The sequence below is a fragment of the Marmota monax genome, unplaced genomic scaffold, assembly GCF_021218885.2.
Source record: "Marmota monax isolate L192 unplaced genomic scaffold, Marmota_monax_Labrador192_F-V1.1 WCK01_AAM20220418_F8-fsc00022, whole genome shotgun sequence".
NCBI classification, from domain to species: Eukaryota; Metazoa; Chordata; class Mammalia; order Rodentia; family Sciuridae; genus Marmota; species Marmota monax.
Genome location: NW_026695215.1, coordinates 14708252 through 14852430, shown reverse-complemented (window position 1 = coordinate 14852430; position 144179 = coordinate 14708252). Strand labels below are relative to the sequence as shown.

Here is a 144179-nt window from a genome sequence, read left to right as displayed (position 1 = left end):
TCAGTGCCCCCTTGCTATATGATATAATGGCCTGAACATCTGGGTCCTCCATTACCTTATGCATGTCCTGGCCCCTCTAATGAAAGGGCAAGGAAATGACATGTCTGCTTCCACGAGGTGAGTCACTTCGTAGGAGCAGGGGGGTGCTGCTAGAATGAACTTGAGTCATCTCCGGAGCAGCCGCTTTCTCCTCCAAAGTCTGAGAACCGAGACCGTGCACAGTGTAGGAGAATAGATTAAGAGCATTGAATTAAGAGCCCTTAGCCCTCTGGATAACTTTTAAATATTGAGACACATGATATACAGGCCTCCATTTGTGTGCTTGCCCCCAGCCCTGCAAATGTTGGGAGTGGGGGGCAGTGGGTAGCTGCCACCACTCCCCAAAACATCTGACTTTCCACCACGCTGCCTATGGACAAGCTCCTGGCCACGTTGAAATGTTCATTCCTACCCCATTTCTGTCAGCACAAGGAGCCATTTCTCCTAATGCAAAACCCCTTCAAACACCTCTGTCTTGCACCTGTTGTATGAGACAGTCCCTCAGACCTGCTGGCCCTGGCCCTGGCCCTCACTACCTCTCTCTAGCAAAACCCATGTTTGACAGCCTCTGCTGTCAGACATCAGCTCCGCCAGCCACGCCCAGAGCTGACGTCTTTAGCACTGTGCCCCCAGCACCAGCACGGTGCTGTCAACTGTGAGTCATCTATTAAGTGTACCCACTTGCCCTGTTAGCAAACCAGGATGACTGGTCACCCTAATGGGAAGAGACTCTTCTAGAAAGGGAGGCAACTGGAACAGGAGAACAAATAGGCCAGCAAGTCTCAACCAACTAAGGGGACTGTCCACTTTCCTGAGCAGTGAGGAGACGTCTAGGCCACACAGGCGACTGTCCAGGCTGAGCAGGTCTGGGCTGAGAGAATGGAGGGAGCAACCACAGGCCCAATTGCCAGAACCCTACTGAATTCCTTCCATCAAAGACCCACTCTTCCCTCATTTCTCTGAAAAACCTCTTGGGGACCCAGCTCATCATGCAGCTTCCAGCTGCCCACACAAAGCATTTTCCCCCAGAATTTTGAGTCTACTTTTTTTTTTAATTTGTTCTTTTTACATATAATGACAGGAAAGGGTATCTTGACCTTATACATACATGGAGTAAAACTTATTCTAATTAGGATCCCATTCTTGTGGTCGTAGGTGATGCAGAGTTACACGGGTCGTGTATTCATATATGAACACAGGAAAGTGATGTCCATTCATTCCACTGTCTTTCCTATGGAAGGCGCCTAAATTTCCTCAGAATTTGCCCTTGACCCTCTTCTCCCGCAGCCCCATTTTCAAAGCATGTCTGGAATCAGGATCAGTCAGAGGTGGCTGGAGGGTGGGCAACACATGACCTGGTTTCTAGTGCGATGTGTTTCTACATCGTGACACAGAGTGAGGAAACCAAGGGAGGACCTCCTCCTTCAACTCCAGAGACGGTAACCCAGCTCTTCACCATGTGGGAACACACAGTCATGTGAGGCGTCGTGTTTCAGTCAGCGACAGACCACACACACATCGGAGGGCCCAGAAGATCAAGATGGAACAGAAAAATTCCTGTTGCCTTGTGACATCGTGGCCACTGCATCAGAATAGCACAACACATTACTCTAGAGTTTGTGGTCCTGCAGGCGTAGACACAGCCACAGCCCTGCCAGCCATATACTGTACAGCAGTGGCCAGGCGCGGTGTCACACGCCTATAATCCCAGCGGCTAAGGAGGCCCAGGCAGGAGGATCATGAGTTCAAGGCCAGCCTCAGCAAAAACAAAGTGCTAAGCAACTCAGTGAGACCCTGTCTCTAAATAAAATATAAAACAGGGCTAGGAATGTGGCTCAGTGGTCAAGTACCCCTGAGTTCAATCCCCAGTACCCTCCCCCCCAAAAAAGCACAGCAGTATAATTATGTGCAGTACATAAAACTTGATAATGATCACAAATGACTGTGCTATGGTTTGTGTTATCTATCATACCGTACTTTTTATCTTTATTTTAGACTGTGCTCTTACATATATACATATGTGTATGTTCTGGGTTTGGGGTTTTTTTATTTTTTATTTATTTATTTTTGTTTGTTTGTTTGTTTTGTTTTGTTTTGGTTCCAGGGGTTGAACTCAGAGGTGCTTAACCACTGAGCCTCATCCCCAGCCTTTTTATGTTTTATTCTGAAACAGGGTACCACTAAGTTCTTAGAGCGTTGCTAAGTTGCTGAGGTTGGCCTTGAACTTGCGATCCTCCTTCCTCCGTCTCCCAAGTTGCGGGGATTGGAGATGTTCACCAGCTCGTATGGCCTCCTGCTTATACATACAAGAAAACGGTTAACCAAACCAACCACCTGTTAGGCCAGCGCTAGCCTCATGCCTACCGCACCTCTTCACTGCATCAGAGGCCGCATCAAGTATTCAACCAATATCATGGTTGTGTAAGTACATTCTATGGCATCCACACAATGACAGAATTGCCTAATAATGCATCTTGGAGCTCATCTGTCACAAAGGGATATACAGCTCTAAAGTGAAGCTGGATCCAATGGTTCAAGCAAAATGACATATTTTCCCTTTCAATTTCTCCCGCTCTTCCTCTTTGCTCTGCTTACTTTCATCTGTGTTGGCCTCAGTCTCAGATGGGTTCTCCCCAGTTGATGTCAAAGATGTCCATGCTGAGTAGACAAAGTTCTTCAAACCAGAGGAAAACACACTCTTAAAAAAAAAAAAATCTTCAAAGAGATACTTCTAACAGTCTCTAAACAGCGGAGTCTGAATTCAAACCCAGGGCATCCAACATCATAGCTGACCCTCCTAATCTCTACTAATACAGGACGGGTACCTCCTTTTAGGACATATTGAAGAAAATTCAATCAAAATGGCACCAAACGCTCTGCACTCAGCTAAGACTGAACCAGGTGCTGTGACAGATGCTTTAATCTTTGTTCATAAGAACCAGGAGAGAAGGTGTCATTTTCACCATTTAATAGATTCAGAAACAGAAGGTCCAAGTCCAAAGACTCCACTGCTCTGAGCTCTGAGAACGCACACAGGAAGCGGAAACCCCAGATGATTTCCTGGCAGTTCCTTGGCCTCAGGTATTGACTTACTATACTCAGACTATACCCCGCCACCCCCATGTTTCACTTCTGCCCCACCTTGCAGTACAAGGAAGAGAAGAAGCTTCCCACCACCTTCACCTGGTTGCACAACCATTTTCACAGATGAAAGCAAACATGGGAAAAGTGACCCAAAGAGTGTCAAATAATGAAGATCTACCTCAACTTCCAAGAACTCTTACGGTTAAGAAAAATCAGTTCTCGCTACTTGATAAAATGCATTTGTGTGTGCATCTGTATGATGTATGTATTGAGAGAGCTAATACATGATTATGGGGGAAAATATTTTTTTTTCCACACAGTGCAAAAGGGTGAACAGAGAAAAAGAGACCTCCCTCTCTCTCTGTCCCTGGATTTCTCCCTGAAGGCATGCTTTGCGCTGGTTCTTAAGCATCCTGAGCAAATAGATAATCCCATGCAAATCTGAGTGTGTGTGTGTGTGTGTGTGTGTATTTTATTTATTTATATTTATAAGTGCAAATGACCTTATGTATTTTTTCCTTTTTTTGTCATATGCATGAGAGCACATGACACATGCCACTCAATATATTCTTTTGTTTATTTAACTATGGATCATAGATACCCTTCCATGCTGGGTCATGTGGATCTGTCCTGTTCTTTCAATGGCTTTGTAGTGTTCTGTTGCATGAAATGTTTAGCCAGTTTCCTGCTAATAAGCCTTTCAGTTGTTTTCAATATTTTGCTTTTGTGTGTGTGCATTTTAGGTTTTTATATCAAAGATGGTCACAAACAGACAAAAATGGTTTTCTGCTTAATTCTCATTGAAACAGAAAATTCTATTAACAGAGGCCCCACTGTCTTCTGAGGGTTCCAGATAGTTTGAATGAAAATAACCCAAATTCTGAGCTCTCAAGCAAAACTTCTCAGAATTCTTCTGCTCTGTAATAAGTGCAAACGGAGCAGGAGTTCTTAGTGAGCTTTTATTGCTTACATCAAATGGCAAGATGGAAAGAAAGAAGAGGATAAGATAGAATCTAAGGGAGGACAGGGAAATATTGGAACCAGGAAGCAGAAACCCTCTCTTCGTGTCACCTCATCTCTGTGTCCCCTTTCTTTGGTTCTCTGGTGCTGATGAGCCCCTCCGCCTCTTGCGGTGGGTGGAAGACACCCTGACAGCACCTCACAGCAAAAGAATCTGCTTCCCACCCTCCCCACCCATCAAGACAGTCGGTTTCCGCTTGGTCAGGAGCTGGCTCCTCCTCCAGTGAGCTCTGGCTGAGGGGACAGAGCCCCACTGTAGAAGATGGCCGCAGAGGCCCCACCCACAGGCAAGCGGCAGGGACTGAAGAAGCTCTCAAGTGCCACCACGTGGTCCCACAGGGACTAAAGCTCTGTAGACAAGAGCTGTTACCAGCTCTGCACCTGCAGGACGTCCCCCTCGGGGGCCCTGCACAATGCCTTCCACTGACTGTCCAGCCTCTAGCCTGGCGTCTCCCATGACAGTTGTGCCACACAGTTAATAAAACCTTCTGCCTGACTTAGAGACCGCCTAAGGCTTTGTCCCCCCAAAGTAGTTCACATTTAGGGGGGTTAGAGAAGGCGTGGCGATATGAGGTGTGTAATTCGTGGGGTTGTAAAGGGTGCTCAGCCCCTGCCCCACATGGAGCAAAAACCATGAAGTTATTTTGACAAGAGTGTTTGTATTTCACTTCGTCAAACTGTAAACATGTTATTTTTAAGAAATTTCATAGACGTTTTGGAGTGAAGCTTATTTGTAGACATATTCTTTTTGAGGATTTTTTTTTTTTTTTAAGAAATATGTTTGGATCCGAAAATATATATCCGAGTAATGTGAACAAGCTGGCCGTGTTGGAAGCCAGGCGCGATGGCGCACGCCTGGAATCCCAGCGGCTTGGGAGGCTGAGGCAGGAGGATCGCGAGTTCAAAGCCAGCCTCAGCAATAGCGAGGCGCTAAGCAACTCAGAATTAAATCCCCGACACCCCCCACCTCTCCCTCCTCCCCCCGAAAAAGAAGAAGAAGAAGCCGCCTCTGGAAGCAGGGATAAAGATCCTTGCCTAAACTCCTGATGACTGAAATCCCCAGCCTTCTAGGAAAGCGTTAGCATGGTCAGTCCTAACCCCTGCGAGACCTCAGTCTCTTGGCATCTCTGAAGCGCCCCAACCACAGACTTTGGAGGGGACTTCTACTTCTGTGCAGAGCACAAAGGAAAATCCTGCCAGCAGAGGGCGCTGACGGGCCAGGCGGTGGCCCCATCCAAACAAGCTTGCTCCTGCCTCTCCAGGAACTTGCTTGCTGCATCCCTCTTTGAAGGAGATCAATGTCATGTTGCACTAACCAAGCGTGCGAGTGCCATCGGCAGCTGTTCTTCGTGGGACCTACCCCTTGATATCCCCAATAAGAGTTATTGAGTTTAACATGAAGTTAGTATTCAGAATAAGACAGACAGTAACTTGGGACCAACCTTCAGGGTCCGCATCAGTCCTGGGTCTTACCAAAGTTAGTTCATTCGGTAAACAGGTTACACTTTCCCACTGCTGCTGCACACACACACACACACACACACACACACACGCAGTTGCCTGAGGTCACATGCAAAGACCCCTACAGAAGAGGGATGGGTAATACAGTGTGGGGTGGAGTGGTACAGCCCTGAGAATGGTGATAACAGAAGGTGCCTGTGGACCAACCACATAGAATAAGAAGCCTCCATGAGCCAACCCCTAGGCCCTGAGCAAGAGCTCCATCTAATGGACAACTGGCCAGGCTTTTCAAATGGCCATCAGCAGAGCAAAGGGATGCCCCTGAGGGTTGTCCACCTGAGAAAAGTGGAAGAAACCTTGCATTTTTGTGGATGGGGAAGGGAGCGGTAGGGACCTAAGCACCATTGAACAGAGCTAAAATGCCACCAGCCTGAGAGGCCAGGTAAGAATGTCAAGTACAGGAGCCACTGGCACATAGCCTGATCCCCATCCAGGCAGCCAAGCCACAGGGCAGCTGGGCAACAGCGCCTCACAGCCCCTGGGCACAGGTGTGACGATCCTCTGAAACCAGAGGAGAAAGAGAGGCACAGTGGCTCCAGGGAGCCCTTTGGGAGAGAAAGGAAGTTGTCCATTGGCTTGGGGAGAGCTCTGTTGAAGAATAAGGTGACTTAGGCTAAGTCAATCAGTCATTGCATTTCCATGGCCACAGGGATTGGGCAAAGTGCATGTGACCCACTCAGAGCCAATGGGACTTAATAACTCTGCTGGGGATGCTGTAAGAGAAACTGTACATATCTCTTCTCATTGGAACAGGGGGAATGCAGAGTCTGGAGGTACTGCATCCATGTTGCCACCACAAGGGAAAATCCAGAACTGACTGGGTCCAACTTGGGACCTGCGATATGACAGACACAGAAGAGCCTCAAGGTAGAGGAAAACTGAGTCTAAATGACATTATTTGAACTCTGGATCCAGCCATTCCTAAAGCTTCTTATGTTCCTGGGTTTTCAGGGAGCCAACAAACTCCCCTTTTGCTGATTAGAATTGCATTCCTCTGCCTCTTTAGGTGGGATAAGATAAGATAGGTACTGTGGATAAGATAGGTATTCTAACATTTGCTACCCTTAGGATTCCTTTTCGTGAGATTAAGTTGTGATAAACTCAATTGGCCAAAGCAAGGTGCACATGCCCAAAAGGCACCTACAGGTTGTTTCCAAAGAAGCATTCCAAATCTTTGTGACCAACTGTTTCTAACCTAGAGTAGGAGCCAAGGATTTGAAGACCTAACTCTGAACTCTAAGATTAACACAGGTAGCAATACCCCTGTCAGGTATAATCTGCAGAAGACAACACACTCGGAAGCATCTCCTTGAACTTGAAATTTCAACTTAAGATTTAGAAGAGTTTGAGCCCACCCAGGAACGAAAAAAAAAAAAAACGTAGAAGAGCTTCTAGCAGAAAAGTACTGAAAAATACAAATTAAATGGACCAGTTCCAATATTATTAAAATGTGTAAAATATCATTCATATTTCCTTATACAAAGTACTTCATTCCTTTCTTGAATAGTGGCAAAGAAATTTTGAAGGACATTTTTTCTTTTATTCTCTTTTGCTTTTTTATTGAAATAAAACATGTCCACGGTAAAGTGTGCAAACCTTGTGTATAGCTTGATAGATTTTAACATACAGTCAAGTGACTTAACCTCTCTGGTCTATGTCCTCATTGTCAAATGGACTTTGGTAAAACAGAATTTCTTGTCTTCTTCCAGAGACTTTCTTCTAAGCCAACAGCACCCATTCCATGTGTTTTGATGGAATAATTCCTGAATCAAAATGGCAGTATGTCTCTGACCCCACACCCAACTATGTGGCCTTGGCATAATTGGCACTGGATAAGCCTTTGTTAGGCTGTGTTCCCCCAAGGATTTCCTCCAACACCACCTTCAGGAAAGCCCAGCTATAGAAGGAGGAGGCTGTGAACCAAAGAATTCATAGCCCATGACCCACATCATTGCCCAGTCACCACAGTGCTGATGGGACCCTGCTAAGGGGACCCAGAGACCCCATCAGGGCCACACTGGTAGATGATCACATGAATGGGGTTTAATAGATATTTACTGGATGGATGGATGGATGGATGGATGGATGGATCTCAGTTTAAAATCCTCTAGGGAGAGAAATAACTAAATAAGAAAGGAAGTCTGTTCTGAAGCACACAGGATTGTCTTGACAGGAAGTGGGATTCCCTAGCCCTCCAGCCTGATGCAATTTCCAGTTTGTCTGTGTTGTAATGACACAAACTTCCTCAGAAATCCTCCCGAGTCTTTCTTGAAACCTCAATAAAGCCAGAGTGTTTTATAAATTGTTGGCTGAAAATTTGTCTCATGCCTAATAGTGTTGCATCACCTGGGAAAGAAGCCTGTATATCAGTCAGGATGCTTTGGACTGAAATCCACAGGAAAAAATACAAGGAATCCCAAAGCAGGCAAGTCTGAAGCTCAGTTGTATCCACAAGGACCTGGGCCTTTATTCACCCCGTTAACCCTGTCTTTAATGTCCACCTTCCAGGTCAGAAGATGCCACACCAGTCCGAGCCTCAGACCTTCACACAAGGCTAAAAACAGCAAGAAAGCATAGAAGGATGTTCTGCCTTCCTCAAAGGCCTTCAGCAGTCCACAAAAGACCAATTCCTGGCAAAGGGGCAGAGGGTGGCCACTAAAAGGACACTGGATTCACAGTCACTCAATGGCTATACAAAATCAGGGCAGAATGACTCCCATGTTGGTGGTCATTGGCCATCATCTAGGCCAATCCAAATCCAACGAAACAAATTACATTTTAACTTTAAGTATTCCATTTCTACAGTAAAACTGTATCACGGCCACCAACCCTAACCCGGGGCCCTGTGTGAAGAGCTCCAGTGGCTTCTAGAAGCCCTCACTAACAAGGAGGGCCTTCTTGCTCTGTTTACCACATAGGCAGAGTTGACAAGTGTGCTTGGCCTCTTCCCGGGGAAAGGTCAGGGTCTAGGAGAAAGCAGCTCATTGTGTGGCTCTGCAGACAGGCGTCATTTGTTCCTTCTCAATGAAACCAGGCAGTCTGGGAATGGAACCGAGGACCCTTCAACTCCTCTTGTAGCTCCACCTCGAGAGCACACCCACGTGAGCCTGGACGTACTGCACTGTGAGGAGGGCTGTGGGGGTGGACAATGACCCTGAATGAGCCAGAGGTGGGGGCAAAGGGTGATTTCCCAGGAAGTACCAAAAAATGTCACCTAAGAGGTTCCTTGGCTAACAATGAGCCTTTTATTCCTGTCCTTTCTCTGTAGTTATCCAGGCAGGACCAAGTCCACCCCAGACCCAGCAGAGCAGGGGTGGGAATGGGATGTGGGGGTGGATCCGGGTCTTGAATGGCATCATGCAGCAGCAAAGCAGTGGTTCGGGGATTAAATCGTGTCCTTAGGCTCCTAATCCATGCTTTTCTCTCTGTACCACGTGTCTATCTGTATCATCTGGTGCACTTTCTATTTTTACATTAACACAAGTTTTCTTGTAAATTACTCACTGGCAATGGCTCCTTTCTAGAGGTAGGTTTTGAATTCTAACCTGATTTCTAATGGTGCTTTCATCTAGGCTTAGAAAAAAAAAAATCTCTCAATATCATTTTTTCTATTTCCTTGTCCAGAAAATGACAGGACCTTATGGATATTTATTTCAATGAGGTTTTAGTTAAGAACTTCAAAGAGAGTAGCCTAGTTTCTAAGAAGGTTTGATTGGAATTAAATTCTAACAACCATGTAAAAGCTACATCATATATAGCACTGCACAGCCCGTGTTTCTGTGCCTGTGTGTGTGTGTGTGTGTGTGTGTAATTTTCTGCATTTCTCATGACGAACGCAATGAAATTGAGACATCTAGTGTTCAGTCTTCAGAAAAAAGAAACTTCCACTAATTTCTGGGTTGAAAGAATTCCCCAAATCTGTTTTATGGTGCCTCTGAGTAAGACAATGAATTCTTCCCCTGACCTCCAATCCTGGGAAATGTCTTCATGGGGTTTTCTGGACTCCTACCTCTTTCCCCAGTGGAAAAAAAACAATTCATATCAGAGAACTTCATGAAATGTTTTCCACATTTATCGTTTTTGTTATTGGAACAGGGTGTGATTCACATGGATGAAATTCTTCCTTCAGCCCCATTTCACCCTCCTCTGACATTTTAAAGCAATCTGTCCAGTAAAGATGTCCCTCTATCCTTCAGTGGGGGTGAATCTAGGAGCGTTCCTTGGTTTTTGGACTTCTTGTTGCTAAGGAGAAAAAAAAATTATGTGTGTGTACATGTTCTAGAGTGTATATCTATTTTCCAGGTATTTAAATTGCTTTATATATCTATAAATAATATATTCATTTTGTATCACATAATAATATTTTCATCTCAGGATAACCTTTTGGAGGGGGTACTGGGGATTAAATTCAGGGGCACTCGACTACTGAGCCATATCCCCAGCCCTGTTTTGTGTTTTATTTGGAGACAGGGTCTCACTGAGTTGCTCAATGCCTCCCTGTTGCTGAGGATGGCTTTGAACTGGCGATCCTCCTGCCTCAGCCTCCCAAGCTGCTGGGATGACAGGCGTGCGCCATAGCGCCCAGCTCAGGATAACTTCTAAAAGCAAATTAAATCTTAAGCACCATAAGCACTAACAACACAAGAAAAAAATTAGATAAATTGGACATCATCAAAAATCAAAACCTTTATGCTTCAAGGGGCACCATGAAGAAAATGGAAAGACCACCACAGAAGGGTGGAAAACATTTAATAAATCACATATCTGATAAGAGACATATCTAGATATATAAAGCACTATTAGGATTCAAATAAAAAGACAAATAACCCAATTTTAAAATGGGCAAACAATCTAAATTAAACTTTTTTTTTTCTCAAAGAAGATACACAATGGCTAATAAGCGCATGATGTTCAACATCATTAGCAATCAGGGAAATGCAAATCAAAACTGTAATGAGATGTCACCTCACATCCACTAGAGAGGCTGTAATAAAAAAGACAGATAATATCAGGAGCTAGAGAGGATGTAGAGTAATTGAGATCTCGTGCATTGCTAGTGCCAATGTAAAAATGGTGTAGTCGCTTTGGAAGCGGCCTGGCAGTTCCTCAAAAGATTAAACAGTTATCACATGACCTGGATAGTCCACTCCTAGGTATATACCCATGACGAAATGAACTTGAAAACAAGTATTCATAGCAGCATTATTCATAATAATGAAACTATGCAAGCAACCCAAGTGTCCATAAACTAATGAAAAGATCAGATGTGATATGTACACATAATGGAATAACATTTGGCCATAGAAAAGACAAATCCATAGACAAAAAGTAGATTATTGATTGCTTACAGCTGAGGTGGGGCAAGAGGAGGTTAAAGGAAATGGAGGGTGGTTTCATGGGTCTAGAGGTTTTGGGGGGAATGAGGAAAATATTATAAAATTGATCATGGTGATGATTGTACAACTCTATGAATATACGGTATAAAAATCTGAATTACATACTTTAAAATGTGAATTATCTTTCAATAAAGCTGTTATAAAAGTGAAATGGTAAGAAGAAGCATATTTCAAATAATCAGAAAAATTATAACAATGTTCAGTAATCCTCATCCCGAGCATCCTCATAGTGTCCAGTTCCATGCATCTTGCACCTGCTGCGGCACACCGCCTGGACGATTCCACACAGGAGTTTATAAAGAATCTCTCCTGAACAGGGCCATGGGCCTGGTGGGATCAAGAACCTAAAAGTAGAAATGATCACATTCATTCCAAAAAGAAGTTCTTCTCTCTATGGGTGGTGGGAAAAATCTCAGAAATAAATCAACCGATCAGAGTGGAGAAAGAATGGAAGGAAGGAGGGTAACCAAAGCCAACGGATGGCATGCGCCAGGCCATCTTGACTTCTCTGAAGCCCTCTGCTGCTCTGTTAGTGAGGAGGATGTCTCGACCTACATATTCCACAGCAGGCTGCCACAGGCTCCTGTGAAGATCAGATGGGACTGTGTGTCCGTCAGTAAGGGTGACCAACATCCAGCTTGCCGAGATCCCAGGGTCAGGACTTTCAGTTTTTAAACTGAAACAGTCTTGAGACAATCTGAATGAGTTAGTCATCGTGCTGCCAATAGAGCTAACATCCAACATAGACCTTGGAGCATGAAAAGAAATTCAACCTACAGATATAGTTATTTTATTCATAAGTACATTTGTTCCAAAGTGTATATAAAAGTATGTTATCAGGCTGGGATGTGGTTCAGGGGTGGAGTTCTTGCCTGGCAGGCATGAGGACCTGGGTTCAATCCCTGAACCGATCTAAAAAAAATCAGTTTATTATACATTAAAAAAAAAAGAATGACCATTTTGTCCCATCCTTTTAAATTTAGCTGGTAAATTTAAAAGATTATGTTCCCCAAGCAAATAACTCTTCATACAAATTGATGTAGCTAAATTCCTTTAAACATTTTAAATAACATTTACAAATTTAATGTTGGATCCTCTTAAGCATTCCTGTGTCACAGAACAGTTGTAAATGTAATGCAAAGTCCTACTGAATTCATTAAGAAACAATAAATGTTAAATACAACTTATAGATATAACAAATTGATTTCACTCAATATTCAAACTCTTCACCAACTTAAATGACCTTAATAGTTTTTATTTAAAATTTATTAATTATTTCCAGTAATATAAATGATAGAAATTTATAGATTATCATGATGATCATAAAATTTATATTTAACTGCAGTTTTTAATAGTATGGCAGATTTACTTTATCATGCCCAAACTTTTTTTCTGTGAAGGCTGTTAGTTATCCAACCCAGAGGCTCTCAGATCCTCGGACCACAGGTCCAGGACCGGATACACTTGACTCAGATGCCAAACTGCTGCCTATTAGATGTGGACACTGCTGTGTCCTATTAAGGAGTATAAAGCAGTCTAAGCCCATGACTTTTTAAATAGCCCAGGTTTCCCTTTCCCAATCTCTGACTTAACATTTTACATAACATTTAATTTTCTGATTTGAATTAAGGAGATTCTGAACCTCCACTGTACTAAACCATCCTGATCCCCTCCTGGTTTGTACTAGAGATACTTTTCCTTTCTTTGTACCTCCTTCGCTGTCTTAGGTTCAAGTATTCTGAAGATCCTTGATGGACACTATAAACAGAGATAATCCATTAAAGTTTAAGGTGCCTTGAAAATATAAGAAATCATTCATTTTTAAATGTTGCTACCATTTTTATTTGGTCAATATTATTAGCTTCTTCATTCAATTCTTTAAAAAAAAATCACTTGCTGAATAGAATGGAAAGGGGTGAATCAAATCCTAAAAATTGTAATTTGGGAAATGGCAGAATGATTTTAATAGTTTATTTGGAAGGAAAAGAAAACAGCAAATAAGAATAGGTATGAGAAATTCCAAAGGGAACAGTAATAAGGAAGACTTGAACATTGAAAGTTATTAAGTAGTTATTGTGGTTAAAAACGTGTGGTATTGCAACAATAATCAGCAAGCTGATTAAAAAAGAAAGCTATAAAATTTATATTCATGTATACACTAATTCATTGGTACTAAAGGAAAAGACAGAAAGCTAGGGAAAGCGACCAGTCCTTTTAGCAAATGGTATTAAGGTTGTGGCTTACTTGGAGCCAACACGTGATGCAAGGTTCAAATATATAAACATCCATCTGAAAATGAATTAGAAAGTCTGGAAACAAAACATCAGAAAAACAAAGTTAAAACCAAGTATATCTGTGTTTGTTACCCAAAACAAAAAGGGTGTTCTGAGCACAGAGTGATGATAGAAATTATCACAAAGACAAAGACGGAGCATGGAAGCGTAAAATGTGACATCTCTGTGGTGTTTAAAACACCACACACAAGGCTACACACACACCAACACACACACACACGAGATTAGGAGACAATATCAGCACGTTACAATACATATAAATGGGTCCCATAGTTGATATATAAATATTTCCTGGAACTCTGTAAGAAGAAAACAGTGTCCCCCACATTCTCAGATAAAAGGATCATAAGGCGATTCCACTGCCAACAGGGAACCAGTAATCAGAGAAAAAGCAAAAGTAAAATATCAAAAACCAAAACACAGGACTTTAAGCCATTTGGTAATCTGTCCAAAAGAGGAGACGAGCAAGCCAACAAAAATTCCACCTTAACACTGACAGGAGGGGACTACCATGAGAGACGTGAAGAGAATCCAACATGGTTTAATGAGCATTCCTCCTAAAATGGGCCTATGCATTTCATGTGTAATGTTAAAAATGCATGTGCCCCATAAAAGCAGGATCAGTAGCCTCTTCAGTCACATGTCTACTGACCATTATTTTCATGTTTCCCAGCATAACAAATTTTTGCAATAATGGCAATTGAGCTGCATGTTCTAGAAGTTTCTTCTCAATAATCTCATCAATGAAAGCATTGCCACGCCATTACTGAACAGTGTGCTTCTTTTTTTGGTACTGGGAATTGAACCAAAGTGGCATTACTACTGAATCAGTTTCACAGTCCTTTTTATTATTTATTTATTTATTTATTATTATTATTTTTGAGACAGGGTCTCCCTAAGTTGCTGAGGTTGGCCTTGAACTTGCCATCCTCCTGCTTTCGCCTCTGAGTCACTGGGATGACAGGTGTGTGCCACCCCTGCCTGGCCATAGAGAGTTTTTCTATCATAAATACCTGTGTCTTCAAGAGGTCCCTATGTGGCACATAAGGAAGGTCTATTAATACTTCCATTAACCAGTTACTTTATGTAACAGAAGTTTGACAGGTTATCATGATTCCTTTATCTGAAATGATGTGAAATAAGACTAGGGCTTTAGAGACAAAATAAAAATAAGAAAACAGTAAGCTTAACAGAGGAAATGAAGCCAAATGTAGACATTTTTAAATGCCAAAGAAGATTCTAGATCTGCAAAACGTCGATGGGACTCTGTTTATTTGTAAAGAGAAAATGTGATTGTACAAAAAATTGGATTCTCTGTTTTATCCAACAGGTGGCACTGTGCTAGCACCATACTTCAGGGGAAAGCAAGCTGTCAGGAACCTCCAAGACCACTTCCGGTAGCAGTGCCGGGCATCCATCTGTCTGTGTTTAATTGGGGCCTTTAAGAAGCTTGCCCTGCAGGACCCCCGACAGGAAGGCATGCGGTAAGGAGTACTCGATGAGGATGATGTCGATTACTCCTGCTGGAGGTACTTGAGTTTATTCATTTACTGATTTACTCAGACAACAGATATGTATTGAGTACCTACTACACGTGGGGCCCAGGCTTGGTGCAGGAGATATACTAGTGAGGAAAACAGTGGATCCTGTTCTTATGCACATTACAGTTTGATGGGGGGGGGGGGGAACAGACATTATTGAAATGCTCAAGATAATAAAATAACCAATTTGTGGTAAGTGATCCAGAGGAAGGGTAAATACAAGCCAAATAAGACTACAGACACAAGACAAGGTAACTCAAGGCCGAAGGCCTGCATAAACAGGCACTAAGTTCTGTGAAGATGACATAGAAATTGTCTAAGCTGTTTAAAAAGTCTGTTAGTTTACTACACATATTTGTGGCAGTCTTAAAATCACCCCTTTCTTTGCAGTCACCAACAGATGAAGTAGCAAACAGATACAGAAAAAGTGGCCCTTTTGTCTCCCACTAAATGTTACCCTTCAGCTCAAGGTGGGAATTGGTTCCACACTTTCTCTCCTCGATGGCTTTCCTTCTTCTAACTTCTCTTTTTCAAAATGCGGGAATTGCATCAAAAGCTGTACAGAATCTCGGACTTAAATTCCCCAAGCATTGTTTTCTTTGTACCAGTTTCCTTTGCTAGAAAGCACAAGAAGCTTCGCTTTAAGCTGATGTTCTAATTTCTCACCTGCCATTCAAGGATCTCATGACATCCTACAACCTCCTTTCAGTCCTGTCTCCCATAGCCCCTGTAGGCCAAGGAGAATACCACCTACCACCTCGAGAACAGACATTGCATGTCTCCTTCCCTGCTTCTGATCCAGATTGTAGCTTATGCCATTCCAGGCATCCCAAGTGGCTTTCCCTCTTGTCAGTAAATGATGCCTTCCTTAAAGCAAAATCACCAAGATACATAGGCGATACAAATAGATAAATGGTGGTTTGTTTTAAACATTCTTACTTGGCAAAAATAAAAGATTTCTATTCCTATATTGGTCTTCCCATTACAAAGATTTTATTACACCAATCTCTCAGACTGTAGAGTCGGGGAAGCATGACCCAATGAAGAAGTGCCCTTTGAAGAGTCTGGCCTGGCTCTCCTTGGGAAAGAAAATCGGCCCACATCTGGGTGACTGTCCTCCTTCTGATGTTCTAGACCTTCAGGATGTCAAAGCGCCCTTTCACCTGTTTGTCAGGCTTGCCCTTAGAGTTCTGGTTTCCTTTCTAGGGACCTACACTTCTTCTGGCCATTGACTGGAAAGACAGGTCTACCCACAGGGATGTGGTCTCAGGCTGTAGCCTCAATGGAACAACCACATTGAATTGTGATAATGTGGTAGATAAATTATCACTGCATGTCATGGTGGCAATAGAGTTTTGAAATATCCAAACAGGCTGCCTCTATTTTAATTTTTCTATACCGACTCTCTCTGCTACTTCTCCAGGGAGGCTGAGAATTGTTTCAGAAGGCATGCAAAGATCGAAGAGTCAAAGAAAGAGGAGTCGGGGAAGCAAACTATCTGCTTCTAAATAGGATTGGCTTCTCAGCCAGAAAGTAGCTTTCAAAGCTAGGCTTTCTAAGACACAGAGAGAAATGTTCTAGGTTTATGTACCCCTTTTGTTTGCATATCAAGAGCCACCTTAATCAGGGAGATTTATGAAGGGAAGTCCTGAAATAGATGGGAAGAGAAAGAATAAAACCCACCCCATCCAGCCTAGTGATCTGTCTGGGAAAGAAGGAGGAGAGAGGGGATAGGCCAGCTCTGAGAGGTGAGTCTCATCTCACCTACTGATCCTCAGCCACAGGAGAATGGGTGAGTGTGTGGGGAAAGGCAAAGGCTTGAAGACCTCGACTCTGGGACTTGGGAGTTCCCCTTCCTGTTACCTGGCACCACCCTGGGAGTGACTGCAGCATGGTTTTGCAGGGACAAGGGCTGAATATAATTTCCAGGCTGCTCACTGATCACTATAGAATAGACTGGACCCAGGAGTTCCCCCCTGCACCAAAGTAGAGGCCAACAGGCCTCCATGCATTGGCCATCCTGAGGGAAAGGTGAGTCAGCAAGGTCAGGGGCCAACATTCTAGGGAGGAGCCAGTTGGAGGACGCAGGGTCTGGAGCAGCCTCAGACCAGGGACCCAGGCATCAGGGAACACAAGCAGACCCTTCCAAGCCAAGTGGCCCAGAAGACAGATATGATGGCTACAGCCTTAACAGCAGGTACACACAAAACTCTCAGGGATGGGACCAGTCTCACCCTCAAAGGCTCAACCAGGGAGCATCCACACCGCCCACCACAGCACCCATCAGAGGAATGCAGAAGATACTGAATGGCTCTGAGGATCCTGTCTTTGTCTCTACACAGTCCATCAGCCCAAACTCCATAGCAGACCCAGACACCATCTCCAAAACACAGAAAAAGAGGATGGAAAAATCTAAAAGTCTAAGCATTTTTTTTTCCTTTTCTTTTTTTCTACCTAAAGAGATGGACCATTTACCTAACTTGTTTGTTTAAATTGTTTCATCCAACTGTTTCCCCTCTATTCAGTGGCTGGAAGCTCAGAGGAAGAGAAGAACAATTTTAGAGAAATGAAGATGCTACATCTTCTTGCACATCTGTGAGCAGCCTGAAAAAAAATCTGTAGCTCATATGCAAGTGCTGGAGCCTTTCCAGGCCTCCTCCCCACTGCTAAATTGGGTGCTGCCTGGGCTGCTCCGTTCCTCCCACCCACCCACACACAACTGCACAGAAGAGCTCGCAGGGTCCAGGCCGGATCTGTGGGACTTTATATGCAAAATCAAGAGAATGAGAGGAGTAGAAATGGCAAAGCCACACGGGTAGATTCTAAGGGGCAAGAATAAAATACAAGCTTCTCTTTTTAAGTGGCGGTAGCAAGCAAGGGACATGATGTGTCCAGAGGCGTCTAGAGGCAGTGGGAGGACAGAGATAAAGGAAGGAAAGGGCATTTCTCTGGGGAAAGAGAACACGGGGTCCTGGCATTGCTGGATAGTAGAAGAAATAAGAAGAAAAGTATTTTAACAAAGGCTGCCCTAAGTTACCTACGTGGGTCTCATTTACATTCCTTGAGATTTAAGAGTAGAATTCCCATCAAGACCAATGACCCTGCCATTACACAGATGCATTAATACAGAGCAGGGATGCTCAAATGGGCGTGGCTTTGTCTCCCAGAGGCCTTCTGGCAACAACATTTGTGATTGTCACAGCTGGGAGATGCTAGTGGCATCTAGAAAGTAGAGGCCAGGGATACTGCTGAGCACCCAGTAATGCATAGGACAGTTCCTGACAACGAAGAGGTATCCCAGCCAAAATGTCAGCAGTGCCTACTCAAGAAATCACGTGTGAGAAAAATGGAGGAAGGGACAGTTGCTTCCTTACATCAAGCCTTTCTAATGACAAAATAAAAGCTTTTTTTCACTTTAAACATTCTCTTTTTTATTTTTCCACATTTGTGAAAGTAGCACCACATACCTAATAGTGATCTCTGCTGAATCATAGAAATTAATTTCCTAAAAATCTTAAAAGGTTGGAGAATTCCTGTTGAACAATTCCAGCTCCTTCCTTCTGGAAACTTCTTTGCTCAACCCTACGTTTCCAACTTTATGAAAGGCCCTTATAAATGTTTTTTTTATTTTCAATATGGAAATATAAAACTAGCATGCCAAGTAAAATAGCTGTCACATTTGAGACATGACCACAGTGAGTAATCATGGCTACTCTCCATCCTTTGTTCATTGCTGGAGGATCCTCCCAATCTAGCTCTCTTCCACTCCACCCCTCCCCACGCTTTCACAGAGGTACTAACAAATGTGTTCAGCTTTGTTGCAGATAAGACGCCCATCAAGAAGGAATATTTGGGATACCCGTGTTGAGAGATGGTGGTATATTTGGTTTTTCATCCAAATGCTTTATTTAATGTCTTGTGGGCTTTGAGTCCCACCACCCCAGCCTCCTTCCCATCAGCCCTCCCTGCTCCGGTCTCAGGTCCTTCTCAGTGCACAGACAACCTCAGGCTTCAGCCCTAAGAATCTGCCTTGTGTGGCTTAAAACAACAACAGGACAAATTCCATGAGGGAATATTTACATTTTGGTGGATGTTTTGGTTTGATCATTCAAAATAGGCCATTAGCTTCTCAAAATTTTGTGGCTTTATAAATCCTTGTCTTTTCTTTGAAATTTCATCCTATATTTATGAACTAAATACCAACATTATTAGAACTGGATAAAATGCAACTTATTAAAAAAAAATCCTTCTGCAAGTCACAAGAGGTGAGGGGCTCATTTCCTCATTACATTCCTGATCACATTCTCTCTTAGGAGGCAGCAGCCTCAAAGAGGGCCACCCACAGTCCTGGTCTGGAAGGTCAATTGAGGAGGTCCCCTTCTTTGGGTCCTCAACTGTGAGGGCCAAGATAATGAGCTGGGCTGTTCCAGACCTCTGTATGTATCCGTAGGGACATACCAAGCACCCAGAGGCAGGACACGGTGCTAGAAGGAGGTCGATAGCAAGTTTGGTCCTAGCACCAGGGCCACCAAAGGTAACGGGCTTCAGATGCCTCTGCCTGCCTTTTGGTGTCTCTTCCTCCAGGAGCAGCAAATGGCAGGCAGGGCCGCATGTGATGACTCAAGACCACTGTCCATCCTGTGACTTATGAATGAACCACTTGGACTACAAGAGATGGGTTCATAGTATCAGCACACAATGCGCAGAAGTCCCACTTGTAACAGGGAGGAGCATGCTCTTGGCTTTCATCACCGACAGATGGTGGCTTAAACAAATAAGCATTTGATTTTTTTCTCTCTCTCATAACCAAAACGCTGCAAGAATGCAGTCCAAAGCCGGTACAGGGGCTCAAGCCTTCAGAGGCAGGAATCCCTTGGTCTTTTTGTCACGATCCCAAGATGGCTGTTGAATTTACAGGCATTTGTCCATGTTCACTGAAGGCAGGAGCACAGCAAAAAGGTCCAGTGGCTGCTGATTAAGAGAACGGAGACGGAAGGGGTAGACTGGAGAATGGAATGGTGGGGTCCTAATCTATAATTCTGAAGGTCATGGTGATTCATATTATGGGGATTGCTCACAGACCCTCTCCTCTGAAATGCCTTTTTAAAAAAATCTTTTATTGATTTTATTTTTTTTAAAATACACAACAGCAGTGGAATGCATTACAATTCTGGATGGCATGATCAAGAATAAAAGTTTATTTCATCTCTGTAAAAAAAAAAAAAAAAGGTCCAGTGGCAGGCTCATCTGTCTCTTCTATCAGGGAAAGCTAAAATCTTTTGGAAGCACAATCTGGACTCTCACTGAGCCATATAATTCAACCTAGGGCCAGAAATCAGTATTAGCTTGACTGACCTCTCTAGTGGAGGCAGCAAGGGAGGAGGCTGGGAATATCTGTTGATTTGACCATAGTATAAAGGTCTTCTCTGTTTCCAGCCTGGAGTCTTAGAGTAGCTTAGACTTGATATAGAAAACAGAGCTGAGCTGATTTTTCTGGGTCTATGCAGTACTGCTTTGAACCTAGAAATGGGAAGATGGCCACTCTTGCCAGCTCTGTTGACACTTGGAAGTACCGTTGGTCCTGAAGGGTGATGTTCTTGGCTTGGTCCTTGACATTCTCATAGAAGATGTCATAGTTCCTCTTTCTCCCTCTGCAGGCATGGACCAAGAAAAGGCCGTTAGAGGACACAGTGAGGAGGCAGCCATCAGCAAGCCAGGAAGAGAGACCTCACCGGAGACCAAATCAACCAGCACCTTGGAATTTCTGGGTTCATGATGTTAATAGGAGTTCATTGGTAGCCACAGGCTGATTTGGCTACTTGGGGATTTGATCGTAATAACAAATATGAAAACATCTCGCAACTTTGAGATCAGTTTTCCCAGCTTCCACAACAACCCACAAACAACTGAAGAGGTTTATATCCAGGCCATTTCTAGACCACAGCAAGCAAATCCCTGAGCTGCTGCTCTCCTTGGAGATCTCCGCCAAAAAAGAGCTGCTTGGGACACATGAGGCCCAGCCTAGGGTGAGGGCTGCAAACCCCAGGCCGTGCCTCTTTCCCTGTCTCCTTCCTCATCTGACTTCTGAGATATTGCACCCACCCTTTCAGCAAAGCCCGGCCTCAGCCCAGCTGGTTGTGTGGTTTTCTCTAGTTTCCCTGTGGGGCTTTAAACTCAGAATTCTGGGCTCAGTTTTAGCCGCTTCTGTGAATGGGCCACCTCATGCATCTGCTCATTCATTCCTTCATCAGATGTTTTGTAAGTGGCTTCCAGTCTTCTGCTTTCTGTGGCCTAGGGAGGCAAAGACGAATAGAATGCTGACCAGTCTGAGAATCTCACAGGCAGGTGAACAAACAGGAACAATAGATGTGGTATACTACAGTGAACATATGTATATATATGTACCATAGCGGCCCTAATGGAGAAGAGGCTAGTTCTATGGGGTGAATTCAGGAGGTGAACCTTGGGCGTTAAATGTATTGACATGTGTTCAAGTGAATTTAGGCAATATTATTGCAAGATAAGTAGACATGTTGGTGTGGTGGGCAGAGTTTGCCTGGTCCATGGATACTGACGCCCTTTCTTTCTCACAAGAGAACACTAATTTGGTTGAGACCTCTTGTTGCTTCATGGTTTTCTCAAGAAAGAGGGTCCATCCTCAATCCCAGGGGTATTAATGTTGATTAAACTAAGATAATTATATATTCATAAAGATTGTGAGTAAGACTTAACAAGATGATACCTGCTCAGGGTGAGAGAAAGCATGGTGGTAGTGATTTCCTAGAAATCTGTCTGGGAAATATTTTCCAACCTAAAAGAAAAAGACATTAAAAAAAAATACTCCTTCTTACCACTGGATATTGAGATTGTGGTGCTACAGCAGCCATTTTGTGCCAATAAGGCAAAACCCAAGAAAATTGCAAAGATGCTAACCTTATCATCGTCACGCTGCTGAATTCCTGGGGGAGTTCTTTTTCTCCTCCCTACTAAGGACATTTTTCAACATTTCAAAAATTGTGGTAAATAAATATAAAATGAAACTTGTCATCTTAACTTTTTTAAAGTATAGAGTTCAGTGATATTAAGTGCATTTATATTGTTGTACAACCATCACCACTATCCATCTAAGAACTCTTTCCATCTTGCAAAACTGAAACTCTGTACCCATCAAACAATAGCTCCCCATTCCTCTCTCTCTTTGGGTCCCTGGCAGCCACCATTCTACTTCTGACTGTATGAATTTGAATCAAACAGTTTTTGTCTTCTTGTGACTGACTTATTTCACCTAACATAAAGTCCTTGAGGTTATTCATGCTGTAGCATGTGTCAGAATTTCCTTCCTGTTTAAGGGTGAATAATATTCCATTGCTTGTCTATACCACATTTTGTTTTTCCATTTGTCTGTTGATGGACACTTGGTTATTTCCACCTTTTGGCTATTATGAATAACACTGCTATGAACATGAGTGTGCAAATATCTCTTCAATACCCCAATTTTCCATGTTTTAGGGTATCTACCCAGAAGTGGAATTGTTGGATCATGTGGTGATTCTATTGTTTTTTTAGTAACATAAATAAAGAAATTAAAGTGTAGTTGTTGAAGCCCTTTTATGACAGTTTTTCTGCTACATACAACCCAAAGTCTTCTAACTGATACCATGAGGGATGGGGTGGGGACTGTGGACATAGGATGCAGCAACAGCACAGCAGTAGTGGCATCAACTCACCTGGCTCATTTGGGGAACTGTGTAGCCTTCAAGTCAGGACAGAGGGCAGAACTTCTTGGCTAAAACAGCAGACCCCTTCCAACCTCACCACTGATTTAGTTTAAGCAGAAAATGAATGCATTGAGGTATTGGGTGTCTAAGAATCCCCTGGAAGATCAAAAGAGTTGGAAAGTTTTCCATGCAAGAACAACACCCGGGTCACACATCTGCCGACATGCATGGGTGCCAAATGGCACACAGAACCCAGCAGCCCTGCTTCTGCCTCCATTGCCTGCCATCTCCAGTATCAATGTCTCCCTCCTCATGGCTGGGGTACCCTGCGGGAAATGGAGTTATGTGTACACATCCCTGCTGCAAGGGAGTCTTTGATGTTGAGAAGGCTGTATTTGATGTCTTGAGCTTCATTCAAATTCAGTAGCAAAGTGTGTGGGGATTGATTGGTTGGCAATGTCTGCCATGGGTGGGAGGAGGGAGAGAGTGTAGGAGTATGTGATAGACCAACTTTGTGTCTCCCCTAAATTCTCATATTAACACTCTAACCTCCAGTGTAGCTGTACTTGGAGATGGGGGCCACTAAGAAAGTAATAAGTTTATATGAAGTTATAAGGTGGGGAGTGATTTGATAGGATGAGGGTCTTTATAAGAAGAGACACCAGAAAGCTCATAGTGTATCTTTTCCCCTCTGTATGCACAGATCCAGAAAAGGCCATTAGAGGGCTGGGGATGTGGCTCAAGCGGTAGCACGCTCGCCTCGCCTGGCATGCGTGCGGCCCGGGTTCAATCCTCAGCACCACATACAAAGATGTTGTCCGCCGAAAACTAAAAAAAAAATAAATATTAAAATTCTCGGGCTGGGGCTGTAGTTCAGTGGTACAGCACTTGCCTAGCATGTGCGAGGCACTGGGTTTGATTCTCAGCACCATGTATAAATAAATGAACAAAATAAAGGCCCATCAACAACTTAAAAACATTTTAAAAAAAAAAAAGAAAAGGCCATTAGAGGACACAGTAAGAAGGCAGCTCTCAGTAAGCCAGGAAGAGAGATCTCCCCAGAGACCAAATCAACCAGCACCTGGATCTTGGACTTTGAGCCTCTAGAATTGAGAAATAAATGTCTGTTGTTTAAGCCACTGGGCTTATGATATTTGTCACCGTAGCTCTAGCTGACTAATACAGAGTTGTAGTACGTGCCTCCTGTGATTTCCCTCACTGCCTGAAAACTTCCAGTTGGCAACATTTGCATTAAAGGTTTTTAAGTGGGAAATTAATATAATCAGATTTGCATTTTTTTTTGAAAGACAACTCTGGTAACAACATGGGTATGGGTGAAGAGTGGCAGAAGGGATGAGGAAGATGGATTTGAATCACATTAAAGGGGAAGAAGCTACAGGATTGGGTCATCACACATGAAAGTCAAGGAAGGGGACAGAGGAATGCCTCCCTAGTTTGGGGCTTAAGTAGCTGGACAAGTGAAGGTATAATTTACCCAAGCAGAGTACGAAAGACGGTATGTGTCTAGGGAGGAAAAATAAACTCACTTTTACAAAAATCTCAAAACACGGACCCACAAGAGTCTCATCGATTACGTGGGGAACTATAGACGATACAGAGGACAAACTTGGTAGACACTGCCTTAATCAGGGATTTAAGTTGACAGACATCGCTAGCAGTGGCAGAAACGTTCACCTTGTGCTTCCTGGTAAGCTTCACTGAGGCAAACTCAGGTAGCATCCCTGCTAAAAATACACAACACAAATGGAGGGTAGGTCTGCAAAGTAACTAGCTGGAATTCATCAAGAATATATGAAGTTTGTGAAAAGCAAGGAAAAACTGAGGAACCGTTCCAGATTAGAGGAAAGTAAAAATACAAGCACCAAATGCCACTCAGACTCTAGGGTTTTCTTTTTTTCCATAAAGATCATTATTGGGAAGATTGATGAAATTAGAATAAAGCCTACAGATACACTAACATCTTGTATTGATTTTCTTATTTTGACAGGTGCACTGGGTCATGTAAGACAACTAGTTTTTAGGAAATATACACTGAACTACTTAGGGGTAGAGGGGCTACATGCCTGTCTCTCAAATGGTTCTCAAATGGTTTTGGAAGACAGAAGGGAAGGGGATGCAAAACAAATACTGTTAAATGTTGATAGTAGGAGAATTGGGTAAAGTGTATATAAGCTTGAAATTATATCAAAATAAACCACTCCATTGTTCTCCCAAGGTGCTGGAGAGGGGACTGGGAAGTGAGCCTGGGTCTCCAACCTGGCATGAGTGTAGCTGGGTGGGCCCCCAGCTCCACACTCCCCTGACCGCGGGAGGAGCTGACTCCAGTGTGTAAGCCAGGCTATGTAACTGTCTCTTGGCCCCAGGAGACCTTGGCTATATCTTCAGAGCATGGAAATCATTGGAGCCAAGGCCTGAGATCTTTCGGCCTGGCTCTCACCAACTGGAGCACGTCTTTGGGGTTCATGATGAATGAACAGATGTGCCCAGGCAAAGAAAGAAACTTCTTGAGGAATGAATAGAAAATAAAGCAAGTGCAGGGATGCCCAATTTTCTGGTTCTTTCCTTTTTTGCGGGGGTGGGGGATTAACCCCAGTGGTGCTGTACCACTAAGCTACATTCCTAGCCCTTTTTATTTTTTGAGACAGGGTCTTGATAAGTTGACCAGTCTGGTCTCAAACTTACAATCTTCCTGCCTCAACCTCCAGAGTCACTGCTAGTTTTCTTTTAGCAGCCATTTGTTTTTTTTTTCCATCAGTCTAAAGTGACAGGAAGAGCACACTGGGGTAGAGCGGATACATCATCATAGTTCAAAAGTCTGAGACACAACTGAAGTCACACGGTTGCTCCAATATTCAGGCCTGTAACACCCTCCTCCAGGAGCTGAGCATATTTGAAAATATTTTCATTAGAGGAGCTAGAGACTTCTAGATTAAAATTTGTTCACAAAAAATATCTTTGCCAGGGCCTTGTATGATCTTGAGGTAAAATGTTAAAAGTTCTCTGTAAACCTCAGATCTCTTATCACCTTCTTCCACTCCAACTTTAACAGAAAGAAAAATGATGATTGGGTTTAGACATTATTTGCACAATCAATAACAGAACGCATAATGTTTAATACATAGGATTCCGATGAGATGAACAGGGAAATCAATGACCCAAGGAATTTGCCTCTCCACCAGCCCACTGGAAATAGTTCTGCCTCATGTCTGCAGACTTATGAAAATGATCTATATTTAAATATTAAAAAGCAATACTTCTTTTTTTAAAAAAAAGTTTCCAATGCATCTTGTTAATTTCAAATGATCTACCTGTGGCCAAATAAGTAATATTTGCAGGATAAGGTAATACATGTAGAGTATCACTAACTCTTAAACAAAAATAAACTTGTCAATTATGATAATATACCCTGAAACAACTCTCCACTGCTAGTAAATAGTTTGCTTTCTACAGAAACCTGTTGAATTATAAAATCACTATTAAGCATTGTAGTCCAATAACAATAATAAAAAAAACACTTCATCTTAAAGGCATTTCAAAGAAAGACTGGTTATTTTAAAGGTGGATGTAGATCATTTATTTTTTTAAATAAGCCTAAAGAAAACTTTTGACTTAAATTCAGGTTTCTAAAAATCCCTTGCTGAAGTTATTATACATGTCAAGTTAATTGGGAGAAATGATTACTCCATTTATTTGCTCACTAAAAACCAAGGCACTTCTATTCCTCACCAGAGAAATGATGATAAGTAACTCACACTCAGGAGATACCCCTTTTAATGCCAAGTTAGAAGCTGGTGGGTGCTAATTCAAACATGTGTTGGATCTGAGAAGTTCTGGAATTGGCTGTGAAACCATCATTTTATTAAGAAATGATGTAATTTTCCTCCTCATCCACCATGAAGCAAGTTAACTTGTGGGTTAAAATGAATGAATGGGTTAAAAATTGGTGAAGAAAGAGGAAAAGACAAAGTAATGAATGGTTGCTCGTCAGAATGGAGAAGGGTAGAGATAGGAGAGAGAGCCTTGAAACACATTCATAATAATTTGAGGAAGGAAGTGAAGTGCAAGTTTGTATGTGAGGCAATATCGTTCCAGTTACTAAACATCATGAAGAAATGAGTGAAACTTCACAGGAATCTAGAACTCCACGCCAGGGCAACAAAGGGAATGAGATGTAAAAGCAGTCTTCAAATTGTACTCTTAGTTTTATTAGTCCACAAAATTTTACTTCCCAAATATTTTACATTAAGGAAACAATGACTCTACCAAAGATTTTTCCAAAATAGGTCAGTATCAGTAAAAAAAGGAAAGAGAGAAAGAAAGAAAGAAAAGATCATGTTCTGAAGGGTTTATTTACAAATGGAGGAGTTAGAAATCAGACGAAGAAGAAATGGAGTTTGGGGGTTTTAGTAAAATAATATGATAATTCCGAAACCTGCAACAGGAAGATCGCCTGGGAGAAAAAAAAAATAAAAAAGTAGAGTGTCACTTCATGTAAAATTGTTTTCAGACCTTTAATAACAATTTAGTAATAGAGTTATGTACTTGGAGTTTGGCTAATGAAAAAGAAGGGAAATTAGAAGAATGTGGTATAGCTATTGTTAATGTTCAAACAAAGGAATGAGCCTTTATGTCAAATTTTGGATTGGATATGATCAAAGTTATACATTTCTATTTTAGCCATTTAGACAGATATGATAATGAAAAATTAAATTCTCATCAGAATTTTCAAAACAGGAAAACTTCAGTTCTGCGGAGTAGAGGGAGTAAGTGAGCTATTATGATTTCACCACTCATTCAAAAATTTGAAGTAGAGTACAGAAAGAGCTAAAAAATTGAATGTAGGAGATAAAATTAGTGCACAGGTTCATATAATGCCTACTGGAAAGTGATCAAGACCACACAAAAGTTCAGATAGAGCCGCTGTGCAGGAAAGAAAGTGATAGCAGGATGCGGCAGTACCTGGCCCTGCAGGAGGAAGACCACTCTTAACAGGCTGATGGGAAACGTGACTCAGTGTGACTGAGATAAGACTGCTTCCAATCTCAACCCTGAACACTTGGCTGAGGAATGTGAATTTTATTCTTAAGTCGTTTCTACTACTGACTGTAGTATGCACTTGTTTGCAGGTTGATGAGATGAAGCCACTGGTGTTTCTTTAAGTATGAAAATGACAAGCTCCAATTTTTGCTTTAGGCAGATTATTTTAAGTGGTATACGGGAGGAAGAAGAGGGATGGGAGACCTATTGTAAGAGTTCTAATCAAGAGAATGAAGTGACATTTACTGAGATAATCCTGCTAGATGTTTCACACACCTGTTTTCAATAAATATTGAATCCTAATAACAACCCTTCAAAGAAGAGACAGTGGAGCATTTTACTGTTAAAGAAACATGATTTGAAATGTTGAGGAATTAACCCAAATGTCACATGTGCAAAAATGTAGAATTGGGCTTCATGTCTGAATCTAAAAGGCATTCCCTAAAAGAAACTAAAATAAAATTGTAACATATTGATTACTCTTTGAATGAGGATGGTTTTAACAAGGGCAATGACAGTGAATAGGAAAGAGGGGTGAGAGAGAAGAGATTTCAGCTATGGTAAGGATGTGGCGATTGAAAACATTATGGGGACAAGGGACAAAAAAAAAGTCTCTAGCTCAAATAGTAGCATATGCCTATAAAAGCTGATTTGGAAAGGGAGCTAGGAAAACAAGGGTTTTTTTGTTTTTGTTTTTTGGTATTGGATTGAATTTAAGGGCAAGTAACCACTGAGTCACATTCCCAGTCCTATTTTTATATTTCATTTAGAAATAGGGTGCTGAGTTGCTTAGAGTCTTGCTAAATTGCTGAGGCTGGCTTTGAATTTGCAATCCTCCTGCCTCAGTTTCCTGAGCCGCTGGGATTACAGGTGTGCACCACTGCCCCCTCCCCCCGCCGGAAATAAGTTTTGAAGTTTGAAATGACAACAAAACATCCGTCAAAGAGCGGCTGTGTTCACTTTCTCTGAGCGGGAATAGGGATCACCCACAGCACAGGCAGGACCGGAAGTTTTGCCCCTCAGTGCCAGACACATCCCAAACTCAAGCCACTCAGGCGGTCCAGCCTTTCGCACAAGCAGTTTCTACCCCTTGTCACATGACTGCTTCCTCCTGCTTCTGTTCACCCTTCCCACCAAGAGTCCATTCCCAGGAAGGGTCTCCCTGTCTCCCCATCTTCTTCTTATCTCCCAATGCGTCTGCCCTTTTCTGTGTCTCCTGCCCGACTGACCTGCTGCAGGGCTGCCCCTCTTCACCTTGACCTTTTGTAGTCTCTAAGGCTATCACTCTGACCCGCAAAAAATATTTGTTGACGGTGACTGATGGATTCCTGTTGTTGCCCTGGTTAAGAACTACCCTGCCCTGTTAGGTCACAGTTTCTTCCTTCTTAGGGCAGTGCAGTTAACAATCTCAAGACCAGGAAATCATCTTCCTCACCACATACCAGGGTATTATTCATGCAGTTTACTCACTGTAGAGGGTTCCCTTGAGATAAAGCTAACAATTAGTTGAAGATTTACGAATTTCCTAGGGCCAATCTCTTTATGATTCCGAAAATAAACAAGGGGTAGTAAATGCTTCAGAATTTGTCTATGGGAGGGTCTCGGGTGTTCCACTCAATTGGAAATAGGGGTCTCTGATCCTTTTTGTAAACCGGCTTTTGCAGAGCAGCGTTCTTACCAAGGGTGAGGGTTTGTGTATGCGGTGGTTGACTCAGCGGGGGCAGCCTGTGGATATTGTTGGGGGAGTCTCGGCTACACCTCCTGCCTCCTTTTGCATGAAGTGGTTTGATGCCCACCCAACTGCCAAATTCTATTTTCTTTCAACCGCGAGTTACCCCGATTGGGAAGGGCCCGTATTTTCCCGAGCGTTAGGAGACGTGGAGGTCGGTTCGCAGGAGGGGTCCAATTCCCAGAGGACTTGGGGATCCACAGGAGTGCCACGGTTTTCTCCTCGCGGGGCTTTCAAGGCTGCTCAGAGCCACGACTAAGGTCCACGGACCCGCAGCGCCACAAGCCGGGAGGGACGCGTGTTCCCGCCCGCACCGTCCGGGTCCGAGTGGGCGGGGCGAGGAGCGGGTGGACGGGTGGGGTGGGGCGGGGCCGCGCGGGGCGGGGCAACCAGGCCAAGGCCGGGGGCGGAGCCAGGCGCGCCGCTCGCCCCGGCCTAGGCCGCCGCTGGGCTCCGCCTCGCCGGGCTACGCAGGCGGCGGGGCTGCGGCACGGGCCGGGCGGCACCATGGCGGCGGCGGCGCCTGCTGCGGTGGCGGCTTCTTCCGAGGCGCCGGCGGCGACTGCGACGGCAGAGCCCGAGGCGGGAGACGAGGACAGCCGCGAGGTCCGAGTGCTGCAGAGCCTACGGGGCAAGATCTGTAAGCGGGGCCCGGGCTGAGGGGCTTCCCCGGCGGCAGCGGCCGCACGGCTGAGGGGGCAACGGGCGCGCTGGGTTGGCGTCGCCGAGCCGCGCTGGATGGTGGGCCGAGAGGGCCGGTGAGGCGCGGCGCGGTGCGCAGCGCCGGGAGGGCGGGCGCGGGCGAGGCTGGAGGGGGTGTGTTGGGGGAGGCGTCGCCTGGACGGGGCGGCGTGGGCTGCGGCCACCCCTCTGGGGAGGCAGTGGGGAGCGGGCAGCGCCGGCGGAGGCGGCCTGGGCGCGCGGGCGTGAGGGGCTCGGCGGCTGGGCGCGGCCGGGGGCGCGGGCCGGGGGCGTGAGGAGCTTCCGGCCGCCTTCCGACTCAGGCCTCCGGGCGGCCGCGGACACCGGGGCGAGGCGGGTGCGGAGCAGCAATTATGGGGAGGAGCGGCCGGAGGAGAGGCGGCGGCGTGGAAGGGGGGCTGGCCCGAGGGGAGGGGGCTGCCTGCCTCCCGAGCTCCCGAGCCCGTGAGAGCTTGAAAAAGGCGCCCTCAGCGGGAGGAAGCAGGCAGCCGGGGGACCCGGAGGGGGCCGCGCGGCGTGCTGCGAGGGAGCGCGGGAGGGGCTCGGCCGGACACCTGTACTCCGCCCCGCCTCGCTGCCGCGGGGACTTGAAGCGAGAGCCGGGTGACTGACAGGGACTTGGGGCAGGATGTAGTGGCTTCCTGTGAGCAGGTCTCAAAACACAGTCATCCAATCCGCACTTAACCCACTTAATTCCTTTCCTTTTCAAGCATTTGTCACTTCTGTGAGCGAGCCATACTAGTTGACTAAATTCAGTTTTGCTCCGAGGCCCTGAGCATTACTATAAACACACCGATTCGATTTCAGTCATTTGGACATTGATGTTTTTAAAATGCCCTTTAGATTGCCATTTTCCTACAGTAGTTTATTTAGACAAAATACCTCTTTAAAAAAATCTATAGAGCTTATTTTACTTTGGTTGAAAATCAACAGTTTTCTTTATTCAGTATTCTCAGATTGTGCTAGTTATGAGGGGTCCTTTTTACCTTGTGTGAAGAAAATTGAATTGCATTAAAATTACTAACAGTGCTCTTGGGTAGGCTATAAAATTTTCTTGAGTAATGATGCTGTTAATTGATTTTGGAATCTCACTTTCTTTTCAGGCTGCTCCCTCTTTCAGGGATTTGAAGTTTTGTTTGTTTGCTTATTTATTTATTTGGTACTAGGGATGGAATCCCGGAGTGCTTTATCCCTGGGCTGCATCCCCAGCCTTTTTTTTTTTTTAATGTTTTACTAAGTTGCTCAGGGCCTTGCTAAATTGCTGAGGCTGGCCTCAAACTTGCAATCCTCCTGCATCAGCGTCCTGGGTTGCTGGGATTACAGGCATTCTCCATCATGCCGGCCTAAGGATTTGGGATTTTATTAAATCCCGAAGCAAACTACTAAATTCTCTCACATCGTAATTCCCTGTTATAGTCATAGAACCCTTAAGAGACTGCAGTTCTTAAAACCTAATAAAGATACTGGAGAAGCAGCTGTTTCCTGCATCCAAGTTTCCAACATTAAAGATATTTTTAAGGAATAAAGTCTTTTCAGAATTTAGGTTAAATCTTATATTTAATATATGCATATATCTAATTTAACTGGGAAACTAAATGGGCGGAGTTCCCTCCTTGATCTGGTTTTCCAGATTTTTTACCTCCTTACATTTTAGCGTTATTGATATTAGACACTGTCTGTTGGAGCCTCACTGATACTTAACTGCAGGTTGTTCATGGAACAACATATATGTGTGTCATAGAATTGAGTTGGGGTGTTTCCAGAAGGAATTAGCCTGTACTTTCACCTGCTCCGTGGTGAATACCATTGAAAACAGTTTGGTAAGAGGCATCACTGTAAGTAAAACTTGGGTCTACAAATTAAAAGGGCCTGTAAATAAAACAAACAAAAAATGTGTGTTTCTATAGTTTAGAGCGACGCTGGCATACAGACTTGGAAATTGGCCATACACTTACTGGGAGTGATACTGCTTGAACCATAGTCAAAGTATTACATCTGTCAGTCAACTTCTTGCTTTTTAAATTGCTCAGCATATAGCTCAAATCATGAAGTGACCATTTCATAGGATGTATGTGTTAATATATTGATATACAGAATTCTCACCTCACATTTCTTTTCTGTTCTTTTAACTGATGTAATCCAGAATTGGTTTAGCTTCAGAACCTTGTGAAGAGGTGCTGTTTTCTGTTTCCCTGAAATTGATGTGTAGTTTTTGTAAGGCGGGGGAGCTGAAGGGTAGAAGAGTCTTAAGGTACTAAAGTTACAGAAGTGGGATGATGGTGGTTCTGACAATGAAGATGTTAAGCAGCCTGGGGAAGAGGGTACGTATATCTTCTTCCTCTTCACTATGCTGAGAAATCTTTAAAGAAATCCTAATTTTACCTACTGACCTGGAGATGTGCTGGTAAATCCTAAACTGCTGATTAGGAGTCTCTCATCTGAAGAGTTACAGATGCATAGGGCTGAAAGTGAGCTTGAAAAGAAGTGCTCTTATTCCTGGACTTGGGTGGGTCCCTTCAACTCCAAATCATTCCAGTAGAAAGGGATGATGGATTGATTTATACATCTTTAAAGTTATAGATAATTATGCACAAACTTCTTTAGGGACTTCATTCTTGTATTTATTAGTTTCCAATATATCTCACAAGGTGAAATATTAGATTGACAGATTGAAAAACCATTTTATTGCCAGTTTCAAATTATCATTTGATGTTAACGAATCTAGTGTCTTTTTTTTTTTTTTTAAAGATAGAGTGAGGGAGGGAGAGAGAGAGAGAGAGAGAGAGAGAGAATTTTTAATATTTATTTTTTAGTTCTCGGCGGACACAACATCTTTGTTTGTTTGTGGTGCTGAGGATCGAACCCGGGCCGCACGCATGCCAGGCGAGCGCGCTACCGCTTGAGCCACATCCCCAGCCCCGAATCTAGTGTCTTATAGACTGGTCCCAAATTTCCTGAAGTCATTTTAGTGCCCTAGGAAACCTGACAGTTCTGAATGCTCTGCTTCCTTAAATGTATTCATAGTCAAGCCTTATTGTTGGATATCCTAGGGCTGTCTTGTGAACCCTTGGTAAATAAAACTAGGGTTATATTCCAGATGCCTTCCTGTGGTTTTGAATTTTTGTGCAGTGAGTAGTAGCAGGTATGTTAGTATATCTGAAATACATTGCATGCCCTTCTCCCCAGAAAACCCTACACTCAGGTGAAAAAAGGATTTGGGCTTTCTCTGTTTCTCTCTGTTTTCTCTGTTTTACTGCTATTTTGAGACTTTTTTTGGTTGCCACTTTTTGTTCAGTTTGTTCTTGTCCAATTAAATCAGGTTGTAAAAATGTTACTGAAGGGGCCCACACCGTATTGTACATGAGTTTATCTACTGAAGGGACACCATTTTCCTGAAAGCCAAATGTTAAGACCTGTGTGAATTTTTAGATGTGTGACCATTATATGTCCCAGAACTTATTTGATATCCCTCATGTTTTCAGGCCAAGAATGACTTAGGATTGTTTGACAAAGTAGGGAGAAACTGTGGGGTATGGTAAGTATTTCTAACTTAAAGGCCTAGTGAAGTTAGTCACCTGGGTTTGAATCTCCACTTTATTTCCAACTTTTGTTAGCCTCTTTGTACCTTCATATTCTCATGTATAAAATAGGAATAGTAAAAATATCTCTCTCATAGGACTGCTAGGGAGGGATTAAATAAGCTTGTCCCACTCCCTGCATCCCCACGTACCAGGAGCTGGGTCAACTGTGGAGCATCTCTTAGAAAGGAGTAGAATAAAGAGATTAAGAACTCATCTTTATTTGATGTTCTTGTCTAACATGTACTGGTATTTCCTGGTGTACAGAATTGATTAAAACAGTCCTGTTTTCTGCTTTATGCATTGTTAATATTCATGTGATTTTAGACAACTCATTTACTTTTGAGCTTGTCTTCCTCATCTTTAAAATGGGAATAATGCTTCATCACCAACCATTTTGTGTATATTGTTTCCTTTGAATGATTGTCTTTCCCTTTACCTTATTTTTTTAAATACTTATTTTTTTAATTGTAGTTGGATACAGTATCTTTAATTAATTAATTTATTTTTAAATTAGTTTTTTATTTATTTATTTTTTAGTTGTACACAATACCTTTATTTTGTTTATTTATTTTTATGTGGTGCTGCTAATCGAACCCAGGGCCTCGCCCCTGCTAGGCGAGTGCTCTACCACTGAGCTACAACCCCAGCCCTCCCTTTACTTTATAAGTTCCGTGTAAGAACTCTTACACATCCTTTAAAAGCCTGCTCTGTCATCTTTTCCTTAAAATTCTTTGAGGTACACCCACTCCCCATCTCTGGCCAGAGGGTGTTAGATGTTTCTGCTGCTGGGAATCACAATTCCTTGTCTTATTATAGCACATTTCATGTAAATCATTCGCATATTTCCCCTGTTATACTCTTAGCTCTTCCGAGGTAGAATTCATTCTCGTTCGTTCATTCTCTCCCCAACCCCCATTTCTCTCTTTCTATCCTTCCTGTCTAACTAGAACAGAATAGGCCTTTAGTAAATGCCTTACCTCACAATGTTACCGTGAGGATAGTTTGCAGTACTGGATATGAAAATGTTTTGTATATTATATAGTTGAATAAATTAGAAGTTGTTGTATTATTAAAAGAAAACTATGAATCTGTTAGGAGATTCATCTCTTTCAAAATCATGGTGCCTCCCTATGCATAGATTTGAATTGATGCCAAAGTTTCTTCATTAGGAAAAGGATTAAATTTTTCTAATTGTTCTGATGCCTTATTATTAGGATACTTGAATGTTATTACCTGTTCATGAATATTATTACTAATTGGTCCTGGGGTCTGGAAGGAAACGTTTAGAATCATTCTTTACCCATTAGGTATTTTTATTTGGCCTGGCAGTTTTGAATTTTTTTGGTAATAAAGTACAAGTCAAAACATTTAATTGACTACCCAATAGTGTTGAGAAGAAGAGATTAAATGGGGTTTATTCATGCTCAGAATTCATATTATCAAATATTTGAAATGAGCAGATGAGTTATATAAGATGGAAGAAGAATCCATCTTTGACATGGACAGAAACAGAAAAGGGTTCTTTGTAAAGTTCATAGAACAGTCTGCTAATCATTTGCTCTGTGGAAGACAGGAGGTAAACCTCAATGAGTTCATAGAGTTTTTTTTCTTTTTTTTTTTTTTAACTAAGAGCTCTTTGAATAGACTCTTTTATTTTTATTTTTTTATTAGAGCTTAATGGTTATACATAGTAGTTGGGTCTTTGAATAGACTATTAAGTGACTGAAACTAATGTGGCTAGAATAAACCATATCGTTTTATCCTTTAATCATAGACACTAATCCTATTTCCTTTTTAATGTGCTTTATGAAATTATTAAACAACTTCAGATTATGTGTTTTATCTACTAAGAAGTTACATGCTCTTTTGGGAGCTGCTAACAAAGTTTTGTTATATAGTCATGTATTAATATTAAATTAAGAAACATTATAGATTTATTAAGACATTTTTGACATACGTCTTTATCATTTTAGTCATCAAAAATCTCTAGCTAAAATGGTGTATCTTTGATTCAGTCAATGCTGTTAATAACAGAATGACTTTAGACAAATTCTTTAACCTCGAGGCACCCCAGCTTATAAAATGAGAGGTTTGAATGTATTTTTTAACATCCCTTCTCCCACTTTGGTTATTGCTTTGTAACATGAACCATTTAAAACAATATATAAGATGCTTCTACTTTAGTATTTAAATGTATTTAGTATACTTGTTTTGCATAAAATTCAGTTTTAAAATATTTAAGATTTATTAGATAGGATTGTTTGAATCCTAAAATATTTTTCTATGACCATTAATTAATTAACTTAACACTATATAATACACATTTGAGTGTCTGTTAGGGCATACCAACTTTTGGCTGAAAAATAGGTCTAACCTGTAATGGGATAAAAAGTGCCCTTAATAGCTTCTTCTAAAGTCCATATTAAGCAATAGTTGTTTTTATTCATTGTATTCCTAGAAAATTATGAAAATTGAGAGCTATTCTTTCCCTCATTTTACACATGAAGATTCTGATACTCAGGAATCTTAGTGTCACACAGTTAATGTCCTGTTGGGCACTGGTCCACTACTTTCAAAGTTCTTCCTAGAATGCTACATGACATTAATGTTGCACATGTATTCCATTTGTTCTATGAAGATCACTCTACATGTCTAGTGGTAATAGATTTCCATTATGCTTTCTACATACTCCCGTCTATTCCTTCTTAAGAACTTTGTGGTTAGGATTAGTGATGGAACTTGGTTGTGACTTAGGTAGAGACTGAACCTGGATATTTACTTATGTGTGTCATATTCTCAGCTTTTAGCAGTCTTGACTGTCCATCAGTGTCACTTGTTAACTTTAAAAACTTCTGATACCCAGGCTTTACTCTTGATTTACTGAATGATTTCTGGTGTCTCGCTGGATACCTGAAGGTTTAAAAAATTCCAGAGGGTGATATTTGAGCAGCTAGGATGGTTAACCTCTGTTCTTGCTAGACTAGCTATAAACTAAATGGTAGCAACAATTAGTAAACAGTAACTCTAAGTGCTCTTCCTTGGCTAGAGATCCTAAAAAATTAGCATCTGTACATAATTCCCTTCACTCAAACCACTGAGTCCTAACCAAAGGTAATCTGTAATTTAACAACTAGATACATCAGAAGAGTTGTTTTTTTAAAAAATTTCGCTTTTTATTACAGAAGTAATTCATTTCTATTTTAGGAAATACATGAAAGAATATATGGACTTTCTAGACCTCAGGTTTCACATTTCTAAGAAACACACAAAGTAGAGGTTGGCTAGCCTTATTTATCTCTTTGGCATGTCTACTATTTTAAAAAGTGGTTAACATCTAGAAACTAAGAGTGTTAACAATATAACAAATCCACAGTCATGGTTTCTCTTTAATAAATAAGTTATGGTAATATGGTTCTGAGGAGAAACTGTAGAAAGGCACTTATCACTAAATGGTGATAATCTTGAGTTGGCTCTACCTCATTATACCTGTTCTCCGTAAACTCGAGTTTACAAATCCTTAATAAGTTAATCTTCTAGGTTTCCTCATAACTCTAAAATTCTGATAGGCCACACTTGAAATTAAAACAGGACAGGGTAACACTGATTTCTAATGCTTTTAGATATTGCTACCTATTGCCATTTAATCTGATAAATACTACAAGAACTACATATAGGGATTGGGGTAGTTCAGTGGCAGAGTGCTTGCCTAGCATGTGTAAGTCCCTGGGTTTTATCTCCTACACAGCCAAAATAAGAATTTTTTTCAAGATAAAATATTTTGGCTAGGCAGGCACAGTGGCACACATCTGTAATCCTAGCTACTGGGGAGGCTGAGGCAATAGGATCCATTTCAAAGCCAGCCTCGACAATTTACCATGTCTTAAAACATAAAAAGGGCTGGGGATATAATTCAGTGGTAGAATGTCCTTGGTTCAATCCCCAGAGTCACTCGTATGCACAAAAAAGTGTATATATGTATGACTACTTCAATACGTATCAATTATTAAGAAAAGTATGAAAATACTTTTTACTGAGTATCTATTGCTTATGTCACAGCCAACATTTAGCTGAATACAATGTGCCAGGCAGTATACCACATCATTTAATCTTTTCACAAATGCCCTATAAAATTAGTAAAACTACTATTCCCAATTTATAGACAAGGAAGCTGAGGCTCAGATTAAGTGATTACTAGAAAAGTGGCAGAAAACCATGCTTTTAATATGCTACATGATTCTTTATTTCTCAATCAATTTCTATATGCCTATTATAATAAATGTTTTGTACAGTATTCTTATACAAGATAAGATCTGTATTGTTCATCTATCTTTAATAGTTCTCAATGGAGAAAGTAAAGAGAATTGCCTTTATCATACATGATCTTGCATCTAGTCTCATATTCAGAGTCCTCCTTCAGAGTATGTCACATTGCTACAGGTATATGGAGACCAAAAGAGGCTGAGTGAAAAAAGTTTTGTAGATATTTCCCTCCTTTGTCTTGAAAACAATTAAGTTATACATTTGTGATATTACTCAGGAAGATCACAAGAAATGGTACCAATAGGCATATGGTAACTCTCAGAATATCAACTAGTGGGCGGTTTTTCCAATGCACAAATTAACATGGTCAGATAACTGGGTTGTCAGGTTATTTTTCTCGTTCTTAGTAAATGAAATGTATCCCTAAAATATATAATCCATACAATTGGTAATCTTTAAAGAGCTAACCATAAAATTTCCTGTTAGAAATCTGGTTCTGCCTAAGAACGTGGCATTTTAGTAAAATAAGGTAGCATCACTGAGCAAGCACGTAAGTGGGCACAAGACTCGTGGAACCCAGCACAGTTACACTCACTAAGCAAAAAACTGCTCTCTCTGGCTAGAAAACTCAAACTATACCAAGTAATAGTTAGACAAGAGAAATAAGTTGTAGTGTTCTATTGTACAGGAAGGTGACGTACTGATACTGATAATGTATATTTTAAAAACTAGAAGAAAGGATTTTGGATTATTTCATCACAAAGAAAGATAAATGAGGCTAGACTGTATGAAAGGCCCTGGATCCCCAGTACTACAAAATAGAACAAAAATAAATAAATAAATGTTCAAGGAGATAGAGATACTTACTCTGATTTGAACATTACATAATGTATAGGTATATCAAAACATCACATGGTATCCCATAATTATGTGCAATTATGATATCAATTTTTAAAAAATAATTTTAAAACTCTGAACTACATATCATTCTTGACAAAGTATAAAGTCAAAATTAAGGCACAACTTCTACCACAACTCTTCAAAAATACCCTATTAAATAAACTGCAGCTCCCCAGTGTGATAGTCTATAGAACTTAATTAGTGACCAGTTGCTGTGTACAAGTCATATACATAATAACCAGCATACAATTATCTATATTGCTATCATATTAATCACCTATGACTGAAGCTTAGTCTAGAACAAGAAGTTAGGAAACTACTGTACATGAAAAGGCAAATTTCATAAGATTATTACCAGGAAGTGTCCATGGCTTATAGAGGTATGTACCAAGTGCAGGCGGGATCTTCCTGTTTTCTGTGCCCACTTCTGGTGTCAGTTTTGAATGCTCTAAAGTCTTGATAGGCCCCTTCTCAAGGTGGCAAACCAAACTCTGAAGTGCTTATGGTGGAAATCTCTTCTGGGCTAGACCAATGGTTCCTTCAGTTACATGAAGCTTAACAAGGCTCAGAGGCAACCAAGAGAACCCATACGGAAAAAGAAAGGCCCAAAGATAGAGTTCAGGAGTACACAGACAATCCAGATATGGAATAGGGCTGTGATTTCTGGTAATGGCATCTAGGGAGACAAAATGGGACTTATTTTGATGTAGAGCTTTTCAAAAGAAAAATTGTAAAATTAGCTCCTAGACATGAAGATGTACCCATGTGTGTGTCAAGGCTGTGTGTGCACGTGAGTGTGTGTTGTGTGTTCTAGGAGGACTGCTCAAAAATACAGCAAAACCCCATATGAGCAGGGTAAGGAAAACAAAACAATGTTTTTGGTGAATCTCAAAACAGTAATTTTTATTGCACTTAAACATTCCAACTTTATTGTTTTTTAGACTACAGTCAATGTAGGTGTAATCATCCACGTCTTGACAAAAGAAATGTACTCATCTCTTCCTTCCAATATATTATTAGGCCACTTGGCAGAAAAAGGGATATGGGCTTTGGTAATATAGAGAGCTTCTGAAAATCTGGCTTTGCTATATAATACTTCTGAGAGGGGAAAAAAAAAAAACCTATCAGCTTCTCTAAAATATGAGTAACAATTTTCTTTATGAAAATGGATTAAATGAAACAATTTGCAAGTATCCTAGTAGCATCTGGAAACCAATAAATACTCAATAAACAGTAGTTCACTTCCTCATATCTACTGAAGAAAATTTTATATAAGTAAAACCATTCAAATTGAAAACTAAGAGGCTCTGCACCACTCACACAAATGTTACATTTTAAAGAATCAAAATCATTTAGGACCTTTTTACCAAATTTTTCTGAAACAAAGTACTAACTTTTTTTTAAATGTTTTTTTTTTTAGTTTTAGGTGGACACAATATCTTTTTTTTTGTTTATACGTGGTGCTGAGGATCAAACCCAGTGCCTCACGCATGCTAGGCGAGTACTCTACCACTGAGGCACAACCCCAGCCCAAGTATTAACTTTTTAAAACATAAACAATTGATCAAACAGACAAAACAGATGGGAATTTTCACTTTGTCTTTTTTTTTTTTTTAACGGTTTTAAGTAAAATAAAAAGTTACCCCAAAACAGAAAAGTTGACATTAGGTTACCCTTGTTTTTACAGATAGAATAGTCTTAAGAGAGACTAATAGCTTAAGACTAATACTGTATTAAATTCATTTATATTAGTAGTCATTTTGGGAACATAACTGGTATATAAATATACTCAGTGTAGAAAATTAAACCATTATAGGTAAGGTCAATTCCCTTTGTTCTAATCATCTGTTAAGGTTGATATTTCTGTTATTAGGACATTATAACCCAAGTCACTCAGGCTAATTAATGCCAAATTCTGTGAATTACCTCTACAGTATCTCTTCCATTTCTCCTACACTGCCATTAGCTTTTTGTTAACTTAGTTTAGGCTCTTACAAACCTTAGAATAATTTTCCTGAGGTGTAGTTCTGACCACAAGAAACTTTTTAGTGACTTTTGTTGCCTATTGAATAAAGTTAAAAGTCACTAGCTTGACATTTTAGGTTCCCTGTTCATCTCCAGCCTTCCTTTATAATCTTATCTCTTCTTATTCCCCTTTCATCTCCCTTTATGCCCTTGCCAGTTTGTGCTATTAAGGTGCTCCTCTTGTTCTCACCTCCAGAACTTGTTCACATTGTGTCTTACACCTGGAATGTTATCTTTTCACTCCTAATTTCTGTATTTTGAAAATATATGGAATAGTTATTATGAAGATTAAGTGAAAAATGACATTTCTGTAATATGTACAGAAAACTTATTTTTTACTTTTGGAGCAGTTGACATAGATCAATTTTTACATCAAATGAAAAATTACATGCAAAAGGATTTATAGTTTGTGATGTGGTATTAGAAGCTCTGTTTTGTTTTTTTGCCAAAGTTTTATATGCTCATATTCATACTTATTTTTTACTTTATTGCACATTATAAGCTAGGCATGGTGCTAAGGATTGGTCCCATTATTCAGTGAAGAGACACCCAAGTCTCATTTTTTCCTTCTCTTGCTATCTTATCATCTTTACTACCTCAGAAGTTAGCTTTGAGGCTTAGTGTTCAAATTTCTTATTCATATTTATTCTTGTGATCTTATATAGTCCCATGGTTTTATAACTGTTGTATACTTACTGATGATCTCAGATTTTTATCTCCAGCCAAGATTCTTTGATCTGCACTTGATTTAATTTTTTAATTCCCTTCCCAATAGGAGTCTTCTACCTCTGGAAATGACATCTCTATTTTTTTTAACAGTTCAGGCCAAAACTCTTAGAATGGTTCCTTGATCCCCTTCTTTCACAGTCTGCATGCAACAGTCCTGTTGGTTCTGTCTTCAAAATATGTGCTCAGATGACCTGTTCTCTATGCCAATGACTGCCTCCACATGCAGATTATCTCTTCTCCAGATTATCACAGTAGCCTCCTGTCTAGTCCATTGCTTCTACCCTTTTTCTTCTTTAGTGATTCTTCTAAAACAAAAGTTAAGTCATGCTATCTTAGGTTCATAATCCTCCCATAGCTTCCCATGTCATACACAAAAATCTTAAGACTTTCCAGTGGCCTGTTTGACTTGCCTCCTCCCCTAGCCCCGCCCTATTTGTGTCATTTCCTTCCTCTCCCTACTTTGTTTATTGCTTTATAGCCATGGTGGCCTCCTTCATGTCCCTTCAGCATGACATCTAGTCCTATCTTAGGGCCTTCAATTATTTTATTCCCTCTCCCTGTCCACCTTTTCCCCCAGTTATATGCATGGTTTATACCTCAATAACTTCCTTCAGGTACCCACTTAAATATCTTAATAGAAATACCTTCCATGATTCCCTATATATAATGACATTGCTTTCCCCTCTCTATCTTCTGGGCCCTCCTGCTTCTTAACTTTCATATTGTACTTTGTGTTCTTCCATGGCAATAAATATTTATTTCTTTCATGCTAATACATATTACATACTGACTTCTGAGTTTTTGATGTTTGTTTCTCTTGTCTAGATTATATAACAGTTTTAGGGGGCAGATATCTGTTTTTATCCAGTGTTATATCTTCAGCGTTTAAAATGGTGCCTAGCATATTATGGATACTTAATAAATATTTGTTGAATAAAGTGCAACAAATGTGATAAAATATGATCCGTATGGTAGAAGTACTTATAATGTTCAGTAGGAACATAGAGGAAAGAGTGATATAACTACCTAAGAGTTGAGAGAAGACTTTATAAAAGTTGCTCTTAAGCAGAGCTTTCTGGATGAAAAAGCAAATGAGGGAAGTCAGATATAGTGGTACACATTAGTAGTTCCAGCAACTTGGGAGCTTGAGGCAGGAGGCTCACTTGATTCCAGGAGTTTGAGACCAGCCTGGGCAACAAAGCAAAACCCCATCTTAAAAAACAAAAAAATCAGATGAGAGCATACTATAAAGAAAATAGCATCATATCTGAACAGAGGCATGAAGAAACACAATATGTTTAAGGAATCAAAATTATAATATTACTAGAATATAACTTAGGGTAAAGATTAAACAGATGAAGCTAAACATGTAGTGGAGGACACTTGATCATAAAGGATTTGTCAGACTATGGACTTTTAAGATTTTTATCCTACAATGTGGGTAGTGGTAGGTAGTATAGAAGACTTTGAAGACCATTGAAGACTTTTGAGCAAGGAATGATATATGCATGCACAGCACACACACACACACACACACACGTATGTGTGTAGGGGTGTTTACATATTAGATAGTAACTCTGGTAACACTGTGAGGATGAGGATCAAAACTAAACACAGCATTTCAGCTCAGATATGTGTGATGAGTAAAAACAATTACTATCTTGTGGGTAAAGGACATTTCATTTTATTGTTGAATCATACTATTGATATATAATGGGAAAATATTCTTGGCATACTTGTAGTACATTTGTGAATCCTCCTGATAGAGGATTATTCTGTTCATGTTTGAAAACCTATGCTTTTGGAAAGGAAACTAAAGAATTTAGTTATTAATAATGCTTCAAGTCATTATGTAAACTAGAAAAGTGCTTAAGTACTGGTTATGAATTCAACAAGAAAAAGTGTTATAGAATAAAAGAAGTTATGCTTGAGTACTGGTCTCCTTTCTTCAGAGGTGAACAGTTGGTTATCAATGATTGGTCTCCTCCTCTTTAGATTCATTTTTGAAGGAAATACTGACTGTTATAAGAACAAACAAATCTACACTTTTTTCTGCAGGGCCAATATATCTGCCTTTGCAAATTATAGTACTTAAGCATGCATAATTTTTTAAAATAAAGAATGAACTATAAAAAATTTCTTTCATTCAAATGCAAGTAAAAACTCCATTTTTCAACTGGCTTACTTGAGTATCATATCTTAACTATACATCAAATGTCTTAATTACTTAAATCTTACTACTTTGGGGTCAAGATATGATTTGTAAGTTTAAGGATAACTTAGAGGCACTCAAAATTTGCACATGATGTGAATGTTTTGAATTTGGCAGTCCCAATTCACAGCAACATGATTCTATGTTATTGAGCATATTTTTAAAACCACAACCACATGCTTTAGCAGATGATGATGAAATATTTCCAAAGGCAGATGCAACCATACATAGAATTAAGATCCATTTGTCTCCACTAAGTTGAAGCACTAATGTTTTGAGTGTGCTGTGCTTTCAACTCATTATCTGATAGAATAATAAAAAATAGTTTTCACTGAGAAATCGCTTCATAATTTCTGAGTCGATGTTTGATTTAGATAGCCACATCTAGCTGATAGATATACTAAATTCTGATGACTAGTAAAGTAAGGTGGAGTTTTCTCCTTAGATAGAAACAAAGTTGTTTTTTTTTTTTTTTTGCCTTTATTTTTATTTTTATGTGGTGCTGAGGATAGAACCCAGTGCCTCACGTGTGCCAGGCTAGCACTCTACCACTGAGCCCCAGCCCCAGCCCCAGCAGTAAAGGGTTTCTAATAAGAAACCTACTCTAATCAATTCAAACAGAAAGAGTTTGAGTAAGATATATGAACCTATAATCCCAGCTACTCAGAGGGCTGAGGCAGGATTGTTATTTTGAGGCCTGTGAGAGTCTTCTGAAAAAATAAAATAAAATAAAATGGGCTGAGGTGTAGCTTAGTGGTAGAGTGCTTGTCTAGCATGCACAAGTTCCCTGGGTTTAGCCTCCAGTTCTGGGGAGTGGGAGGAGGAGTTTAAGTGGCTTATAGAATTTAAAAAAAAATGTTCTTATGAGTTGTTGATGGACCTTTATTTTATTTACCTATTTTTATGTGGTGCTGAGAATTGAACCCAGTGCCTCATGCATGCTAGGCAAGCGCTCTACCACTGAGTCATAACCCCAGACCTAGAATTGTTTGAAAAGAACACAAAAACAAGACAAAAAGCAACTAGACTCTAGGTGGAACTTTTAGGAATGACAGTAAAAGGCCATATTGCAGCTGAGGCATCAAGAAATTTACTACCTCTTTTAGGATCAGAAAGACTCCTGCACAATTGGGAAGCTACATGATTAGGAATACACTAGTATTAGGAAACAGCTGTTGGCAAGCAGCCACCTTCATCAGTAAGTTGTTGTCACTGCTGCTGGCTCAAGAGCCAATCCATACCGGTCACAACCTGTATTACAGAATGGATGCCTTGTGTCTTCCTTCTTAATACACATGAAACTTGTGACTGAATTCCCAGGACTTCTACAAATGCTGTTGCAGAACATGGACATCTCCATGACAGTGCTTTCTAGTAGAAGCAGCCTAAGCTCCACCACCTTTCTTTTCTGTCCTCCCCCGCAAGTGAATATAGTTGGTGCAACTTAAATCACATCCTCAATTGTAGCTGCAATAGAGACTGGGAGATGTAGTTTTTAGCTTTCCGTTCTCAGTTATATAGTAAAGCATATACCAAAGGAGATTGAAATGGCTGTTGAACACCAATCCTGTTTATCTACAACAGGTATAGAACCTGATTTTCCTTAAGGTTAGGTTAAGGATATAGATAAGTTGAGAACATATTGCAAATAATACCACCAAAGAATGTTGAGGAACCATTGTTATTTAGTATATTTTTGTTTTATAATACTACATTTTAAAAAATTGGCCCTCCACCTCTGTGATAAATGTTCTATGCCAAAAGTTTCCCCATATTTAAGATGTGCTCAATGAGTAAAAAACCTAAAAGAGGGAGTAGAAGAAAGAATGAGTCACCTAAACTAAGGAAAGGTAAATATTATCAAATATTAAAGAGTGGTCAAATAAAGTGGGAACTGAAAAACAATTATTTGACTTGGTAGCACCTAATATTAGTGTTCATGAAGGTTCTAGAAAAGGAATGGGAGCAGAAGGTAAATTGCAGGTTTAAGCTAGGAGTAGAAAGTAAAGATTTGAAACAGAATGCGTTTTTAAAAAGCTTGGATTTTCAGGGATAATAGTTTTTGGGTTTTTCTTTTTTGTCTAGTGCACTTGCTTATATACCAGAATTGGCTAGAGCTAGTGAAACCCTGTACAAATATCAGATGTGAACTACTACAATCTTTGGAAGTTCTTCACTTTTGTTTTCTTATGTACCTGGATGCAATGTATACTCTTAACATATTCATTTGCTGCTCAGAGCTGTAATACATACCTTACTTTTAGAGCAGAGGAGATCAGAGAAGACAGTTTTAGGACCATGAAGACTGTGGTATAAAAATGGGATTTTATTCTAAGTGAAATGGTGTGCTGTTGGAGCAGGGGAACAACTGACTTGAATCATGTGTTTAAAAGATCACAAGCTGGATGAGGTGGCACATACTTGTAATCCCAGTGGCTCAGGAGGCTAAGGCAGGATTATTGCAAGTTCAAAGCCAGCCTCAGCAACTCAGAGAAGCCCTAAGCAACTTAGTGAGGCTCTGTCTTTAAATAAAATATTAAAAAGGGCTTGGGATGTGACTCAGTGCTTAAGTGACCCTGGGTTCAATCCCCAGTACCCCCACTCCCACCCACCCCCTAAAAAAAATCCAACTGCTTGGTGAAGAATGCTTTGTAGGAAGGGTTATTAGAGAAAGAAACACTAGTTAGGAAACTGGTATTGTCCAAATGAAAGATCATAGTGACTTGAATTTAGGATTTATTTTGAAGGTTGGCTAGATTTGCTAATAGACTAGCTAGGTATGATGGTAGAGAGGGTAGTGAGAGGATGGTGAGTAAGAAGGAGAGATGGTGATAGATTAGGGGAAGAACATGTTGTAGGGGGAGGTAATCAGTTTTGTTGAAACTGGTTAAATTTGAAATAGTACTGGATATCCAGGGAGACAATTGAATATTCACACTAAGTGTTTGAAGCCGGGAGGTCAGGCAGAACTGGGAGATATCAGAATTAACTAACACCTTATACTTAAAGAGTTTGAATAGAGAAGGAAGGGAAGAGGGTCCAGAACTGAGCCCTGAGGCAGTTGCAACATTTAGAGGTGAAAAGGTGTGAGCAGAGGCCAGCAGGGGGTGGGAAGTTAGAATATTGTGTCCTAGAAGCCAACAGAAGAGAGCATTTTTTTTTTTTTTTAAGATGGACACAATACCTGCTGAGGTTCGAACTCAGTCCCTCGCATTTACTAGGCATGTGTTCTACCACTGAGCTACAACTTCAGCCCAGAAGAAGACAGCATTTTAAAAGGAATGTTCACTTGTGTTTAAGGTTGGGTATGATAAGGACAGGGAAATGATCTTCGTATTTAGCAATTTGGAAGGTTTTGGTACCCTTGGCTAATGAAGTTTCACTGTCATAGTGAAATCCAGAGTTGATTGGAGAAGGTCAAAGAATGAGTGAAAAGTAAGAAAGTGGAGGAGATACTGACTAGAGGTGATGCTTTTGACAAGTTTTGAGAATGGAGATTGGAAATGGAGTGATAATTAAGATGGATGAAGTGGAGTGATAGAAGATTTTTTTTTTCTTTTTGTTCGCTTTTTTTAAATTGGGAAACTCCCAAACGTATATATGTGGGTGGGAGCAATATGGTAGAAGAGAAATTAATATTGATTAAATTCGTTGAGGTGGTAATACAGTGGGATAGGATGGAGAACACAAGTAGGGGAATTGCCTTTTTATAGGGACAGAGATGCAGGGATGTAATATGATCTCACATGTCCCTTAACACAGAGCCTCTCCCTTCGGTCTTAGCAGTCTCTATTAGAACAAGTTGATCTTTCTCTAATCACTAGTTCTGTTTTCCTGTTTTACATACAACCTATTCTGTCAGATTGAATTTGTTGTATATAAGTCTTACTGTGAAGCAGCTGGTGATGTGTAATACCAATTTTAATTTTTGTACCAACAGGTGAAGCAAAAAATTTATTGCCATATCTTGGACCCAACAAGATGAGAGATTGCTTTTGTACTATAAATTTGGACCAGGAAGAAGTTTATCGTACCCAAGTTGTTGAAAAATCTTTAAGGTTGGTAGAAAAATTGGAAATTATCATTTAGAAGATATATATTGATTGATCAATGTGTATGTTTTCCAGATTATATTCACCAAGAAGACTGTCTTCATTTGAAACTTTTATATTTTGCACTTTGAATTTTTTTTTTACATTATGAATTTACTTTTAGAGTTACAGAATCTAAGAATTTGAAAGAGCCTGAATGTTCATTGAGCAGACTAACCACCTTATGCTTAGCATCTTCTTGACCATGACTTTGATATTTGATAGGTGATATTATGGCATTTGCTTAGCAATGTTCCAGTGACCAGGGAGTTCATTGCCTCCTAAGTATCTCATTTGGTCTTTGAACTATTCTGACTCCTAGAAAGCTTTTATGTTGGTTAATGATTATTACAATGAAAACCAACTGTATGCCAGTAACTTGCTGGATTCTGTTTATTTATGTATTCATCCATGTGGCTTCTTATTATCTCAAATATATTTTTCTTTTAAATTGTACCTAATTCTATTTGTTGGATTACTGGGAAACGAATTTAGTCTGTCTTTCATTTGGCGGTGTTTCAAGTTTTTGAAAACAACTGTTATATTTTAGTCTTGTTTTCTAGGTTAAATTTTGCCCATTTATTTTAACTTTCCTCAGAGCACATTATTTTATTTCTCTAAAGAATAAATTAAATTACTTCTTAAAGTTCATATATTGTTAGTTAAATTAGCAGTACATTATCAAGGAATGGACTCTTAGGTAGATTTTTCATCTTTGAAAGTGTAATTACACTTTAAGACTATCACAGTAAATTCTGATTTGTAAAATGAGAATGTGCCACCTCTGCTCTTAGCAGTATTTGTGACATGATTCTGGTACATAGCAGTGCTAGAAAGATGCAGACTTATTCAGAAATAAGGATTAAAACAAGGGTACAGGGACTTGTTGAAATAAGCATGTGGTAGATGATATGTTGCATGCCATAAATTATGTGAATTGTATTTCAGATCAATTGTATTTCAGAGATGTCTTTTAATACTTTTTTTCATACCTTTTTTTTTCTTTACTTGCCTTTTTTTCTCTTTGAAGTTTGCCTTTACATTTTATTTTCATTTTCTATAATTTTGAATATATACTGAGTTCTTCGTAGGAAAGGTAATATATAGAACTGAAAATAACTAAGTAGCCCAAAAAGATTTGCAGTAATATACTTCAAATCTTTAGTTACAAGTCAGCTGTCCCTCTTGTGTTAGAATTTTGGTATTCTTTATATTTGTAAATATAAATTTATAAATATATTTGTTTTATATTCATAAATAATGAAAACTGAGTTTCTCAAAGGCGGAGTAATTTTTCATATATCAAAGAAAGAAGCAAAACTAATGGTATTTAAATTTTAATTTGTTACTTAAATGTACACTAATTTCATATTACACAGTGATCAGTAATATTATAGGAAAATAGTTTGTAACTGTTCATAAATTGGATACTGTAGTAGTTTCTAGTATGTAGCCTTATAAATGAGTAACTAAAATTAGCTTTTTTTTTTTAACCTTTTCTGAATATTTGTGTAGGGGAAATGGTGAAATTAGTTTTTTGGGTTTTTTTTAATCCTCATTTTTCTAGTTGCATAGCAACTTGGAATATAATTTCAGGCTAGCAGTACTTACCTTAGGCAATTTTGATATAACTAGATTAGATGCTTCTGGGATTTTGGACATCCTTTAGAATTTTTCCTTGTGGACTAGGACAAAAGAATTTGTAGTAAAAACCCTTGCTCACCTTGTTTTCATTTCATTGTTCTTAGTGCTTATGGATATTGTGATAAACTGTTAAGCTGAAAGTCACTAGGTACTATTTAGATCTTTTATAGGTTCTGGATATTATAGTTTATGTATATAGGTAAGAGTTTGGTACTTTTTTCCATGCCTTTTTTCCTCTAAAGTTTCCCTTTATGTCATTTATATCTGTTGAGTTTTTCATAGAAAAGGTATTATATGAAACCAAAAATACTTTGCAGCCCAAAAGGATCTGAAGTAAGAGATAAGGTAAAAGTAGTTCAGATGTTGGAAGCTAGCCATGGGCTGTGCGTGTGAGCTGTGAGCATTTCAGCACATGAGGGGACTGGACTGGTATTGCTTCTCTGACTGAGCTATGAAACATATGTGTCCTTTTCACTTGCTTTGCCTTTGATCCCACACAGCACCTGAGATGGATTTGGCTTTCCGAGACGTCAGTCAAATCTGCAGACTATGAGACATCACCAAGCAACCTCCTGAAACCTAATCCCTTGTCTTATTTGGGTTTAACTTTCTTGAATGTCTTTCTCCCCAATAAATAGAGGATTCTTGGGCTGGGGTTGTGGCTAAGAGGTAGAGTGCTTGCCTGGCACATGTGAGGGCCTGGGTTTGATCTTCAGCACCACATAAAAATAAATATAGAGACTTCTCAGACGTGCTCTCTCTTTTTTCAGTGAACCCTTAAGGTTGAGAGCTGTCTCCCTGATTCCTGCAAGCAAAAGGTGTTTCTGTGTGTTGCATGCTTCTTTGGCCATTTTCTTAAGTTATTGGTACAGCCAGCTCTTGTGAACCCAGCTCAGGTTGCCAGCCCGGCTAGTTGGCAATATTCAAATCCTTTGAAGAAAGAGGTAGTATTTAAACAGTAGCAGCACATTACTGGTGCTTCAACCTTGTTGGAAAATTTTCTTCAAATGCATCAATTAAGTAATGAATTATATAAAGATGTGGGCAATCAAATGTGGAGGCTAGGTTGTTGAGATTTTCATGCTACAACAATACAAATAACATAGTAATTCTGTTCTTATTTGACTTCAGATGTGTAAATATGTGCTATGTAAAGGAAATTCTCTATTATTCTTTAAAATAATACAAAGACAAACATGGACACATGTCACCTTTACCTATTAGCTGTTTTTGCATTGATTTTTTTTTTTTTTTTTTTTTTTTATGTTGAGACTAATTAAAAGACTCTAGTTACTTTGACAGACCAACTTTAAAAAGTTGGTTGCAGAAAGGGAAGATACTGAGGACTGATATTGACCAAATTATGGTGTTATCTTGTGTGTATGTATGAATGTATAATAACAAATTGCACCATTATGAACAACTATAATGCACCAATAAAAATATGGAAAATTGATTACATTTGAAGTGAAAATTGTAGTGCAAAATTTAACTGGACTTCATAACAACTAAAGACCCACGTCAGCCATTTTCTGGACAATATAAGAATGACTTCTGTAGTAGTATTTTACTTTGCATTTCTGCTTCTCATTTAATTATGACAGTCTAATGATATTGCATTTCATGGTGATATTTTTAACCAATCATTTTGTTATTTAAACATTCTCAAGAAAGAAGTGTTCATGAGAAAAGATATCTACTAGGATTTCAGAGATTCATATCTTCATAGAGGCATTTAAATATAACAAAATAACATTTTTTAAAAAATTTTTAAAAATATATTAATTTTTTAGTTATAGGTGAACACAGTATCTTTATTTTTTATTTTTATGTAGTGCTGAGGATTGAACCCAGTGCCTCACGCTTGCTAGGCGAGTGCTCTACCTCTTAAGCTACAACCCCAGTCCAACAAAATAATATTCTTAAAATGAACTTATAAAAATTAGCTGTTTAATAGGAGAAAACCTTGCAACTTTGCGGTAGGTAAAATTTTCTTAGGATGCAAAAGGCACCAATTATAAAAGAAATTAGGCTTCATCAAAATTAGAAGTGCCTATTCAAAAGTGACTGTCAAAAAAAATTGATAAGTCACACCTGGGAGAAAATATCCTGACAAAAACAAAGCAAAAACTCTTAATTCATTAAGAAGACAACCATTGAAAATATGAAAAATCTTGCATATTTATTTAAAAAAAGATGATATGCAAATGGCCAAGAAGCATGTTAAAAGATATTTAACATAATTCTTCATTAAGAAAATGCAGTTTTAAACCATTTCTGTTACTATACATTCTATAACATAATCTGTAGTGATAGAACTTTGGTTGACAGTGTCAGTATGGTGGAGGTGATTGCAGAAGGGTGCAAGAGAAATTTCTGGGGAGAGAGAAATGTTTTATATATTGATTAGGATAGAGATTACACAGGTATATAAATTTCTAATGTCACATTCACTAAAATAGCTAAAATTAAAGACTGTCGGTTGATCTATAGCAACTGGAATGCTCATATGTTGCTAGTGAGGAGGGTAAAATTGTACAACTACTTTGGAAGGTAGTTTGACAGTTCTCACAGGTTACATTGTTTAATCTGCCCTTTAACTCAGGAATTTTACTCTCTGTTACTTATCGGCAGAATTGAAAGTTTATGTCTAGAAAATGTTTTGTACAAAAATGCTCAGAGCAGCTTTATTTTTAATAGCCCAAACTGGAAAAAACTCAAATGACATACATTACTAGGAGAATGGAGTGTGGAACACAATGGAATATTTCACAGCAGTTAAAGCAAATGAACTACTCTATATAACAACATGGAAAAAAGCCTCACAGACATTAAACTGAGTGACAGAAGCAGGCTACAAGAGTACACACTGTGTGGTTATATTTATATGAAATTCTAGAACAGAGCTATAGTGATAGGAATCAGATCCCTGATTGTTTGTGGTAGGTGTGATGGGGTAACTGCAGAGGGGCAAAAGTGAGCTTTCTGGGGAGATTAGATTATTTTGATTGGAGGGGAAAAGTCTACACAAGCTTATAAATATATCCAAAGTCATTAGTCTTGACTTTAAATTGGAGGTTATTGTATGTAATTTATACCTCAATAAAGTTGATTTTAAAATAGCCTGTTTCATCTTTTAAAATATAAAAGTAAGACTTTATATAATGTTACTTGCTTTAGGTGGTAGGTATTATTGTGATTAATACAACTTTACATATTTACATATCTTGAAGACTGGTGGTGGTGTGTATGTTCTCAGCTCTCATATAATAAGTCCACTTTAGGTTATCATGACCCCAGGTGATTACTATATCTTTTGTCCACAGGACTTCTGAAAAGCTCTTTGTTTAGAACTCATCCTGGCAACTGAAGTCCTCTAAGTTCAACTTGGTTTGTAAAGAATTTGGTTGAAACTTAGCATTGATAATTATTTTGAGGTTTTTAAAGTTCTTTTCTGTGGGAAGCCATTCTCCCACGTGATTTGAGTTCCCTTCCTGGCTAGGTGAGAGGCGCTTAGACAACTGTGTCAGAGCCTTCCCCACCCTGTCCCAGGTATGTAAATTTGGTGAATCTTGGTCACAAAACCAAGGGCAAAATTCACCTACAACCTTTAAGAATTGTAGCAACTGAGTCTTTTTTATTTGCTTTCTTTTTCTGATTAATTATTGTCTCTAAAATAGTCAAGTACATGTCCTTATCAGTAGAAGTCGAATTTCCCATTATTAATAATTTTAACGTCTCCTTTGCTTCAGTACCTGCCTGGTACTTCTGTGACCCCCAAAATGTCACCAATTCCTTATTTCTATAGCGCTTTCCTTAACTCAACCTAGTCAATTTAAAATGCCCCACGTTGGGCGCCACTTTTGCCACGCGACCAGCACGCGAGCTTCATAAAAGAGGTTCGAAGCATAGAAATTAACTAGTGAGTTTTAAAATTAAAGAGACATACTCTCTTTACCTTTAATGCCCAGCTCCAGAGACAGCTTCTCCTAGCTCCCGCCTCCAACCACCTAATGCAGTGGCGAGGTTTACACAAGAGGCTAGCGAGAGAGGAAGAGCACGCCAGGGAGTGAGCTTTTATTGGGGAACAAAAAATTCAAGGGAAAATCCCATCCAATGAAGGTAGAGGGGGGCAGCATTCCAAGGTCAGGGTCAGTGATTGGTCTTTGTGTCAGTGGCCAGGCACACCTCCACACGGACAAGCCCTCGCACCTGGGACAGGGTGGGGAAGGCTCTGACACAGTTATCTAAGCGCCTCTCACCCAGCCAGGGAGGTAACTCAAATATGTGCGAGAATGGCTTCCCACACTTTTCAGTGGAATTTGTATGTAATTTTCATTGATTTTATTGAAGGCAATATATTTTGAGTATTAATAGTACTATTGTTAGTGATAGTACTAAGTTATTTAGTCATTTGATATTATTTGAAGTAATATGCTTTTTCCCCTTTTCTTTCTAGTCCATTTTTCAGTGAAGAATTTTACTTTGAGATTCCACGAACTTTTCAGTATTTGTCTTTCTATGTTTATGATAAGAATGTTTTACAACGAGACCTTCGTATAGGTAGGTACTCTTCATAATTATTTTTCATCACAAAATTGGTGTTTATATTCATTCTTTCTTTAAGTGTAAAGTGTTAAAACTCCAAAATAATATATGCTCAACTTTCTAATCCTGTTGTCTACACTGTTTACTTCTGAATTTGACTTTTTTTTAAAAGACAGAGATCATGCTCTCTCTTTTTATAAGTTTTTATTTATAGATGGACAAAATACCTTTATTTATTAATATGTGGTGCTAAGGATCGAACCCAGTTCCTCATACATGGTAGACAAGTGCTCTACCACTGAGCTGTAACCCCAGCCCCTGAATTTGACTTTTAATTTATGTGTTTAGCTTATATGACACTTCCTCAAGAAAGCTCTGTTGGTCCCCTAGTCAGTATATCATGTTTCCATACTACCCACAGTTCTCTTTTCATAGTACTCATGCTTATTCCTTAGTTTGTCATTTAGTATCTAGATTCTTTAGTTAAACTAAATGTGGTACTTAAGAGGGTAGGGATGATCTCACAGAGTGCTGTACTTAGTAAATGTTCAAAAAGTATTTGCTGAATGGTTTAAATAATGTTTTTATTGAAATGATTTTATGCAGTCAGTATTGATCCATCTATAAAAAACCTATGCTTTTTGAGGTTTTTCGAATAGGGTAATAATTCACTTTAATTATACATTTTCTCCCTGATTGTATTGGTGACCACTAAATATATTAAATAGTTGACAGAAATTGGCTGCATTGTGTGTCACATTTATGGTCATTGTATCACTGTCAGCGTGTATTAATAATGGTAGATGCCTAATTTATATGTTTTATCCTCTTTCTTCTTTGTTCCCTGAATTTCACTCTTCCTTACTGATTGAAACACGTTCAAATCTCCTGTAGCTTAAAAAATTGTTTATCTGACTTTGTCCTTTTAACTGACTTCTAGTGTCTCTCAGCTTTTGCTCGTGAACTCTCTAACAAATATTCTCTGTTCACCCTGTGCTTACTACTTAATTTTTTGAAAGAGCTCCCTAGTTTAGCTTCCAGATTTTTCTGACAAACCTTTTTTGAAGTTTGCCAAAGTTATTTCTAAGCAAATCAAATAACTTTTAGAAATAATACAGTTTTCTTACTTATAAAATTATTAACATGTTTTTAGTGACTGATAGTGACTGCCCTAGAATAACTTACAGATAATAAATTGGCATATTTTTCTCAATTCTTTATTTTGTGCATTTATAGTATTACATTGTTGATTTTTTTCTCTTTTTTACTCAGTATCATCTAATGATCCTTTCGGTGTCATATTTTACAAAAATATTTGCTGTATAAAATACTTTGTGAGAAAATGTGTTGTTTGAACCACTCTCTTTGTTGGTGAACATTTTATGTTTCCAGATTTTTGGCTTTTTGAATGCTGTTACTATAAACAAATATCCTTTTGCATAAATTTTGGCATGTCTCTTTTTTTGTTAGGCTCAATTTCAGAAGTGAAAATATTGGGTCAGAGGGTATGAACATTTTAAACATTTCCTTTATAAATTTCTACAATTGGCCTTCAGAAATATTGTACTAACTTATATTTCCCCAAGCATGCTTTGGGCCTAACCATTTTACCGTACCCTGGACATTCTTGGATACTATCATTGGGAAGACATTGCCAATATGATAGGTGAAAATAATACTTTTTACATTTTAACGTGTTTTTTTTTTCTGATTCTCAAGGAATTTGAGGTGTTTTTCAAATATTTATTGACTTTTTACATTTTTTCCTGTGAATTAATTGTTCTTTTACCTAATTTTTTTTTTTTTGGTTGGAATTCTTTACTTTATTATTAAATATTCTTATTTGTTAGAAAGGTTAGCTTTTGTCAGTTATATACATTCCAAATACCTTTTCTCTCTCCAGAAAGTATTGTCTTAGTTTTTGTCACCTTGACTTTTGGTTGTTTATTCAACTTGGAAAGCCAAGGAAAAGACATTTTCATGGTGTTTTATTTTCTTAAATGTCTTTGCCCACCTGACTACTACTACTACTTCTTTTTTTTCTAAAGAGAGAGAGAGAGAGAGAATTTTTATTTATTTTTCTAGTTTTCGCCGGACACAACATCTTTGTTTGTATATGGTGCTGAGGATCGAACCCAGGCTGCACGCATGCCAGGCGAGCGCGTTACTGCTTGAGCCACATCCCCAGCCCGCCCACCTGACTACTTCTTGACTTACATGTATTCTTCCATTTCTAGCAACCCCTTATTTATAGATCACCCCTAAGACACCATGCTCAATCCAATTAAATAAATATTTATTAAGATACTATGTGAGGCATACAAAAGATGGGACTTTTAAGATGAAAGACTCAGAGTGCCTTCATGCTATCAGAGGGGAAGACTTTAATACTAATATTATAGGTTGTATATTCTCTATCTGGAATGCTTGGGACCAGAAGTGTTTCATATTTTGGAGTTTTACATAGACTTTCCTGGTTGAGTGTTCCTAATTTGAAAATCCAAATCTGAAATGCTTCAAAATTTGAAACTCTTTGAATGTCATGTTAATGCTCAAAATATTTCAGATTTCAGAGCATTCTGAACTTCGTTTCAGACTGTATTATAATGGTGGTATAAACAAAGTACTTGGGGAGCATAGAAGGGAGAATAGGTTGTTTGGTGGAGGATTAAGAGAGACTACTTGGGTAGGAAAAGAACAGTTACAAAGTGATAGGAATTGGCAGAAGCAGACAGGGAAAGTGAACTTTATATTTGTAGTGTATCTTGATTTAGTATATAACTTACACAGACAGGTGACAGCAGGTAAAGCTAAGAGTATAAACTGGGGCCAAACTGTGATGGATCCTAAAACTTGTTCCACATTTATACTAAGGAGCTTGGACTTTATCCTGAAAACAATGATTTTGAATCTCTTAACACTTTATGTAATCTTTATATGTTGACTTTCTAGTTTGGAAGTTGTAGGCAATAGAAACGTGTTGATTTAGAATAGGAGAGATTGGCATGTGGAGACCAATGAGGAATCTGTTATTAAATGAAATGTGAATGAGAGAATGTACTTGAGAGGTTTCACAAAGGACTTAAGGACCAAGGGACTAATGAGGATGTAAGAAGGAGAAGAGTTTTAAATGATGTTGTTGTTTCTATGGCTTTCATTAACTGAGATAGGGGACATAAGGAAATCATTAATTTAGGGAGGGGGGATGGTGAAAAAAGGAGAAGAGATTTTGGTTTTAAACAAATTAAACTGGTTAACTGGGGAATGTCTTGGTGAACATGTTGGTTGACAGCTGGAAATACAGATTTGAAGCTTAAGGAAAAGAGGTGGAACCACAGATTTGAGAGCTGTCATCATTAAGTGATACTTGAAGGCTGTGCTGGGATGAGTGAAATTACCTGGGAGCAGATAAGAAGGGTTTCAGGGATACAGAGGCTTCCGTGAACAGTGATAAAGCATTATTAGAAAGCAGGAAGAGAGAAGAGGAGGCAGCAGATCTTTTCATGTCAGCAATCTAGAGAGGTAGAGGAGGCAAGGATTGAATTGAAGCTGTTGGTAGTTATTAAAACCCTTGAGAATAGTACATAACTTTGACCATCATGATACCTCTTTAAGAAAGTGTTTAGTGATTTCTTTTGTTCCTTTACATATAATAAAACCTATGTATAGATTTTAGAAAAGTCCTTCAGTTGAAGTTTATAATTACGATTTCTGAAAGTTGCCTTTGGTATTTATTTTTGACATAAAAATCAATTTTAAGTAAAATAATTTTCAGTCAAAATTAATTCTTTATGGAGTGGTGTCAACAATCCCATAACTGTTGGCTTGAGGATTTTTTTCTTAAATGTTTATTTCTTGTTAAGGGAGGGATAAAATTTATACATTTAGTGGGAAGTTTATTTTTCCATATAGAAAAATTAATATTAAAGTAAAAACAGTATATCCCCATTTTAATATATTTTTAATTACAAATTTTTAACATTTTTGTAGTTTAACATACTTTCTTTTTGTTAGTAACTCATAATTTTTTTTATTTGAGCTATTAGAACTTGTTTTTGTAAAATTTTTTAAAAATCAGGTCATTATAGAGAATACTAATTAAGAGAATAAAATTATGGCATTTGCAGGTAAATGGATGGAGTTGGAGAATATCATGCTAAGCGAAGTAAACCAATCCCAAAAAAACAAAAGCCAAATGTTCTCTTTGATAAGTGGATGCTGATTCATAATGGGGATAGGGGGAATGGGAAGAATGGAGGTACTTTGGATCTGGCAAAGAAGATCGGGGAGGGGAGGGAGTATGGGGGTAGGTAAGATGATGGAATGAAGTGGACATAATTACCCTAGGCACTTGTATGATTGCACAAATGGTGTGACTCTACATCGTGTACAACCAGAAAAATGAAAAGTTGTACTCTCTTTTTGTACAATGAAATGAAATGCATTCTGCTGTCATATAAAACTAATCAGAAAAAAATTTTAAGATGTTACATAAAAAAAGACAAATAATTTAAAAAATTTAAAAACTAAAAAAGATTTAAGACCTTAAATTATAAAATCTACTGGAATAAAAATAAAAGGAAAAACTAAAAAAAAAAAAAAAATGCTAAATTACTTTTTCAGCTTTTTTTTTTTTTTTCCCTTACAGTGCTAGGGATTGAACTCAGGGCCTCACACATGCAAGGCAAGCTGTTACCACTGAGCTCTACCTCCAACCCTTAATGAATTTTGTTTTCATAATTATTTTTGATTACTGCCCTCTTGCAGTCCCTGTCCCTGAAGTAATAATTATTATCAGTGCAGGGCATAATTTATCATGTTGGGCATCTTGATGTGTCAGGAAATAGTTGGTGCAAAAAATAGATTGTGGATTAATTCAAAACTTGAGACCTAGGATATATGCTACAAAAAGGCAGTTGTAAAGTTAAGTCCTCTTTTACAGTGATATATTTTCCTAATATATAGTGTCATCTTTTCTTGAAAAGAATAAAAAGGAGAAAAACACTTAAAGCATATATTTTTATTTCTAAAGAGTATTTTAATATTAAAACGTGTATTTTACCTCCTCATATTCTAGATATTTTATTTTTTAAGGGAATTTTTCAAGGAAATTATTGTTCAAGGAAATTCAAGTAAGTTGTGGATATCTTAGTAGATGTTGGCAGCGCCCCCACCCCCCTTACCCCTTGGATCAGAACTGTACAAAGAGTATTTCACTAGGATGTAGGAGACCTGAATTCCAATCATAACTCTGTCACTGACTCTGTAACCTTTTAACAAGTCACTTTTGTAAGCCTGGTTCATCTATAAAATAAGGCTGGGTTTAAAATAGTTAAGGTCTTTTCCAACTCTTTGAATGGTAATTTCTGTTGGCATTTAGCTCCTAAGTCAGATCTACTATTTAGAATTTGCTTGTGGCAACACTTTGTGTTTGTATAGGTACTATATCAGTTATCTCTTACTACATGCAAACCAGCTGATATTTAATGGCTTAATATAGCAACCATATATTTGTTCATGATCTTATGGGATCTTAGTTTGGACTTCACTCAGTGAAGTAGTTCTGCTGATCTCATTTGGAATTGCTAATGTAAAGTTATCTGGAAGGTTGACTGGTGATGGTGCTGGATGGTCTGACTGGCTGTCTGTGCTAATTATTATTAGCTGGCTCTTACTCTCCACATGGTCTCTGGGTTCCAAGAGGTCAAGTGCTACTGCACAGGTGCTTATTAAGCCTCTGCTTGCATTATGTTTGCTGATGTTCCATTGGCTAAAGCAAGTCACATAACCAGTCCCAGAGTCAGTGCTGGAGGGGAATACACAATGGCCTAGATACCAGAAAGCATGATTTATTTAAAGACACTAACATACCAGTCTGGTCTACCTCAGAGACCAAAATGCATCCACCTAAATTCCATACAGTAAGGCTTCTAAGTGCTGCCTTTGTCTCTGAATTGCTCTTGTTGACTATCTGCCAGAATTTATTCAGTCCTTTAGTCCTGTTTCATCTTGTATAGGCAGTTCCACTTATTACTACTTTTATCTACTCTTTCAGCATTTCTGCTAGTGCCCAAGTAGGAACAGGATGTATATCAGGTTGAAATTTCTAAGACTATATTGTGACTAAAAATGGGCCCCAAGGATAATTACTATCTACTGATGGCAAGAAAATGTTGCTTAAAAGTTGTATTGCAAAGTTAAGAATACTTTTTAAATTTAGAGACAGAGGTGGTTCCTTTGCCCACAGTTCCTTAATTTACTTTTGTGTTTCCTCTCCTTGTCTGACTTTTTGAGGAACTAATGGAGTATCCGGTGTGTGTGTTTAGTTTTAAGTTCTGTCTGTAGTTTCTCAGGACAGTGGGGAAATGAAATAATACCTTTAAATGATTTGTTGAGAAGTTCTTGGATGATTTTTTTTCCTTTCTTTTTGAGGTTGGTGAGTTCATGGTTAGTGAAATAATGAGTTACTATTTTTAATAATAAACCCTAAACTAAAACAATCTTTGGAAGTAAGAATAGTTTTTAAGAGCTGAAAGTCATTTCTGATACAGAGGAGGCAAATCAGATATAAAGAGTTCAAATAATTAACTCATGATTACACAGCTAATAAGTAACAGACTTGATACCTGTGTCACAAGGAACATCAACAGGTAAGATTGGCTCTGAAATCTGGCTTCAACATGTGTTAGTAGGCATTTCTAAATATTGTTCATCTTTTCTTATTTGTAAAATGGTGATGATGTCCTCTACCTGTTAAGGAAGTTTCTGGCTTTTGAGTTCAGTGCTTTTTCTCTGTATTACATACACTGCCTTGTCTTTTATGGTTAATGCCTGCCAGTTTAATGATACCACAAAATGATAAATCAGAATAGTGATTTTTTTTTTTGTCTTATGTTTCAGAAACTTAACCTCTTATTTCTCTCTACACCCTGTACTTCCTTCCCATTTACGCTCCCCCCTTTTTTTTCTTTCATTCCCTACTCCCCTTTACCTGTTTTATTCCCTAGTGCTAATGGCATGTATTTCTTTTTCACATGTCATATTGCCTAATAAAGTGCTGAAACTTGTAGGTTTCCTGCTACCTAATGACTTACAATATTTTTCTTTATTTTCATCTAGCATTTTTATATAATAATTTCTGGCTTCTTGAGATCATGTGCTCTTTTTTCCTCCTTCCTCAGGCCAACTAGCCTCATGCAACTAAATCTTTATATTATCAGAAACTGACATCTTAGGAACTTAAGAATAAGATCTGGCAATAACACTGCAAGTTCTTTTCAGCTTACAAGTGGCTTATTTATACAACTAGTCAGAGAAGAGTTTTCCTCTCATAGGACAAGAACCATTCGACTCTTTAGTGACAATGAGTATCATGCTATATCAGATATCGAGTAGGAGGAAGAGGATATTTATTTCTGGAGTGTTGGACCTATAAGGATTCTCTTTTGGAACGCCACCTGTTATGGAGAAGATGTATTTCCAGTGATCTGAGTTGTTAGTCATAAATAGGACAGGTGGATTCCTACAGTTTTTAAAAGCATTGTTAGTTAAATAGACTGGTTGAGGGAGCATGGAAATCAAATCATCATTTAAACACATTGTCAGTGTGGCTATATGTAGAATGAGGGAATGAATTGGTCAACATCTAAACTTCTAAGTAAAATTTGTTTTAGAACTCTCTTAAATTTGGTACTTAGGTTATATCATATGAACACATAATATATACATCTATATAAATATTCAAAAATTACATTTAAAACTAGAAATTAAGGGAGTTGTAGAATAGAGGTCCTTACCAACACTCTACCAGTGAGTTTCTGAATGGTAGGTAAATGCTCTTAAAATCGTATGGCAGAGCTGGGGATATAGCTCACTGGTACAGCACTAGCTTAGAATGTACAAGGCCCTGAGTTTGGTTCCCAGCACCAAAAAAAAAAAAAAAAAAAAAAAATTATATGTGAGATATTATCTGTTCTTTTTTGTGGAGAAAGGACTACAAAGATAGCATAGCTACAAAAATTCTTAAAAGCAGCAGGGAGTGGTTTCCCAAAGGTAAGCACTTCAACAGATATATAGATCTATATCTATGTGTACGTTATTATTTTTTCAAAGTATCAAGCTATTATGCATCGCCTTTAAATTTATTTATCTGATGTGGAATCAGTGGTAATTGGAACTATTATAATCATCATTTGTGGCATACAATATTGAATACTTTGTCATAATTTTGTATCCTACCTATTCCTGGTATTTTATTATTTTGCTAGGAATTCCATATTATCCAAAAAAAAAAAAAAAAAAACAAAACCCAAGACTTGTATGATTTAGCTCTTTTTTTTTGGGTGGGTGGATACCAGGGATTGAACTCAGGGCCACTTAAGCACTGAGCCACATCTCCAGCCCTATTTTGTATTTTATTTAGAGACAGGGTCTCACTGAGTTGCTTAGCACTTTGTTTTTGCTGAGGCTGGCTTTGAACTTGTGGTCATGCTGCCTCAGCCTCCCAAGGTGCTGGGATTATAGGCCTGTGCCACTGTGCCCAGCTGATTTAGCTCTTAACATAAATTCATTTAACAGTATAAGGAATATATGGATATTTCAATCAATGCCTAAATTTCATACTTGGCTCTTAATTCAGTAGTAGGAAAATTTCTGTTTTCTCATTATTTCTATCTAAAATTTCACAAAAAAAGAAAAAAAGCTTTATCTTCCTAGTGCTATTTACTACGAGATTTGAATGAATTATAAATGCTGTGTATTCACATAAAGATTTTAATTGTCACATGAGATTTCCTCCCAAACTTTATTTTAAAGATTGGAAAAATTTATACTGACTAGGGCCCATTTATTAATTTTAAAATATTACATTTTAAAACTTTCATGTGTTAATAGATATAGCTTATAAATATTCAAAAGGTATCCTCTGTATAGTAGTATTCATACAGTTGCCACTATAATAAATCTAGTTGTGTATTTTAATATTTTTCTTAAAATTGCACATAAGTAGGTGGTCTTTAGAGCTTGAGTTTCAAGTCATAAATGGGAAGATAAGCTTATCAAAAACTGTAATATGATTAAAAAGTTTTAATAACAGCTTTATTAAGATATAACTCACGAGCCTTAAAATTTACCCTTTTAATATATATATCACATTTACAACTTGTTTTTCAGTGATTCAGAAAAGGAATCATACATATATAGCAGAAAGGGGAGAGAAACATGGTAAAATATTAATATTTAGGGAATTTGGGTAATGAATATGAAAATTTTTGTACTGATCTTGCAACTTTTTTTCTCCAAGTTTGTAATTATTTTTTTTTAAGTTGGACACAATATCTTTGTTTAATTTATTTATTTTTGTATGGTACTGAGGATCGAACCCAGGGTCTCACGTGTGCTAGGCAAGTGCTCTACTGCTGAGCCACAATCCTAGCCACTAAGTTTGTAATTATTTAAAAATAAAATATTTTAAAATGAAAATAAAAGTATACAATGTAGTGGGTTTTATTATACTTATAAAGTTGTATAGTCACCACTATTTACTTCCAGAAAAGTATTTTAAGCATACGTTCTGTATTTATTTTTATATACTTTTTACTTAATATACAATAATTGATGTATCTGGCATCAGAATTTCTTTACCATTTTCTTAAAGTTTTCAAATGTTGAACTAAAAGACCAAAGTATGTCATAAGTGCAAAGATGAAGTATAATTAAGACACGTAAAGTGAAAATTTTTATTTGAAAAAAATGAAAGAAAGTGAGCTGCTTTTAACTTTAGTACGTGTCCTTTGTTGAAGCTTTTGAGTAGAATCTTAGAATAAATTGTTAGTCATATGCAAAACTGTGTCTACTTCTTAAAACTTGAATTGAGGAAGGAAATGCTTTATACCACCATGGCAAATACTTTATTATAATAAGAACGTTTCTTGTTTCTTCCTCTCATATTACTTTGTTCGTTGCGTTGGGTTTTTCCTGAGATAGAAACTCTTTAGGGAACTGCTTTGATTTTTGTATGTATTGAAGCAGTGGAGTTTCAGTAAAGTAAGTTTTTAACAATAGCATAGTTTTCACTTTTGTTAGTGATATATATTGTTTTTCCTTTTCACTTAATTGGTACTTATAATCTATTACTATATGCAGCTATATCTGCTCAAAATTGACCTGAACACATAGTTCACATATAGTACTGAATAGATGGGAAGATTAGTTTGCACTGCCATTTTACATCGCTTTTTATACTGAATGTACTATGAGTAAGAGTGTCAATCTGAGTAACTACAAAATGCAATTGCATGTAAATACAACTGAGTTTTTGTCAAGTCAGGAGATTGGACAGAAAGACCCAGAGAAGGATCTGAGAAGGGGCAAGGAGGAGTGGGATGCTTCTTCATTCTTTAGACATAGGAAGCTTTATAAAAACATACTGTTTTATATCATAGGTGCAAATAACTCTAAAATGTTTTCTATAAAGTATTTTATATGACAGTGCTAATGAATCTTAGGATCATGCAACATATGTTATCTCATTGTTTTACTTATTTTTTATAGGAAAAGTAGCCATCAAAAAAGAAGACTTGTGTAATCATAGTGGCAAAGAAACTTGGTTTTCACTACAGCCTGTTGATTCCAATTCAGAGGTTCAGGTAAATATTAAGTCTTAAGAAATGCAAGAGATTGTCACACATAGAAAATAAGTGCAAATGAAATGGATTATGCTGGCTCATTTAGTTAGAGTTTGTGATACTTTATTGTAAATTCTAACACCAGATATTACAGACCTTTGAGTAATATAGAGCTGTGGGCAAGGTAGAGCTGAAAGGAAATGGCTGTGGCATGTTTATTCAAAAATAATGCACAAGTGTATGCAAATGTGTGGGTTCAGGGAGATTATGTTAGGGAGCACATATTTTTTTTCCTGCCTTAGTTCTGCTGTTCACGTAAACAGAAGCAAAGTATTAATTTTTTTTAAAGAAGAGGAAAGTTATGCTTTATTAACTCTGACCTTGGAAGTCTGTGATTTTATTCATTCTCATCGGGATACTCTGTTCACTCTCAAATAAACTAGACTCGGGGAAAATGTTATTCATTTTAACTATGCCTGAGCCCACCATGTAGAGCCTTCATTCCCATACCCACCCTTCCTGTTGTTCACCTCTTTTTTTATTTGAAAGGGTATCATTACTCCTTTTAATCCCTTCTTTTGTTTTGTCAAAATAAGAGGGCTTTTGCAGATTCTATATGAGTAGAGATCTATCTTTTAACCACATAGCTGAAGTTTCTATTTCCTTCTGGAAAATTTGAGTTGCTCTGTCTTAGAAATTGTTATTTCTATCTAAAGGGAAAATTTTGTAAACCTATTTATTTTATAAAATATGGTAAGGATTGTGAAATCATTTCCCGAGGGCATAACTGCAAACAGGATTCATCTTCTCTAAAAGAAGTTATAATTTGCCACTGTGACTCAAACAGAAGTTTTAAGACAAGAAAAAAGTGCTGCATGCACACCCACAGATAATTTGCAAATAAAGTGCCTGTGCTCTATTTCCTCATAACCTTTCAAGCATTCTCTGATTCGATTCTCAAAAAAACTAAGCATTTGTGTACAAAACCCCTGCTTAAATACAGAATACAACTGACTCTTCCCCGGTTTTATCTACTCTACCTCATTTTAATACTCTTTTCTTTCCATTTGACTATAAGTATTATCCACATACCAATTATACAGGGATGTTAATGATCCAGGTGAGAATCAATATGAGTAAGTGGAAATGGCTTAAATTAGAAGTCAGAAAATTTAGGTTCTAGTGTTTATATGTGGTTACTTTAATGATGTTGAAATTAATTTCTGTAAAATGGGAAAAGTCATCATGTTTGACTTATATGGTTTTAAGAATTAAGTGGAAGAGTACTTTAAAAACTGTTAATTGCTATACAAATATAAAATGTTACCATCAGTCTGGTGGCTATTATATAATGTGCCTTTACAGAAAGCATATTTTCATATATGAAAATTTTACATTAAAATACCAGCTTTTACTTTTAGTTTTTCATATCCAATTTAACACCTTTTTCATAGACAACCCACCATTATACACTTTTGGTATAATGTAAATTTTTCTAATAGTTTTAACAGAAGACTAGAAGTGGCTTTGAAAATTTTGTCTGAAATGATATTTGAGGATTATTTTAAGATTTAGTTCAATAAGTGTTGTTTTAACCAGTATAAATTTTCTAAAGGATTTAGGGCTCCAGTTCTGAAAAAGTAGAAATCTCTATAGTATAACTCTTAGAGATAGTTATTAGAGGTTAATACTGGGACATGGTTATATATATAAAACTCATCTCTGAAACATAAAGATTCTAGAAGCAACATTTACCTATTAGATATCATATTCACATTTTAAATTTGCTACAGGTTATTTTCATGACTATGGGTTGCTAACCTTTGCTGTCATTTTTGTCTTAAATGATAATTAGCTAGTAAGAGTTACCTGCTATTTAAAATAGATTTTAGAAGGAAGAGTATGTTAGGAAGTAGAAGGGATGCATAATACTTTTCATATTAATATGGTGCCATTGGGAATATTATTGTGCTGGCCAAAAACTGAACTGGGAATACTGAAGTTAACTTTGTGAGTCTAGAAAAGATAGAAAAGTAGCCCTTGATTAATACAGATCCCAGTTGTTGGTTGTTTTGTTTTAAGTTTGCTTGCTTATGTAAACTTTACAAAAAAATATTTGGAAAAAGTAAGAGCAATTGATGAGGACAGTAGGAGAAAGCTATGAGATAGACTGAGTTTGGCAAGGATTCTAATAATTACTTTTATATAACTATATCATTTTATACCAAACATGGTACCAAGTATTTAATATATGTTATCTCATTTAATCTTTACAGTAACATTATGAGGTAGGTAATAATACCTCCATTTTACAGATAAGGTAAATGGAATTCACAGAGATTAAAATGACTTCTCTTACAGTCACAGAACTACTAAATGATGAAGCTGTGATTTCAACAGAGATCTGTCTGATTCTAATACTCCTAACTACAGTCTTTCTGACCTTTTAATACTCTGTACTGTTAGTCATAAAAAGTCTTTAGCAGATTAGGAGAGTTACTTAGGTAGCATCTAAAAATAGAATAGAAGCCTACTCAAATTAGCTCAAATAAGCATTGTACAGTGGTGTGTTCTGGTAATCACAGCTACTTGGGAGGCTAATGTAGGAGGATCACAAGTTTGAGGCTCAGCCTGGGCAATAGTGAGTCCCGTTCTTAAAATAAAATTTGAAAAAGAGCTGGTGATCTAGCTCAGTGGTAAGAGAGCCCCATGATTGGCATTCAGTCCCCAGGACTTAAAAAGTAATTAGCTCAGAGAAAAAGGGAAGGGGCATTGGGAAGTTCCTAGGGAGTTTTTCTGTTTTGGGTTTTTGTTTATTTGTTTGTTTTGCCATGGTCTGAATCCAGTTCTTTCTCTCTTTTTCTTTTTTTAAAATTTGTTCTTTTTAGATATACATGACAGTAGAATGTATTTTAACATATTACACATACATGGAATATAACTTCCCATTCTTATGGTTGTAATGGTATGAAGTTACAGTGGTTGTGTATTCATATATGAACATAGGAAAGTAATAGCCTATGCATTCTACTGTCTTTCCTATTCCCATCCCTGTCTTTCCCCTTTGTCTAATCCAAGGAACTTCCATTCTCCCCACATTATGTGTTAGCATCTACATATCAGAGAGAACATTTGGCCTTTGGGTTTTTTTTGGGGGGGGGATTGGATTATCTCATTTAGCATGATCGTCTCCAGTTCCATCCATTTATCGGCAAATGCCATAACTCCATTCTTCTTTATGGCTGAGTAATATTCCCTGTGTGTATGTGTATATATATGTGTATATATGTGTATATATGTATATATATATATGTGTGTGTGTGTGTGTATTTTCTATACATTTATATACACACACACACACACACATTTTATTTATCTAACTGTTAAAGGGCACCTAGGTTAATTCCATAGCATAGCTATTGTGAATTAAGCTGCTATAAACATTGATGTGGCCATGTCACTATAGTATGCTGATTTTAAGTCCTTTGGTTATATGCCAAAGAGTGGGATAACTGGGTCAAATGGGGGTTCCATTCTAAGTTTTCTGAGGAATCTCCTAGTGAGCTTCTTGAAATGTAATTATAGGAATGTCACTATGGCTACCTTGAGTAAGAGAGTTATCAAGCATTTGCAGAGAAGCTGTATCTTAAGTGGAGGTTAGGTTATGACAATAGCAGAATAGAAAAAATTGATATAAATTAAAATTGTTTTTGAAAAGACTTTAATTTCTCATAAAGTATACTAGAATGGTTTGGTTTTTATTGACCACCACATAAAATAGTTGGCTTACATTTGGGGCCATGGTGGAATGAAAAATATGTACTATATTGTTAAACCATAGACCTCCACTTAATAACACTGTAAGAGGCACGCGGGAACTGAGACTCCTGATTCATTTCTTCCTACTTATATACCCACTGTGCTCATTGAGTACAGCTATTCACTGTTTAGGTTTTTTTTTTTCTTTCACGTGTGTTTACACGTGAACACAACATCTATTTTGTTTGTTTATTTTTATGTGGTACTGAGGATCTAACCCAGTGCCCCACAGGTAGGGAGCAAGCACTCTGCCACTGAGCTACAACCCCAGCCTCTCCTTTGATTTTGAAGAGTGAATAGTTAATGTTTTCTCTTTCTAATGAAAAGGAAAGGGAAAAACATCAAGATTCCATTGTATTCTTGTATATCCATTGAGACTATATGTCTGTTCCTCTGCTTCTCTGTAAATCTATTCTCCTGTTTATAGATTTAATCCATGTGACCATATAGCCTCCTAACTCTTGAAGATCAGATTTAGCAATTCATAGAATTGGACAGATTTGGGTCAGATGTCCACTGAAGTCTAATTTGATATGGTTAGAGGAAAAGCATTGGAGGGCAATACATTTTAGGGCTTTGCTCCTTAAGAAAGTGGTTTGGGTCCGGCATGGTGGCTACACCTGCAATCCCTATGAATTGGGAGGCTGAGACGGATCACAAGATTTAGGTCAGCCACAGCAATTTAGCAAGACCCTGAGCAACTTAGTGAGACCTGTCTCAAAAAATTAAGGGTTGGAAATGTAGCTTAGTAGTAAAGCATCTCTGGATTCAGATCCTCAGTACACCCTCCCCCCCAAAAAAGGAGGCTTTGGGTGGAGGGAATGATTGGCATCTCTACCTCAGAAGGGGGAGATGTTTGATCTTCTAGCTTTGCCACTCATTGGCATTTGTACCCAGAATACTTGCTAACTTATTGCCTGAGGATCATATTTGAAATGAAAGTTTTAGTATAAAGGATTCTATTTTTTGCGAAGTTCTAGGAAAGTAGCATGTAGAAACATAATTTAGCCTTCAAATGAAAATATCCTCATAGTAGTAAGGTGGGTTTTATTACAAAATAGTTGAAAAATTAAGAATTTAACGTCTACCTTGAATTTCACTTAGATGCTTTATAACTCTAATGTTAATAATTATTTTCCATTTTATTTTCAAATGAATGGTAGTGTTTCATGAGTGAATTTTTCTGCTTAAACAATGTCTTTTCTTGACTTGATTCTTCTACCTTTTATAGTTTTCCCCTCTGGGTTGAACCATTTTCTTCATGCTGCTCTGTTTTGCCTTCAGACTCCACAGTGATTAGAGGGAAAGCACAAATGGCTCTCATTATCTGTGACATCATATCACTATGTCTAATGGACACTTTTCAGTACTCTTATTTGATCTTTAAACAGATTTTGATTCTGGGACAACACTTCCTTAAATTTGAAGGATTCTTTCCCTTTGTTTCTGGTCCTGGTCACCAGTCTACTTCAGGTGATATTCTTTTTCCGTATTGATTGCCGCATATGTGATGTGTGGTGCTTTCTGTAAGTCCTCTTTTGTTTCGGTGATCTGCAGCCATGCTCTTGGCCATTAGGTCCTGGAACTCACAAAAATCTACGTATTTTTCCATTATTTACTATTAGGTACTATGATAAAGAACATGCTTTACATTAGACTGATTAAGCCATATCTTCCATATTGAGAGTTTACTGCTTTTGTTAATTGAGTTTGTCTCACACAAGCAGAATCTAGATGTAATGTCAGTCATATCCTTTTGATGCAGTTACTTAAGTTGCTGAGTCTTTTCCAACAAGCTTAACTTGAATTTCTGGATCATGCCATAAGCTTTTGATTGTTTTATCATTTTTTAAACATGGTCTCTGCTTTATCTGTTTAGACAAGTATTTAAAACAAAATGCAGTGATTATAGCTAGTAATTCATATACTAGTTTCTTAAAACAGTTAAGACATAATGAATATAAAAGCATAGTTTATTATTGCAGGGTTTTTTAAACTTTATTTATAAATTTGTATATGTAAATAACAAAGGAATGAGCCATCCTACATCATAATAAATACTTAAGGAGAAAACAAATCCTACTGTAAAGAACTACCACTAATATAAGAAGTAGGTAAAACCTTTATTTCGCTTTTTATGACAGGAATTATGTTTAAAATTACTTACAGAGGTAATTTGTGTATATAAAAACATCCTATTCACTAGATGTGGTGGCACATGCCTGTTATCGTTATCCTGGGAGGAGCTCCTTGGGAGGCTGAGGCAGGTGGATCACGTGAGCCAACGAATTTAATACCAGCCTGGACAACATAATGAGAACCCTGTCTTTAAAAAAAAAACTATTACAAATCCAGAAGTTTTGATGTTCCTCTCCTCATATTTCTTTTTTCTGACCACTTGAAACAGTTCTTTTATGTGGAAATGGTTGTTAAAATTTAGTGATTTGTAACTTAAAAATGTTTAGACTTGAGAGAATTTTAAATGCATATATTGTACTTTGCCCAAATGCCTCTCTTCATCTGAGTTTCCCCAAACTGTATGCGGAATTTTACATGTAATTCTATATGGCTCCCAGAATATACATAATGTAAAGTTGAAATGATCACAGATATTTCTATGTGAGATTTTTGTAAAATTAATTGAAATAATAAAGTTAGCAAACAAAAATATTAAATCTTCAGATAGTATCAGAGTAATATGAATTCCTAAAAATGCTCCTTAATACAAAGGAATATAATTTAAAATATATCAGCCTAACATAATAATTAATGCTATGAAATTCACATAAAATAATACCTCCTAGAAATTTGTTTTATTTTAAACTAGAAATATACAAGACAGGGGCTGGGGTTGTGGCTCAGTGGTAGAGTGCTTGCGTGGCGTGCGTAAGGCATTGGTTCCATCTCCGACACCACATAAAATAAACAAATAAAATAAAGATATTATATCCATCTTAAAAAAAAAAAAGATATATACAATACAGTGCCACATACTTTATCTTCCAACATTTCTTGACATAGGTGAAAAGTGCCTCATTGAACTTCCCTCAGGAGATTAAATAATAAAAAAAAGCATTTGAGTACTAAATCACCATTGCATGTTCATCATCAAACGTGCTGTGGTTCCATGTCAGAGTCTTACTGTTCTTTGTAGGTAATGTCTGTTTTCTGTAGTTGCTTTTAGGACTTTCTTTCTTTATTATTGTTCCAGGGATTGAACCCAGAGGTATTTAACCATTGAGCCCCTTCCTCAGCCCTTTTTTGTATTTTATTTAGAGACAGGATCTGCTAAGTTGTTTAGCGCCTTGGTAAGTTGCTGAGGCTGGCTTTGAACTCCCTGTCCTCCTGCCTTAGGCTTCTGAGCTGCTGGGATTACAGGTGTGCTCCACCATACTGGGGTAGTACTGTACAGTCAGTTCTTACCAGTCTTACTGTGCTGTGCCAAGTTGTAGTTTTCTTTCTTTCTTTCTTTCTTTTTGAGAGAGAGAGAGAATTTTTTAATATTTATTTTTTAGTTTTCGGCGGACACAACATCTTTGTTTGTATGTGGTGCTGAGGATCGAATCTGGGCTGCACGCATGCCAGGCGAGCGCACTACCACTTGAGCCACATCCCTAGCCCCTAGTTGTAGTTTTCTTTATGTTTATCCTATTGTGTGATCCTAGGATTTCTTGAATCTGTAACTTGATGCCTTTTATCAAGTTTCGAGCAATCCCAGGCAATTATCTCTATCCACTTTTTTTCTAGCCTGTTCTTTCTCTACTAGAATTCCAATTACACTAATAGTACACTAATTAACTGTGTTTCATATATATCTCTTATGCTTTTCTTCTTTTCTGTGCTTCATTGTGACTCAGTATTTTCTACTGACTGACCTGTCTCACATTTTACCAATCCTCTTTTCAACTGTGTTTAATCTAAATATGTCTTCATTCTGGCTATTGACTGGTTCTAAATTGTTCATTTGATTCATTTTATAATTCCCAGTTACCTTCTGGATTTTCCACTTTGCTTTCTATCTTTAAAAAATGTTAAAAGATAGTTATTTTATACTCTCAATCTCTTGTAAATATGTTGTTCATGTCATTTTTTTCCCTTATAGTTCTAATCCACTATTCTACTATAGTGGAATTTTAAATAGATTGGAAATAATCCGAAGCTTTTCCCCAAAAAAGATTTATGATAGCCCACCACAACTGCTCTTTCTGTTCCATTGATCAGAACTGCATCAGATGTCTATTCTTGGCCACTGTTCTTGGCCTCAAGGGAGGGTAGATAATATTATATTTTTCTGGACTCATAACTGTCCCCTCAAAAAAAAAAGGGCTTCATTTTCTATAATTCAGGCCTATAAAATGATGACAAATACAAGTAAAACTGAAATTTTTGCATGAGATAGCCAAGAAGACTAAATTTTTCTAAAATATTTATAGATTTGTTTTCCTAACAATTGAAAAGTAGCCTCAAATAATTTGACACTTTTGTTCATTTTTCTTTACTAACATTTTTCTTTACTAACAGTAGTACAGTAGTAGAAACTTTGAATATCTAGATTGATAGTAAAGCTCTGAAATTTTAAAGCAAAAAAAGAAAGCAAAAACCTAAAATCCTTACTAAAGATAACTTCTATCAATTTTTGGTGAATATATGGCTGTGTGTGTGTGTGTGTACATATTTATGTGTGTATTGAGGTTGTTTTTACAAATTAATGTATTATACATTTTATTCTGTAACTTGCTTCTGTGCTAAGTTTCATGTAACATGTTTCCATATTTATGTGTTCAATGAGGGTTTTGTAGTTTAGAAATTGTACTTTCCTTAATTTAATTCATAAAGCTTTTCAGTTTTAATGTTTCATATCTGCCTATTCTGTCCCTATTGTTTTCTTGACTAGGTTATACACAATTATGTCATTACTGACTAATATCCAAGGAATGTTCTGCATGACAGGCAGTGGGAGTAATGAACATACTACGTAGGCTCCGACTCGGTTGTAGTGATTCCTGGTAGACTCCCATTAAATATCTCTTTACTTTTAGCCTCAACAGTACTGATTTTAGTTATGAATAAAATGGTTATACTTTTTTCTACTTTCTGGGTTTTAAAAAATTTTTTTTAGTTGTAGATGGACGTAATACCTTTATTTAATTAATTTATTTATTTTTAATGTGGTACTGAGGATTAAACTCAGTGCCTCACACATGCTAGGCAAGTGCTCTACTGCTGAGCTACAACCCCAGCCCCTCTACTTTCTGTTTTAATGGTGATTAGAAATACAGTAGGTCTTAGATGTTTCCTGCAAGATGGTTGGGAGTACTTTGTTAGCATATAGTTTCTATTATAAAATGCTACATTTTAAAATAGAAAAACTTTTTTGAGATGCAGATGTTTGTACAGTTGGCTAAGTTCCCTTGTTAGCTAAGTAACACACATGCTGGCATGACAGAAAATATGACTTAAAATTCTAGTTGAATGATATTATAAATTATTTCATTGTGGATCATTAAGGTCACTCTTGAATAGCAGAGCTTGTGAATATTAAAGGCAGGAATAACAGAAGACCCTACTTTGTAAATTATATATGATTTCATAAACATTCATGCCTAGATTTTTAGTGAATGATTCGTTTCATTTGGTTCCAACTCCACCTGTCAATTTTATTACAGCTTATGACTTTTTTGCTTTAGAGCTTAACTTTTTCATGCAGACTTTTGTATTAGGATCCATCAATATTTATTGCTTATCACTTAACTCTGCATCTAACCCTGATCTTTATAGCTACTGGACCTCAGATTTCATTATTATATGACAAGTCCCCATAAAATAGGGCGATTCAGGTTGGAATCTTTGAAAGAATGTCTGAAAAGGGTTGTTCAGAAGAGCAGTGATAGGTAATAAACTTACTGCCTCTGATGAAATCACTCGCATCATCAGCCCATAGACAACACTCCCCGGTAATCTCTACTTGGCACTGTGCCAGTTTGTCTTCTCAGTTGGGTTGAGGTAATCTAGCACTAATTCTGTTCACAACTTGTTTAGAATTGTTCATCACCAGTGGAAGGGAAGACAAACCAAGCTCTAGATTACATTGTTCCTAAGCCTTTAATTTTTTAAGAAAGTGACAGTTCATGTTTCTTTAAACTTACTAGATATTACTATTATTATTATTATTATTATTATTATTATTATTATTATTATTATTATTTTGCAGTTCCATCTCTTAGTGGCTATTCAAAAAAGTACTCCTTTATTTTTCTCTCATCTTTCCATCAACGTCTTGGCAATATGTTGTTGTCTTTTATTTGTTGTCTCCCTAACTAGTTGTATACTGTTTGTTTGTTTTTTTTTCTTTTGGTTCTGGGATGCTCAGGATGTTGCACATGGTAGGCAGGCACTCTACCACTGAGCTACATCCCCAGCCTTTTAAGCTTCTTGTAAATAGTAAGTGTGTCTTAGATGTCTGTATATTCCTACTTGCTCCTATAGTGCCTCCCCAAACCTTGTAGGTATCCCATTAATCTTGATTAGTCGATAAAAGTAATGATTAACAAACAGTCTTACTGGATTTAACTCAGAGTTTTATTGTTTTAGAATTATGAGATTTTTTTTTTCTTTTTATGGTATTGCCTCAGTTCTTATTGCTGGTTTATCTTGTCTGATAAAAACATCCTACATTTTATAATTTAATTTCATTTAAAATTTCCAAAAACATAAGTAATATCTTTCTTTTTGATCTATGATAATTGAGGTATATAACATTTTATTGAACAGGGCATAAAATTCTTAAAATTGAATACCATATTTGATACAAACATTTGACTTTTTATATCTTTAAGAACTTTAATTTACATCAACAGTTATTAGTTATAACAAATAGTTTGGTCAAAGCTATGTGCTACTGAAAAGTCAGTGTATAATTAAATATGGGTAACATTTGAAAAAGTACATACTCTTAGTTAATATTTTGTCAACAAAATAGACTACTCAGTTTATAATTTTTTTTGTCTTTATAGGGTAAAGTTCACCTTGAATTAAAGCTGAATGAACTGATAACAGAGAATGGGACTGTGTGCCAGCAGCTTGTTGTACAGTAAGCATATTTCTTTTACTAAATCCAGCTAGAACTAATTCTTCATTTTGTGTTCTTAAACCAACTTCTTGTTTTAAATACTTCAAAAATGAAACTCTGGGCTAGGTATGTAGCTCCAGTGTTAGTGTTTGCCTGGCATTCCTCAGATTCCTAGATTCAATTCCCAGTACCACAATAAAAAGAAAAAAGAGCCAGGCACGTTGTCGCGTACATATAATACCAGCAGCCAGTAGCTTGGGAAGCTTAGATAGTAGAATCATGAGTTCCAAAGCCAGTCTTGGCAAAAGCAAGGTGCTAAGCAACTCAGTGAGACCCTGTCTTTAATTAAAATACAAAATAGGGCTGGGGATGTGACTCAGTGGTTGAGTGCCCCTGAGTTCAATCCCCTGTACTAAAAAAAAGAAAAGAAAGAAAGAAAAAAAAGAAATCCTGATGTGTCATTTCTTTACTCAGTTCATATTTAGTTTATTTTTCACATATCTAGTCCACTGAGATTATAATGAGTCATTAATTCATTCAACCAGTTTTTATTTAATTGGGTTAAATGATATGTAGAGGCATTAGAGAATGACAGGATCACAGATAAGGTAGCTGCCTACCTGTCAGTGCAGACTTGGAAAGGCTTTTTAGAACAGGACCTCTAGAAACACACCAAGCTTTAAAGACTGTAGGGCTAGAACCTGATGTCCATGCTGAGATGACCACATTGATTGCCACAAACTTTGGATTTCTTTTTACTCTTTTTACCCTTAGGTCTTTTTTTTTTTTTAAATCATGCAGGCTCTAATCTGCTGGCTTCCAGAAGTCTCCTGTTTTAGCCCAACCTCCTCCTTCTTCCTTCCCCTCTACGTCCTCATTGTGGGTTACCAACTGATAACCTTTGTTCTGGATGCTTTCTCCATCTGTCCTCAGTTGATATCTGAATATCTCTAAGGTTCTGAGGCCCTTCTACAGCCTTCTCAATCTGAGTCCGTGTTAGTTTCTATCATACCCACATACCTTAGGGCAAGGCTGTACAAGAGATGTTGTGTTCTTATGGCTGCTCCAAACTATAACTTAATTGTGAAAACTCAGCTGCTTTGAGGCATTTTCTTTACATATTAATGTATACATATCTAATACTATGTATGGTATTATTTAGTTAATTTTTCCTGAAAAGTTCAAAAGAAGGTTGCATACATTATGTCCTTTATCTCTTAATGTATCAGTATGTAGTTCCTAAGAATAAGGAAAAATCCTAAATGACTCCAGTTTGGTTACCAAATTCAGGAAATTTAACATTGTTGCAATACTTTAATTTATAGTAATAGTATAGTAATAGTTCAATATTTGTTTGCTATTTTTTCCCCTAGACGGAGAGTATGTAGTGAAAGTCCTTCTGCTACTTCCTCTCCTGTTTCTATTTGTTTATAATAGTCATTTAAAATGGAGTTAGTTGAGTTGGTTTTGTTTGTTTACATTCCATTTTACGTTCCCCGACATCCTTGTTGGTTTAATTTTTTTTAAAATATTTATTTTTGAGTTGGACACAATAGTTTTATTTTGTTTATTTTTATGTGGTGCTAAGGAACAAACCCAGGGCCTTGAACGTGGGAGGCAAGTGTTCTACCACTGAGCCACAAACCCAGCCCTAATTTTATTTTATTTATTTTTTAAAAATATCTTTATTATATTTACTTATTTTTGTGTGGTGCTGAGGATCGAACCCAGTGCCTCACGTGTGTGAGGCAAGTGCTCTGCCACTGAGCCACAACCCCAGCTCCCTAATTTTATTTTTGATATATAGAATATTGGCATGATTTCAACAGCTAAAATTGTACCAAAAGGCATTACACAGAGATGTAATTCAATTCCACCTAGCCCTAGACAACCACAGTCTGATTTCTGTACCTATAGTTTTTGCCTTTTCCAAAATGTCATATTAACAGAATCATGTAATATGAATCTTTTTGTCTCCTTTCATTTACTTATAGCACAATGCCTTTTTTTTTTATACCTTTGTTTTATTTATTTATTTTTATGTGGTGCTGAGGATCGAACCCAGGGCCCTGCATGTGCCAGGCAAGCACTTTACCATTGAGCCACAATCCCAGCCCCAGCATAATGCTTTTTTTTTTTTAAAAAAAAAAGTTTTTTATCATTAGCCAAGTGTAGTGGCCCATGCCTGTAATCCCAGTAACTCAGGAGACTGAGACAGCAGTATTGCAGGTTTGAAGCCAGCCTTGGCGACTTAGTGAGACCTCTTCTCACAAAAAGGAAAAAGGGGCTGGGAGTATAGCTTAGTGGTAGAGCATCCCTGGGTTAAATCCCCAGTACCACAAAAATTTTTGTTGTTGTATAATAATCATTCAGAATAGTGGACTTCTTTGTGACATATTTGCACATACTCATAATGTAATTTAATCAATTTAATTCCCTGGAGTCTCTCCTTCCATTCCCCTCCTTCCCCCCGTCTTCCTCTATTCAACTAGTTTCCCTTCTATTTTTATGAGATTCCCCACCCACCCTGCTTTCTCTTCATTTTTCTTTCTAGCTTCCATGTAGGAGAAAACATACAGCCCTTGACCTTCTGATTTGGGCTTTTTTCACTTAACATGAAGCTCCACAGTTCCATCCATTTTCCTGCAAATGATATAATTTCTTTCATTCTTATGACTGAATATATATATACCACACTTTAATTATCCATTCATCTGTTGTACATCTAAGCTGTTTCTGTAGTTTGGCATGATGAGTTGTGCTGCTATAAACATGGGTATGCATGTATTTCTGTAGTATGCTGACTTTAATAATTCTTTTGGGTAAATACTGAGGAGCAGTATAGCTGGATCATGTGGTGGTTCCATTCCTAGTCTTTTGAGGAAGCTCCATAATGATTTCCACAGTGGTCATACTAATTTACTTTCTCACAGACAGCATATGAGTTTCTCCCTGCTACTAAATCCTCACCAGCCTTTATTATTTTTTTATCTATATATTTTTGAAAAATTCATCTATGAGAAAAGAGCTAAGAGGCCAATGGGGGGAAACATTCTCTTGGAGGTACTGTAAAGCCAAGTCTGTCCACTGCATTTCTTGTTCTTTCAAGATTGTGTGGTGACACTGTTTCTTGTTCATTTCAAGAAGTTCATTCAGTGGTATTGCAACATCCTCATAAGGCAAATTGTCTTCTACCAAATGTTATCAATCAAATCTAAGATCCTTCCATCTCTCTGGACCTCATTATCCATTTTTCTGCAGCTTTGACCTTGTCAGATCTTACAAAGTTTTCTCAAATCAATGCAGCTTCAGCAGGCTTTCTGCCCTGAATGCTTCTTGTCTGCAGCTGGCCCACTGCAGCACCTTCTTCCTCTGAACTAGGTCCTTGGCATCACATGACCCGCATCCCTGGATAGCTTTTTTTTTTTTTTTTCTTAAAGTTGTAGATGGACACAATGCCATTTATTTATTTATTTGTTATTTTCTGTGGTGCTGAGGATTGAACCCAATGCCCCACACATGCCACGCAAGCACTTTACCACCTACAACCCTAGCTCCCTGGATATCTTATTTGTGTTCTTGATAATTGTCATTCTGACTGGAGTGAGTTGAAATTTTAACGTAGTTTTGATTTGTATTTTTCTGCTGGCTAAAGAGCTGAACAGTTTTTACATTTGGTCATGTGTACTTCCTTTTGAGAAGTGTCTATTTAGTTTGCCTACTTATAAATGGGTTATTTATTTATTTTGGTGTTGACATTTTAGTTCTTTATATATTCTAGATATTAATCCTCTGTCAGAAGAGTAGCTGGCAAAGATCCTCCCATTCTGTAGGCTGTCTGTGCTATTGTTTTCCTTTGCTGTGAGAAGCTTTTTATTTTAATGGCATCCCATTTATTCATTCTTGGCATTATTTCCTGAGCATTGCTGCCTACTCCTATATGTTAGAGTGTTTCTGGTATGTTCTCTTCCAGCAGTTGGAAAGTCTTTGATCTTTTTGAGTTAATCTTATGCAGCGGGAGACAGGGATCTATGTTCAATATTTTGTGTACGGATATCCAGTTTTGCATGTTATAGTATAGGAGGTGCCCCTTCTCTTCTCCAGAGTGAATTCTTATATATGATACATTCTATATTTGATCTGTTTCCCCCACTCAAGGAATAGCTCCTTCAGTTATGATTTCTTTCTCTAGTTTTATCAGCTTTACCTTCTCCCCTATGTGTTCTAATATCTGCCATCCTAAAAGGCATGCCTCCCAGACCTCATCTCTTCTTACCTCACACACCTTCCACCCCCAGCTATACTTTCCCCATTTCTCTGCTCTTCTTTGAAGGAAAACTTCTCAAAGAAAAATAGATATAGGGGTGAGAGAGAGAGAGAATACTAGCTGCATTTACTGAGAAGGCCTAGAAGCAATGCCATTCCATTAGCAATGAGCATATGTAGCACCTACATCTTGGTTTCTAAATAAAGCATTCTCTGTTCTCACCAGTAGATCTTTGTGTGATGAAGAAAATGTTTTATGTCTTCATTGTCCAATATAATAGCCATTAGCCATGTATGACTTTTGAAAACTTGAAATATGGTAAATGTGACTAATGAATTGCATTTTTAAATTTTATTTAGTTTTAATTCATTGAAATAGCCACATTTGGTTAATGGCTTTATATTAGACAGTATGACTTCAATGAAAAGAACCTGTACTTCTTTTTTTAGCAGTGGCGATTTCAGGACTAGGGTAGGGAATATATAAGATGAGGCTGGAATATTTTGTGGGGTCAGAGAGTAAGGAAGTACTCAAAAAGTTGATCTCAAAGAAGTAGGGAACAGAATAGTGGTTACTGGGGAGGCAGTGATGGAAAGAAGTTATGGGGGGGCAGTGATGGAAAGAAGATAGTCAATGGGTGCAGTGGGTTAGGAGGAGTAACTTCTACTATTTTATTGTATAGTAGGATAAGTATGGTTGACAGTATAGCTATCAGAGAAGATTTTGAATGTTACTAACACAAAAGATTCAAGTCTGACTTGATAGAGATACCAATTACCCTGATATGTTCATTACACATTGTAGACATATTGAAATGTTACACTGCACCCATAAATCAATAAATAAATACTATGTATCAATTAAAATACATTTTAAAAAATAATTGGATACAAGGACAGATCATCTGTGGTACTAAATAAGTGAGTATGATGACAAACAGCATATTTATATAGCCTCAAAGAATCTCCCTATAAGGTACCTAATAGCTACCACCTGACCCAAGTGATCAGTGTTAATATTACCAATAATGAGATATTCAGCAACTGCTGAAATGATGCAGTGTAGGATTGAGGACACCAGCATGCACAATTCTAACCTAACCATGAGCAAACATTAGACAAACTCAGATTAGAAAATCTCCAAAAAAACAAAGTAATTAGCAAAGACTGGTAAAATCATGGGGCAAAAAAGATACTAAGGAACTCCCTCAGGATGGAAGAGACTAAGAAGACATGACAACTAAGTGGAATGTGGGGTCCCTTATTGCATCCTGGATCAGAGAAGGACAGTGTTAAAATTAAGTAAAGTCTGTAGATTAGTTAATAATATTTTTAGCCAACATTATATCAATGTCACTTTCCTAATTTCAGTAATTCCACTATGGTTACACAAAAGGTTAAATGTTGGATGTTAGGTCTGCAGAAACTCTCTATTACTTTTACAACTTTTCTGAAAGTCTGAAACTGTTTCCAAACAAGATGTTTTCAAAAATTGTCTATACCCTGTGCATTCATCCAGGTTTGTCTTTTGAGTTCGAAACTTAGTATGTCCACTTGATGTTTCACAACATCACAAACTTAACTCATTTAAAACTGAATTTTTGATTCTCTTGTCTATACATCTCCTTCCCACAATCTTAGCAACTGTTGGATTTCATTCAGTGTGTTTTTAAGTCAGATTATGTTTTTTTTTTTTTTTTATCTCTAGACCATTAGTTTTTTATTTTATCTGTGTCTGCACAGAATATATGAAATATAATTTAATCTTTAAAATGTCATTGTCATATCTTAGTAGTATCCTGGTTGTTCTCTCTTGAACACCAGACATTGTGAAGTTGACATTTTTGTATTTCCGTGAATGTTGGGTATCAATTAAGTTACTTGGAAACATTTTGATCCATTTATGATATCAGCACTCAGTAGAAGATTCAGCAAGGATTTTTGTAGCTCTCTGGAGGTTTTTCTTCCTCTGTAGCTTTCTTCCCTTCAGTATTCTGTTTTGGGAACCCTAGCCACTTTGACCTCCCCAGCTTTTGTCTTTTTGGGGGGTTGTTTCCATTGGAAGGTAAATCTAGTTCCTGTTACTTCATCTTGGCTGGATGTAGAAGGTAACCTTTGTTTTTTGTTTTTAAAAATATCCAATAAAGCTTCATATGGTGGCGCACGCCTATAATCCCAGCAGCTTGGGAGGCTGAGGCAGGAGGATCTCAAGTTCAAAGTCAGCTTCAGCAACAGCAAGGTGCTAAGCAACTCAATGAGACCCTATCTCTAAATAAAATATAAAATAGAGCTGGGGGGCTGGGGTCGTGGCTCAGTGGCAGAGCGCTTGCCTAGCATGCGCAAGGCACCGGGTTCGATTTTCAGCACCATGTATCAATAAATAAAATAAAGGTCCATTGACATCTAAAAATATATTTAAAAAAAAAAAATAGAGCTGGGGATGTGGCTCAGTGGTTGAGAGTCCCTGAATTCAATCCCTGGTGCCAAAAAAAAGAAAAGATTTAGATTTATCTGTAGTATAAGTAAGTTTGTCCATTTTCCTTTGTAATTTCCAGATAGCGCAGAAATACAGAAGCTTTATATATCAATATAAACAACAACAAAAAAAGATAATTTAGTATACTGAGGTCATTTTCAACATTTGGCTTCTGCCCATTCATGTTTATGATGTGAAATTGTTTGATTTATAGATTAGAACAACAGTTATATCCTAGGTAATTAGGAAAATAATATTTTAGAAAAAAGGTAGCAAATAACCTGTATTTACTAATGTTACTTAAGAGGCAGGAAACCCCAATATTTACTTTGTCTTCCATTTGAAAATTAAAAATACTTTTGATGATTTATTTATTTTTAGGCTTCTGCTTTTCTTTATGGGCTTCCTTTTGTTTGGTTTGTCTGTATGTTTTTATGGATGTCCTTGTAAACTCCACTGCATTTTTCTCATTTTTATACTTTATCAAGATTGTAGTAAATTACATTTTATAATTGAGATTTCTCATAATTTGTGTAATATGAGATAAATTTGGTAGTGCAGGTGGAATAATAATAATAGTATCAGGCATAGTGGTAATATAGAAGGACTCTGGGCTTTAGTAACAGCAAGATAAGAAAGTAGAAGTTGAGCCTTAGCCAGTTTTTTATAACTTGAGCCTTACTTTCTTTTTAAAAATGACAATGCTTTTCTCAAAGGCAGTTGTGAGAATTAAGTGCATTTTGTGAAAGTACATAGTAAACTATAAATACTGTATAAAAATCTGGTATCATTTTGAAGCTTAGCCTTAGAAGTATAAATTTCAAGTAGTAAGTACAGTGGGAAAATTTTACTATACCTGAACCTAACATTAATAACCAGAATTATTATCTTGACCTGTGCTTTCTTTGTTTAGTTTCAGAAATTTTTCAATTTGAGTTTTGATGCTTGGTTAATAGAAATGAGTCATATTATCATTTCTTTTTTTACTTGACAGTACACCATTTGCTCTTCACCCACATATGTGATCCATGGGGTTGGAGAGAAATAAGGATATTGCTCAATAGCCTTCATCTTTAGACAAAGAATACTTTTCAGCAACACTTGTGAGTTTCTGTTAGGCCTTAGGAAATGAAGACACATTGATATTAAACTAATTAACTTAATAATTAGTGAGAAAACTTGAACAGATCATTAAGTTAGGCTCTGTGTTCTCTATAAATACCAATGATTACAATTCATGGAGTGGATTATATGACCTGGGCCTTTATAGTCTAAAACATTTTCTACAGAATGGTACAAGAAATGTTACTGAGAATCAAAACAAAAGGCTACAGAATTATGTGAGACTTGCCCTATATTTATGAATCAGATTTTAAGTGGAAACCACAGTTGTTTCCTTGTATGTCATTCATGCTTTAGCAGAGGATATGATGCCATAGAGCTGGCTTGTTTTGTAGCTTCTCAGTTAAGGTTGCATTGCTTTCTTTTCCTTTTTGGAAGCCACAGCAGTTTTTGATGTATTATCAAACCACACAATGTACCTTCTTGGTTATGTAGCAGGAAGAAATGTGTTAATGTTGTTTGATAGTCTTGGTACTGATTGTGGCATTCCATTTAGGCCTCTTTTGAAAATACAGCATAAATAAATGTGTGCATGCATTTATTAGGGGCAGGTCGTATCTAGGCAGACATGTGGGAAACAGTTTTGAGCTTTTTGAATATATTAGGTTGTGTTTAAAATAATGTTTTAGATCTGGGGATGGAGCATGGTTGTGAAGCTCTTGCCTGGCATGCACAAAGCTTTGTGCAATCCCAGCAGCACACACACAAAAAAGATAATGTGTCATATTGTTTAACTTGACTCTAACATGTTTAATCTCTTTCATTCCATTTTAGCATCAAGGCTTGCCATGGGTTGCCTCTCATAAATGGACAAAGCTGTGATCCTTATGCAACAGTTTCTCTAGTGGGTCCTTCTAGGTAATGTTTATTGAATGGTTAGTGGGTTTTTAAGTGTAAAGTTGGTTTTAAGAATTGGAAAAATAGTGTTCTTAGAGCAAATGCTCAGTAACTAAGACATAAAATAAACCTTTAAAAGAAGAATCTTTGGTGAGTTCATTAAATACATGTAAACAACCAAGTCCTATTTTTACAGAATAATATTAAATGCCATTTTAAATCTGTCATATGCTTAGTCTGTAGGGAAAACCTCAGTCTCATACTATTAAAAATGTGCTTTGAAACATAAACTTGGCCTTCTTCACTTATTAATATTCCTCCTTTTAAATGACCTAAAATTGTACACAGGTAAAATCCTGCTTTAATAAACACCAATCTCACTTGCCTAGTATCCACAAAGCCCTAGTTTTGATCCCCAGCATTACAAAAAAACCAACAAATTCCAACTCAGAAAATGAGGCAATTTCTATAATGTTATCTGGAAAGCAGCTTGGGACTGAAAATTGCCTTTTCTACTCATGAGATCCGTGTTCTTCAAAGAGAATTCTAAGCTGTAGACAAACTACTGAAGTACTAGAGCATGGTGAAGTGTAGATCATTGGTTTAACTAATTTGTGATAATTTATGAGAAAAACCTTTAGCAGTTTGTGATATTTTGTATTATATAGCTTCATTATGGTTTATCTAAGGGACTGAGTAGTCTGAAATTTTTCTACAAGTTGAGGATTTAGAATCAGGAAATAAAAAGCACAAGATTTCATACACACACATACACACACACACACCCCTTCTCTCCATCCCCAAGAGCTCTAGTTATTCTGATTAAAAAAAAAATTGCTGATAAGTCACTTTGAAAACTATATTCATTCATATATATATATATCTCCTAATACCATACTATGCCTAAACTTTGGATGTTCACATAATGGCATGCTACTATTAGTATGATGGTTTTAAATTTTAAAACAAATAATCATATAACATTTAGTGCTATCAGAGTGGTTTCATTGTGCATGTTAATAATGTTCAATCTAGTAGAGCTGGCTTTGTTTTTTACTTAATTATCTGTACCTGACATATAAATTGTTTATGTAATTGTTTAGTAACATATAATTAGAAACTATTTAGCATATGAATTTGTTTTAAAAAGTAACTGTTGGTTTTGCTATTGTACCATACTGTGTAAGATTTTCACATTGGGGAAGGCTGGGTACAGCCACAGGATTTGGCTGTACATTTCTTTGTAATCTCCTCTGAATAATTATTTCAAACTAAAAAACATATTTCAGTCACTATTATTAGCTGAAGGTCAAGAAGTAAAGTGAGTTAAAAATACTTTTTTTGGTCCTCAGGTGTTTTTTTAACATAGGCAAAGGCACTGTAAATCTCATGGCCTGCCTTCTCATTATTTATTCTGAGTTGCTTATGTCGTAGAATGTGTTTTAAAACCTCTGAAGAGAGCTTGGCAGTCAGTCTGGTATAGGCATAGACAGAATAATACACTCTTGGCGTATAGAACATTCTCTTTTTTTGAGTTTGTGGAGATATCTTGTCTGCCCCCCAACCCCAGTAATATTTAAAACTGCAGTCTTTCCTGAGTCATCTTAACATTTAAACAGAGGTCAGGCTCCCTGGTTGGAAATAGCATGTTTTATAATTGTGTACTATTAAGTTCTACAAGGTAAAACTCTACCACATTGGAACAGGAATGACCAAAAGAAGACAAAAGTAAAGAAGAAAACAAGCAATCCGCAGTTTAATGAAATCTTTTATTTTGAGGTAATTTCTTGTTTTATATAAATGTTAACAATGAATATTTAAGATTGAGTTCTACTTGATTTCTTTTTCCAAACCACAGCCATAATAATCATTTTATCAACTAATGCAACCAAGCATTTTCTGTCCAGAAAGCAATAGAACCATGTACTGAATATAAAACAGATAAAAGTAGAGCTCTGATTGATTTGGTAGTAGGGAAGGCTAGGGTCATCCACCCCCACTCCAGTCATTCTCACCATCACACCTTCTTCTATATCCTCCCCACCCTGTCCAACTCCCCACCTGACACGTAATGGCCACAAGACTCTTCTGCAGCATACTGTTTCAAAACCACTAGTGAAGTAAGTATGGTTATCATTCAGTAGATCTGAGCTGTAGTCCCAGTTGATTTTGAATGAGTCACTCAGTGTGATACTTGAGTTTTTTTTACTTTGTGAAAGGGTAATATTGTAAGGGAAAATGTTAGCGGCTCTACCCAACTTAGGAGTGTTTTTATAATGCCCAGAGCATGTAAGAACCCTTTGAAAGTATAAAACACTTTGTGACTAAAATCTTATTATTGGGGCTGGAGGTATAGTTCAGTGATAGAGCACTTACCCAGCATGAGCAAATCCCTGGGTTCGATCCCCTAGTACCCAGAAGGAGGGGGTGTTATTAAATTTTTTTTAGTCTAATTTACTCTGTGGACACATGCTTATTTATTTTCATGGAGATCTTCAACTGCCTCAAAATTGTCCCAAACACAGTGCTTTGGAGTTTTTTTACTTGAGAGCATCCAGTAAAAAAAAATCCTTTTTATTACTTAAAGACTACAGAAAAGCATCTCAAACTCTAAAGGTTGTGTAATAGTGGAACATGTTGCAGTTGGTAATAACTTGTGAGAAAGGTTTACAAAAAGGAGTTACATTTTGTGCTTTTTCTTCTTTTTTTTTTTAATGTTTTTCTTCTTTTTTAAAATTGAGAAAGTACTATGGTATCTCTAGTCATGCCTGATTATTTTACTGTAATAAAGAGCACAGGCTGAAGAAAATACTAAAGTGAAATAGAAAACTGTGGGGGTGGAAGGAAGGGAGAAAATGTACTGATGTGACTTTACCACTTCCTGGCTAAGGCTTGTTGCAGTCATTCTACATTTATTAATGGTTATGCATTTATATTCTACATATATTTATTGTTACATCTAACCTGGAGAAAACAAAGAAGGCAGCAACTGACCAAAAAAGGGCTACTGACTGAAGGCCTTTATTGTCCCCATAAGTCCACGTACCTTGACTGCAGATGGGATGAAATCTACTAGCATTACAGAGCCTTGCAGCAAGCAGAAGAGTTTTTGAAAGTCAAGACCTGTTTGGTGTACCAGAGGACCTGCTAGACCTTGAAACATTTATCTAGTGGCTCCTTTGGAGTTGGTTATAAAGATAGATAAAGTTCAGTTTCTGTTCTCTGGCTAGAGTAGGAGACAGCATACATATACATGCATCTATACAACAGGCAAATGCAGTAGATGCTGTTTGCCTGAGGTGGTCAGGAGAGGTTTAAAGAAAGACTAAATTTTCGTAAGTGAGAGGAAAAAGAGCATTTTGAGCACAGCCAGCCAGCCAGAAAGTTATCTCCAAAGAGCAACAAGTAATGATTTAACTGAGTTGTTTAAGAAAATAATGGCAACCAGGATTAGAATAGTAGAACAGGACTAGCTAATGAAAACCCTCCAGTTTCTTGGCTGAGGTGCTTTAATTTTAGACATTGAGTTCTTTTGAGTCTGAAAGTAAAGCAGTGTTTTGAAGAGAATTAACCATGATTTGTAGGCCAGGTGGCTCAGGTGGAAAAACAAACCAACCAACCTAGGGATGGTCTGTTCTAGAGGGTAGTATAGAAATATGGAGGAAGAGGGAGATAAGAAAGGTACTACAAAGGGCAAGATGACAAAATGGTTATAGAGGAAAAAGGAAAGAAAAGAGTCGAATGGTTTCAAGTCTGGAAAAATAGGAAAACTAGGAGAAAGAAGATATGTGGCTTAGTTTGGGACATAAAGAAATCTGACTAAAAAAAGCTCCAGTAGGCAGTACATGACTGGAAACAAGATAAATGATGGTTGTAGTTCAAGATAAAGTGGTAGTGCACTTGCCTGGCATGTCTAAGGCACTGGGTTCGATTCTCAGCACCACATATAAATAAATAAAGTAAAGGTCTATCAACAACTAAAAAAAATAATAATGAAGATTTGTTTACCAAAAAAAGCCTCGGAGTTGAGGTGTACAACAAAGGAGGAAAAGTGAAAAGGCTTGCTTCAGCCACTTATTTAGTGTCATTTAATTTTTGTACTTTAGCTTCCTCATTTTTAAGATGAGGATAATAAATCTAGCCCTGCCTGCCTCAGAGCAACGTCTGATGAACAAAGAAGATAATGCATGTGAAAGCACTTTATAAACTGTACAGCACCATCCAGCATCAAGTTGTTTTTAGAGCAAAGTAAAAGATAAAACCTCAGAAAGTAACCATGTCCATAGGCTCAGAGAAAAAAACAGAGCAGAGAATGCTGCCAGAATAATGCCCAGGTAAATTCAAAGACAAAGTTGTTCTGGCAAGGGAGCTATAGTTGTATGATCACTAGGTCAAATAGAGGTCAAAGACTGTGATAACTAAGAGCTGGTCATCAGAATTGGTGATGCAGAGAAAGATTGTAGGAGGGTAATCTATGAGGAGACCAGATAGGAGCTGTGAGTGGGTGTTGAGGAAGCACAGACTGAAGGATGAATTATAGTTTTAATGTATTTGGGAAAAAAAAGAAAGACCATAATTTAAGGCGAGAATTTTTCTTCTACTTGAGTGAGGTGAACAAACTAGTAAAGAAAGCTGCAATTAAAGCAGATTGAATGCTTACTGCATGCTTATTACATACTATATGTAGGTGGGGTAGTCCTAGAAAAGAAGAGAATCATCTCATTCTCATGTTGAGAAGAGGGTGAGAAAACTCACAAAGTGGAGAGGTCTGTGTGGGAGTGGATCCATTCAGGTGGATGGTAATTGAGGCAATTCCTGCTACTGGCCTTGATGTTTTCATCAAAAATGGGAGAAGGAAATGTGAGTAGAACTGGTACCTTGAGAAATATGAGACTGTCTTTAAACAATTTTAAGCAAGTACAGCTTCATTGAATTAGTTCATTTTTACTCTTCAGGCCACTAGAAGACAACCCATGATCTAGGAGCTTAATGTTCCTGTATATTGAGTTGATAGGAACAGCGTGGAGGCGAGGATTTTTTTCTTTCTTTCTATTTTTTTTTTTTTTTTAACTTTTCTTTTTTTTTTTTTTGCACACTACCTTGTTCTTACCTTCCTGCTACTTTCATAGCTTACTTTCCATACTTTTAGGTAAAATATTATCTCATTGTGTTCTTCTGTTTATATCTGTATTGAATATTTGGGAATGGTCATTTTTTAAGTTCACGTGGGAAAAAGATACTTAAATTTTTTTTTCTTTTTTTTTACTAAATTGTTTTGTTTACAGGTAACCAGATCCAGTAGTTATACCAAAAAGTCCCAATTCCAGGTAGAAGAGGAGGACATTGAAAAGCTAGAAATTAGGTATGTACTTTGGGGATTTACATAATTGCTTTTTTTGTATGCAAAAAAAAAAAAAATCCTAAATTTAAATTTAACTGAAAAGGGAGAAGAACCAGCCTTACTAGACTTCACCATAGCAAATTGTTTAATGAAACTTAGAGGAAAATGCATCTAATTTAATCTGGATTATCTTTTCAAAACCTGATTTATTTGCAGAATATATTGATTTTGTAAACAAAGACTACCTAATTTTTACTTGTTTTATTTTTAAAATTTTTTCTTAATTTAATTGTTTCTTAAATATCTGGATCATAGCATAATGGATGGGAAAGCAATTATATCTGCGCCAATTTAGAAATAATTTTTTTATTCTTCTTAACATATCTGCTGACTATCAGAAATTTCAGTGAGGTAAGAAGATAATTCAACAGGTGCATGTGTTTGCAGTTTGTGATATTTCCTAGGCCTTAAATATCTATGCTATTTTGGAAAGGGAAGTTTGGCAAATGCATGTGTAGGTGTGGTGTTAACAGTGTGTTTATCTAAAGGGCATATTAATCATGTGTTTAAAGTGATCAGGTAATATATTTTTCTAAATCATCAGTCTTTGTATATTGGTTATAATTGAAAAAGAAACTGTAATCTTCTGTTGGTTTCTTTTCTCAAATTAAACTTTGTTATCCTTATTGCTACAGGTTAAAATAAAGTGTAATTTTCAAACTAAGAATCTTGCGTGACTCATTTTAGACTATTTAGAATTGACACTTTTTGTGTTTTTAAATAAAAACTGCTGTAGTATTTTTCATTTCTAGTCTGGATAGTGAGATATATGGTAATGCTAACATCTCTTACTTTTCAGCATGTAAAATTAATGCTATAATACAAATCAAAGTAATTTGAAACCTTTGGTGTTGTGCATTTACTTAAACATTATTTGCCAAAAATAAAACCAGTTTTCAATTTCAGGATTGACTTGTGGAATAATGGAAACCTGGTCCAAGATGTTTTCCTGGGTGAGATTAAGGTTCCTGTGAATGTGTTAAGAAACGATACCTCTTATCAAGCCTGGTAAGAAAAACAAATATTATAGTGAACTCTGTAATTTAATCCTCTGTAATACAGTATATATGCAAATAAATGCTTACTGTAAACATTTTAAAGTTGCTATTGAATAAGCAAAAAATCATTGACATTAATTAATTTGGTTATGAATTCATGATCTTACAAATATAAGTACTTCAATGGTTTTATGACTTGACCTGTACTCCTTAGATAAAAAAACTGAATCATCCAGAATTACTTTTTATGTTTAAAAATGAAATTTTACAAACTCTGAGAAAGTGGAGAACATAAAACATTACATGAGTTGCCATGTGAGAAGATACTTGCTCAGAAGTAAACATCTATAGCTCAGAAGCTTTATTATCAATCATCGGAACTAGGGATATTTGAAAGCAAAGGGTTTATTTGGGGGTGTCAGTCATTCGTGAGAGCTAACCAGTGATTTTCCTTCACCACACTATGTTGAAATGCACTGTGGATAGCCCTGATGTTATTTCCTGAGTTTCTAGGGTCTCGATATTGTCGAGCTGATTCAAGTAATACATTTTATTGGAGCTCTGGGGGCTCAGTAATGGCTACAGTATTATGTTACCTTTTCATGACTCTGTCGGTGACACTGAATTGATGCTAATTTCCTTCACAGAACCAATGGGAAACTATGGTTTTTTCTGTCTCCAGCACTTGAAAAAGCATCTGTATCTTATCCCTTGCAGTAGGCTGCCCACATCCATCATGCTAGACTTGAGTCTCAACTGAATGTAAAATGAACATGCCTTTTCTCATTTGCCTTTTTAGAGACCACTTTTTAAAAAATGGTATTTTTTTATTTATTTGCAGAGTACAATATTTTAATTCAATACATGTATATAATGTATAATGATCAAATCAGGGAAATTAGCATTTCTCTCTCTTTAAATATCATTTCTCTGAATTGGAAACCTTGAAACTCTTCTCTAATTGTGGTGAAATTTATAATAGATCATAGGTGCCCTATGGTGCTTTATAACGTTAAAACTACTCCCCTAACATCTGTATTTTTGTACCTATTATCTACTGTGTCTCTATACTCTCTCTCTTTCCTGGCCTCTGGTGACATGTGTTCTGTTCTCTGCTGACATTTGATCAACTATTTTAGCTTCCACAAATGAGTGAGAACATGCAGCATTGGTTTTTTTAATGCCTGTGTTGCTATGAACAACAGAATTTCATCCTTTTTCTGATAGAATGTCTCTAAATGGATGAATGAATTTTTAAAATGTGATATATATATGAATATTATTTAACCATAAGAACCACATACTGAATGTTTAGATATTTCTTTTGGTCATGCTTTTCCTTGTCTGGACTATATTGGATTCTGTTGTCTTCTAACACTTGCAGATTGATTTTTAAACTTTTCATTTTATTTTTCCTCTACCTAATGCAGATATAAGATTTATTGGTCATGATGGCACTTTATATGATTTCCAAAATGCATCCACAGAAGGAAAATAATTTAACTTGGTCTCAATGAAAAATTGATGAACATTTGGGATTCTTCACCCTCCTCCCACAATATATCTTTTTCCGCCTTCCACAAAATAACATACATTTTAAAATGAAAATTTCTGAACTCTGTCAAGTTCTATACAGAAGAGAAAAATTACTTGTTTTGCCTCCCACAGTCCCTCAATGAGCTTCAAATATGCCACATAGCCTGTATTTTAAGTGAGGTAATCTCCAGACATACTTTCCAAGTTTAGCAAAACTTTGTCCAGCTACCTCTGTAGGTTGTACAAACTTTAGCAGATAGAAATTAATTTTATTCCTGTAGATTTTGCTTTTTGCCAATAGTATAAATATTTTAAAGTAACTTGCCAAAAGTACTAAAGTTGATATAGCATAAAACAGAAGCATCTGCTAATTTGTTTATACTGACATAGAAGTAAGGAAGTATAAAAATGTGAATGATATTTCCTTTTAGATAGAAACAAAACATTTTGAATTGTAGAGCTGTAGCATCCCCTTGTGGGGTTGATGGAAACTGCTTTAAATACTCCAGAAAAGCTTTGTTTACCTTCGGGATTTCAGGCATGCCTTCTTATTTCCATATTATTCAAAGGGATAGAATAACTGTAGTAGTTCACTTCTGTTGTTTGAAAAGTCTCAGTTCACTTTCTTTTTTCCAATAATTTCTATTAGTATTTGTCTGTTTAAGTTTCTCCTAACACTGACTTTTGATGGTTCTAATTTAATTTTATTCTGAAATTATAGTATGACGACTCAAGTTACTCCTCCCTTTCTTGGTTGTTCAGTTCCTTAGTAGTGTTATGTTCTTAAGGCTGATACTTTGATCAAATGTGAGGATTATCTTGGTACTTTTACTATATTGTTGGTTTGGTTAGTTTTTACTTTTCTCTGTGTAGATAATAGAATTACAACATAAAAAGATATTTATATCTTTTTTTATCTCAGGTCAAGTAAAAATCTGTGTCCTGCTCCTTCCTCCCAGCTACTCAGCTACTCAGTTTCCCACTTCTGAGGTGACCATTGTTTTGAAGTTTCTGAAAATGTTTTGTATATATAAAAAACAAAACATAATTTTTCCCCTTTCTTTACATAAATAAGTAAACACTATATTCTGCAAGGCACCTTGCTTTTTTTACTTTACAATATAACATCAGTATAACAATAGAACATCAATAAGTCTTTGTTGACTATTGATGGTGATTAAGAGTATGGACTCTGGAACCAAACTGCCTTGATTCAGTTGCACTTCTGCTGTTAACTACTTATAACCTTGAACTCAACCTGTCTGCCTTTACTTTCTGTGACTATATAATGGGATACTTTCTAAAGTCGTTAGGAGAATGAATGTTGTTAACAGTACAGTAACAGGCAAGGCCTTTGACAATGGGTGTAAATCATGCTATCATGGTTTTTATTACTGCTTTACTATTCTCACCATTATTCCGAAGAAATGCACATAGAATTTCTGCATTTTTTTTTGCATAATAGCCCATTGTTTGGAATGTTATAAGTAAAGACAACCTTAGGGATAATCTAGTTCATGTCATTTCATTAGTTACCTCAGTATCAGAGAATTTAATATTTGCATAATTTTTCATGTATAAATTGATATAATAATTTCCCCCAGGTGATCCAAAATATAAATGGACATTTAAAAAATAGATATAAATATCTTTTTATGTTGTATTTTTTTTATTTTGAAAGTAATATTCAAATAGTAGATAAAATTAATGATTGGGTTTTTACAAAGTAAGCACTTTATACATAATTTAAAACTAGATTAGTGCTTTACTTGAGATTGTCTGGTTTGCCAATTTGGGCACTTTTTGTCCTCAAACACTTTTTTTTTTCTGGCCTTGTTTTTTTTAACATCTTTTTACTACTTGAATTTGGAAAATGTAAAGCATCTTTCATCCTTAGTAAAATATTATTTTAAATGTTTCAGGGGATGGGCAAAACAGTGATGTTTAAAAGGTTTTGTTTTGTTTTCAAATATTAGAAGAGCTACCTCTGAACAATTATTTTTCAGCTTATGCGTTATGTACAAATAATTGTAATTTTGGTTTGCTCCCTAAATTTTAACCTTATGGCTAAAATTTTTCAAATGCTGATGTTTTTTTCCTATTAAGGGGCTATCAAACCTGTTAACTTTTAAGAGCATAGAATTGCTTTTATGCCTCTGTAATTGTGAATGAAAAAGATAGCAATGGAATGCCACTTTCAGTTAATAATTTTTCTTTATTTAATGTTCTTTCTCATTCTTTGAAACTGAATTATTTCATTCAGAAGCTAAGGAAAATATACTTCAGGGTTTTTTTGCCTTTTTTTTTTTTTCCTTATTTGTTCTTTCCTAGATCTTAGGCCTATCAGATATCTCCTATTTAACAAATCTTGAGGCTTTTCTCTTGAGCTCTAATTAATACATATTGCATGATTCATAAGCATCCTTCAGGTGATTTACTAAATTGAGCTTTTGTAATATTTTCAAATAATAATCATATATAGTTATATAAATAATTATGTCATTCATATATGAATATATATTTAAGTGGGAATAGTTATATTATATTAACATTTACAGTGTTAACTGTGTGCCTGGCACAATTCTAAGTGCTTTGCTTATTTAACCTCTTTGGGGCTGTTATAAGGATTAAGTCAGTAAGGTACTATTAATACCCCTTGATAAACAGAAGAGGAAACAGAGAGAGATTAAGTTGACTTGCCCAAAATTACATAGCAGGGATTTTAACCAAACTATCTGACTCCAATGTTTGTGCTATTAACATATTAGAATAAATTTATACTTTGGCATACTTTTGAATATGTTTAAAATTCAGAAACGTCCTCTGTTTTAAGCTAGTAGCAATGAGTGACCCTTGTAAAATATTATTTTAAATGTTTCAGGGGATAGGCAAAACAGTGATGTTTGGAAGGTTTTGTTTTGTTTTGTTTTCAAGTAGACAGAGATGAATTGTTTTTGTCTATAGGGATTTCCTGTCTGCCAAAGAAAACCCAAGGGGGCAAATTTGAAAAGTGTCAGGAGTGAGCCCTTCTGGAGTTCCTGAGCATCCTGATATAACTCCCCAAGTAATTTGGAGATAAGGAAATAAATTTGCCCTCTGAGTAAAATTTCTGTAGAACAAACCTAAGCAAAATTTATTTTGACTGTAGAATGTGGAGACATTGTTTGAGATGGATAGGTGCAGTCCCAGAAAGGCAGACCCAGTTGTAACTGAGTAAGCGGTAATACAATTGATGTTATTCTACTGTGTCTGGAAAACACTAGTTGCAGACATGGGCATAGCCCATCCAGGCACAGTAGAGGAGGAAGCAGCATCTGGCCTAGAAGCATCACTATTTCTTTGGCAAGACTAGTGTCTAGCTGAGAGATTCTTAAGACTATTTAACTCTTCTTGTGTCTCTGTACTTAACACACCACCTTTTTGATAATTTGCTTTTCCATATAGTTTACCTACAGGTTAAAACGACATATATATTAGTTAAAATAGGGGATATAGATGAAAACACTATGGTACATGGTGAAATTTGTTAAAGCCAAAGGGTGAGTGCCTGGGAGGTGCTAGAGCAGGTGGGGGGCTGGGGGAATGTTCATTATTACTGTTAGCACTCTTCTGTCTATGAATGAACATTTCCATAATAAATAATTCCATAAATATTGGCTGCCAAATAATGCAGGTACCTATGCCACTTGGCCATTGTATTTCTTTTCATAAATTTATTGAGCTTCTTCAAGTATATCAGGCTTTGCACTCCATTTTTGCAGTTCACATTCACTTTTAGATATGCTGATAAAGCTAGATGCTGGAATTTGCAAGGCTGCAGAGACTTATCCTGGATTGTGGGAAATTGACCAAAGTTATGTCCTTGTCAGGATGTTTCATGATCAGCCAGCTGGACTTAGAGGTCCTTCAGTCACCTTTGCTAACAGGCTTTTTTCCAGTTATTTTTAGCCATATCTTTACATCAGTGTTTCTCAAATCAGAAAGTGATTCTGAAGGTTGATCTTTCAAGATAGGAATTCCTCTATTGGGGGGTCTAATAGAAGGGTAGTGACACAGTTTCTATAATTTCTTCTCCCTGTAATATCTCTTTGTCTTTTATATTTTGCTTGGTTGATTCTGTGGTTCTCTTTTCTGTCTTAATGATATCTTTCTCAAAGCTAATAAGCATTCTATTAAGTCCTTCTCCGTTCTATCTTTAAATAAGTTAGTCCAGTGGGGGAAACCATAGCTGATAAATATAAAAATATCAAAACTACTGAGGTTCCTTTATAAAAAGCATTCCAACTAATAAGTGAAGCGGAATGATAGAAATATAAAAATTACAATAATGATTAATTTGGGTGGTTAATGACTCTAGATAGTGATCATCAGTGGCCACTAAAATCCCCAAAAGAGAAAGCAGATATTAGTACCGCTTGGTGGAACTATACAACACTACCAATGAAGCATTCTTGCCCAAACAACAAGCCTCTATATCTAACTACCAATATATAGGAAATACAGAGAGGACAAAGGAACATCCCAAATGTGAAGAATGCTTCAGAACAGATCAAAGTACGTGATTCTTGTGGGGAGTGGAAGAAATCTGTAAATTAAAAGAAACATGAACACTATTAATGAATTATCATCTGTATACCTTTTTAGGTTTGAACAAATTATATAAAGCTATTTATGATAAATTTGTAAGAATTTGAATCCTAAGTGAATAATGATGGGTTTTAAAGTAATGCATGAAACTATAAGATACCTGGAAATCATTTTAAAATAATAAAGCAGGAGTGAAATTGGAGAGTACTGAAACAAGATTAGTCTTGAGCTGGTAACTGTTGGAGTTAGGTGATGAGATACATGGAGTTCAGTGTACTCTTTGCTTTTATATGCATGTAAAACTTCCATGATAAAAAGTTTTTTTAAAATTTAGATTTCTGGTTTTGAATCCTACAGCATTCTCTCAACTTGTAAACATTTCTTTCCTGAGGTATTTAAAGTTGTGTCTGTTTTTGCATATAGTTTTTTGTTTTTTGGGTTTTTTTTGCATTTTACTTATAAAAACTATGTTGGTATGATGTCTGGAAAAAAAAACATTTTACTATAATTATTGTTACCCTTTTAATAATATAAAAAGCTATTTAAAATCTTTAATCACTAACAAAGTCAAAATTTTTACATATAGAATTTACTTTAAAACTAGGTCACAAGGCTAGGGGTGTAGCTCAGTAGGAGAGCACATACTTAGCATATGCAAAGCCATTAGTTCAATCCCCAGTGCCAAAAAATAAAAAGCAAAAACAAAGTCACACTCTCAGTATATTTTATCTATTTCATCCAAATGCTTCTTTCTTAAATTTAGTTTGTCAAATTTCAAAATTTTATTTTTGACAAATACATTGAATTTAAGTAAGTTTTACATTTTCTTTCTAAAATAGCAAGCTAATAAACTCTTTAACTAATCCCTTTGAGATCTTAATTTTTTATTTTTCATGTTTTTATTTCCAGGATAAAAATCTGCTTACAGCTTTCTAGTGCAATATGTAATCTGTATCAAGCCTCCTAGCCTAATACTAAGAAGTGCCCTAGCTTTAACTTCAGGGTTGACTTTTCAGTTTGTTTATTTAATTTATTTTATTTGGGTGCTGGAGACTGAACCCAGTCCTCATGCATACTAATCACATACTCCACCACTGAGCTAAACCTCCAGCCCTAGTTTGTTTTTTTAAGCTTAATTTATTTACCTAACTTGCTTGGATGCTTGTTACCAATGCATGGAATTGATTGTATTTTTACTTTAGGTACTTGCTACAGCCACGAGATAATGGAAACAAGTCATCCAAAATTGATGACTTGGGATCTCTTCGATTAAATATATGTTATACAGAAGACTATGTGCTTCCTTCAGAGTACTATGGTCCTTTGAAAACTTTGCTGCTAAAATCACCAGATGTTCAGGTACTTTAGAAATTTTCAGTATATGATTTAATATAAAAAAAGCCAAGCTAATTCTGAAATGATGAAGAAAAGGTATCAGAGTGTCAGCTTTTTTGAAAAAGTGTATTTATTTATCTGAACCAGAGTATTCATTGCAATGTATGCAGATTTATTCTCTGATAAAAATTTAGGAAATTAAATTTTCTATAAACAGATACATGAACATTTGAATTCTGTTTATAAGTTAGTGATTGAACATAATTATGTTTTCTTGATTTTGTGCTTTTTTTCCTACCTTTCTGTATTCTAGCCAATATCTGCCTCAGCTGCTTACATTTTGGGTGAAATATGTCGAGATAAAAATGATGCAGTTTTGCCTCTTGTACGATTGCTGCTGCACCATAATAAACTTGTTCCTTTTGTCACAGCAGTGGCGGAATTAGACTTGAAGGATACCCAGTAAGAATTATATTTTATTAAATGTTAACTATGTATCATTAAAATTGGACCTTAGTTTATGCTGAGTTGTTTCTATGGTCTGAGTTCTTTTGTATTAACCAGCCCTACTATATAATTTGGCTGAAAAGAAATGCATAGGAAATAGCAAAAGCCATTCCTTTTAGGTTACAGACAAATCCACAATAGTAAGAATAACAACTGATAAAGGAATTTTTTTCACACACTGAAATTCTTTGTTAGTGTTATTAATCAGTATAACGATTCACATGTCACAAATAAACTACTAGGACAGAAGTTGTTTTGCCCCATTTTCCATTATGTGGAACCCTTATATGCAAACATGACTTTATAACAAGTAACCAGTGGTTTCCCAGTCCTTCCAGAGTCTATTTTATGGGCATGTAAACACACAGAGACACATTGTATTAGTGTCTATTTTATGGGCATGTAAACATACAGAGACACATACAAAAAACATTGTATGTTTTTGGTTCATGAACATGATTTTTTTCTTTTTGCTACCTGAATTTTCAAATATTTTTAGAAAGTAATTTTGGTAAATTTGAAAAACTAATAGTAGCAAGCTTTTCTTTTTTAATATTTTTTTTAGATAATGGAAATATCTTTTTTTTAATTAATTAGTTTTAATTATTTATGTAGTACTTAGGATCAAACCCAGTGCCTCACACTTGTTAGGCAAGACCTCTATCACTGAGCCACAACCCCAGCCCCTGTAGTACCAAGCTTTTAAGTAGATGGTAAAAATTTTCTGACCAAAGTCAAATATGTCATATGGATTTTACAACCTTTTTTACTACACTGATTTCACTTATTTCTATTTCTGTTTCAGAGATGCAAACACAATTTTTAGAGGAAACTCTCTGGCTACCCGATGTCTGGATGAGATGATGAAAATAGTGGGAGGGCACTACCTGAAAGTAACCTTAAAATCTACTCTAGATGAGGTAGAGTGCACTTCCTGTAATGTTAGCCCCTGGCCTTGTTACAGTTTCTCTTTCAACAAGCTGTCTGTGGATGGGAAGGATCTGTCCATTTTATTGAAAGAATAAGGCTAAACACTTGAGAAGTGGATTATTTACCTTAATTTCAATGGATTTTTACTCAAGGCACATTATAGTGTAATCTACATAAAGATTTGTTTTTGTAGTTCTGTTTTAGCTAGAGTTTCAAAGATATGAGAAATACTTTTTGATATAGTTCTTTAGGAAAACTGTATACTTTTATATATTATCTCTGGATGGGGGCTTTCAACTTTGCTGCAGTTTTAATTTTTATCATTAATTTATCAGAGAAAAAATTATTTTCATTTTGTCAAATTATTTAGAAAAGAACACTGACTGAGAAATTATTTTCCAGATATGTGAATCCTCAAAATCCTGTGAAATTGATCCTATTAAATTGAAAGAGGGAGATAATGTAGAAAACAATAAGGTAAGTTCTTATCATGCCTGCATTAAAAATTGGGTCTTAATGATGCACCAGTCTCCCATTATGTTGCATTAATGCTCTGTGAAAGGAAGCAGTGCTGTTTACTTTTGTTTACTTTTGCATTAGCCTACTATTCATAGCATCCCCTAGGACCAGCTTTTGTTTGTTTGTTTGTTTGTTTTGTGATACTGAAGCTTGAACCTAGAGGTGCTCTACCACTGAGTTATACCTTCATATTTTTTTAATTTTGAGACAGGATCTCACTAAGGTGCCCAGACTGGCCTTGAACTTGTGAGCCTTCTTAGTCTCTGGGATTATAGGCATTTTCCACTATGGCAGGCCCAGGACTAGTTTTTAAGAATTTTACGTCAGTGGTTTCACTCTGTTTTTGTTTCTGATTATCTCATTCTTGGTTTTAGTAACAGTTGTGGAGCTAGGCTATATCTAGTTGCAGCCTACATTCTGACTATTCCTTGCAGGTCAGACTGATAAGGCTAAGTAGCATATTGACTTGGTCAGTCAATATTTTTAGTTGCCTCTGGGAAACTTATATATTAGGGTTCACAAGTTTTCATTGTTGTGAATAATAGTGTCACATTGTCCTGTTGTCGCATATCTTGAGTTATTTCCCTTTCCATCATTTTATTTTCTCTAGCTTCCTATGAAGTTTATTCTTATGGTCACCTCTTATGCCTAACAAGTCTAAATTTAATTGATTAAATTAGGTCAGACTGTTAATTGCCCTTTAACTGAATGAGATTAGAGAAGGGAAACAGGGTTTTAGAATACTAGATAGTGACTGTCCAGTAAGTCTCATTTTCAGTGCATTTTTTTTCCCATAAAGATTGTTGAAGAAGTGTGGAAGTCAAATCTTAATGTTTCCTTTTAAATTTTGCAGGAAAATCTGCGTTACTATGTGGACAAGTTATTTAGTACAATTGTAAGATCAAGTATGAGCTGCCCCACTGTAATGTGTGATATCTTTTATTCTCTGAGGCAAATGGCTACTCAGAGATTTCCTAGTAAGTGCCTTATTTTACTAACTATAGCATTTGATGTACTACATTTTCGGTAGGAATTGTATGTTTTTGGTTTGTGTGAAATGTTTAAGATTCATAGGTACAGTTTTCTTTAGTTTTTGAAAATAATTCCTGCTTTTTCCTGAGACATCTGGTTTATTTTTCTTATAATCTCAAAACACATAGTCCATTTAGTTCAATATAATGGCAACTGTATTATATAAAGAACAATTCAAATCAAGAAACACAAAAATTTAGAACTATAGGTAAACCTACCATATGCTTATGAGTTTGTTAAATATAACAAAAAAATCTTTGTTATTTTAACCTTCTTTTCTGGATGCATGTATTCAAATAGTGATAATTTTTAGTTCCATACAGTTGACTAGATTTGACAGTTTTGAGAATGCTAAGGTTTTGGTGGTGAGATGTTTTTACAGAAATGGTCTTTAACATTGGAAACATTTCAGCTATGGACTGGGGATGTAGCTCAATGGTAGAGTGTTGCCTAGAAAAGTATTATGTTAAGACTTTGTTTGGAAATATTTCATAAAATTATAAGTTTCTCTTGTACTGTCAGTACTTGGAAGAACTCTTAATTTCAGTACATCTCTGATATGTAAATATACTGGCTATAGCTGTCTTTCCAGATCTGTATATAATGGAGGTGAGGGAGCTACTTAAATTATCAGTCTTTCCCAGCTATGTGAAACTGTAAGTTTATTTCTGTAGCCAAATGAAGAGATTTTGCTATTTTATTATTTTAAATGTATATGTTTATCTGCCCTGTGCTTAATTTACTCAGTACTAAAGTGGTATGGCTGAGTTGTCTAACTTGAAGATAAGTTCAGATCTGGATATCTTGGCTATTTATAGTAAAGACATAAGCATTAACCTCAAATAAGTATGCTAAATTTAGTCCTTATAACAAAAATAAAGGGTATAGAGACATTAACATATGAGAAGATGAAATGCTGAGTCAGTTATATTTTTAAAATAGTGAATTAGATCATGCTAACCATAGTAACTATTTAATGAGCTAACAGGCACAGTGCTAGCCCAGAGCATCCTTTCAACACTGCTTGAGGTGATTACCACTCCTATTAGTTAAATAATGAACCCAAGGTCAAGTGAGATTGAGTAAGTCTCAAACCTGGGCCTTGCCTACTTCAAAGCATGGTTGCTAATCACTGTACTCTAACTGCCCAGTGATCTTGGCCTTAAATCTGTTTATATAAATGATCTAAAACACACCTTATGATTTCTTTATAATTTCAACTGTATCCCTTTAACTATCTTTTTGTTGGCATCACTATTATTAGGTCTTCATATTGTCAGTCTACCCCAGTATTGGTAATTTTGTTGCTATGAAATATTTTCATATTTTCTCATTTATTCTTACTACCCTGGGAATATGGATGGAGAGTAGACAGGCAGCCGAGGGCTGGGGGGTGGAGAGCAAGTATTATTAAAGAACAATAAATTAAACAACTTGGTCGTGGTTATCTGTTGAGTGATTTATAAAGAGTTAAAACTTGACTCATACCCAGAGATTCTTTCTCTCACCACCTACTTCTCTACCATCTGATTGTCATGTTAGGTGTTTAGTCTGAAACAAATGCTGTAGATGAATGATCAAAGCCACCAGTAGTCTTCAGTTCATCTGCATTTTAATATGAAATGTTGATAGCTTTTCAAAGTAAAGATGTCTGACAAATTGTTTTTAATTATTCAGAAATCTTGATATCAGCAAGATTTTTAGGGAGGAATTAACAATAACCTAAAACTGAAAGGGATTTCAGTGTTACCACTAGGCAGTGCTAGATAACTACTTTTATTTTTGTTATAGTTTCAAGAGTTACTTCTGGTAGATGAGGAAGGAGGTATTTTTTTCAAATTAAAATCTTTCTAAAAGCTTAGTGGCTTTGCCTTTCATTTTCTTGAATATTATTTCTTTCAGATTATTTTAGGCATGTAGTGTTCTTTTAATTTAGTCATAATCATTACTATCATTTCATCAACTCGGTTCTTATTAGACAAATTATATTGCTCTCCAACTTAGTTTACATGTTTTTATGCTTTTTTACTTTATCATCTTTGTTTTTTAATTCAGTGTTTTGTGCGTGACATTTCACCATTTTTTTCCTGCAGATGACCCTCATGTTCAGTACTCTGCAGTGAGCAGCTTTGTATTTCTTCGTTTCTTTGCTGTAGCCGTAGTATCACCTCATACTTTTCATTTGCGACCTCATCATCCAGTAAGTGTTCTTCTCAAAGCTTTATTCCATTTTTATTTATTTTTAGTAGAATGAAGGAAAGATAAAATAAGCCAATTTCACTTGACTCTTGTTTTCTTATAATTGATACTTAAATTTACTTGACATTTTTCTTGGCCATCAGCCAATCTTTTAGATAAGATTAAAATTTTTACTTGTTAAGAGATTTTTTTTTTACAGGAGTGATAAAATTCTGAAAATTATTGGTGATGAGCACAAAAGGGATTCATTATATTTTTCTCTCTGCTGTGTGTGTTTGTAAATTTTCATAATACAAGGTTTTTTTGGTTTTTTGTTTTAACCTCGTTAGTTACAGATTTCATTTTGATTGTGGTGGTGGTTGTTTTGAGTGGTTGTTAACAGAAATTGTTTTACTAGTTTATTAAAATACTTTAGTCTTGTGGATATTTAAAAATCTCAGAGAACTCTAAATAGGCTCATTTAAAAAAAAATTTAAGTTGTAGATTTAACCTTTATTTTATTTATTCATTTTTAGGTAGTGCTAAGAATTAAACCCAGTGCCTCATATATGCTAGGCAAGTGGTCTATCACTGAGCCACATCCCCAGCCCTTCATTTTTGAAAAATGTAGGATCTTCTGTTGGAACATAATTTGGTAGCTCCATATATTACTTTTTATTTACCTGAGGTAGTATTGTAAATATATGAGATTTAAATTTTTTAAAGCTTACTGTCTTTTTGTTCTGAAGCCTTATTTATTTATTTATAGTTGTAGATAGACAGCATGCCTTTATTTTATTTGCTTTTTTTTTTTTTTTTTTTTTTGTATGTAGTGCTAAGAATCGAACCCAATGCCTCATGCATGCTAGGCAAGCACTCTGACACTTGAGTCACAGCCATAGCCCCCTGAAGGTCTTATTCATATAATAAATAATAGCATTTATTTAGTGCTTACTTTCTGCTATGCCTGTTCTAACTGCTTTAGTTCTCCTAGTAAGACTTGGAATAAATTCTTTTATCACACCCAGGTACAAGTAAGGAAATCACAATACAGTAATTTCTTTAGGATCACACAATAAATAACTGATTAGATCTTACTCAATTTGGACTGAAATATTCTAACTCAGTCTTCAGTCTGAGTTTTTAACCCTGTTTCTTCCAACCTCTAAGATAGACATTAAGGACTTGTGCTGTATTAAATATTATGCTCAGTACTGGCAATGCCCTCAAGAATTTCACAGTCCAGAAGAGTTGCTTATTAAGTAATAAATACAATGTAGGGAAGACATGTACGTTTTAGAGTTAAACTGGGTTGAGTAATCATTCTTTCTGGATAGCTACATGACCTTGGCTACTCATTTAATTTTGTGAAAACTAAATAGAACCACGTTGCAGTGACAGCAACATACCCTTTCTTCTCAAAGGACAAATGTTCTGCATAGTCATAACACAGAGCGGGCCTTTGTTCGCAGGGCTGTCCTTTCTGTTTCCTCTGTTACTTAAGTTATACAGACCTCTGGGGCAGTGAAACCTTGGTAGCAGCATTTTGTACACAAACAGAACTCCCACCTCTGAACCCGTGGCTCTGTCTTGTACTTAGACTTGGAATTCCATATTCCTGTAACAGATGTTGAAATTAAATCCTTTTAATCATAGACTGTGTTTTAGGTCACTATTTTCCAATAAGTATTCCAAAAAGACTGCTTCAAAACTGCTATATAATTTTATTATTTGCTTTTATCTCCAATTTTATTGTAATTTTTTCTTTCTTTCGTCATTCCTGGTGAGGCTTGAACCACATTTCTGCTTTTTTTTAAGAACCTTTGAGTCTAATTGTCATTAACAGGACAATACTTATGATAAACAATCTAAAACTCTATACATAAATTTAAAGCTAGCTTAGTACCAAGTAAGGAGTTTAGATAGGTTGATTCTGCTATAGAAACTTGAGAGCAGGCAATGAATGATCCCAGTGACCAGCTATGATGACATTGTCAAGACCAGTATTGAGGGGTACCGAGTAGTTTGGAGAACTGATGAAAAGTTGGTGGATTTTATACCTAGAAATTCATTGAATTGTGAGAAAGTATTTTAATAGAGTAGAAGAGAAGCAAGTCAGATTGCAGAAGATGAAAGAATGAGTAGATAGATATAGTTTATCCTAGAAAATATATCAAAAGTGAGCTTTCCCGGCTGCTAAAAGACACTGACAAATTCAGGAATATACACATGCATATGCGTGTTTGTGTGTGTGTGTGTGTGTGTATGAATGATTTTTTTTTTAATTTACGGATGATATTAACAGTGACATGGTAGACCACTTTTGAGAAGTTTAACAGCAAAATGAAGAAAAGGACTATCCTTCTCTACTGCCATTCTCTCATTAATAGCTCCTTTTAAGACCCAGCCAAGGCAGACTTTTTTAACCTGCTAGTCTGGTTGTATGCCTGTCTTGTGCCTGTAGTATTGTGTGGCTCTCCTAGTCATGACATTTTTCATGCTGTTGTATGAACATCTGTGTACAGTCTTCACTTGTGGGCTATTAATACATGAAGAGCAGAACAGGAATATGTTCCAGATTTGTGTATCCTAATCACATGGCACAGTGTCTAGGACAAGTAAATGCTCAAGTGAGTAAGTGAGTGAATGATGAAAGATGGTGAGAGCTTATCAAATGATGAGTGTGGTTTAAATAGAGGGAGAAATTGAAGAGAGAAGGGATATACTACCAGATCAATATCCCATAGGATTCAGAAAGAGTGTCTTTAAAAAGAAAAAGCAGTAAAATAAACCTTGGAGAAAAGATTGAAAGATCATGGTGAACCATATGAAAAATGTTTCTGTAGACCAGAAATAGACAAATAATAGCACTTTCATATGATTTAACCTAATACAAGGAAAAAGGATAGGAGAATGGTTACTAGGTTAGTTTGGGGTGAGAAATTCAACGTTTTAATTTAATAAATGTTATATAGCATCTAGTGAGTGCCAGTGGCAGGATGTGTAGTAGGTGCCATTGAGTAGGTAAATCCTGATCATCTGTGATTCATCTGTGAAAAATTATAGTGAGGGGAAAATTTAGTACAGCTTATACAGAAAGTACATCAGGGAATCAACAGCAGCCAGAGTGATATAATTGTCAAACAGTATGGAAGACCATGTTGATGTAAATAAGCTTCTGCTGTTCTGAAATTGAATAAAATGTTTTGTTCCCTTTTACTGATTCAAGGAAGAAGTAATCTAAACCACTGAATTTAAAACAAAATTTGACTGGAAAAGTCTTAGTGAAATTCAGTTCAAATTCAGTTTACCAGGACACCTGAAGAATATTACTTTCTTAAAAGGCGGAGAATTTTAGGGCCTTTCATAGACATAATGGAACCTGGGTGTTCCAACTAAAGTATTTTCTGATTAACCTTAATCCAGCTCTGTAACTGTTTTGTAAGTATCTTACAGAGGTCATTTCCCAGATAGTCCTTCTTTTCCAGATTGCCTCACATCCTGATTTTTTCTTCCTCTTTCATTTTCATTGTGGGTATTTTCATTGTGCAGATTCTATTTTCATTGTGGGGATACTAAGAAAATTAAGGAATTATACTTGTCTACATCTAAATTTTCCTGAATTTTCTTTTAATGGAAGGTATTGTTTTACTTTGAATCCCTAAAACAAAGAAAAATGGTCTGTGTCCTGGTGGGGTGTAGTTGATTCCATGGATATGTGGATTGGTGAAAACTCAGCAGGCTATACATCTAAGACCTAGTCACTTCACTGTATGTAAATTATATCTCAGTTTATAAAAATAAAGAACAATGGCTTATGAGAAGGGGCTAGAGAATAGCTCAGGGGTAGAGCTCTCACCTAGCAAGTGTGAGGACTGGGTTCAATCTTCAGCTCCACGAAAAACAAAACTCATGAGAGAACACCATTTGATCAATTTTATTTACATTTACTTTTTTCAGGTAGGCAGGCCTGTAAAAACACTCTAGATAATAGACCAAATAGTTACCTTCGAGTAAGATTCTAAGTGAATGGGGTGACTACTCATTTCCTAGTCTAGCTTTATGTCTTTACTTTCATGGTGAAAAGAGTTGATTGCGGAAGCCATATAAATTATTGAATATGCTAAATGGATTGAGCTCAGAAAATTTGGAAACTACTATTTTAAGTTATAAGTTAGAGAAAAGTAGATAACAGTCAACATTCCAAAAACGAATATGATTTGTCAGGTAGATACTTTCCATATTGTACAAAATAACTTGTTTATAGTATTAGTTAAATTATGGCTTTCAGAAGTAACACATCAATCATTAAATATAATTACTGTGAGAGGAATTTTCAATTACATGTGCCTTCTTCAGTCTCCTAATTCCTTAGTTCAGTGAGTTGTGTGCCGCCTTGTTTATATTATCTATGTTGGTGATTTGAATGAACTCTTTTGAGTCACTGTTTTAGAGACATGTAGCTCATTCACTCTACTTTTTATACAAATTGTGTTTCTTGAAAACTTAAAGAGAATTTTGGTCTTCTTGAATTCTCTAGGATGCACAGACAATTAGGACATTAACTCTCATCTCAAAAACCATTCAAACTTTGGGAAGCTGGGGGAGCCTTTCCAAAAGCAAGGTGAGTCTTCACATATTTTCTTTTCACACTTCTAATTATTGTTCTATCTTATGATTCACCTACCTCCTTCCATATTAAAATCAAAACTGGGGAGGGGAAAAATTATATACACATAGATGCAATAGTTATCTTTTAGGTAGATGTTGCATCTTAGTCACCTATTAAAAAAGACAGTTTTACTCATCTTGACACACCTGAGGAGGGAGAAGTCCAGTAAGTAACTTCAGGAGCAATCTGGTTATCTAACCATCTATGCCATAATCTCCTACCATCTTTAAAAGAAGTCCTCAGCTCCAATCCCTATTATCTGGATATATATAATCAAACCCTTTCAACCCTTAATCCTCAGCTTAAAATAAAGTCCATTATTTTCTTAGTTCTCTACTTACCCATAAATTCTCTGTTTTTTCTTAGTCAAGTTTCAAAGAGACATTCATGTGTGAATTTTTCAAAATGTTTCAAGAAGAAGGATATATTATAGCAGTTAAAAAGGTATGTTTTTTTTTCTGAAAATAATGGCATGTCATATTATTATTCCTAGGAGTCAACCTCCAGTTTAAAAAAAGAATGTTTAAACTATCCATCAAAAATACTCTCCCCCACCACCACCAACTTTTCCTCTCATAAAAAGCTATGGGTTTTGTAGTGGAGGGGGATGGCTTAGTGAGCGATAGAGCATCTATCTAACATGCACAAGGTCCTGGATTTAATCCCCAATATTGCAAAAAAAAGAAAAAAAAAGTCATGAGTTTTTCCACTAAAACAGTGTCTAAAGAAGTTTTAGGAACAGCTACTCTTGCCACAAATTATAAAATTTCCATAGTTAAGGTTTCTTGACAGTAACACTATTTGGAGCCAGATAATTCTTGATTGTATAGGACTGACCTGTTTTAATTATAGGATGTTTAGCAATATACCTAAAATGTCAGTACATCCCTGGTTTTCACAACCAGAAATGCTCCAGATGTTTCTAAGAGTCTCTGAAGAATAAAATTGCCTCTAGTTGAGAACCCCTGGTCTAGGGGTAAAGGCCTAATGTGCCTGTAATATAAGGGACATTTAATTACCATAGTAAAAATATATGAATTATTGAACATTTAATGAGTAACACATTTGTGGCAGTAACCAAAGGTATGTTACCAAAAAATTAAAATATTCAGATGGCTATAGTATATACCATCCTAACATGAGGGTTGAAACAAAAAGAAACTATGTGCTTCAAAGTTGAGAATGTTTTGAATGTCTTTAATTTCTTTAGTCTTTTTAAGCAAATATATGAAATACATTTTTTATTTGCTCTTTTTAGATATACACGAAAGTAGAGTATATTTTGACATATTATATATACATGGTGTATAACTACTCTAATTAGGATCCCATTCTTGTGGTTGCACATGATGTGAAATTACACAAGTCGTGTATTCATATATGAGCATAGGAAAGTGATGTCTAACTCATTCTACTGTCTTTCCTATTCCCCACTTTTCTCCTCTCCCTTCATTCCCTTTTGTCTAATCCAATGAACTTCTATTCTTCCCCTCCCCATCCTCCCTTGCTCGGGATTAGCATCCACATATCAGAGAGAACATTTGGCCTTTGGTTTTTTTAGGATTGGCTTATTTCACTTAGCATGATAATCTCCAGTTTCATTCATTTACTGGCAAATTTCATTCTTCTTTATGACTGAGTAATACTCTATTGTGTATATATACCACATTTTCTTTATCCATTGATTTGTTGAAGGGCACCTAGGTTGGTTCAGTAGCTGAGCTATTATGAAATTGAGCTGCTATAAACATTGATGTGGCTGCATCACTGTAGTATAAACCAAGGAGTGGAGTAACTAGGTCAAATGGTGGTTCCATTCCAAGTTTTCTGGAATTTTTCCAGCAGTGTGGGACAATTGAGTGTACCTTTTCCTTCACATCCTTGCCAACATTTGTGGTTGCTGTGTTCTTGATAATTGCCATTCTGACTGGAGTGAGGTGAAATCTCAATTTTAATTTGCATTTCTCTGATTTCTAGAAATGATGAACATTTTTTCATATATTTGTTACTTCTTCCTCTGGGAAGTGCCTATTCAGATCTTTTAACTGTTTATTGATTGGGTTATTTGGTTTTCTTCTGGTGTTAAGTTTTTTTATTTCTTTCTATATCCTGCAAATTAATGCTGTATCTGAGGTACAGGTCGTAAAGATTTTCTCCCATTCTATTATAGGCTTTTTCATTTGATACCATTTTATTTATTGATTATTGATTTTACTTCTTGCACTTTAGGGGTCTTATTGAGGAAGTCAGTTCCTGTGCCCATATGTTAGAGTTGGGCCTACCTTTTCTTCTAGTATGTTCAGGATTTCTGGTCTTATACCTAGGTCCTTGATCTACTTTAAGCTGAGTTTGTGTAGGGTGAGAGATTGGGGTTTAATTTCATTTTGCTACATAAGGATTTCCAATTTTCTCAGCACCATTTGTTGAAGAGGCTATCTTTTCCCCAATGTATATTATTGGTGCCTTTGTCTAGTATGAGGTACTATATTTTTGTGGGGTCATCTCTGTTTCTTCTATTCTGTTCCATTGATCTATTTACTGTTTTGGTGCCAATGCCATGCTGTTTTTGTTACTAGAGTTCTATAATATAATTTTAGGTCTGGTATTGTGATGCCTTCTTGATAAGGATTGCTTTGGCTATTGCTAATTTTTCAAGATGAATTTCATTAGTGCTTTTTCTATTTCCATGTAGAACATCATTGGAATTTTGATGGGAATTTCATTGAATCTGTATAGCACTTTTGGTAGTATGGTCATTTTGACAATACTAATTCTGCCTAGCCAAGAACCTGGGAAGTCTTTTCATCTTCTAAAGTGCCCCTCAATTTCTTTCTTTAGTTTTCTGTAATTTTCATTGTAAAAGTCTTTCATCTCTTTTGTTAGATTAATTCCCAGGGAATTTTTTTTTTTTTTTTTTTATAGAAGCTATTGTGAATAGGATGGTTTTTCTAATTTCCCTTTCAGCTGATTTGTCATTGGAGTTTAGGAACACAATTGATTTATGAGTGTTAATTTTTTATCCTGTTTTAGGAGTTCTAGAAGTTTTGTGGTGGAGTATTCTGAGTCTTCTAAATATAGAATCATGTCCTTAGCTAGCAGAGATAGTTTTAGCTCTCCTTTTCCTATTTGTATCCCTTTCATTTCCTTCTTTTGCCTGATTGCTCTGGCTAGAGATATTCGAGGACTGTGTTGAATAGAAGTGGTGAAAGTTGGTATCCCTGTCTTGGTCCTGCTTTAAGCCTGTTGATATAATGAATAATATTTATTGATTTCCGGATATTGAACCAACCTTGCATCCCTGGGATGAAAACCTGGGGAGTTCTTATTCACAATAACTATATAATTTGGTATCCGTACCAGGACACTTTTAAGAGTAATAAGGAGTATAAGCCTATTAAGTCCTAAGTTTCCAATATAACCAATGGCATGTAAGTTAAACTGAATTTTTTTTTTTTATGATGTACCTTTTTGCATGGTGTAATATTTGCCCGTTTCTCCATTTAGTTCTTGGATGAAATTTCATCGACTGAAACTAAAGAGTCCAGTGGTACAAGCGAGCCTGTGCACCTGAAAGAAGGGTAATTGAATGAAACTAGACATGAAAGTTATGTTTCAGTGTAAACATTAAATACAAAGAGCATGGGTCTAGGAATGAGTTTCTGTTCTTATGCTAGGACTGCCTAGGTCACATTAGTCAGGTAGGTCACCCTCACTGTCCTTCAAATTAACAGAGGGCCACAACTCCCTGTCCATAATAATCCCATGTTGTTTCAGTGAAATAGGTATTAGAATAGTTAGAAAAAGTGACAGCGTTATTCAGTTTTAAAGTAAGCTAATCATGATAGGAAATTAAGGGGGCGATTCCTTATTTGGCCCTTTTTACTCTGTATGTAGCATAATTTTAAATACTATATTAATTAAAGACTTCATCTCCTAGTACCACCAAAATAAATACAAGAATCATAAATAGCAAAAATATTGTCATATACTTATTACAATTTTGCATGTCATTTAAAATTAAAGGATCATTCTTTGTTATGGATGAACCAATTTAATTTTGTAGCTAAATATTTACCTCTTGTTTTGACAGTGAAATGAATAAAAGAGCTCAGGGAAGAACTCGAATTGGAAAAAAGAATTTCAAGAAACGGTGGTTCTGCTTAACCAGCAGGGAGCTCACCTACCACAAACAGCCAGGTGGTTGTGTTTATGCTTTATTGTGGGTTTTTCCCTCCAGTTCTCAGTGAAGCTTTCCTTTTTGTTTCTTTTCTTTCTTTCTTTCTTTCTTTCTTTTTTTTTTTTTTTGAGAGAGAGAGAGTTTTTTAGTATTTATTTTTTAGTGGATATGATGTGTCGGTGGACACAACATCTTTATTTTATTTTTAGGTGCTGCTGAGGATTGAACCCAGCGCCCCGCGCATGCCAGGCGAGCACGCTACCGCTTAGCCACATTCCCAGCCCCTCCTTTTTGTTTCTTAATTCACTATAGTGAATTCTTTCATAGTAGTAAAATGTCTCATGGTGATATAAAGAATAAAATAGATAGCTGACAAGTGACACCATGTAAATTATATTTTTTGCACACATTGAATTTCTTGTGTTACTAGAAATGACATTTTTTTCAGTATGTTTTGTTTTCTGAAATACCCTGGTAAATTCCTATTGTTCTAGTCAGTATAGAAGGAAGAACAGTTAAACACCTTAGTACTTGGAAGTTACTTTAACTCTTAGGCATATCAGTAGGATTCAATATCAAACGAACAGGACTATTTCTGTAATTTCTTTTTTTTTTTTTTAGAAGACATCAGCTAAAATTCACCACAGTCATACCATAGATTGTGGTCCCTGTACAATTGTCAGATTCATTGTAAGCTATTGCCCAGCCTAACCCAAGATGGAGGTTTTTAATAGTTTGCCTCCTAAAAAGACTGTTGTCACAAATGGGCTATTAGGGTAAAGAAAGCCGTCTTTCTACAGTGTGATTGAGAGGTATAGAGAGGCAATTTGTCCCTGAGAGGGTAAGGCATTGTCTACAGTTAAAGCATTATCTGTCGTAAAGCATCTACATACAGAAGACCATTAGCTACTGATAATTTAGCAAGAATAATTATAGTGTCAAGGCCCTAGATCACAAATAGTAGAATCTCATTCATCTGAAGTGATCAGGATCCTAAGATATTCACTTAACCAAGAAGCTGAGTAAAGAATCATTTAAAAAATAAAACAAAAAGATGCTTATTCTTAGTATTTATAATTTTTTAGCATTTTGTTTAGTTTTGGTTGTGTGTGTGTGTGTGTGTGTGTGTGTTGCTGAGGATTGAATCCAGGACCTCAGCCTATTTGTTTACCGTCTTTGGATAAAGAACCCCAGTCTTTGAGTACAACAGTATAGACTGGAGTATAGATTGTACTTCCTCCTTTGTCTTTTTTGTGTAAATATATTTCTGATGCTTCAGTTTTCAGGTTGAATTTTTTTCCAAAGTGAATCTAGATCTGAAAGAGAATCCACGTACAGAATCCTTTTAGATTTTCAGGATAGTCACCCTGAATTTCCTACCTTCTGTCTCACCCCAACATCAGTTTTATTTGTATGGGCATGGGTTTTCTTTTTCAAAGTCTTTTCAAAAAAGTCTTTTCCTGGCTTTCAAATAAATGATAAACTTATTAGTAGAGAGACTTATTTTGTCACTTTATATAATATTTACAATATGGAGAACTGGTATAGTTTTGGGAGCAAAGCCAATGGAGTTGGTAAGCAAAATAGCCTAACCAATGGAAGTGGAAAGGTGTAGGCATAACAGAATAGCCTAGGGACCAGAAATATTCAGTATCTCATGAGCATCTCTCAGTGGATTTTACAGAGGAAGTGAAAAATCTTATTAGTTAATCCATCAAGTCTCTTAGATGAAGATCTGGTAAGAGAGCTTCCACTATAAATTCTAGAATGATAACAAACATCAGATATAAGATACTTTTGAGAGACTGTAGGCACAATTAAATAGACTGCTTCACTGGAGATTAGAAGAATAATAAGAATAGAAGAATAATTTAAAAAATACGAAAATAATAAAAATAATAAGAAAAAAAATTTTTTTTAAGAGACTGAGTTTCACTGTGTTTCCCAGGCTGTTCTGAAACTCCTGGGTTCAAGTGATCCCCCTGCTTCAGTCTCTGAAGTAACTGGGTTTACAGGTATGTGCCATCATACTAGCTAAGAAAAAAAAAATTTTTGTTCCATAATTCTTTAGGAACAGCTTAGCCAAATTATATGTCCAAATGTATTAGTAAAAAACAAAATGCATTGTATTTTTAGACACCCCATTTCTTATAGCAGATAAATACTAAGACAAAGATCAGTGGGATATAGATAGGATATTTCAAATATTTTAGAAATTGCAGCTTATATTGATTGTGTTCTCACCTGTGAAGCATAGGTACCAATTATGTACACTTAGTTATGTTTACATTTAAATAAATGAGTTACTTTTTCCTCACTTAAAGCATTTCTAATCTAAACCAATACTCTAGAGTCATTTGTTTATAATCTTCTTTAAGAATTATATAATAGCTATGAGCCCTTCTAGAAAATCGAACATAGAACATAGACACAAGATTTTGCATTTAATTTCACGGAGTTCATAAACCTTGAACCACTGTTCTGTCCAATGGCTTTAAGAGGATAAAATTTTATAGAATTAGGTCACTGTTGTATAAAACAGACACCATGGAACTGCGTTGTTTTCATGTTGGAGGAATGAGACATAGGAGGTTTTAAGATTATTTCCCGAAGCCCACAGTTAAGCATTCATGCTTTTTGTTTTAACTATTTTGATGAATTTTTCTCAAACTGCATTACATGCTTTCCTGACTTCTATAAAAGAATTCATTAAATGAAAGTTTACTTTTTCTAGTTGACTTGGGGCTGTTATTAATAATATTATTATGTGGTACTCTGATTTCGTGATATTTTCAGGGCTACTTATGGGTGTGTGCAGCTGTTTATTCCAGCTAAATGCCTTTACTCCCCAGCTGACCTGGACTGTTCTGCTTTTTATGTACTCTGTGTTTGTATTATGCAGTTTTCTTCATATTATGGTCAGGCTGTCTACTTAAATTCTTTGTGTTGTCAGGAAACCATTACACAGCATCCTATTCCCATCTCAATCACCAGCCTCCACTTTTTGCTGCTAAGTTTCTGTAAATGAGGGTGCCCGAACTATATTTGTTAAAATTATGCAAAAGATTACAAGGCTTCCAGTGAAGTTAGTAGGACTTTTCCCTATGAATAAAGTACATGGGCTTTGCATTTCCTGGTTGTTCAGCAGATGTTTTGCTTACTTCCTGTTTCCTTGCTGTTTTCTAGGTAGCTAGGTACCAGTTAAGTAATCTCTTGATATATTTACTGTGTAACTACGGTGTCTGAAAGAATGCCTCCCAGATTTTCTATAGCACAGCTTTACATAATTGAATCTTTCACTCAATCTCCTGCTAAAACATATTATTCTGAATCAATATTTCTACCGCAAAGAAACAAATAAGTGGTCTCTTTCCAGTTTTCTTGAAAATGAATTAATAGAATTTGCTCAGTGTTAAGGATTTTTATCCAGTAAATTGTTGAATTTTTGATGTCCACTTACACAGTTACTAATAAGCAATAGTAAGCAAATTATCTTCAGTATAGTTAAATTAATGTGTAGCAAATGAGTGTTAATCAAACACTCAATCAGGTATCAGTAATGATTACCTTGACAGCTTTTTGTTGATATGTTGATTGTGCTTATGATTATGATTTTATATTACTATACTATAATGTAGTCATATTCTACAAGGAAAAATTCTCCTAGTTGTATGCTGAAATTAAAAGTTATTTATGTTCCAGTGTCTTTGTGACTCATCCATTCTCATTTTTTGCATTTTCCATATGGGACCATACCAAACTGGCTCTTATAGTTCCTTTAAATTGTGTTTTTTACATTCATGCTTCTGCATATGCTCTATCTAGAAATCCTCTTTTTTTCCTTCTTCCATTGTGTAATCTGGTGTCCTTTAAGCTTCAAATTAAATATCAGCTCTTTATAGATGTTATTTTAAGCCTGTAGCCACCTCAGTATAGCTATTCCCTTATTGTACTTTCTTAGCCCCCTAGCTTTATAACATCTGGTGCAGTATAGTCACTACTTTTATCAGTCTCTTCCCCTAGTCTTTTAACATGCTCTGTGGTAATGGCCATATTATTGGGGGCATAAAGGCATTTAGTAAATGTTCTTCAGAGAACACCAGGTCTTTCAGATGTGCTATCATCTGAATTACTTTGAGAACCACAGCTCTAAGTTTTACTAAACATACTAATAGGTTATTAACAAATTTGTCTTTGAAATTCCTTTCTATAAAATTTGATATTATCTACTTTTGAAAACGTTATTACAATAATAAGGGGAGAGAAAATAATGCCTTAACCCAGTTGGTTGCAGTGGAAGTGATAAAAATGGATCCCATTCCTGATCTCTTTTAAAGATAGTCATCAGAGGATTTGCTCAAGGACTAGATACTAGGAGTGAGAGAGGCACCAACAACTAGAGGGATGATGTTATCTTTTTAAAAATAAATACATGGAGGTGGGCATGGTGGTGCACACTTTCCCCCATACCCATAAAATTACTTCCAGCCTATGCAGTGTGAAGTGGCTAAAATTCAAGCAGAAACCTGCAGTTTTATTAGTTTGAATATCAAAGGATGGAGTTCAGGGCTGGCAGATAGGCTGGATGTGGAGGTGAGGAGAAGAGAAGCCATTCAATCTGCATCTGAAATCCATAGATGACTATTAGTTTGATCATGCAAGGGGAAATGCCAAAGAGGCTCATGAAAAGCAATAACTGAAAAATTTTAAAAGATGAGCAAAGATTTCAGCTTTTGTCCTCCTCATGGGAGATAGACTTTAGAATTTTACTTAGAAAAGTTTAGTAAACACCCCAGAATTTTCATGGAAATCTTAAAAAGGTGGTGGTTTAGGAGGATTAAGAATAGCAAAGTATATGGGCTGGGGGTGTGGCTCAAGCGGTGGCACGCTCGCCTAGCATGCGTGCGGCCCGGATTCGATCCTCAGCACCACATACAAACAAGGATGTTGTGTCCGTCAAAAACTAAAAAAAATAAAATAAAATAAAAATTCTCTCATATAAAAAAAAAAAAAAGAATAGCAAAGTATAACCAGGCATGGTGGTACAGGCCTGTAATTCCATCTACTCAATAGGCTGAGGTAGGAGGATTACAAGTTTGAGGCCAGCATAGGGAACTTAGCTAGGCCCTATCTCAAAATAAAAATTTAAAAGTGTTAGAGCACTTACTTGGCATGGACAAGGCCCTGAGATGAATCCCCACTATCACAAAAATAAACAAACAAATGCCAAAATATAGTATAAACAAAATATAAAACCAAGATTCAGAGTGATCAACTGATGTTGTAACTGTTAAAGGAAAGACTTTGTAGTCTCAGTAGTATTTCATCTGTAATACCCAGTATATAGTGAAACATGATAACTTGAAAAGAAACAGGAAACTATGGTGCACAATCAAGAAAAAATGCAGTCAGTGGGAGTAGATCCTAGATGATCTGCATGTTGGAAATGGCAGACATGGACTTTAAAGCTATTATTATAAATATTTCAAAGACTTAATGGAAAAGGTCGTCACAATGAGTAAAGAAATGGGAGAATCTCATCGGGGGAAGAAAACTACGAAAAGGAATCAAATGGAAATTTCCAAATTGAAAAGTATAATATATGAAATGAAAAGTTCACCGTCTGGGCTTCTTAGCAACAGAATGGAGATACCAGAAGAAAGGTTCAGTGAGCCTGAAAAAGGTTCAGTGGATACTGACCCACTTAGGAACACAAAGGCGGGTAAAGCAGAATGTGGAACAGTATCAGGCAATCAAGCATTTGCATGCATGGTCATACCATCCCAGAAGAATAATAGATAAAGAATGGGACAGAAAAAATATTCGAAGAAATAATGGCCTAAAATTTCCCTCATTGGTAGGGTGGGGGAATCATTATTTAGGAAGCTCATTATCTAGGAAGCTCAGTGAACTACAAACATGATGAATATGAAGAAAACTCCACTGAGACATGACAATCAAACCAGCAATAAAGAAAAATCTTGTAAGCAGAGGAACAAAAGACAGGTTACATATAAGGGAACTAAACTATAGTACAGTTAACAGCTAACTTCATGTGTGAAGTCACCGAACTTTAAAATGCTGAAGGAAAAAGTTCTCAACCTAGAATTATTTGAATGAAAATTTCCTTCAAATATGAAAATGTCCTTTAGATAAATAAAAGCTGAGAGACTTCATTGTCAACAGGCTTTATGATAGGAAATGCTAAAGGAGATTCTTCAATCTAAAGGGAAATAATACCAAATGAAAACTGAGGTCCACAAGAAGCAATGAAGAACACAGGAAATAGTAAATATGTGGATAAATGCAAGAAAATCTTTCTGTTTTCTCAGTTCTTTAAAAAGTAACTTTTTAAGGCAGAATTTATAATGTTGAATTGTGGTTTTATAGCATATCTGAATTTAAAATGTATGACAATAGTAGCACAAAGGAAGGGGATAAAGTAATTTATTTTAAGGATCTTATATTTCATGAAATGTCACAAAAATAATTTTAAGAAAACTGATGAGTTAAGACTATATATTAATAACAGACTCTTAGAGGGGTAAAAAAAAATGAGTATAACTAACCAGACCCCTCTTCCCACCCCCAAAATAATAAGAATGGCAAGAAAAGAAGAACAAAGGATCAAAAATCAGAGGGGGCAAATAGAAAACAAATAACACAATAATGGTTTAAACCCAACTATATCAATAATTAGAGTAAATATAAATGAACTGTATTTGATTATTACAAACTGACTAGCTTTTTAAAAAAGCAAGATCCAGTAGTGTACTTTCTGTAACATATGACTTTAAATATAAACATGTAGATAGGTTGAAAGTAATTAGACGGGCTGGGATTGTGGCTCAGCAGTAGATTGCTCACCTAGTACGGGCAGGACCTGGGTTCAATCCTCAGCACCACATTTAAAAAAAAAAAAAAAAAAAACGGCATTGTGTTGTGTCCATCTACACCTAAAAAATAAATATTATATTTAAAAAAAAAGAAAATAATTAGATGGGAATAGACATGATGTAAACTTAATAGTAATCCTAGACAAAATTTAAGACAACTTTTTCCAAATAAGTAAAGGCATAGTTCATAACGCAAAGAACATTTATGAGGAAGGCTTAATAATTCTAAATGTGTGTGTACCTAATAATAAATTCATTGTAGTTGGAAGAGAGACACAGAATTGAAATAGACATGTCCACAATCAGAGTTGAACATTTTGATATTTTTCTTTCAGTAATTGATAATATAGGCCAGGAAAATCTGTGAAAATATATAAATTTGAAACAATACCCTGAATCAACTTAATCTAATTTAAATTTATGTAACATTACACAAAATAAAGAAAACATGTTCTTTTCCTGTAAATATTGGAATATTCATCAAGCTAGACCACACAGTGGAGCATAAATCTCAGTAAATATCAAAAGGTGGATGTTATACAAAATAAGTTCTCTGACTACAACAGAATTAATAAACTTATGATATCTAGAAAAGCCTTCAGATATTTGGAAATTAAATAACATACTTCTAAGTAACCTGTAGGTCAAGAGACTCCAGGGAAATTTAAAAATATTTTTAAATAGCCATGAAAAAGTGACCAACACATCAAAGTTTGTGCGATATAGCTAAAATGGTACTTAAATCAATTGCTGTAAATGTTCACATTAGAAAATAAGGAAAATCTTCAAGACCTTAGGTTAGGCAGAGTTTTCTTATGTGTTATGTTTGTCTGTCTCATAAAAGAAAAAATTGGTAAATTGATTCTCATCACAATTCAGAACTTTTTTTATTTTATTTCAAAAGTCATTAAGAAAATGAAAAGAAGAGGGAGGGAAAGGGAGAGGATCATGAACTAAAATCAATCTCCATGCATGTATGAGTTTGTCAGGAACTGAGAATGGGAACCAGACTAAAACTGTCAGGGCACGTGAGTGGTCTTACTGGGAAAATGAAACTGTTCTTAAATTTGTTTATTCTGATGATTGCACCACTCACTAGAGTTACAAAAATATATTCAGATATACACTTAATATGGATGAATTTTATGATATGTAAAATGTTTGTCTGAATACTGCTACCAATTGTATTTTGTTTTTCTAGTTTCTTAAGTTTCCAACTTAAGAAACTAGAAAAAGAACAAAATAAATCCAAATTAAATGGAAGAATAGCAAAAATAAAGAGAATAATCAAAATAGAAAAGACAACTTAATAGTGAAAAATAACAAAGTTAAGCTTTAATACAATTGAAAAAATGCCTAACAAGATTGATCAAAGGAAAAAAAAAAAGAAAACACAAATTAACATTATTAGGAATGGCAGAGGAAAAGATCATTACAGGTCCTAATGACATTAGAAAACTAATAACTATTTTGAGCAACTTTCTATCAATAAATTCGCCAATTCACATGGATGGACAAATTTCCTAGAAAAACACGGCTGATCGGAACTGACACAAGCAAAAGTAGGACATCTGAAAAACCCTCTCTGTTTTTGAAGAAATTTGTGATAGAAACAAACTCCAGGTAAGATAGATTTACTGGCAAAGTCAGCCAATTACTTAAAGAAGAAATAGTATCAACCTCAAACACAAAACTCTTAGAAAATTGAAGGAAAAGCCGGACATGGTGGTATATGTCTATAATCCCAGGCACTCGGGAGGCTAGGTAGGAGGATTACAAGTTTGAGGCCAGCCTCAGCAACTTTAGCAAGGCCCTGAGCAACTCAGCAAGATCCTGTCTCTAAATAAAATATAAAAATGAGCTGGAATATTGCTCAATGGTTAAGCACCCCAGTACCAAAAGTAAAAAAAAAAATGGAAAGGATACTTATGAACTCATCTTTTGAAGACTGTGTAATTCTGATGCTAAAACCAAAGTTTTTACAAGAAAAAATACATAGAATGAATTAATTCCAGCAAGAGGAAAATGATAATATATCATAACCAAATGGAGTTTGTCCTAAGAATGCAAAATTAAATATGTGAAAACCAATCAGTGTAGTTTGTATTAATGTAATAAAAGAAGTAAATTATGTAATTATCTCAGTTCATAAAAAGTCCTTTGAAAATATTTAACACCCATTTGTGATTTAAAATAAAAAACTCAGCCAGTTGCAGTGGCACATGCCTGTAATCCCAGTAGCTCACGAGGCTGAGGCAGAAGGATCTTGAGTTCAAAGCCAGCCTCCACAAAAGTGAGGCACTAAGCAACTCTGTGAGACCCTAAATAAAATACAAAATAGGGCTGGGGATGTGGTTCAGTGGTTGAGGGCCCCGGAGTTCAATCCCCGGGTGCCCTTGAAACAAACAAACAAAAAAATGAAGTCTAGAAGATAATATCCTTAATCTGATCAAAGATGTATAATGAGAAATCTGGAGTTAAAAAAGCAAGGATTATCCACTTTGGTAAGGTCCATTCAGTATTTTACTGGAAATTATAATTAAGAACAGGCACAGTTATATATAAAATCCTAAAGCATCAACATATCAACTACTGGAACTAAAAAGTAAATTTAGCAAAACTTTGAGATTCAAGATTAATATATACAAATAAACTGTATTTTCATAAACTAGCAGCAGAGAGCAAAATTTTAAAAGTCATATTCTTTTCAATAACAGTTCCAAAAAAGAAACTCTAAAATACATAGAAATAAATTTTTAAAAAGTACACCTCTAGGGCTGGGGATGTGACTCAAGCGGTAGTGCACTCACCTGGCATGCATGCGGCTCTGGTTCGATCCTCAGCACCACATACAAAGATGTTCTGTCTGCCGAGAAATGAAAAATAAATATTTTTTAAAAATTCTCTCTCTCTCTCTCTCTCCCTCCCTCCCTAAAAAAATCTACAAAGCCTTTGTGCGTTTGTTTTTTAAAAATAAATAAATAAATAATAAAAAGTAAACCTCTATGTCAAAACTACAAAACATCACTGAGATAAAGACTTAAATAGAACATGACATATTTTTGTAAATTGAAGATTCAGTATGAATCTTTTTATGAAGTCACTTATCCCCCAAATTCATCTTGATTTGAACACAGTCCTACTTTAAATCCATGCCAGCTTTTTTGCAAAAACTGACATGTTGATTCTGAAATGTATATAGATGGAAAAATAAAGAACAGGAAAAAAAATGTCAAAAAGGTGGAACAAAGTTCAAGGACTAATTTTCAAATTCAAAATTAAAGCTGTCATGAAGACTGGGGTATCTTTGTAGCTTTAGCATAAGAGGAAGATTGGTAGACTGACAGGAGTGTCCAGAAAAAGACATGAGCAATCCACTTTTGACAATGTTTCAATAAATATATCAAGGCCATCCAATAGAATTTTCAGCCATAGGACATGCAAGGATTTCTTACAGAGGGCATTAAAAGTACTGATCTTTTTTCCTAAAAAAATTAAGTTGGTCTTCATTGAAAATAGAAAAAATTTGCTGTACTTTCTCTTTTTCTGATATTTTCACTTTTTTTCTTGTTTCCTTTTATTTATTTATTTTTTCCTTTTGTTGTTACTGATGGTGGTAGTAGTGGTTGTTTAATATAATGAGCATAAAATACGGTGGTTGTAATTTTTCAAAAATTGAGGGTTTTGTGCTGCTATAAACACTGATGTGGCTGTGTCTCTGTAGTATGCTGATTTTAAGTCCTTTGGGTATAGACCGAGGAGAGGGATAGCTTGGTCAAATAGTTGTTCCATTCCAAGTTTTCCAAGGAAGCTCCATACTGCTTTCCATATTGGCTGCACCAGTTGCAGTCCCACCAGCAGTGTATGAGTGTGCCTTTTTCCCCACATCCTTGCCAACACTTATTGTTGTTTGTCTTCATAATAGCTGCCATTCTGACAGGAATGAGATGATATCTTAGAGTAGTTTTGATTTGCATTTCTCTAATTGCTAGACATGATAAACATTTTTTCATATATTTGTTGATTGGTTGTATATCCTCTTCTGAGAAGTGTCTCTTCAGGTCCTTGGTCCCGTCATCCAGACAGTTTATCATTCAGCCTTTGGTAATTCTCTTGCTCCCAGAATCTCATCTTTAAATTGAATCTGTAGGCTCCAAACAGTAAAACTAAGTTTTTATTGCCAAAGCTGGGGATAGAGAAGCACCCCAGGGCCAAAAGACCAAAAACTCCATTCTTACTGTGTAGTTTTTCATGAGTAAGCATGTCTCAGATTGTCATCTACCCTTGGTTATTTTCAGTGATTTGCTGAGTTTTATACTTGCTGTTGTGGTTTGAATATGTCTTCCAAAGGTCCATGTGTTATAAAATTGGCTCCCAGGGTGGTCCTCTTGGGAGGGTTTAGTTTTAGGAGTTAGAACCCTGTGGGAAGTCTTTGGGTCATTGTAACCATACCCTTGATGGACCCAATCTCTTGCTCTAATCCCTGGCCATGAAGTGAGCAGTTGTGCTCCACCACACTCCTGCCATGATATCCTGCCTCACCACAGGCCCAAAGCAGTGGAGCCCATTGATTATGAACTGAAATCTTCAAAGCTGTGAGCCAAAATAAACCTTTCTCTTTGTAATTAACTGTCTCAGATATTTTGTTACAATAATATGCACCTGGTTAATACTTGCCTTCTGTGAAACAGAATTACAGAAGTTTCTTACACTATTATCAAAAATAGAATCATGATTATTTTAACTGTGTCCCTTGGGGCCAACATTGTGTTGGTAATAACTTTTATTTTATTATTATGAAATTATTATTTTAAAATTCACCCTTTTAAAAGTATAAAATGTATTGGTTTTCATCATACAATTGGCCTTCTGTATACCCAGGTTCCACATACAATGATTCAACCAACCACAGATCAGAACTGTAGTTAGGCCTCTGATGTTACATCTGTGCTGAACATGTAGATTTTTTTCCCCTTGTCATTATTCCCTAAACTAGGCAATATAACAATTATTTCTATTACATTTGCATAGTATTAGGTATTACAAATAGATATGATTTTCAAGTGTGGGAGGATGTATTAAGGTTGTATGCAAATAACATGCCATATTATACAAGTAACTTGAACATCCAAGGATTTAGGGCTTTGAGGGGAGAGGGGCAGAGGACCCTGGAATCAATCCCCCATGGATACTAAGCAATGACTGTATTTATAAAGTTGTGCAATCCCACTAATTTAAGAACATTTAATCATCCAAGACAGAAATTCTACACTTACTAATAGCTACTCTCTATCCCTCTCTTCTCCCACCCCTTGGCAATCACTAATTTACTTTCTGTCTCTATGGATTTGCATGTCCTAGATATTTTATATAAATGGAATCATACAATAAATATGTAGCCTTTTGTGACATCTTTTTTTAACATAATATTTTAGCATCAGTCAGCACTTTATTTCTTTCATGGTTGAATAATAATCTAGTGAATGGTTGTATACTATTATTGGGTTTATTGATTTATCAGTTGATGGACACTTCAGTTGCAGTATGAATGATGCTTCTGTGAACATTCATTTGCAAGTTTTTGCATAGATATATGTCTTAAGCTCTCTTAGATATATACATAGAAGTGGGATCAGTACATTTTGTGGTAATTCTAATTTTTTAAGGAGATAATGACAATTTTAACTGAAACCTGATTGTAGTTGTTTAGTAGGGAAATTTTATGGCACTTTTATTGTGATTACTGTGATTACTAATTTTGCATTTTCTATTTTAGGCTTTTTCTGTTTATTGGATTTACTTTTTCTTTTCTTTCCTTTTGTTGGAATAATTAAGCATATGCTTATGTGCATATATGCTCCTCCTCCCAAGGAGGGAATTTGGACATTCTGTTTCTATTTTGAATTGTTAACAAATTTAAACTTAGGTGTTTATCTTAATGTCTACAGTCAATCCAAGTCTCTGTTCAAGCCTGGAGAGAATATTATCATGCTCATATCTTTTCCTGATATCGCCATAATGAAGTCATCTGGCATTATTATTCATGGGTGTTTCTTTTACCTTTTTACATTGTTTTCATGACTTTTCTGTCCTTGTCTATCAGTTTTTCTATTTCTTTGCCCAGCACTGCTTTTTATATATTATATCTGACTTTTTCCTAGATTCATAATTATTTGACAAGAGTACTTCCTCAAGAAATTTTTTTACGTACACTTTACGGCTGATAAATTTTCTGAGTCCTTGCATATATATATATAAAAAATCTTTATTTTATCCTTTCTCTTGAATTATAAACTGAGTTTAAAAATCATTTTTCTCTTAGAACTTTGAAAATACTGTCCCATTGTTTACCAGCTTCCATTTTAACTGGTGAGGATTTTTATGTCAATCTGATTCTCAGTCTTTGGAGTCTTCTCTCTAGAAACTCTTAGGAATCTTCTTTAGCCTTTATGTTCGGGTATTGTACTGCCCAGAATTTAGGTATTTGGTTTTCTTTTCTTTTCTTTTATCCTGCCTAGTACTTGATAGATCTTTTTCAACTGACTGACAGTTTCTACCTTCTTCATGGGGATATTCTTACTTCTAATTTTCTCCTAAACACTTTCTATTCTATTTTTTAAATTATTAGTCATATAATGAAACTTTGAGATCCATTCACTATGGCCCAAACTTTTCTCTTACTTTCTTTGTCCTTTTGTATTGTATTTTTGGAGCTTCCTCAATAAAATATTCATTTTACTAACTCATATTGGACTCAAATTAGCACTACTGTGAAGTTAGCCCTGATGATATTATGACAGCGTATGTGTTTGAGAGCAGTGCATTTTCTCCATATACCGCATTTTAAAAGTTGTCCAGAAATAGGGTGGCTAGGGGAACCCCAATAAAGGGCTATGTGTCTGTATTGTATATTCAATAAATCTGAAGATCAGGTCCACCTGCAAATTTTTAAAATTCTCTGGCTAGAATCTCTGTGGTATCCTGTCAGTACCCAGATAACATGTATCTCCTCTGCCCACTGCCCCCCACCCAAGTTTTTATACTCCTGATTTCCTCAGTTGTTAACCTTTCAATCACATGCATCTTTTCTTCAGAGTGATGTTTTTCCTCATCTCTTTGTTTATTGTCCTGGTAATTTGCCCATCTTTGTGTTTTATGATCCATTCATCTCTTGAGTGTTCTGTGATTGTGAGGGAGGGCAGGAGTGCTGCTGCTTGTCTCCTCAGGGTCAGCAGCTGCCTGTGAGATTGCACCCTGCAGCCCACTGTACATCTTTGCTGTGTCTGCTTGTGGACGTTTGGCCCAGCTGTTCCAGATGCAGCTCATCTGTTAATAATCCTGATGTATGACTGAGTCCCTCCTGATCCAGCTGTCTGTGTGCACTGTCTTGAATCTCTGCCTAACTACTCCTACTTTTGCAGCCATCTTATCCCACACTTAACTTGAGCTATGGCTTCCTTCAGTTACTCCCTCCCTCACCCTCATGTTATCTGTTCTGCTTCCAAGACACCACTAATAGTATTTTCCTATGCCTTTATGGTTCATATTTATTTAACGTAAATGCCATTTCCTCAGAGATGTTTTCCCTAACCACCCAATTTAAAATAACTTCCAAATTACATTTTGTCGCATCACCTGTTTATTTTCATTGTAGCATTTATCTCTAGTTAATATTTATTTGTCCTCTATCAGTCTTTCCAGACCTAAATGCAAGCTCCATAGGGGACCTTGTATGTTCTGTTTACTGCTCTATCATGATCAGTTAGAACAGTGCTTGATACATAGTAGACATTAAACATATATCTTTTTTTACATACACACATGTTCACACACACATCACATCTGCTTTAATGGCCTAAATTTTAGATTTTATAACAGGAAGCTGGCTTAACATATATTCTATATTAACCTCTCTTTTTGAGACAGAAAGCTCTTTATTAACCAAATAGTTTTCTTTGCCAAAAAAAACTACACTAATCCAATGAATAATATAAAAGGTACTAATCCATTGAATTATAAAAGGTAAAGTTGGGGGCTGGGGATATAGCTCAGTTGGTAAAGTGCTTACCTTGCATGCACAAGGCCCTGGGTTCTATCCCCAGCACCAAAAAAAAAAAAAAAAGTTCCTAATCTCCAGCATTTTGATCCACAGTCTTTAAAGCAAAGCTTCAGGCATTATATAATGACCAGAAAACAGAATTATATTTGCCTGTAGTTTCTATGATCGTGCGAGAGGTAGTTTATTCTCAAATAAATTGGAAGTCAACGTGCTTCATATTTCATGCCGTAGTATTATGGAGCTCCTTCAGCTCAAATTTCTCTGCCTGAATTTTTAAACCCTTAAATTAGCTGAAAGATTTACTCCACCAGATAAAAATTTTGCTTTTGTCGCCTGTACCTCCTAGAGTAAATTTTGTGGCTTTGGAGTGTAGTCAGCTGACTAGCCGATATGTGATAGTCATGAACACAATTTTTTAGTTAAAAAACATTGTTTTGAGGGTTAATTTTTTTTTTTTGGTACCAGCGATTGAACCCATAGACACTTTATCACTGAGTTACATCCCCAACCCTGTTTTATTTTTCATAGAGACAGGCTCTTACTATGGTGCGTAGGACCTTGCTAAGTTGCGAAGGCTGGTCTTGAACTTGCAATCCTCCTACCTCAGCCTGTCAAGTCACTGGATTACATGCACAGCACCACCATGCCCAATTGAGGGTTAAACTCTTAATTAAATATTAGGTTGGAGAAATAGAAAAAAAAATCTGCTTATGTAACCATATCCAGTACTTACGTAACAACTCCCATTAAAGAAAATTCCATGCCTCAGCCTCTATTTGAATAGGTCTCTATTGCTAAGTATTTAGTCATTTCATTTTCCATAGAATTAATGGTACAAACTTTGGAGCATTCTTATTTTCTACATTGATATCAAATTTATTCCCACATTTTCCCCTGACAGTGCTTTAATTTATATTGAAAAAAGTAAGAAGGAAGTTAATTTATAGAAAATAATCAAAATTCATCTGTTGCATAAAACAAAAAAATACCTACTATCTAGAAGTCTACTGTAGGTTATATATATATATTTCTGCCATCAAGAGGAAGAACTTAAACTCTATATTAACTTCTTACCTTTGTAATTTTGACAGAAATTATTTTAATTTTGTCTTATTTATTATTTAGGCAAAGATGCAATTTACACAATTCCAGTAAAAAACATTCTTGCTGTGGAAAAATTGGAAGAGAGCTCTTTCAATAGGAAAAATGTAAGTTATATAAATATTGAAAGCATTTTAAGCTATATATATTATTTAATTTTTAAGAAGTTGTTTATTTTATTGTTTACCAAAATTATTGAGTTTATAAATTGTTAGCTCATGCTTCATCTTGAAATTGTCCATAATTGATGCCTCAGTCTGCCTACTTTATTAAGTTAAAGGAAATTTTCTCAGTACTTCCCTACTGTTATGCTTCTCTGTATGATGTCCAGGTCTTTTTTTTTAATTTTTATTATTAGTTGTTCAAAACATTACATAGTCCTTGACATATCATATTTCATACATTTGATTCAAGTGGGTTATGAACTCCCATTTTTACCCCATATACAGATTGCAGAATCACATTGGTTACACATCCACATTTTTACATACTGCCATACTATTGTCGTATTCTTGTTGCCTTTCCTATCCTCTACTGTCCCCCCTCCCCTCCCCTCGCATCTTCTCTCTCTACCCCATCTACTGTAATTCATTTCTCTCCCTTGTTTTTTTTCCCCCTTTCCCCTCACTTCCTCTTATATTGATGTTCGGGTCTTTAAGTGATATCATCCCAACCTGTTTATCTAGTTTTGTCTTCTGCTACCACTCAGCACATATGCTCCACTCAAGCTAGCAAGATGATGTCGTCATTCCTCAGTATTTCCCCACTGCTTTCCCTTTTCATACCTTTTCCTCAATCTGAAATTCCCTCCCTTTATTCTTATTTACATGAAAATCCATTCTTCTCAACACGTGTGGCTCCTGGAAATTCCATTATGTTGTATTGCTTCTTAGTACCATCTAACTCAGATTGTCTTTGAGACTAACTTGCTTAAAAAATAATAATCATAAAATATTTTGGCACAGTTATCTAGCCAAGCAAACTGGATTTCTGTTATATATATTTTTCTGTTATGTGCAGTGTTCTGATTTTGAAGACTAACTTTTTATCTTAATTGCCTATGAAGATGTTCCAGGTAATACATACAGAGAAACCACTTTATGTCCAGGCAAATAATTGTGTGGAAGCTAATGAATGGATAGATATACTCTGCAGGGTGAGCCGATGCAATCAAAATAGGCTCAGTTCTTTCCATCCCTCAGCATATCTAAATGGAAACTGGCTCTGCTGTCAAGAGACTAGTGAAAACACTCCAGGCTGCAAGCCATGTACTGCGTAAGTTTCTTTCCTATTAAAAAAGCGATGTTTCAAAACGTAGTATATCCATACAATGGAGTATTATAGACAATAAAAAGCAGTGGAGTACAGATACAATCTGCAATACAGATGAACCTTGAAAACATTATGCTAAGTGAAAGCCAGACACAAAGACCACATATTGTAGGAAAACATTTGTATAAAGTGTCCAGAATAGGTGAATTCATAGAGACAGAAAATAAATTAGTGGTGGCCGGGGATGAAGGAATGGAGGAATGGGGAGTGCTAATGAATACAGGATTTGAGAAGGTGTTGAAACTGTTAGAAATTAGCTAGGTGTGATGGTGCACATCTGTAATCCCAGCCATTCAGGAGGCTGAGATAGAAGGATAACAAGTTCAAGGCCAACCTTGGCAACTTATTGAGATCCTATCTCAAAATGAAAAAGGCTAGGGGTGTGACTCTGTGGTAGAGCACCCTGGATTCAGTCCCTAGTACCAGAAAATAAAATGTTCTGAAATTAATAATGGTTGCACAAGTAAAAAATAAAGAAAGAAAGAATGGCATTGTTTAAATAGAAGCACAAACCTGAAGGACTGGGGATGTGGCTCCGGAGTGCAATGCTTACCTAGCATGTGAGAGGCCCTGGGTTCTCTCCCCAGTATCTGTAATCCCCTGCCCCGCCCCATTCACCACAACCATAAAAGAAGCTTGAACAAGATATCAAGGAAGAGAAGGGCATTTAGCATTCTCTAATTGTATGGAATAACCATAGTCCTATAGACTTAAGTAATAATGAATTGCTTTTGTGATACATTGTAGGTTATAAAAATGATCTTGTTAAAATCCTCTCCTTATATATAATTAGAGTCAAATAGTTACCAAACCCCTCTTGATCACATTTTATTTAACTATCAATAAAACTAAATTTCTGAAGTTATTTTTGTAAAACTCATGATTCTATTTTTTGTCCTGGACCATCAAAAGTCTTTGATGTTGGGCTGGGGTTGTGGCTCAATGGTAGAGCATTTGCCTAGCATGTGTGAGGCACTGGGTTCGATTCTCAGCACCGCATATAAATAAATAAAATAAAGGTCCATTGACAACTTAAAAAAAAAGTATTTAAAAAAAGTCTTTGACGTTAACAAAAATCTTTTGGTATGTTAACAAAATAAAACTTTTTCAATGTCTTTAATTTTATTTTTACCATAGAGGTGTTCCTGCAGACATCCAAATAGATATTGATGAAGACAGAGAAATAGAAAGAATTTATTCCCTTTTTACCCTCAGTTTACTTAAGCTGCAGAAGATGGAAGGTAAATAAATACACAGCTAATCTGTTTTCATAAAACCATAAGCTTTTATTACCAATTCCTAAAATACTGCTTTGGCATTATTAAAAAGTTGAAAGTGTTCCTAAATTTACCAAAGTTTACAAACCCCTAAGCGGGGGTGGGGGGGCTATTTTTCATAGAAATTCATGGGCAAACCTAATGATCCTAATAATACAGCTGATAAATTTTCGACGTCTATGCACTACCAAGGGGAATCTCCCCAGAGACAGTTAACACAGTTGAAAAGTGTTGATTTATACTACAAGTTGCATTTATGGAATTTAGTTTTGTGATCAGAGATTTCACTGCTCCTTCCAGAGGCTTGTGGAACTATAGCTGTCTATCAAGGACCACAGAAAGAGCCTGATGACTATTCTAACTTTGTAATTGAGGATTCTGTAACAACCTTTAAGACAATTCAGCAAATAAAGAGCATCCTAGAGAAGCTGGATGAACCTCATGAGAAGTATAGGAAGAAAAGATCAAGTAGTGCAAAATATGGGAGCAAGTGAGTATTTCTTTTTTTTTTTACCTACTATACACATGTTTTTAAACAATATGAGGCTGTCTCTCCCACCTCATCCTCATAACCAGTTGCAGGCCTGCTTACTCTTGGCTGTCAAGACTCAGCTAGAGCCTTTCTCTTGTGCGGATCTCCCTGCCCCTCAAAATCAAAGTGCTCATTGTCTTTTTCAGTCCAGCTGTCATTTCATCTTGCTCCTGCTGTATTCTGTGTTTAGTGTTATAATTCATTCCTTCAATACTTCACAGCTTTTTGTTTTTATGGATCCATCTTTATATCTCACATGATGCCTTATATATAGTGAGTAGTTTAAAGAAACAAACTCAGCTGTGGGAATGTTAGAAGTACTTAGAGTTGATTTTGTGGATTCATCTCAAATGCAGAGGATACTACAGTGGATGACAGCAACAGCTAACGAGTGCTGGGAGCTTACTCCACCCCTGGGATGCTATGCCTAGTACTTCACCTCATATCATTTAGATTGCTTTTAGCAATAAGTTGCAGAAAATCCTAATTGAGGTGACAAGAAATTTTTTGGTTTCCGAAATTAATCCTCACTTCTAGTTTGGTTAATTCAGCAGCTCAACACTGTCATCAAGGACTGCCTGCCACTCAACCATCCTCAGTTGAGATGGTTTTCATCTTCCTCAAGTTTATCCCCTTATCAGTACAGATGAGCTACAGTAATTCGAGGCCTGCATTTTTATAGTCTGGAGTCAGTAAAGACTGTTTTCCTATTCACTAAAAGAACCTCGTCTAGACTACCCTCAGTCTTTCTTGAAAACGAGGGCTTCCCAGTACTGAACCAGAATCAGAGTTCTGTTCACAACCAAGTGGATAGGGAGGATTTGGTTCTTGGCCAGCAGTTAACAGTACGCACCATAGTAAATACTCTCTCATTGATCCTCACATCAGTCCAACATGGCTAACACATGAACTAACACAGTCCAACATGAACTAACACAACTAAGATTCAGGGAAGTTAAGTGCTTTACCCAAGGTCACACAGCTGATTTGCATCCTGGCCCCACTGTTTTAAATATTTTTTGAAAATTAAGTGTATTAATAATTTTTACTTATAAACAACAAAAATCAGTTTGACAGGTGTAAATATTTATGTTCTTCCTGGATAGAAAACTTCTTAAATTAGAAAGGTTTTATTGTAAACAACTGTCTTTTCTACATTGGTATAATTGGTGGTTCTTTTTAAACAGTATTAATCCTGTTTTCTTGGAGCCCTGGGAAGTTTCCATAGGAAGTCCTACCCAGTCCTTGCCCACTTTCCTTATATAGTACCCCCACCATAACTATACATGCTGTACTACTACACCATTTTTCTTTATTTAAAAAAAAAAAAACTGTCTAGTACTAAATATTTATTTTTGCTGTACCAAAATGAAAGCTCCATGACAACAAGGGTTTCACCTGCTTTGTTCACTGCCATATCCTTATCTTTTAGAATAGTACCCAAAATGTAGTAAGTAGTCAGTAAGTACTTCTTGAATTAAGAAGAATATGCTTGATGGATTCTGTATTTGTCACTTTTTTAATTTGTTTATTTTTTAACTTTTGAAAAATGGTTTTCTTTTACTGTTTTCTAGGGAAAATCCAATTGGGAAAACATCTTAAGAGTTTGACCAGTTGGTCCAAGAGAACTGGAAAATATTCTTCTTGGAGTTTTCCAATTCACCATATATTTTGTTCATAATATTTAAGAATGAATGTTGGCTTCAATGTCATCTGCATTCACATTGTATTTAATATTTAATGATTGAAGTTAACTGTTTGGGGAATTCTGGTATTGATGTATTATTAGAGAATTTGAAACCCAAGATTTCCTTCATATCTTGTATGTCAAAGTTCATGTATCAGCAACTTCTTTTTAATAGAATCTTCCTAAAGAAGGTTCCTAAAGAAGCTTTGTAACAAAGGGAGTACTTCTCCATAGCAGGAAACCATCTCTTCTTGTAACTCTCTGTTCTGTGGACTTGTTTTCACTACCATTAGTGCCTGCTCTATACTGCCAACATAGTGTTCTACTAGAAAATTTCAATCCTTATCAATTCAGAGCTTTCCATTTACTTCATTGGGACCTTCCCTTTTTTAAGAAAAAAAAATTTTTTTTTTCCTTTGGTCCATTAGTCATTACAGGTTATGGTAGAGACAGTGACAGAGACTTTAGAAAACTGCCAGAGCATCCTTGAAAGTTGGTAGATCCTTTTGCCTATTTAAAGATGTAAACAGAACTCAGGAGCAATCAGGGAATATGTGCTATTGTGTGCATCATGTTTACATTTGGGATGAGTGATGGCAGATGAAATAAAATGAGACCACTAAATATTTTTTATTGTTTTATATATCAGGTACTCATTTTCTTGATTTGAGAGTTCAGATTAACATGACTTCTAAGGACATCTCTTCTAAACCAGAAGAGAAAGTAAACAGTGAAAGAAGGTGGTGGGAAAATCACTTGACTTCACCTGCTGTTTCATGCTATAATAAGGGCACTGTAAGGACGCCCTCTTCATAGTGTTAGATGGCAGTCTAACCCAAGAACAGTCACTTGGCGCACTTTAATAATCTGGCCTGCCCCAGATTATATCTTAGATACTCTATGGTATCTGTCTTTATGATCAGTTGAATGATCAGTGTTTAAATCTAGAAATAGTGCTTTCCTGAAAATGTTTATATTTCATTGCTGTTTCCTTATTGCCTACTAGCAAAATGGAATTTGAGTCAGCAACTATTTGAATCCTATTTTTCCATAGTAATTTACTTCTGTCCTAAAAACTGTAACTGTAAATTAGCAGTCGAAGCAAGTTGCCACCTTGAAGTTAAAGGGATATACTTTGCTTCATCAGTATTAAAAATCATGGTACTTTATTTTGTCTTTTTAAATTCAGAACGTTTTCTAAATGAGGTACTTTGAACCTTGGAGTATTTACATATGTTCCTGTTTAAAACTGTGACTTATTAATGTAAGTCTAGCTAGTACTTCTTTTTTGTTTGTTTGTTTCCCTGAGCATAAGCTATATTTGAAGATATATTTGCCAATTCTGGTATTGGTGAGTAATTGTTTTTAAATTGTATTATGATTAAGTAATCATTTTTAAAAACCATTGGCACACAGTCATTTCATAAGTGACTGAGTAATGCATTTCTCTAAACAACTTGTAAAAATCAATTGTATCTGAGAGTCATCACTTGTCTGCATTACGATAAGTTATTACCCCTGGCCCATACTGAGATTTGGAAGAGTACTTTAAATTTTATGAATTTATACATTCCATAAATCACACTGATTCATAAATGCAAAATAATTTAGCCATTTAAATAAATTTATGATAAATTTTATTCAGATTAAAATTCACTTTAGGATTCCCTAGAAGTGTCTACTTGCATTACCAGGTCCCACTCATTACTCTTCAGTGGCTTTTCTTTTCTTTTTTTAAGGGAAAAAAAAAATTCTCCTAACATTTCGAATCCAAATCCCCAATTACAATTATTTCTAAAGATTACAGGGCAATCAGAGGGACCTAGGCTGTGGGCACCCGTCCATACCTTTGGATTTGGAGGGAGAGTTCAGTCATCTCACTATGTTCTTCACATGAGACTTTCAAACAGCTACTTTGATTGGAAGTAACCAGCATGATAAAGTCTAAAAAGAGAAATGTGGGGTTAATTTTCCTTGAGTCGTTGCATTAAGAAACAGTGTGAGTAGGGCCCTAAGACAACCCAGGGCCTTGCTTTCCAGGGGCCTCTTTACTCATGAACATGGGTTTTACTACCTGGTCTGCCCTCTCTGCCTTTTCTGAAAGCGTTTGAAAAAAATACATGGCAGCTTATTTCTCCCTAAAAACCTGGAAATCCCAAGAAGGACAGAAAAGGGTGATGGGGAAAAGAAATTTCTTGCTGTAAATGCCTACTCTGATTCTTGGTTTAACCATTTCCATCAATTGAAATTACAGTGATCTGTTGCTTGTTTTGTTATGTTGTTGTTTAGCTTGATTTTTTAAATATTCATTTAATAAGATAATAGGCAATAATAAAAGATTTTACTCCCAGGATTATAATTTATCAAATTGAACTATTTTATTTGCCAAAGAGATACATTTTATTAATCACGAGTAATGGTTAAGTATCAAAACCAGGCTTTTTTGATTTTACAAAATAAAAGGTGATGATGTGGCTTTTGTTTCTGTTTCTGAAGCCTGATTTCATTCATTTATGGGAAAAGTTCATTCATGCCAGGTTTTGAAAAACAATATTTTTTTTTTTAGTGAAAGTACCTTTAATTTGTTCTAACGGTACATCCTGTAAAGACAGAATTCTGCATAGACTTTTAGGTGTCCTTACAGTATGTGAAAAATCCACGACTCATTCTAGAGTTAAATTACCAATCTTGATTGATATTATCTGCTTCCATTTTTAACTTGGAAATTAATATGTTGCTAGTAAATATTGGTTTTTACAGTGTCCAGTTTGAAAATGTAAGTTATCAAAACTTAATATAGTGAATTTGTGTAACCATGTTGTATTGTTGAGAATGTATTTTTATTTAAATTTTATTTTCTTATCAAGAGTATTATAAAAATTAAAAACTTTTGTAACTGTCGCTTGGAAATAACTCAAATAAATTACAAGAAGCCTGTCCATTCCTTCTATTCTTTGTGATAGCTTACTTACAGACTTAGGAATTTCTTATTTAAAAAATCACTGCACCTTAACTATTAGTAAGGGAATAGTAGAAGTGAGAAGTCTTAAAAAACAAATTAGAGCAAAGCAATCTGGAAGAATCCAGTATTATTTTCTGCCACTTGATGAGACCAGGCTTTGATGGACTGCATTCCTGTTTGTTCAACCATTTGCCAGCCTTGTTGTCTTGAGGACCTGCAGTATTCAGGCACCAGTCTCCTGTTGTTCCCCAGTGGCACACACATATAGTGTGGAGGAATATAGTCCTCCCCTGTCTGGGTGAAAAGTTTAGAGCTGAGCCCACATTGACTTTTTTAATTTTTTTTTTAAGAGAGAGAATTTTTTAATATTTATTTTTCAGTTCTCGGCGGAAACAACATCTTTGTATGTGGTGCTAAGGATCGAACCCGTGCCGCACGCATGCCAGGCGAGCGCGCTACCACTTGAGCCACATCCCCAGCCCCCCACATTGACTTTTTAAAGAATCCTGCTTTCTGTTCATCTCAAAGAAGTCAGCATCTGACCACTCGGGTCCTGCATTGACACTTGTAGGTTAATCTGCCGTGTACTTGCCCTTCAGTGCATCTCCTTGTTAGAATTCTGTGCCATGCCCCGTTGATGAGTTATCTAGGGGATATAAAGTAACAGCACCAAAGACTAGGTTACTAGGTAGATGATGCCCCCAATGTGAGAAGCTGAGATCTTTCCCCACTATTGCCTCAGTAGCCCCTTTAGTATCCTAAAATAAATCTCCCACAGAGCACAGCAGCCCAAGACTCCAGAGGAATTGAAGGTTAACAAAGAGGAAGGGTTAGGGTTCTGAATCTATTTGTTGAAATACCACAATCCCTCTCATTCTAGCTCAAGTATAAAGAATAACTTATAAGAAACATCAGACTTAGGGTTCTATTCTAAGATATTTTTAAGAAGATAGTTCTTTAAGGGAGAGGGGGCCATACTTGGAGGTTTGGGGTGTTTTCCCCCACCAAATTGCATGATGCCAAAATGAGAAGCAGCCGAGATGTAGCCACATCCCTTTATCACACGTAAATTCAAAACAAGACACAGCTTCACACCACTGGTCTAGATTTTCTGCTACACTTCAATGGCAAATGCTAGACTCCTCTTCAGACCCTTCAGAGAATACTGTTTTGGATAGACTCAACCTGCTTCAAATAAACTGATGCTCAAAGGTCTCTGGTCTTCATTATTCATACACATCCTCATCTGGGATTTGATCTTTGTGCCCAACAAGTTCACTCTTTAACATGTGTTTTGCTATTTGATAACTTAATTTGGATACAGTATTTGCCACCATTTTTGGAGCTTATGCCTATGTTTTATATTGACATCAGAAAATCTGAGACTTGTTTAATTAAGGCCCTATTAAGATGCATTTCAGCCAAGCACAGTAGCACATGCCTGTAATTCCAGTGGCTTGGGAGGCTGAGGCAGGAGGAAAGCTAGCCTCAGCAAAAGTGAGGCTCTAAGCAACTAAGTGAGACCATGTCTCTAAATAAAATACAAAATAGGGCTAGAGGTGCAGCTTAATGGCTAAGTGCCCCTGAGTTCAATCCCCTGTACCTTGCGCCACCCCCCAAAAAAAAATTGCATTTCATTTTCTGCCTTATGTTTCAAATCTTTGTTTTGTACTATCTGCTTTTTAGAGATGGAGTTCAGTCTTAGATAAATAAATTTCACTAATCAAGGAAGAATTATTTACTCTGGAACAGACAACATTGTCTTCCAAACTTAACATATTTCTCAACTCCATCCAGAACCAAGAAGACCATGCTGCTGCTAAAGAAGCACCCATGACTTGAGATGGATCCTCAGTACAGACTGGGGTAGACAACCCCTAGAGAGGCAGACCAGAATCTCCCTGAGAAAATGCAGGAACCAAGAGAGGAAAGAGATATAGTTTGAAAAGGCACAGTCAATATTTTAATTTTACTCATGGAAATAATTAACCTACTTTTGTAATATAAGCTACCAAAAGTAAAGATCAACAAAATCTTGCTTGCTACCCACTCAGATGAGACCGTGATTGATTCTTACCTTTGGAGCCTGAGATTTTGGCGGGTTTTGTTGTTTGTTTGTAAAATTTGGGAAACACTGGACCATGAGCTAAAGTAAATTTCAAATCTTGACCCTGAGTCTCAGTCCTAAACCATACACCAAAAAATCCATGTAAGGATACAGCAAAAAGCATTGCCTCCTTGAAGCTTACATCGTGGGAGGAGGACAACGGTAAAGTGTGTCGTGTTGATAAGCATAAAGCGAAGTGACATGAGGCAGGGACACGGGGAGTGCTGCAGATGGGATGGGCAGAGGGTGAAGTTGAAGATGAGTCCTCACTGAGGAAGGCAGTATTTTGAGCAGATTCGGAGAAGGTAAGTGGTAAGGGAGACTCGCAGGTATGTGGGGAAAGGTCCTCCTAGGCAGGAGAAATACAATGCATGATGCCCTCAAGAACACCAAGGAGATTGCATAGCAGGATGAGTGAGGGGAAGTCACAGGCAGGAGCCCCTGGTGACGGCACTACTGAGTGACTATGGTCCACCTATCTTTTCTGAATTCCTCTGCTGTGGTGAGAAAAGTCAAGAAGGACAAAGGAGGAAGCAGGGGGACAGAGGCTAGCACACCCATCAGGTGAGGGAAGTCGGTTCTGCTTACATTTGATGATGGAACTAACAGGATTTGTTGGCAGGTGGAATGTGGGAGAAAGAAGAGTCTAGGAAGATCCAGTAGCCTGAGCACCTGGGAGAGATGAGGGGCTGTTTACTAAGATGGGAAGGACTGTGGAAAAAATAAGTTTATGTGTCTTACCTATGTCTGTGTTAATGGTTCTGGAAGCCAGCTCCATTGAAGTCTCTTACTAAGCACCAGCACATATTCTATCCAGTTTATAGATGTAACTTCCTCACTAGATTGTAAATGAATCGAAGGGTAAGGAGGGCCTTTAAAACACCCACAGCCCTTTGCCCTGAGATGAGGAAGGCTTGGTAGATACTCTGCAGGAATGACACACTGGCTCATGGTACAGAAGCTGTCAGGGCTTGGTTGACCATTGTAGCTCCGCTGAAAACCACCTTTATGATCTTGGTCTTCGGGTTTTGGTTTCCCTAGATGTGTAAGACTTAATATTTAATCTTCAGGAAAAGGGTATTCGGCTCCTGCTATGAACAAAGCCCTCTGCTAAGCCCAGGGGCCTAAGCTGCTACCCTCAATTTGCTCACAGTCAAGCGAGGGCCTGAAACAGGAACCTGAGGATTTCTACACAAGTTCAACACCCAGACAACCCGAGGGCCCTTTCACCCTCCCCAAGTGTGTATGTAGGTGGTTTGAGTTCTTTAGTGAACCCCTTCTAACAGGATGTTCCCAGCCTCCATAACACTGCCATGGTTGGACCCCACATGATGAATTATCATCCTTTGATGAAAGAAAGAGTCCCGGTCATTCATGAAACTTACAATGAAACAGCCTGATGGAGGGGAAGAGTCTAGCACCCATTATGCCAAGAAGTGGGGACAAGAAGTAGCCTTCATCGCACAAAGTTGGCTCAGATAAGATGCCGGAGGGTCTAGTAGTTGCTTTCTAATGTCGCAGAGGATGTTCTGGGTGATATTCTGCCCTTCCAGTACAGAGCTTGGATCCAAGAGTCTCCCTCCTCTGTCTGGCTTTGTCTCTGTAGCTAGCCACACCTGCTGCTCTTGTTTACAGACAACATGGGGGAAATGAAAGCCTGTGGCCAGTAAGTGCCATGATCATTTGGGGGCTCAAATGGAGTGGTTTTTTGTTGTTGTTATTGTTGTTGTTGTTGTTGTTGTTGTTTTTGATGTTGGCTTAAAAGAAAACTAAAAATGCTAAATGTCAAAAACATTTGCAGCCAGAAAACAAAGCAAAGTATCTATCTCAAAGTAATCTTTATGATTAAAGGCCCTATTAACTTGTATCTTAAAAATTTTCAACACATGTTATTATTCTTAGTGCCTGAGGAAACAGTCTTGTTCAGTTATGAAATTTAAACGTCTAAATTCAATCACTTCATTTGAAAACATAACATGCACATGCTGAGGAATATATGGAAACTCATAAACGAACCACAGAAATGTAGGAGGGAGGCAGACCATATGACCTGTGTACTTTGAGAAAGTGCCCAAAGTCCGTTCATCTTTTTGTTTTTCAACCATCCTATCGAAGAGGGAGAAGTTTCTAATTATAGTTCAAGGATTTGTTTTCTCAAACTTAGACCCAGTTTTCCTGTAACTTTTGGCAATTTCAGTTCAACCAGCCCCACAGAGCATCTTTCTCTCAGATGAAAGGATATGAGGAATTTAGGCTGGATGGGCATGTCTCTGAGCTTGGAAACTGGACCCAGGGGTACTGGACTCTTTCTAGCCATTCATGTACCTCAAGCAAGTCCCCTGCTGACTCCTTTGTAAATTGGAGTCAAAGGCCTCTGCTTCCCTGTGGGGTAGCGTGGGGTCAAAAGTCTCTGATCCACAGCAGAGGATCATATCTGTTAGGAAGAGGTGGTTCCTATTCTCTGGGTCCCTAAATCTAAGTCTATGCAAAAGATCCCCTGCTCTTGCTGTCTGCTCTTTCCCAGTCTAAAACATAGCTTAGCTGAGGGAGAAGAGAGGTTATCTTCACGGGAGCACAGGATTAGTTCTACCTCTGAGTAAGAGAATGGCCTTCTCAATGTGTTCCACTCCAAAAGCCTTCACTACTATTTGAATCACATTCTAAGCATCAGCATTTGGGGAGCAACATCTGGCCTTTTTCAAATCCCCACATTATCTGAACTTTCATGACCTGAACATAGAGCGCTCAGGCCACCCTTCCAGCCTTGCCTGGCTCCCTCTCACTCCCTCTCAGTATGCAGCCCAAGGTTCAGATCTCCAGCTATAAGGCAAAGTTCAGGGTTGGACAGTGGGGTCAGAGAGGACCCCAACTCTAGAAGCAGTCCCGCGGGTTGAGGCCCAGGGCATTAATGGACATTTTATGAGCACTTTCTTACAGAACCCCTACCCTAGTCCAGACAGGAGGCAGATCCTGCTGCCCAATGAAGCTGTGACCTTCCCCAGGAGAAGGGTGTGGCTCCAAAACTCCAATTCAACAGGCTCTGGTGGAAGCCTGAGTAGAAGTCTCCAAAGAACTAAATAGCAAGATAGAGAGTGCCTCTGCGACTCAGAGAGGGAGAGAAGCAAAGGGCAGAGTCATAATATGCAGCCAGGCCCACTGACCAGCCCCCAGTGGAAGGTGCCCAGAGGAGTCATGATCACCAGAGATGGGGAGACTGGGTGCAGACAGAGAAAGCAGGGTAGGAGGGAGACCCCTGCAGAGGTCTGACCTGTAGCCCAGCTCAAGATCATCTGAGGTCCAAATGGGCACAGCACAAAGTGTAGAGGAGTTACTGTAAGACAATAGCCAGAGCCCAGGGAGATGGGTCATCATAGAGCCTCGAGAGGTGCTTCAGGACACAGGGGCACAGGCACCCCTACTCTGCCAAGCTCAGATGCCACCTCCATCTCATTCCCCTGCACTCTGCTCAGCCCCCTTCTCTGTAGCTACCTGGCCTGCCTGTTTGCCCCCAACCCCCACGCCCAGGTCTCAGATTCTCTGGACTCCTGGGACATTCATGACACTTGTTCCCAATGCCTCATTGGCTAAAAGAGCTTTCTGCCCAGACGTGTGAATCCACCAGGCCTGTGGACGCCCTCTCGGGCAGCCTGGACAGAGAAGACAGGTTTCAAGTACTTCCTCTCTCTTGCTCAGTTCCAAGGACTAGGCTCAGACACCCCAAACGTAAAGGACTGCCTTCTGACTGAGCACACAAGTTCAGACAGCCCCAAAGAATCCAGAATTAACCTCCCCTTGGACTTGTTCCAGGGAATAGCCACAACTGGGTACTTCCAGGAACTTGCCAGGTACCAGGTGGACTTGACCCCTTGAGACATCCCCCGCTTCACCCAACATCTGGGAACCAGCCAGTGTGGCCTTCTTAAAACCCTCTCCCTTCTTAAAACCCCTGTTTAAAGTACAAATCCCAGGGATGAGGGGGTGTCGCTTCTCAGGCCTCTGCAAATCATTTTCCCAACTGTGACTTAATATTCTAAGGAGCTTTGGAAAGAAACACTGGACTAGCAGTTCTCAGTGGGAGTTCCCTGGATGGGCTGCACCTGCAAGCTTAGTAAAGATACAGACGTTCAGTCCAGAACCCCTGAGTCTCATCTGTGGGGTGGGGCCCAGCCCTCTGTTTAACACACCCTCCAGGGGATTTAGACAGCCCCTCCAGGTGGAGAACCCCTGCTTGAGTCATTCTTGAGCTGGACTGGAAAAACCACCAGGTGCTGCAGGCGCCTCCAATGTCCCACCCAACAGACATCTGCAGACCAGGGGAACCCGCCTCCATGGCCAGGGGGCAGGGGAGGCAATTCCTGGAAGCACCAGGTCACCCTCCCAAGCTTCTCTGACATACTGTAGGTGTTAACATTGGGAGGGGAAAGCCCAAAGCTGAATTCGTGGCATGGATCCCTCCGAGATTAAAAAAAAAAAATTAACTTCCCAAAATATTATTGTTGGGAGGACTTAGGAAGGCTCTAGTGTGGTGCCTTTTACACAAATATTGTGAATCACAATAACTCTGTTTATCTTCTTTTTCCTTCAGCAAATAAGGAAACATCTGTGGGGGTGCTGATATTTGTTGGTTTTTTGTTGTTTTTTTTTTTTGAATGAGCGTCCTAATGGTGGAAATATTTTGTAAGTGATTATAGAATCCTAAGGCTAAGCACTGCCCTGAGGAGGAGTTAACTGGTAAATGATGTAAACATTCCCTTCTAATCAAGACTTCAGTGCCTTATTTTTAGTTGATATTTTGCTTCTCAATAAAATGCAAGGTCAGGCCCGTGGGAGAGGATACCTGGCCCAACTATAGCAAATTAAACTGTCTTTTCTGTGCCTCAGTTTCCCCTTATTTCTCAAGGAGGATCTGGGAAGCCAGGTGTGGCTCTGGACTTGGGCCGCCAGCCTACGTCCAATAATTCCTAAGTACAGATCTCTTCGGTGGCTGCATAACTCCTTGCCTAAAAAGTATACTGATTTGCGCAACTCATGTGCTTAATGCAAGAGAAAAAGGGGCCTCGGTGTACTGTGATGATGAAGCCCAGAAAAGAGGAACAGCTCTGTTAAAGCCCCATTAGCACGAGGCTGACCCCAAAGTAGGTTGTGTCCCCTGTACCTATGTTCTTAAGGAAGGGGCTGGAGGTCACATGCATTCGGAGAGAATGCTGGGTTTTAAGACTGGGTTGGGAGAGAAAAATCTACATCCACATAGTCACTTGTAAAGGAAGATTTCCAGAAGCTTTATTTGTCATAGCCGGAGGGGAAGAGAACACACCTTCACCTGCCCAACTCCCTCTCTGCCCCTGCCTTGAACCTCTGACCTAGCCTCAGTAGGAAATGGACACCAACTGCTCCTGAGCCACACTAGTGGCTCCTGCAGGTGGGGAGACTGTGGGTGTGCCTTCTCACAGGAGGAGTACTGCTCCTGACACCCTGCAGGGCTGCCCATGCACCCAGGCTGCCTCTGCGAAGAAGTGTCACCCAAGACCACCTGTTGCTGCTCACTTCAGGACAGCCCTGGTCCCAGATAGCTCCCAAGTACTGTGACATAGTGTGACATGTACATACAAATCTGGATTTTTTTTTCATGCAACCCTAACCCATTTATTACATGCCTTTTTCTATTAAATATGTGAATGATGATAAAAGGTGCTGCTGATATTCTGGGGGAAGGAGGGGAACAACCCAAATGCCCATTAACTGTGGCATGGATTCCCAGCAGCATCCAAACAATGGAATGTGACACAAGGAATGGAAAAGGACACACAACCATAGAGGGGAACCTCAGGATCATTCTGAGCGAGATAAGGAGCCGCTGAATGGTTCAGAAAGGGCAAACTAATCTATGGTGGCCCAGACAGAGCAGTAGTTATCTGGGGGACAGGGAAGGGTCTGCGGTGAGGGATTCCTAGGAGCACCAGGAAATCTGGGGTGATGGACAGGTTCACTGTCTTGATTGCAGTGATGGTTTTGAGGGGAGTCAAAGACACGATACCTAAAATATGGGGC

General features: G+C 37.0%; 1 protein-coding gene and 1 pseudogene across 4 annotated transcripts; one reads left to right on the top strand and one right to left on the bottom strand.

The window, feature by feature from the left end:
- The first annotated feature begins 29870 nt into the window (after nt 1–29870).
- Rasa2 (RAS p21 protein activator 2) lies at nt 29871–137189 on the top strand. Of its 4 annotated transcripts, none has more exons than XM_058574945.1 (24): nt 29871–30040; nt 47750–47867; nt 54004–54107; nt 64644–64738; nt 75550–75626; nt 84244–84327; nt 86013–86085; nt 89592–89668; nt 90614–90715; nt 98031–98187; nt 98477–98625; nt 99476–99590; nt 100003–100077; nt 100973–101096; nt 103245–103351; nt 107870–107953; nt 108368–108445; nt 111506–111579; nt 112092–112201; nt 128259–128341; nt 129301–129509; nt 130704–130807; nt 131144–131333; nt 136405–137189. In XM_058574945.1, exons 1-24 carry the CDS (start codon nt 29908–29910, stop codon nt 136439–136441), a joined length of 2559 nt encoding a protein of 852 aa, XP_058430928.1. In that variant the 5' UTR covers nt 29871–29907; the 3' UTR covers nt 136442–137189. The 4 variants fall into 4 exon arrangements, with proteins under 4 accessions (XP_058430928.1, XP_058430929.1, XP_046287479.1 ...); XM_058574946.1 differs by having other exon boundaries at nt 112092–112198; nt 136405–136456; XM_046431523.1 differs by lacking the exon at nt 136405–137189 and adding an exon at nt 132950–136001 and having other exon boundaries at nt 112092–112198.
- On the bottom strand, nt 78597–78856 carry LOC124084448 (anaphase-promoting complex subunit 13-like; annotated as a pseudogene).
- Nucleotides 137190–144179: the final 6990 nt, after the last annotated feature.

Excerpts from the sequence above, each read along its gene's own strand:
- Rasa2 (XM_058574945.1), top strand. The coding sequence starts at position 29,908 with ATGGCGGCGGCGGCGCCTGCTGCGGTGGCGGCTTCTTCCGAGGCGCCG. Across the intron at positions 64,739-75,549 it reads ATTCCAATTCAGAGGTTCAG|GGTAAAGTTCACCTTGAATT; the intron begins GTAAATATTAAG and ends TTGTCTTTATAG. Across the intron at positions 75,627-84,243 it reads TGCCAGCAGCTTGTTGTACA|CATCAAGGCTTGCCATGGGT; the intron begins GTAAGCATATTT and ends ATTCCATTTTAG.